This window comes from Eucyclogobius newberryi, unplaced genomic scaffold, assembly GCF_026437365.1.
Source record: "Eucyclogobius newberryi isolate DKJ021-1_F unplaced genomic scaffold, fEucNew1.0.hap1 SCAF_8, whole genome shotgun sequence".
NCBI classification, from domain to species: Eukaryota; Metazoa; Chordata; class Actinopteri; order Gobiiformes; family Gobiidae; genus Eucyclogobius; species Eucyclogobius newberryi.
Window position 1 is genome coordinate 6,082,164 of NW_027316500.1, and position 115,672 is coordinate 6,197,835.

Below are 115,672 nucleotides of genomic sequence, written 5' to 3' on the forward strand. Positions count from 1 at the left end.
CCATCACACAGGACCTCAAGTGGGAGCCCACCATCACACAGGACCTCAAGTGGGAGTCCACCATCACCCAGGACCTCAAGTGGGGGCCCACCATCACCCAGGACCTCAAGTGGGGGCCCACCATCACACAGGACCTCAAGTGGGAGCCCACCATCACACAGGACCTCAAGTGGGGGTCCACCATCACACAGGACCTCAAGTGGGGGCCCACCATCACACAGGACCTCAAATGGGAGCCCACCATCACACAGGACCTCAAGTGGGGGCCCACCATCACACAGGACCTCAAGTGGGGGCCCACCATCACACAGGACCTCAAGTGGGGGCCCACCATCACCCAGGACCTCAAGTGGGGGCCCACCAACACCCAGGACCTAAAGTGGGAGCCCACCATCACCCAGGACCTCAAGTGGGGGCCCACCATCACCCAGGACCTCAAGTGGGGGCCCACCATCACACAGGACCTCAAGTGGGGGCCCACCATCACACAGGACCTCAAGTGGGGGCTCACCAACACACAGGACCTCAAGTGGGGGCCCACCATCACCCAGGACCTCAAGTGGGAGCCCACCAACACCCAGGACCTCAAGTGGGGGCCCACCATCACCCAGGACCTCAAATGGGAGCCCACCATCACCCAGGACCTCAAGTGGGGGCCCACCAACATCCAGGACCTCAAGTGGGGGCCCACCATCACCCAGGACCTCATGTGGGGGCCCACCAACACCCAGGACCTCAAGTGGGGGCCCACCATCACACAGGACCTCAAGTGGGGGCCCACCAACACCCAGGACCTCAAGTGGGAGCCCACCAACACCCAGGACCTCAAGTGGGGGCCCACCATCACCCAGGACCTCAAGTGGGAGCCCACCATCACACAGGACCTCAAGTGGGAGCCCACCATCACAAAGGACCTCAAGTGGGGGCCCACCATCACCCAGGACCTCAAGTGGGGGCCCACCATCACACAGGACCTCAAGTGGGGGCCCACCATCACACAGGACCTCAAGTGGGGGCCCACCATCACACAGGACCTCAAGTGGGGGCCCACCATCACACAGGACCTCAAGTGGGAGCCCACCATCACACAGGACCTCAAGTGGGGGTCCACCATCACACAGGACCTCAAGTGGGGGCCCACCATCACACAGGACCTAAAGTGGGAGCCCACCATCACACAGGACCTCAAGTGGGGGCCCACCATCACACAGGACCTCAAGTGGGGGCCCACCATCACACAGGACCTCAAGTGGGGGCCCACCATCACACAGGACCTCAAGTGGGGGCCCACCATCACACAGGACCTCAAATGGGAGCCCACCATCACACAGGACCTCAAGTGGGGGCCCACCATCACACAGGACCTCAAGTGGGGGCCCACCATCACACAGGACCTAAAGTGGGGGCCCACCATCACACAGGACCTCAAGTGGGAGCCCACCATCACAAAGGACCTCAAGTGGGGGCCCACCATCACCCAGGACCTCAAGTGGGGGCCCACCATCACACAGGACCTCAAGTGGGGGCCCACCATCACACAGGACCTCAAGTGGGAGCCCACCATCACACAGGACCTCAAGTGGGAGTCCACCATCACACAGGACCTCAAGTGGGGGCCCACCATCACCCAGGACCTCAAGTGGGGGCCCACCATCACACAGGACCTCAAGTGGGAGCCCACCATCACACAGGACCTCAAGTGGGGGTCCACCATCGCACAGGACCTCAAGTGGGGGCCCACCATCACACAGGACCTCAAATGGGAGCCCACCATCACACAGGACCTCAAGTGGGGGCCCACCATCACACAGGACCTCAAGTGGGGGCCCACCATCACACAGGACCTCAAGTGGGGGCCCACCATCACCCAGGACCTCAAGTGGGGGCCCACCAACACCCAGGACCTAAAGTGGGAGCCCACCATCACACAGGACCTCAAGTGGGGGCCCACCATCACACAGGACCTCAAGTGGGGGCTCACCAACACACAGGACCTCAAGTGGGGGCCCACCATCACCCAGGACCTCAAGTGGGAGCCCACCAACACCCAGGACCTCAAGTGGGGGCCCACCATCACCCAGGACCTCAAATGGGAGCCCACCATCACCCAGGACCTCAAGTGGGGGCCCACCAACATCCAGGACCTCAAGTGGGGGCCCACCATCACCCAGGACCTCAAGTGGGGGCCCACCAACACCCAGGACCTCAAGTGGGGGCCCACCATCACCCAGGACCTCAAGTGGGAGCCCACCAACACCCAGGACCTCAAGTGGGGGCCCACCATCACCCAGGACCTCAAGTGGGAGCCCACCATCACACAGGACCTCAAGTGGGGGCCCACCATCACCCAGGACCTCAAATGGGAGCCCACCATCGCCCAGGACCTCAAGTGGGAGCCCACCATCACCCAGGACCTCAAGTGGGGGCCCACCATCACCCAGGACCTCAAGTGGGGGCCCACCATCACCCAGGACCTCAAGTGGGGGCCCAAACAGAGACTACAGTACATTGTGCCTCTGCTGCAGACTTCAATCTCTGCAGGACCTGTACGTCTCCAGGGCTCTGGGACGTGCAGGTCAGATCACAGCCGACCCTTCTCACCCTGGACATGGACTTTTTGAGCCACTCCCCTCAGGCAGGAGGCCACTCCCCTCAGGCAGGAGGCCACTCCCCTTAGGCAGGAGGCCACTCCCCTCAGGCAGGAGGCCACTCCCCTCAGTCAGGAGGCCACTCCCCTTAGGCAGGAGGCCACTCCCCTCAGGCAGGAGGCCACTCCCCTCAGGCAGGAGGCCACTCCCCTTAGGCAGGAGGCCACTCCCCTCAGTCAGGAGGCTATGGTCTATCCGGACCAGAACCTCCCGCCACAAGAACAGTTTCTTTGCCTCTGCCGTTGGACTCATGAACACTTCTTAAACACTTTAACCATTATTTAATCACTCACTGCACTGTTCACTTTCTGCACTACATCTGTAAATTCAACTGTACATTTGTGTACATATTAAGCCTATTTTTATTATCTTATCGCTTATTTTATTTGATCCTATAGCAGATTTAAATTGTTTCTCTTTTTGAATTATATGGGTTGTTTTATCATTGTTCATTGTTTTATGTTGCACCTATTCACCAAAGCAAGTTCCTATGTTTGTGAATTCTGTTCATTGACAATGGCAATAAACCTTTTCTGATTCTGATTATAACATGTATAAATGTGCAAATGTAAATATAGTCATAGGCCTCTTGTTACGCACGTCTAACAGAATCAGAGTTGTTATAATGATCGATCGTAAAAGAGCTAAAACGTGCCTGTAAATGTCATGGTTGAGGTTCAAGTATTCCATAGAACATGACAGTGCAGAAATATCACCTTAAAATATCTTCAAACCAGCTATACCAATATGATATTCTACTCTACAATTGTGGTAATATCTATGTCATGGTGGTAGGTTAACTATCATGTAACTGCCTTTAATCATTCCTCCTCAGTTTATATATTGTTATTATTTGCTTATTTTTATGGCATATGGTGGGGTGTTTTTTCATTTTCCTTTTTTTTTTACTGTACCTTGAGCGGGAAATAATATAAAAAAGAGATTCCTAGTTATTGATAATGTCATATCTCACCTCTCCTCTTCCTCCTTTTCCTCAGTTTTGTGCAATTTGTCCACAAACTCGCTAAATTTCATGTCCATTCGTCTGGACTTGGGGACAAAGTTCTGGACGTTGCACATTTTCTTTTCATCGTAGTAGAGGAATTTGTGATTCTCGGAGGCGTAAACAGAGAAATCCCCATTCCCGATGTTCTCCTGAAGGTACGCGACGTCCCACTTCAGGGCTGGATACACCAAGTTTGTGTCTGTTAATACCACCGGCTCCTGGAACAAAAGAGAGGAATATTCTTGAAAAGAGAGATTAACAATAATCTCAGCACCTTTCGGAGTCTCCCATAATGATGTTCTGCTTTAGTCCTGCTGTAGTCCTGCTTTAGTCCTGCTGTAGTCCTGCTGTAGTCCTGCTGTAGTCCTGCTTTAGTCCTGCTTTAGTCCTGCCGCTTTAGTCCTGCCGCTTTAGTCCTGCCGCTTTAGTCCTGCCGCTTTAGTCCTGCCGCTTTAGTCCTGCCGCTTTAGTCCTGCCGCTTTAGTCCTGCCGCTTTAGTCCTGCTTTAGTCCTGCTTTAGTCCTGCTTTAGTCCTGCTTCAGCTTTAGACCTGCTTTAGTCCTGCTTTAGTCCTGCTTTAGTCCTGCTTTAGTCCTGCTTTAGTCCTGCTTCAGCTTAAGTCCTGCTTTATTCCTGCTTTAGTCCTGCTTTAGTCCTGCTTTAGTCCTGCTTCAGTCCTGCTTCAGTCCTGCTTCAGCTTTAGTCCTGCTTTAGTCCTGCCGCTTTAGTCCTGCTGCTTTAGTCCTGCTTTAGTCCTGCTTCAGTCCTGCTTCAGCTTTAGACCTGCTTTATTCCTGCTTTAGTCCTGCTTTAGTCCTGCTTTAGTCCTGCTTTAGTCCTGCTGCTTTAGTCCTGCTGCTTTAGTCCTGCTGCTTTAGTCCTGCTGCTTTAGTCCTGCACCTTTAGTCCTGCTGCTTTAGTCCTGCTGCTTTAGTCCTGCTGCTTTAGTCCTGCTGCTTTAGTCCTGCTTCAGTCCTGCTTCAGTCCTGCTGCTTTAGTGCTGCTTTAGTCCTGCTGCTTCAGTCCTGCTTCAGCTTTAGACCTGCTTTAGTCCTGCTGCTTTAGTCCTGCTTTAGTCCTGCTGCTTTAGTCCTACTGCTTTAGTCCTGCTTTAGTCCTGCTGCTTCAGTCCTGCTTCAGCTTTAGTCCTGCTTTAGTCCTGCTTTAGTCCTGCCTCAGTCCTGCTGCTTTAGTCCGGCTTTAGTCCTACTGCTTTAGTCCTGCTTTAGTCCTGCTGCTTCAGTCCTGCTTCAGCTTTAGTCCTGCTTTAGACCTGCTTTAGTCCTGCTTTAGTCCTGCTGCTTCAGTCCTGCTTCAGCTTTAGTCCCAGCTTTAGTCCAGCTTTAGTCCTGCTTTAGTCCTGCTTTGGACCTGCTTTGGACCTGCTTTAGTCCTACTGCTTTAGTCCTACTGCTTTAGACCTGCTTTAGTCCTGCTGCTTCAGTCCTGCTTCAGCTTTAGTCCCAGCTTTAGTCCAGCTTTAGTCCTGCTTTAGTCCTGCTTTGGACCTGCTTTAGTCCTACTGCTTTAGTCCTACTGCTTTAGACCTGCTTTAGTCCTGCTGCTTCAGTCCTGCTTCAGCTTTAGTCCTGCTTTAGACCTGCTTTAGTCCTGCTTCTTTAGACCTGCTTTAGTCCCAGCTTTAGTCCTGCTTTAGTCCTGCTTTAGTCCTGCTTTAGACCTGCTTTAGTCCTGCTTTAGACCTGCTTTAGTCCTGCTTTAGTCCTGCTTTAGACCTGCTTTAGTCCTGCTTTAGTCCTGCTTTAGACCTGCTTTAGTCCTGCTGCTTTAGTCCTGCTGCTTTAGTCCTGCTGCTTTAGTCCTGCTTTAGACCTGCTTTAGTCCTGCTTTAGACCTGCTTTAGTCCTGCTTTAGTCCTACTGCTTTAGTCCTACTGCTTTAGTCCTACTGCTTTAGTCCTACTGCTTTAGACCTGCTTTAGTCCTGCTGCTTCAGTCCTGCTTCAGCTTTAGTCCTGCTTTAGATCTGCTTTAGTCCTGCTGCTTTAGTCCTGCTTTAGTCCTGCTTTAGTCCTGCTTTAGTCCTGCTTTAGTCCTGCTGCTTTAGTCCTGCTTTAGACCTGCTTTAGTCCTGCTTTAGACCTGCTTAAGATCTGCTTTAGTCCTGCTTTAGTCCTGCTTAAGATCTGCTTTAGTCCTGCTTTAGTCCTGCTTTAGTCCCGCTTAAGATCTGCTTTAGACCCGCTTTAGACCCGCTTTAGACCCGCTTTAGACCTGCTTTAGACCTGCTTTAGACCTGCTTTAGACCTGCTTTAGTCCTGCTTTAGTCCTGCTTTAGTCCTGCTTTAGACCTGCTTTAGTCCTGCTTTAGACCTGCTTTAGTCCTGCTTTAGACCTGCTTTAGACCTGCTTTAGTCCTGCTTTAGACCTGCTTTAGTCCTGCTTTAGACCTGCTTTAGTCCTGCTTTAGTCCTGCTTTAGTCCTGCTTTAGACCTGCTTTAGACCTGCTTTAGTCCTGCTTTAGTCCTGCTTTAGTCCTGCTTTAGACCTGCTTTAGTCCTGCTTTAGTCCTGCTTTAGACCCAGCTTTAGTCCCAGCTTTAGTCCAGCTTTAGTCCTGCTTTAGTCCTGCTTTAGACCTGCTTTAGACCTGCTTTAGTCCTGCTTTAGACCTGCTTTAGTCCTGCTTTAGACCTGCTTTAGTCCTGCTTTAGTCCTGCTTTAGACCTGCTTTAGACCTGCTTTAGTCCTGCTTTAGTCCTGCTTTAGTCCTGCTTTAGACCTGCTTTAGTCCTGCTTTAGTCCTGCTTTAGACCCAGCTTTAGTCCTGTTTTAGACCTGCTTTAGTTCAGCTTTAGTCCTGCTTTAGACCTGCTTAAGATCTGCTTTAGTCCTGTTTTAGTCCTGCTTTAGTCCCGCTTAAGATCTGCTTTAGACCCGCTTTAGTCCTGCTTTAGTCCTGCTTTAGTCCTGCTTAAGATCTGCTTTAGTCCTGCTTTAGTCCCGCTTAAGATCTGCTTTAGACCCGCTTTAGACCTGCTTTAGACCTGCTTTAGTCCTGCTGCTTTAGTCCTGCTTTAGTCCTGCTTTAGTCCTGCTTTAGACCTGCTTTAGTCCTGCTGCTTTAGTCCTGCTTTAGTCCTGCTTTAGACCTGCTTTAGTCCTGCTTTAGACCTGCTTTAGACCTGCTTTAGTCCTGCTTTAGACCTGCTTTAGTCCTGCTTTAGACCTGCTTTAGTCCTGCTTTTGACCTGCTTTTGACCTGCTTTAGTCCTGCTTTAGTCCTGCTTTAGACCTGCTTTAGTCCTGCTGCTTTAGTCCTGCTTTAGACCTGCTTTAGTCCTGCTTTAGACCCAGCTTTAGTCCCAGCTTTAGTCCAGCTTTAGTCCTGTTTTAGACCTGCTTTAGTCCAGCTTTAGTCCTGCTTTAGTCCTGCTTTAGTCCTGCTTTAGTCCTGCTTTAGACCCAGCTTTAGTCCTGTTTTAGACCTGCTTTAGTCCAGCTTTAGTCCTGCTTTAGACCTGCTTAAGATCTGCTTTAGTCCTGTTTTAGTCCTGCTTTAGTCCCGCTTAAGATCTGCTTTAGACCCGCTTTAGACCTGCTTTAGACCCGCTTTAGACCCGCTTTAGTCCTGCTTTAGACCTGCTTTAGACCTGCTTTAGTCCAGCTTTAGTCCTGCTTTAGTCCTGCTTTAGACCTGCTTTAGTCCAGCTTTAGTCCTGCTTTAGACCTGCTTTAGACCTGCTTTAGTCCTGCTTTAGACCTGCTTTAGACCTGCTTTAGTCCAGCTTTAGTCCTGCTTTAGACCTGCTTTAGTCCAGCTTTAGTCCTGCTTTAGTCCTGCTTTAGACCTGCTTTAGTCCAGCTTTAGTCCTGCTTTAGACCTGCTTTAGACCTGCTTTAGTCCTGCTTTAGACCTGCTTTAGACCTGCTTTAGTCCAGCTTTAGTCCTGCTTTAGACCTGCTTTAGACCTGCTTTAGTCCAGCTTTAGACCTGCTTTAGACCTGCTTTAGTCCTGCTTTAGACCTGCTTTAGACCTGCTTTAGATCTGCTTTAGTCCAGCTTTAGACCTGCTTTAGACCTGCTTTAGTCCAGCTTTAGACCTGCTTTAGACCTGCTTTAGTCCTGCTTTAGACCTGCTTTGGACCTGCTTTAGTCCAGCTTTAGACCTGCTTTAGACCTGCTTTAGTCCTGCTTTAGACCTGCTTTAGACCTGCTTTAGTCCAGCTTTAGTCCTGCTTTAGTCCTGCTTTAGACCTGCTTAAGATCTGCTTTAGTCCTGCTTTAGTCCTGCTTAAGATCTGCTTTAGTCCTGCTTTAGTCCCGCTTAAGATCTGCTTTAGTCCTGCTTTAGTCCTGCTTAAGATCTGCTTTAGTCCTGCTTTAGTCCCGCTTAAGATCTGCTTTAGACCCGCTTTAGTCCTGCTTTAGTCCTGCTGCTTTAGACCTGCTTTAGACCCGCTTTAGACCCGCGTTAGTCCCGCTTTAGACCTGCTTTAGTCCTGCTTTAGACCTGTATTAGGCTGTAAATGTATACATAGAAATTGACAAATATAACATCATACTCTTGTGTGTTGTTTTTTTCTTACTATAAACGAGTCCACGTTCATATTTTACATATTCAAAACAACATTAAAATGTTCTGATATTTTGCCCTTTCCAAATGTGATAATAATAATCATTTAACTGGGCTGTATTTGTATAAGCTCTAAACATAGTAATAAATGCCTCTAAATATAGTAATAAATGCCTCTAAACATAGTAATAAATGCCTCTAAATATAGTAATAAATGCCTCTAAACATAGTAATAAATGCCTCTAAACATAGTAATAAATGCCTCTAAACATAGTAATAAATGCCTCTAAACATAGTAATAAATGCCTCTAAACATAGTAATAAATGCCTCTAAACATAGTAATAAATGCTCGTAGAGACTCATTTGTAAGCACAAAAATGTCGTACCACACAGATAAAGCGCAAACGCGGCGCACGAGGGCTACGTGACAGTCTGAGCGTACAGCAGGGCGCGCGCGCCTGTGGCTGTAGCACGCGCGCGCACGCGGGGGAGCAGACTACACCATAACATCTGCCGCGTTCGCCTCGTTCACTTCACACGCGCGTTCGCTTTAAGGTGCTCTGCTCTTATTTGTCATGTGTCGCAGACTTTGGCCCCGGGAGCGCGCTCCTCGTGCGCAGCGCGTGCACTTTGGCATGAAAAGCGAGCGCGTGTCTTTGTCCAAATAACGCACGCGGAAGATGTTTAATGCGGCGTCCACCAAATTAACTTTAAACTCGGAAGATCACGATGGTTTGTGCGCGTGACTGACTGGCCTCGTCGTTTGGAGATTACGCAGACACTAGTGTGCTGTAGATACATGTTTTAACTTAAATAAAACTGTGACTTCAAAGTAAAATGATGGTAAAAGAGGATCAAGTCGAAGTCTCTCCGGGTTTGTAGTATAACGGGGCTGGTCACGTGACTCGCACATGTGCTCATCATTGTAATCATTGTAAGTACACTTAGTCCAGAACAATTTAGAGTTCTCAGAGATGTTTAGTCTCTGTTATGTTAGTAATATATATATATATATATATATATATATATATATATATATATATTTTATATATTTGCACATATGACTTGGCCTCAGTTCAGAGCAGGTTAAAGGGTTTGGGTTTCTGGTGTTATTTTCTGTTTATGATGTGCTGCTTGTGCTGCTTGTGCTGCGTCATGCTGCATCTGAACAGAGCACACTGAGGATAAACTTACAAAGCCCAAAGGCCTGTGGATTTGGGACAAGGACACAGACTGCAGAGCTCTGCAGGTGCTGCACAGGTGATGGATCAGCCTAAAGCCAGAGTCACACTGGGCTGCGACAGTAAAGCTGTTTGTTTTGGATGTGGGGGAAAGGTTTGGACTCATATGCAACCAACAGAATGAACTATTAGTCTAATATTCAAAGCATAACCATTAGGACTTGTGCTTCTATGAACTTCACGTAACTATTTCCTTTCACAATAGTTTTCATTCACAGCATTACACGCATTATGAGGTGTGCCATTTGTTGCAGACTGACAATGCCTAAGTCCTGGTCACGTTAAATGCTTGTGACTAAAGTGAGTTGTCCGGACACAGCGCGAGCTTTACCTCGTTGTTGATGAGCGCCTCGGCCCGCGGGTCTGCGTGTGACAGCCGGGGGATGGCTCTGGTGGGGAACGTGTACTGCCGCAGCTGAGACTCGTCCCAGCCCCGGTCCAGGACTCCGGAGAAGGCGGCAGAAGCCTCGCTTCCACCGGGCTCAGCCTCCACCACAGTGGCTGCTGCCATGGCTCCTGCCCCGGTCAGTGAGAGCGCAGAGAGCGGCTTGAGCCTGGAGCCTGCCCCGGTGACGGTGAGTGCACTACACCGCTCTCTCATGCACAGTCTGCTTCATACACGGAGCGTGGACATGTAGAGGAGCTGGGATCGCCGCTGTTTGGTGTAAACACCAACACCCATGGGTGCCAGCAACCAACGAGTCTCCAACAGACAGAGAAACACCCAGAGACAAGCGCCAGGGCCACGCCACAGTGACCCCTTGCGGCCAGGAGTGTGAGGGCTTCTGTAGTTCTGCGTGTCCGCCAGCAGAGAGAGACATTTATCTGCAGTTTACCTCCTTTCAAAAGGTGAAACACTGGGACTTATTTATCTTTTTTTTTAAATATGTATTCCCTGCTTTTTAAATATGTATTCCCTGCTCCTCCAGTTGTCATGATTTAAACTATATTGCCTAGTATTTTAGGGCCAGGCAATACAACAACAAAAAAATAGAACTGTTGCCATAGCAATTAATAATTTATAATTACATATCCTTTGAGTGAAAATTCCTCTAAATGTTGCATATATCAGGAAACTGAAACAAATGTATAGGCCCACATTTATTCTTTATACACACTGTAGTGTTTATTCAGAATAATAATATCCAAGCAGTCATATTAATCTGCTCGGATAGTTTTTTATCTATGTTCATCTCATTACAAAAGAGAAACAGTTCAATATTTACCTGGTGATTTCTTATTGATCATTGTGAGAGACCTCATGAGGACACACTGATCAATGGACTCGTCGGCTGATTATGGTACTTGTTCAGAGTTACCCACAAAGTCGTTACATTTTCTCTGTTTTTAAATGTATACCCAGCACATGACAGAGAGAGCAAAGGGAATAAAGTAAAATAAAAGGCATCCAAAGAAGGTACGACACACACATCCAAAACTCATCCAAAGTTTGTCAAACAGATCCATTTTCAAATGAATTCAGTAATTGTTTTCCACTTGCTATAATCACAGTCCAGTCCTTGGTCTGTTTGTGTCTGCCGCTTTGTGATGGCCTTTTCTCTGCAGCCAGGAGAATGTTCCAGAAGTATTCATTGACTGTGTCCAATGTATGGATTTTCACGTGCTGTTCTGATCGAGTGGAATGGAGATGTCACAAATAGTGATACTTCTACTTCTTTGCCTTACCATTCATACAAATCTTGAGATTGTTTTATCCCACTCAATAAATAGCTGTTTTGGGGATTTACATTTAAGTATTGACGAGAGACGAGACAATAATAATAATAATAATCTCCAATTCTGCTGGTGTTTAAACCCCAGTGGAGAGATGGAGCCTATATAGGTTTATGTTTTATTTATTTATGTATAAGGGCCAAAAAGCTTTAATTGACAGGTCAGTTGTTCCAAGAAAAAGGGAGAGAGTGGGGAGAGAACTTCAACAAATGACGAGGGTTGGACTCAAACCCACTACGCCACTGTGGTAGCAAACGCACATGTGCAACACCCTTTAAGGCTTATGACAAGTTCTCCTGTTTTTCTAATAATGACTTGGTTATGAACCTGTAGTAAACATTTATCATCATTTTACATTCGTGAAGTTGCTGTTTGTGAAAAAAAAATTAAAAATAAGACTTCAAAATTGCCGGAAGTAGTGCCACATTGTAAAACAGAATTGCTCTGTGATGTCATCACTGTGCGACATGCCATTGAAACACAGAGACAGTTAACACTTCACTGACAGTAGTCTGACCTGTCATATGCACTTTAACCTTTTAACACCTGCGAGCTCTGGTGCCAGTTTTAGTTGTAAACTCAATTCACTAAACTTAAGTATCAATACAGGTAGTTTTAGAATTGTCGATGTATCAAACCTTTCCTGTTATTGTTTCATTCTTTTTGTCATTGGGATATGGAAATCTGTATCAAACGTCAAGCCTTTTTATTAGTATCAAAATCAAGTTTGTTGTAACACAACTTTTGATACAATTTTGTCACAATAGTAAGTCAGTAATGAACAACTGCATTGTCCCGCCCTGATCCTGTCACCCTGATCCTGTCACCCTGATCCTGTCACCCTGATCCTGTCACCCTGATCCTGTCACCCTGATCCTGTCACCCTGATCCTGTCATCACTGATCCTGCTGTTTCCTCTTCTGCTGTTCCTCTCTCTCTCTCTCTCTCTCTCTCTCTCTCTCTCTCTCTCTCTCTCTCTCTCTCTCTCTCTCTCTCTCTCTCTCTCTCTCTCTCTCTCTCTCTCTCTCTCTCTCTCTCTCTCTCTCTCTCTCTCTCTCTCTCTCTCTCTCTCTCTCTCTCTCTCTCTCTCCCCCCCCCCCCAGGGGGCTGTGGGGCGGCTCCCCGGAGTGTTCCCATGCTCTGTGTGTCCTGTGACGGATCCAGAGATGAGCTGAGCCTGATCCTTCTGAAGCTCATCCATATACACCCCCACACACCCCCACACACACCCCCACACACACCCACACACACCCACACACCCCCACCTGCCTGTCCGCCCGGAGAGTGACCACCCGGGAGGGGCAAGACGGATGTCTCAATCCAGCTGCACGGGCTGAACACAGGTACATGTGTATTTGTGTATTTGTACTTTTACTTAAGTAACTAAATCGAGTACTTCATCTACCACTACTAATACTGGACATTTTGAAACCTAAATTTGAGTAATCGAATACTGCAGTGTATTCCTTTGATTTCAGAAAAGTACCTGTGTTCTGCTAAATGTAACTGTACCTGCACAGTTTAGCGCCACGCAGAAGAGTTCCCCCGTGAGCCCCCTGCAGCCCGAGCCGTGAGCCCAGCCTGAGCCTGCAGCCCGAGCCATGAGCCCCCTGCAGCCCGAGCCGTGAGCCCCCTGCAGCCCGTGAGCCCCCTGCAGCCTGAGCCGTGAGCCCCCTGCAGCCTGAGCCCCCTGCAGCCCGAGCCGTGAGCCCCCTGCAGCCTGAGCCCCCTGCAGCCCGAGCCGTGAGCCCCCTGCAGCCTGAGCCCCCTGCAGCCCGAGCCGTGAGCCCCCTGCAGCCTGAGCCGTGAGCCCCCTGCAGCCTGAGCCGTGTTGCATGTGTGTGTGCTGCAGTGTTGAGTGTTCTCTCACATCAGAATGACCCGGGGCCCTGGAGGTGCGCCGCTGCACATCCCTAAGCCACAAATCCTATTAGTCAGGGATTCTCTCTGGCATTTCCCATTCACTGTGTCGTCAGGTGTTACGTGTGAGAACTCAGACTTCCTCTTCCCACAATGCATTACACATATAAATATACTGTATTTGGATCCATTTTTGTCATCTTAAACTCAGAGGTGGTAAATTACTACACTTAAAACCCTTTAATGGAGTAGCCTACTTCAGGTTTCTTATGAAACAAGCACACAGAATGTTCTGTGTGTGTGTGTGTGAGTGTGTGTGTGTGTGTGTGTGTGTGTGTGTGTGTGTGTGTGTGTGTGTGTGTGTGTGTGTGAGTGTGTGTGTGTGTGTGTGTGTGTGTGTGTGTGTGTGTGTGTCATTCCTCCTTGTTTCTCAAATGATTGAAAATAAAGGTCCTAAGCAGGAGTACCATTGGTTCTGTGCCCCGTCTGTCACTCATGCCTCACTGCTGATCCACTCGACGGGGCCAAGCTCCGCGCCCCGGCATCGGAAGTTCACAGCCCTTTGTCAGAGGTCGTGTCACTTTGTGGGAAGTGCCAACGGGCTGCGTTCATCTGGTGTCATAACAGGTCCAAATCTTACGCCACAATCTGCTCTTTAAATGTCAAACGTTTTGATCTAGTTTTGATCTAACAATTGAATACGAGATGTATTAAGTGTCAAAAGGTAGCATTTTTCAATCAATGGTTTATTAAGTCATGAGAATATAAATCTGTGGATCTTAAGTGATTAGCCACGAAATGTTCAGGTTTCTGACACTATAGACACTATATTTATAGTATTAAATATTGACTGAAAAGTTTTGCTTCCTCTTCCGACTGTGAATAAGTCTATGAGTGACTAAATAAACCACTCCTTCAGAAATTATGGAAAAAAATACACAAAAATGTTTATGTTCTTCTTTTTTTAATACCAGATTTTATGCATTATATAATATTTTGTCCTTCCAATTCCATGAAACATATGAATTATAAATCAGATGTTACCTCCACACATTTATTCCTACATTTACTCGAGTAGTATAAAGTAAGACTACCTCAAATTATGAATCAAGTGGGACCAGTTGTCAAGCTCATAGATCATTCTTGTTGTACACCCACAAATATATCATGCTTTCTATGTACATTTTGCAGTTATTTGACTTTCTTACCCATCTCTTCTGTTGCTTGGTGGTGGTTCAACATCTGTGGAACATCTTTGGGATATTTTTGAATGAAATACTTTATAATCAGTACAGGAATGTTCACTTCTCATCTGATAAGAACATTGTCATCTGAAAATAATTGCACTCCAGTGTAAAAAAGGAAGGCGTGACACTGCAGGGGAACAGAGACTATCTTACATTTAGAGGTATTAATCTGAACGTTCTGAGACAAAAGACTCACAATAGGTAATGGTAGCTTAAAGAGACGCTTTCTCCAAGTTGCTGTGTCCCAGTTGTCGAGTCGGAAAGACTTTATGAGCAATAAATTACACTTTATATGCTGTAACAACTCAAAATGAATAATAAAAAGCAGGAAAGTGCTCAAATCAGCCAAAATGCGGATCAATTCAGAAAACTGGTATTACTTTTGAACGTTGGCAATCGACATTTGAAAGTTAAAGTATGCTTTTGTTTTAAATGTTGTGTCGACATTAGTAACATTTCTAAATGCAGAGGCTCAACGGCGCACAGGAGAGGGTTCACAGACAGACAGGGGGCAGTAGAGAGCAAATAAAGGTCAAATAACTGTCAATATTTTAACTGTGGGACGTTTTCGAGTAGGAATTCTGACATGTAAGCTTGTTCCAGTGGAAATCTGACCTCCCAGGACAACTGGAAGGCAGCATAATTCAAGTTACCTAGCAACTATACTGTAAACAAAGACCAAAATCCATATAAGTTACACAATAGTTAGAAATGGACAAATAATAATAACTGATAACATCTTTATTGTGTTAAACTGTCAGAAAAAAGTGTCTGTTCTGTGTAAATTGTCTGTATTTTGGATGGTATGTCGCGTATTGATGACATCACAGAGGGATTCTGTTATAGAATGCAGCTCTACTTCCTGTAAATATCAACATTTATTTTTCAAACCTACGATAATTATGATTGATTCAAGGACTAGCCCACCAGACAAAGTACTAATTTGTAATAAACATGAAATATAATATAAATAATAAATATAAATCATTCTCTTAAATTTCTTTTTCTCTGTCGCCAGGCGCTTGTTGCCGAGTACCAGTCTTCTATCCAGCCGACCTGCGGGGGGTCACCAGCGAGGGGGCGGAGTCTCGATTATGCCCATTATTTGGTAAATAAGATGTCAACAAGGTGTTTCCCTGACACTTTATTGAGTCAAAGGAGGAGAGTGCAGGAATGAACGCCCCCACCGTGAATGGGCCCTTTAATCTCCTCTTTTGTGCCCCGCCATCTTAAGGGCCGTGGGCTTGGGTGATGGAGGTAGTTGGGGGGCTATGCCAGGCTAATGCTGCCCCTGCCTGGTACTACAGTCTTGGGTTAGCGAGGTAGCAGTGGCGGCTATCCTGGCAAAGTGTTTATAAAAGCCACTTGTTTGGGCACAATACTCGAACTAACTTTCTTTGAGCCGGCAGTGTGAATCCGTGCAAAGCCCTTTCCCAAAGCTCTTTAGAAGGAGGCCGGCCCATTGAGGAGCCCGAGGAGGGAAGGATTACCTTGCCCGACGGTGGTGCATTTCCGACGGAGCTGATTAGGCCCCCGCTCATTGTTAAATCGAGCAAAGGAGAGGCTCTAGAGGAGAGAAAAGACCCCAAAATAGGTGGGCCCGGAGCAATAAAACAGCCGCAGGAAGCCCAGCGCAGGCAAGCCAAAGTTTTCCCAACAGTTCTTAAGCGGAGGTGCGCCGTGAAAAAGGAGATTAGCATACAAAATTAGAGGCGGTATGATGGGATGTGTGTGTTTTTTGTCGTGGGTAACTTGCAGCGTGGCCCGTCCACCCCCAAGGTCTTGTCCGTCTGCACAAAGTTAATTAAACTAGTATTAAATTGTGAAGAAAGTTCCAGGGGCTCTTTGGAGGATTACACCCGGGATTTGTAGAGACGAAATTGGGAAAGCCGGTTCAATTGAGCACACTTTTGTTGGCTCAAATCGGCATGTATAACTGTCACTAGAATAAGTTGGAGCAGAGTATTCGTACAAACATGTATTATTCTTTTATTTCAATAGAAAACACAACAAAACTCAGAGACAGCTACGCACAAAGTACAACTATAGGACACACTGTGCAATAAATTAACCATGTACAGTACAAAGTGCTTCATTTTATGTACATTTAAATACAAGGACAGCGCAGCAGGTGTGTGTGGAAGAGGGGCCACAGGGGCCCGAGTGTCCACGCCCAGGCTCCTGAACACAGCAAACGTGTGATGACAGGGCCCTTACGTTTAGAGAGGGATGAAAGATCTCCTGGTCATGTGATTGCCTAATTGTAAAACATTTTAGTTTAATAACTTACAACAAAAATGTTTTCTGAAGAAACAATAGCTATAAAATACCCAGCAAGTGTAACATGCTTTCAAAGTACAAAAATATACATATTTAAATACATTTAGTAAAGTCATAAAGCATCCTCTCTTCACTCTCATTATTGTGCTTACAGTTTTGTATTAAACTCACAAAAATATGATTTTTTTATAGTGCAGAGGCAGCTGGAAGATGAATGTTTTTTTCAGAGGACAATCATCATTATTTTATATCTTAGTTTTGCATGTTTGTGGCACTTAAAGCTGGGATACCAAACTTTATTATTTTCTTTTGTTTTGTAAATGAGTGAATGTTGTGTTTTCCCCAAAGAGTATATAATATATTAAAAATCAAACCACTGCGTGCTGTCTGCAACTAATTATTAAGTATTTTATTTTTCATCAACCAGGAGGTAAGAGCCTAAAGCAGCGCTCTGATTGGCTGAGCTTTGGCAGTCCCAGCTTCACTTCTCTTCTAAAGCTGAGCACGTGCCCAGAAATGAACACATGAATATGTACCTAAGGGTTTGAGTGATGAGTGACAGATTTAACCTTTTGCGGTGTGAAAAGCAGGTAATCCAGCTTTAATCCAAAATGACATTTACTTTTGTAAGAGCACTTATAGTCATAAAACAAGCCTAACCTGCTTTCCAAAGTTTTCTTGTGTAGATTGTTGTAAGAAAGATCTCTTCTGTTTTTACATTCTCATCCAGGGCGTTTTGAAGATATTTAAATACAAAAACTGCCTGAGAGTGCAGCTCTTTTGTTTGCAGTCTGGTATTGTAAGTTGTTGGCACTTGGTATTCCGAATGTCCTATTAGCTCACCTCCTCAGTGCTTCTTCCTGAGTCGGAGGCTCTTCCTCCGGGCCCCCGCGCTCTCGTTCCTCCCCCTGCTTCTCTTCACGCAGTAATACTTGGTCACTGTCTTTCGGCACTGCTCGCACTTGACGGCACAGCACCAGTGGAACTTACAGTTACAGCTGGAGACCGTCTCCGCCTTCCTCTCCTCCACGGCCAAACCACACTCCCCGCACAGCCGCTTACAGCTCCTCTTCTCCCATTTGGTCAAGTGTTTGCCCTTCTTCAGACACTCACGCCCCTCTGTGCCCGGTAAACCCAGAGTGCGGTTCTCCAGGCAGTAGTTGGGAGAGTCTTCCAGGTGCACCAGCTCTTTGCGTGAGATGGAGCTGAAGGTTTCGGCGATGGCCCCTCGGCTGGCTGCGCTGTTGCCCGCCCCTCTCAGCAGGTCCACTTTCAGGGCGCGGTGGTACTTCTCCTTCAAGTAGTTTCCCACCTCGCGGAACTCGGGCAGCTGGAGCCAGCAGGTCTGTGTGGTGCAGCTGCCCGACACGCCGTGGCATTTACAGGTGCGCTGCATGGTGCCTTTGACCGCCTGAGGAGGAGAGCCATACATCAGGAACACACTTGTCATTATGTATTTAAACAGCAGGACAGTACACACAATATGATTATCTTATTGCAGCAGTTCGTTAGGAAATGTCATTCTCATTTAGAGGTGGGAAATATGTTGAAAGATGGACAGTATCGCAATTGATGTGTAAAATTTGAATAGAACTAAAAATGACCTCAAAAGAAAAATAAACATCTTTAAAGTGATATTTTGGCTTTTTTGTGGTTAATTTTATGGTTCATTCATGTTTTATGCAATATTTTACTCTCAGCCAAGACCTTTACAGCCTCATTAGAGCACATCCTAGATTCATTGTTTAAATATAATCTGAATATCATTATCAAGATGATGGGAAAATATCTGAATATTATTTTTTGTCAATATTCCCCGTACGTGTTCTCATTATGACATACTGTAGTTTAACTGTGTCCAGACTAAAACAAGCCTTTTTTAGAAGACACTGCAGCCCTACTCCACTCCCTCACACGTGTTTGCATTTCTGATTACATTCATGTCAAAGTGTTTCAAAGCGGTCTCCAGATCTTTGTCTTATCAGATGGTCCGGTCATCAAAGTAATCATTTGTGCAAAAGAAATGGTAAAAATCCAAAACAAATGATTGGAGTAAGGGAATGGGAATGAATATAAAGGAAAACATGTTGGGAACCACTTCTATAGGACCGGGGACACTTGGTTACCTTGGAAACTGTCCTGCTATAGATCTCATGTTCAACTAAGACAGGGCAATATGACAAAGAATTTGAATTATTCTTTTTTTTTCACTCATATCAATCAATCTTGGTTTTCAATTTAAAATACTCTTTATTTCATTAAAACTGGCTTCCGATATAATGTCCTCATTTTCTTTCTCCAAAGTACAAAACCAAAACTCCTTAGCCCTATGTATATTACCATTAGCCCTATGTATATTACCATTAGCCCTATGTATATTACTATTAGCCCTACGTATATTACAGATTAGCCCTATGTATCATTAGCCCTATGTATATTATCATTAGCCCTATGTATCATTAGCCCTATGTATATTATCATTAGCCCTATGTATATTATCATTAGCCCTATGTATATTCCCATTAGCCCTATGTATATTATCATTAGCCCTATGTATATTATCATTAGCCTTATGTATATTATCATTAGCCCTATGTATATTACCATTAGCCTTATGTATATCATCATTAGCCTTATGTATATTATCATTAGCCCTATGTATATTATCGTTAGCCCTATGTATATTATCATTAGCCTTATGTATATTATCATTAGCCCTATGTATATTATCATTAGCCCTATGTATAGTATCATTAGCCCTATGTATATTATCATTAGCCTTATGTATATTATCATTAGCCCTATGTATATTATCATTAGCCTTATGTATATTACCATTAGCCCTATGTATATTGTCATTAGCCCTATGTATATTACCATTAGCTTACCATTAGCCCTATGTATATTACCATTAGCCCTATGTATATTACCATTAGCCCTATGTATATTATCATTAGCCCTATGTATATTATCATTAGCCCTATGTATATTATCATTAGCCTTATGTATATTATCATTAGCCCTATGTATTATCATTAGCCCTATGTATATTACCATTAGCCCTATGTATATTATCATTAGCCCTATGTATAATCATTAGCCCTATGTATATTATCATTAGCCCTATTGTATATTATCATTAGCCCTATGTATATTATCATTAGCCCTATTGTATATTATCATTAGCCCTATGTATATTATCATTAGCCCTATGTATATTATCATTAGCCCTATGTATATTACCATTAGCCTTATCTTCAACTATTTACTACCATTTCATTTGGCTGGACTGCACTTGCCTTTTGGAAGTATTTTTTGTGGCTGTGCAATACAATACAAAATACCAATATTTGCCTGGTGTTTTGCTTCACGTGTGAATATGAGTGAAAGGGGAGAGAGGATCCATGCTGTTTGACTGATGTCTTGTCAAATGAACGCATTGTGCTCAAGTTAAGAGCAGGGCCTGAATGAGCCGAAATGGCGTGGTCAGTGCTATTGTCTCCTGACCGACACAAAACAGCTGTCGTTTGAAAAAGAGCTCTCTCTGAATCAAAGTTTCACATCGGGCCCTATTGTACTCGTAAAAAGTAAAGACGTATTTATTTAGCATGTTCATTATCAACATGTTTTTACCCCATTGAGAAGGGGAATCAAAAAGGAGTTATTCTCTCTTTCTCTTCCCATTTCTTTCTGTTACATTGATGCTCCAGGTGCCGTGGGGGAGCCGGGCCAGGGTAAACAAAGAGCACTCGAGCTGCGTGCCTGTGGTCCCCTCAGGCTCCCCGGGGCGCCACAAAGGCCAACATAAATGCAGGATCCTTATCGCAAGAATAAAACTAAACACTTATTTTCAAAAGCCACGGCGTACAGGCTGTTGTGAACTGTCTGGCTCCGCGGGCAGTCTAATTAAAGCGGCACCAGCCATGCACAGATTTTGGGATTGAGGGTTGTCATAGGGGGCTTTCAGCGCTTGTAAATGGGCCCTTCTGGTACAACGAGCACACTGTTATCATTAGGGACGAGTGGCACCTCACTTACGGAGGCGTGAATGGGACGCTTGGGTGGCACACTCGGTTCAAGTCGGAGCGGAGAGAAATGATTCAAAAGGTGCTTTACACTTCTCCGCGGTTCAGAGGGCGCGGAGAGATGATCAGGTTCAACCGGGATGATGCCCCCAGCAGCGCCGCAGCGCCCACACTATGGAGCTATAGTGTTTGCAGTGTACCTTATGCAGGGCAAAGTAAAAGTACTGTACTCAAGAGGAATTTTAAAGTGCATTTTACAGTGGATACTTTTTACTTCACTACACTTTGGAACCAGACTGAAAAGTAAAAAGTACTTCCTGCACGGTTTCAGGTTTATTTTCACATTCATTGGCTTTGAGCAAAGAAAAATATACTCATATGTATTTTAAAAAACGTCTAGGAACATTGAGCAATTGAATGATTAAAAAATCAAGACAATCCTTCATCAAGATCATCACATTACACTCTTTAATAGTTTGCGTGAAATACTTATAAAGGATGTCTGATATTTTTACTTGAGTACATTTTGGCTCCTGTATCTGTACTTTTACTTAAGACAAAATGGAGTACGTCTGCCACCACTGACCTTACGTCCAGCCTCGTTGTTGTGCAGGTTCATGGCAGCGCGGGCGTCCTGACCGGTCTCCAGAGCGTCTACAAACTGTTTGGAGATGACCTCTCCAAAGCCCACATTGTCACTGCAGCCCCCCCACAGCCACCCATGACCACCTGAAACCAGGACCATCAGGGTGTAAGGACAAGCGCACCGTACATACAACATGTGTGAAGAGGGGGAGACGTTTACCGCGCTGGCCGTTCCTGCTGTCGTCACAACCACAGTTATCGAAATCGCCCATACTGCAGTTCCTGGTCAGAGTGTACATGACCCCTGCGGAGCTGATGGCATGGACGAACGCTGCCTCACGGTTTGCTGAAGAGAGAAAAAAACACACATTTGTTTTACTGTTTTGAAAAGAGCTTTTTTAACAGGTTTATGAAAAGCTGCAAAAGCACATCTGCCCTTTTGTCTGGGCCTCCACTGACTCGGAGCATGTTGTTGTGCTCTGGATCAGAGTGTTTGTTTTGGCCCTGCTGAACGTGGCCACTGTAACAATCGAGCAGTTGTTCAGGCCGAGCCAACAGTTCATTGGTGGAACGTGCTGGACGTGGGTGTGCAGACTCACCACTGCGCAGGCTGCTGTGTGTGGACAGCTGCAGGCCCCTCTCGGGACAGTTCCAGCGGTCCCACTCAAACTGGTACTTGCACTCCTCGATGCCGCTCTGAGCGCCCGCCGCCACGCTGCTGGAGTAGATCAGGTACGCCTGGAGGACCGCGCCACAATCACAGGGAAACGGTTAAACTGATACGAGAGGCTGGACGGGAACATTTCATGAGGTCTAAGCTGCAGCACAGCGTCGCCACATTGATTCCCGGCAATTTGCTGAATGTCCTCGCTGCTCTCACCCTCAATTAACACTTTGTACAGGCAAAAACAATCCTTTAAAGGAGACGTGTCATGCTTTTTTACAAGTACATATTATTGAAATATAACATAAGTAGATCATCATTTTACATTTTGTTCATTGTAAACTTCAGTGTTGATCTAAAAAAGCTTGATAAGAGAAACAGATTAATTGACTTCCTGTTCAAAACTGTAGAAATGATAAGCCCCGCCCACCTCTTCATAGTGACATTTCAAGCAGCAACTTGTCATTTACATGATTTTATTTTTGAAACGTGGCTACAAAACATTTTAAAACACGACATACTGTACATCACTCTGAGTTTTAATTGATCAAATAATCACAACTAAGTACAGGGATGTGGGCGGGGATAGGGGGTAGGTGAAAGCAGGATTTTTCTGAGCACTTGAGCCTCAGTTGCAGGACAATACAGGATTACTCAAACATGCAGGAATCAATCAGATCAATCAAAATACAACTTTGAGGAAACAAATGATGAGGAAACACTTTTGTAACTAGGTTAAAGCTCATTAAAGTAAATGTTTTATATAAAGAGAAAAAAGAATGGGCAAAAGCCACTGATTCATTTCACACGTATGAGCTGCACCTTTTTGCTTTTTGATTGATTCAAACAAGAGTTGCACGATTTTAGAATTTTTAATTGCGTGTGGTATGGCTGTTAATTACTACATTAGCTATATAATTGTGATATTTTAATACAATTTTTGACAATCAGTGAATCAGTTACATCGAAATTGAAATGTACATGACTTAATTTACTAGTAGGACTCAAAACAAAAGCTCAAAATTGGCTAAATCAGGATTACCGTTAAATCAAGGCTAATTTAGGACTTCAGGAGAATTGAAAAAAATAAAATAAAAGTGTCATCATGAAAGATCATCCCCACATTCCGAGCGGCAGAACTATGGCAGTGATCAAAATGTATAAAACTGATCAAATGTGTTTCTTTCCTTTGCCCATGGAGCTTTTGTTTTACTCAAATTAATTTTAAACGGCAAAATGGAAACAGTCACAAACTGCCTGAACTTTCTTTTTGCTAACTGAAGGGGGAGATAAAGGCCACTTCAACTCGCCTCGCAACAATTATTAATTCCTCAACATGTGGACTCAGAAACATTAAGGAAAAAGAAAGGTAATCAAGTCGACTATGTGTGCTCACAAAGTCTGTTTCGGTGATAAATGTGAGCATAAGTGCAGTGTTTATCTGGTTTTCTGCTTTTAGATCCCAGGTACAAACTAAGCATTCAGCAGAATTGTAGACTTTTACAACTGTTGCAAGACCGTAGCAGCTCGTTCACGTTTGGATTGTGAATATTGCGTCACTCACACTCAATCTCATGCCACTCGCTGCTCAAATTCAACATGCCTCGATTTTGTTCTTTCATTAGACCTTCCCAACGCCACACAATGTGATTAAAACAAGTGCCTGGGCCTGTTTATTTACCGACACTCTCCCCTGTGTAGCTGCACCTCTCTTGTGTGTGGAGCAGCGGCCCTCGGTTCTTGGCTTTCGCCCGCTGTTGTTCCTGCGCCTCGTTCAGATCGGGCCCACTATAATATAACTAATATGTCTCAAGTGGCCTTTGCAGCTATGGAGTGGTTCCTCTTTTTTTTTTTTTTTTTTTTTTTTTTTTGCTGCTCCGGCTCACTAATGATGACCACCCACTACACCGTGGGCCGCCCTTCTCCTTCTCCTATACCTCTTCACACATTCAACTGAAGGAAACACATGCAGGGGCCCATGGTAAGGTCAAGTGTACCGAGTAACAAGCCAACAGAGCCATAGGAATCTCATAAGTCTATCGTATACGTGTCGATTTAACATACAATCTCATGCATGTCATCGTCGAGGGGAGAAAGAAAGGGGAAGGAAGGGAGAGAGATCAAAAGAAAGTTGGCTTACCTTAGGTCCAGTCATCAAGAAATTATTCACTGACCTGGAAAAGAAGACAAGCTTATTTAGTCAGGGAAGCTCAGTGTCCTTCCGCAAATTCCTCTGCTAACATCTCTCTCATTAGTGCGGCGAGGAACACGTGAAACCAAGGCGCAAGTATTTGGAGCGCTGTGAGAAAGTATAGGCTTGTTTTGGACTGTTTTTTTAGAAAGAACACGCAGAACAGATCGACTTTGTTTGATGAAGGTGTTTTACATAAGGATAAACTTGAATTCGTTGATGCCAAACGGTGACATCTCATTTAGTCTTTGTGTGACATCTCAGGTGGGACTGTATTGTGGTGTTCTGAGACGTTTCGCCGCATGTATACATATGTAGTGTTATATGAAGTAAAACCCTTGTAATAGTAGTAGCATGTGTCATTTAGGAGGAGTTTTGACTGAATACTGATCCTCAAAGTAAACTGGGAAAATAAAACAGAATGGTATACGTTTGTCCAGGAGGGATTTGTCCATCGTAGACAAAGTTTCAAAGGTAGTTATCTGGACAATGTTTGAATTCGAGATGACTTTTGGATGGATGTCAAAAAACGTTGTCTAGATGACGACCTTTTACACAGCTTTTACTACGTATTTACAGTAAGAAGACACGGATTACACCACGTAACTTTCTGGATGATTGCAAAGTTAAACCATACGGAACGTTTGCCTTGGAGATAGAAAGGTTTTATGGCATTCTGTACAATATGAAGAGAAGAACACACTTTCCATGGAAATAAGCAGGAGTACGAGTCAGGTTTGTGGAGCTGTGAGCCCGCTCACTGTAAGTACCCACGTTGTTCTAAGTTTTTTAGTGCAATAAAAGCATCTAAAATGAAGAAACATGTTTTTTCCCCATAAAACGATACGTGGTGTAAAGTGCTGTTATAAGGCAAAATAAAATATAGACTTAAGTGCAAAAAATGACCAAAAATAACGCCTTTTAAAGAATGTCTGTTAAGTTCTGAATTGAGAATATAATTGCCCTGAAAAAAATAAAACAGTGATTGTAATTGTTCCATGTAGATGAGAGAAACAAGCAAAGAATATCCTATGCTGAATAAAACTCAAACCTCTTTTTTGTAGATATTATAGTCAAAATGACCTTTAGTGACAATAATACAATGACAACTCCATGGCTTAATAATGAGCAAGCCAATACATATTACCAAACAGACAACTTTTAGCATTTTACTTTTGGGTTTGATCAAGCAAATCCTTCACAAAGCCAAGTAGCAAACAAACAAACAACCACAACATGCTTTTGAGTCTTCATCCGTGCGTCAAACAGCAAAGCGCGCGCTCTTACCAGCATCCGTACGCGTTCATGTTGGCCAGCAGCAGCAGCACGTAGCAGAAGGCCTCCAAATGCATGAACATCCTGACAGGACAGACGGACTGACAGACTGACAGACAGGTGAGTCCGGCCGCAGCGTGCCCGTCCTGAAGCCGCAGTGTGTGGAAAGTGAACCGCCGATGCCGCTGCTCCTCCAAAAAAAAAAAAAAAAAAAAACCTCCTCCAGACCTTTCGAGGAGGGGGCTTCTGAAATGGAGCTGCTCTCGTCCCCAACAAGAGATTATCTGCTTAATTAAAGATTTTCCCCCTTCTTAGCCTCTCGTCCAATCAGCGGCGCGTTGCGGAGGAGCGCCCGGACACGATCAAAAGAGCACCCTGGGCCTTCTTCTTATGCCTCCTGGCACCCATTCACGAGCACAGGGAGATCTACTCTTTCTCCGTGTTAATCCCGGAGAGGAAAAAGTGTAACATTTATCCCTCCTCGTAGAAACCTTGATTTAGGTGATCGAACGGTACGCACAGATGATTGATGTTGGGGATTAACGGGTGGATATCGGTTTGGTTTTGTTTTTTTGTTTTTTAAATTATTTGTTTGTTTTTTTGCTTGATAAAATACCTGCCTGTGATTGCTCTCATGTCCAAGCCTTTGAGGTTTGATTGAATCATCGTTTATCAATAGACAAGACGCGGCGATTACGCGTGAACTCCTGTTTCACGCGCCGTGCAGAAAAATGTACAGCTGTAAAAGGTTTCACAATTTCACTTAGATAGGCATTTAAATGTGTTTAATATTAGTCACGCCACAATTATTACTCAAGACTCTTGTTTTGGTCAGTTTTCTCTTTCTACATACGTTTTCAGCAGTGTCCAATTTATTTCTTATGTTTTATCATATCATTTAATCGACTTGCATTCATAGATTTATATTGAACATTCAAGTAACTTTAAAGGCTGTTTATTCACACACAAAATTAGGCCTATTTTAGCCCACAGCTACGTAAAGATCACTCCTTAAAGTTAAACTTTATTTTGATTAATCGCACAGATTAGATTATTTAGATCTTAAATTCTAAATCGAATTTAAGATCATGTAAACTTTAATTTACTCAAAAACTAGATAACATATCCACAATCCCTTGTTATTTCTTTCATCTAATGTGTCAACAAAATGGAGCAAAACATTTAAATCTAAAACATTTTCAGAAACATCTTCATGTCCCCCATTTTTTACACACAAATTGCTTCATTTTTAGTCAAAATGGAAACATTAAAGATGAAAAGCGTGTATTAAATTGTCCTGATGTGTATGTCAGTAAACTACAGAAGAAGTTTCAAATGAATGCCTCTAAATTGAACATTTCTTTTCCATTCACCTGCCGTGTCTCGCCTCCAAACAGCGTTGACGCCTCTTTTTCTTGCTGATGCGACAGAAGAAGGTGTCTGCTGTTGTCATGCTGACCGCGGATCAAAAAAAAAAAAAAAAGGGGCATTATTTTCCCAGAGTGGTGATCCCCCAACAGAAAATAAAAGGTAAAGGATTGTGGCGGACTGAAGAAGGCCGAGCTATTGATCAGATCGAGTGCATTTGCATGACTAATCCAGACGTTCCTAGCTCACACACTGGATAAAGGCGATTCCCCCATAACCCCGTCTGACCCGTAGGTCCCTTTCCTTTGGCACAGGCAGCCCTTTAGCCAGCTTCTTTTGTGCAAATTAGGATTAGGGTGAAAAGTGATTTGAGGAGGACATCTGAGGGATGTTTTTGGATAGAGATTTAAAGCGGAATGACGCGTGAAACAAAAGAGGGATCAATGTGTTGTTTTAGGTATTTTTTTAATCCTAGGAAATGCGAATTATTAAGTAGGCCTACTGCTTCCACATGCCACTATCCCTGTGAAAGACGTACAGCATTACGTAACCTCACTGTGCGTAATCCCTGTGCGTCAAAATGTGCAACTGTAGATGGCACTTTCTTTAAAAGCCATTACAATTCTGCTGAGCTTTGTCTTCATTACGCACAGGTTTTTAATGCAATTTTGCGTGTTGTAATTAACTGGCCCGATAGGTGGCGCTTTAGTGCAATTTCAACACACGAAATCCTGATGATTAGAGTATTTTTCATGTAGTTTTGTCATGTCATAATCAAAATACTGAATTGTTCATTCGGCTGGTAAATGTTTGCCAGGTGACCAAAAATATATAAAAATGTGTCCACCCATTCCTCCATTATGCTTTTAATGTGCTTTATTATGCATATCCTGGTATTTCCATTTACCAAAAAGGTACTTTAAATGATCATGTTTTTTCCATCCTTCACACTGGACAACACAAAGCTGCTGCCATCTTCTGGACATATGAAGAACTGTGTATTTTTGCTAATTTGAGACGAATCAAGATCTAGTTATGTGTTTTAATTAACAAATAAATAGGTGTGGCAAAGATATTATCATAACTTCAGTCAGAGTAGAATCAATTTAATCCACTTTCGTTAAAAAATAAATGCATCCGTTTTCTTTGGCAAAATGTGTAACATTTAAAGCATTTTGAGCTTGAATTATTTCGTTTTGTATTGTATAGCCATAATTTAATAAATCTGCTGTATCATTATTACGTTTTTGGCCTTGAAGAAAACAAGGTTCAAGCCAGATCCAGTGTGTTAAAGAAGCTTTTTGTAGGACCCTAAACAAACTAAATCAGACAATCTCAGTTATTGTAAAGGTGGAATGGGCCGTCGCTCTATGCGGGTCAATAATCATGTTTATTAATCACCTGGCTGTAAATAAAGTTAAACGATTATGGATGAACATCTCATTATAGTCCAAAATCATCACAACAGAGCATTACATATCAGTTTGTTTTTTATTATTTTACAAAGAATGTAAAATACAGAAGTCAACAAAAACAAACTTTGTCATAAGCTTATGTCTTTTTTTTATAATCCACCACCTTTGTCTCCTGACAACAAACCCTGGATCAGGATCTGAGGAGGGTCTATGGCAGGTTGCACACACTTTCATACGTCCAAAATGTAGTAAAGCCCCTGTACAGATTTTAAAATGGGTTTATCCAAATTAAGGCATCTTGTAAAACCTTCCCAGGTATTCTTACAAAATGCATGAAGGCAGTATACAACATTAGGACGCCTGCTATGGATGTCTCTCAATGTAAAACTACCCAAAAGCTACTATTAGCTTAGCTGTGTGAATATGTTCAGGTTTAATATTTGCATTGCACACATACATTGCAAGAGCCCATTTATAACCTGACATATCGTCTGTGCAAGTATTGCATGTGGACCGTAAGCTGCACAAAAGCTGAACAAAGTGATTTACACCTCTTTTTTGCAGTATTAAAGGAGACATATTATGCACAAATCAATAAACTTTTATGAGGTTTTAACCTCGTTACAAGTGTTTTCTCGTGTTTGGTTTACTAAAAGTTGAATTTTGATTGATTCCTGCATGTTTGAATAATCCTTATTGTTCTGCAAATGAGGTTTGAGTGCATAGAAAATGTCTGTTTTCACCTATCCCCTACCCACTTACTTCCCAATGCCAACTTGCATTTATTCCAAAAATGTAGACTGTGTCAAATGCATAATCTTTAGGAATGTTGTGTAGCCATTTCCAACAATAAACAAAGTAAATGAAAATTGATCGTGGCATTTAGGCCTTTTTTTAACAGTCCTTTAACAGCAATAGTCCTAGTTCTATGACTAAACCATTTTAAATAAATGTCAGTTTACAAAATGTAATATATATTATAGTTTATGACTAACAACTAGGGGGAAAAAGCGTAATATGTCTCCTTTAATTAGAGACTGATTCTGGTAAACAGACGACTGCTGCTGTTCCCACAAACTTATGTTACGAGTATAACAAAGTGTGGGCAGGAGGCCACTGATAAAGAACAGGAATAAATAGAATATAAATGTTTAACAAATTTGACACACAATGTGTGCATTTTCATCATAAAGCATTCAAAACCAACACCAAAACATGAATTAGCAATAAAACGTGATAACAAAGGTGATAATAATCATTACAATCGCTGCATTGTTGCGACAGTAGCGTTGAAGCCACATAAGACACATATACTAAGCTTTGATAGAAAGGACTTAGCCACTTTAGTTGCTGCTGTTGCTTGTCCGCTGCATACGAGCCAAGATCACCTCTTTGGAGACTTTCTTGCGGTCTGAAGCCAAACCGAGGAAGCACATGAGGTCGATGAAGGCGGTGGTGGGGTTCAGCCACCAGCCAAACTCACTGGTGCTGTAGTCAAAAGGAAAGGTGTGGTGGTAGTTGTGGAAGCCTTCGCCTGAAAAAAGAAACGCAACCACCACATTTAATCTGAAGAAGAAGCAGATCACGTGAAAACAAAAGAAATCTAAATTCCTCCTTGATTTTTGAGTAGGTTTTAAAAAGTTATTGTTTTTTATTTTTATTTTAATTGGCAAAAAAGAAGTAAATTAAGATGGTTCCTATTATTCTATTATTTTATCATAAAATTAATTTGAAACGAAAAAGGCCTTCACAAAAAATGGATGACACAAAATGACACAAAATGCACGGACAATCAACAGTCTGGACTAAATTGGGGTTTGTGTGCCATGATTTCTCTTTTCTTGTTGTTGACTCTCTGGTCTTGTTTTGTTCATTATGTTCCATTAACTTTGCGGTTATCATTCAGAAACTATGATTGATATTATAAGATAAGATATTCCTTTATTGTCCCACATGGGGAAATTTCATAAATATTGTGAATGTTTTTTTTTTTTTCATGTTGTCAATAATCATGAAATGGGACGTATTATATTAAAAAAAACGTTTGAGCTTTTAACCTCGTCACAAAGGTGTGTCCTTGTCATTATTTTACTCAAAGCTGTATTTTGATTGATGTATTAGCTTGCATGTTTGAGTTAATCCTGTCACTGTAGCTCAAGTGCTCAGAAAATTCCTGTTTTCACCTACCCCCTATTCCCGCCCACATCCCTGTACTTAGTTGTGATTATTTGAAAAATTCTGAAGTGACACATTTTGGGTTCAAAAATGTCATGTAGCCACTTTTTTTAAATGTAAATGACAATCTGCTGCATATTACATTGAATAGTCGCTATGAAGGGGCGGGGCTTATCAGTTCTACAGTTTTGAACAGGAAGTCAAAGGACCAGTTTCTATTATTAAGCAGTTTTAGATCAATATTGTAACTTCCAATGAACAAAATATAGTATAAAATATATCGTGAGTACTTGAAAAAAGGCATATCACCGGTATATATCCTTTAAATCTTGATGTTTTGTCACACACATTATATATTGTAACAGGCCTTCTCCACACGCTGCCCCGGGACATTGCAAACAGATCTCCGTGCTTACCCATGGCACTGAACGACACCACGCGGTTCTCTCGGGGTTGGATGTTGATGTCGTACGGCCGGTTGCCCCACTTGTGAGCGGCACTGTTCACCAGCCAGGTGGCATTCAGCATGATCACGTATCTGAAGAGCCCGGGGAGGAAGTACGCCGTCACCAAAGACTCGTCCCAGAACCACCAGGGCACCAGCGTGGGCACGACGAAGCACAGGAGCACCACAGACAGGAGATGGTATCTGCGCACAGAGGGAGCAACGGTTGTCACCAACATTGTCACATAAATAGTGCTTGTATTGTATTTGAAGTAAACCGTCACATCAGTACGCACGTCTGTTTATGTTTTTGTGCCAACTCATAATGAAAGTACCAGAATATGAACTAGATACTCATTTGAATAGGTATTATATAAAAAAATGTCTGATTAGGGCTGGGATTACATGCGTTTAATGTGCACTTTATGTTTGATACTAGGACTCTTACATTATTTTGAGAAAAGACTACAGCGTTAGCAGCATTTACACACAGTAAAACAAGATATTTTGTTGTCTTCACTTAAATAATTGGAAGCTTTGTGATATTCTAATAGCCACATATACGATATATCTTCCAACCCTTTTCAGCGATGAAGAAGATAAGGTCCAAACAAGTGTGTTTTTGCAAAGGGCAAGCAGTTTCGATCAATTTCTATTCATTTGTGGGTAAAATCTGTGTATTAAATGTAACTTTTACCTTTTCTGAAACATCACCACTTTGTCTGCCTTCAGGTCCGACATGTCCAGCTTCTGCCCCTTTTCTATGACGTCTGGGTGTTTGCGAACCAGCAGCCAGCCTACGTGGGAGAAGAAGAAGCCCCGTGTTGCATTATGGGGATCTGCATCAGTCTCCGAGTACTTATGGTGGCTGCGGTGGTCTCTGGACCACTCGTAGATGTCATTCTGCACATGCAAAGAGAAGTGAGGATTACGTGAGATAGACATAGATATGATTGTGTCTAATCACCGGATTAAGGTCAGTAATGGTCAGAAAGCACTCAGATATGATTATTATGAATCTTGTGTAGCAATTTAATGATGTTTCTGTCAAATTAACAGTAGAAAAGTTAACAGATGTGTTACACCCATTTTTAGTGCTAGAGTATCAATATCAAGCTTTTTAAAAAAGGCCGTGGCTGCAGAGCCGCGGCGCAGTTAAATGGCCCAGCAGTTTCAGGAACCGCGGCACTGCCATATAGACTCATGGCTAACCCTAACCCTGACCTTAACCCTAACAGTAACCCTAACCCTGACCCTAACCGTAACCCTAACCCTGACCCTAACCCTGACCCTAACCCTAACCTTAACCTTAACCCTAACCTTAACCCTAACCTTAACCCTAACCCTGACCTTAACCCTAACAGTAACCTTAACCTTAACCTTAACCCTAACCTTAACCCTAACCTTAACCCTAACCTTAACCTTAACCCTAACCTTAACCCTAACCTTAACCTTAACCTTAACCCTAACCTTAACCCTAACCCTAACCCTAACCCTAACCTGGCGCAGTCTAAAATGGCGCGGTCAAATAGCGCAGCAGTTTCAGGAGTCGCGGCACAAAATAACATGGCAGTTTCGGCCGCGCGCCGCGGCTCTGTAGACACTCCCTATAAAAAAAATCCTATTTTCTACTGCAATTATCAACATCTCATTTTGTAGTTTATCATCTTATTTTTGTAGTTTGTATATTTTTTTAGTATTCATTTATTTTAGTTTTTATTAATTGCATTGATTATTTGATTATTTGAACATTTATGTATATATTTATTTATTTAAGAGGACAACATAGATACATAATCCCTGAGGGCAAAGATGCTGATGATTCATGATGATAATGATAAATGATTCAACATTGTGGTGTAAAAAATACACAATATTAATCACAATATAATAATCATAAGAACAAAGAAATAATCATGACAATTTTAAAAGCATTTTTTTGTTCAATATACAACTCAAAAATGGACCTAAATGTAAACACTATTTTATTTGGCCGATTTTGTCAAATTGAAGTGATTTGTTTCAAAGCCGGTCACAAACTGGAGGAACATATTAGACCACGGGAATAAAAGAAAAGTAAAGATTTCACCGTTTTTCCCCACAATAATCGTAACACTAAAATGTGATATCGTGACATCCCTAGAAAGGATCTGATGAAGGAAAAGGCTCAAACAATAAAGTTTGATTGTATTCATTATTCTATGACTTATAACATGTGTTATTTATGCCCATGAAGGTTGTTTTATTATGACTGTCTCGTATCAGTCTATCTCAACCATCTGCACCAGACCACGCCCTCTACTGGCTTTACTCCACCACCTCCACCAATGAGCTCCGCTGCGCCCACGTTAACGCTACCTCCAGGGGCAAAATACTATTACTACTAATACTACTATTAATATTTTGTCCTTCAAATGACATCACATTAAAATGATAAATACCATGTTACCCTTACTTTAATAGTAGTTTCCCCAAATACTTTCTTACTCATACTCGAGTTATTTCTTGGACGTCAACTTTGTACTTCTACTAATTCTTGTACTTCTACTTCTAGTAATATAATTTTGAAGAAACTTAACTCCTATTTGAGAACAAATTGCAGCTACTCTACCAACCTCTGATGGTTTGCTAAGACAGTCCTTTTCTCATCATGTATATATTTGGTTTCGTAGTGCCTGTATTTAAACTTGAGCAGTAGTAGTAGTGCCATCATGTACTGCCTTACGTGTGGATTACCTCAGAAGCCATGGAGTTGGCGAGAGCAAGGAAGACTCGGAGAGGAAACGAGGCCTTGTATGTTCGGTGGCACCACAGTCGATGAGCGCCGGCGGTTATCCCGAGACCACTGATGATATAGCACACTGCGGCTGCAAAACAAAACAGGGACAGCATTACTACAGTGTCACTCCTCAGCCATAGACATCATTTAGACCTTTTAACAGTTTGGGAACAAAAAAACGGTCTAAATTCCAGAATAGAGACAACTGGAGGCAAAAGGTAAGAAGAACATCGTGTGATTTCAATAGAGAAACCTCAGAATATCACAAAATTGAATATATGAAAGTGGTTTTGGCAAATTAAAACCACTCCGATACATTTGAGTGATATCAGAGCCTGGTTTAAACACGTTTATTCAACTTTTTTTACTTGACTGTTTTTTGTATACAACATCCTGATTTTTAGATTTTACTGGACAAATACTCAGATATTTTGAGGCCACAACAGTTTGTAGTTTTGGCTCCAAATATAATGCATACTTAATTACAAATTGTACTTTTTGTGAAGCTCAAAGATTATTTTCAGGCTGTTTTTCATAATTTATAATATACAAGCAGACATTCATACTATGGAAATTTAAATACATTACTTATTTTTTGTTATAACGCAACCGATAGCATTTAGATCTGATGTCTTTTGTATTTTCCCCCTAAAGAGTATATTGTAACAGCAGCACTTTGTGAAAAAATGAGAACACTGCATGCAGTCTGCAGCTGATAATAAAGGAACCAAAGAGCCAAAAGCAGCGCTCTGATTGGCTGCGCTTGGGCGGTCCGCTCCAGCCACCGTCTGAGACAGTGGTTCTTCCTGAAAATCAGCACGTGAATGTAAAGGGTTTGGAAGAGCTAGGGATGAGTTGGATTTGAATACCTACGTCCTCCTTTCAGTTTGAAAATGAGGAACCCAGTTTTAACGTGTACTTCTGTTTGCCTGCAGTGGTTTTTTGGCCCGCGGGCTTTATTTGACAGGAGACTGCAGGAAATTGTTGCGAGTCAGATTCAAACTCACGACGCTGCGGCTGCCATGAGCGGCACCCATTCCCCACTTTTGAACGTTCTATTGATACTTATACTTGATTCAATGTCCGACTGGCTTTCAAAAAATCTGCAAAATGTAAAAGATAGTCCATTTCAATTGTAGGAAAAATGGCAGCCTGCTATTGGCGCGTTGCGTACAATGGGATGTCTATGGTGGACCAGAGCGATTGTGCTTTGTCCTCTGGAATAACATGCAGCTCGGTAATGGAATAAGACCACGCACGCAGGGGGAAAACAACGATAGGGCTGTTGAGAAATGTTTGTCATGTCGCACCAGTTTTCTCTATACGGGCCACATGCTAACATAGTAAACGGTAAAAGGTTGGAGATTTTGAAATGATATGGCAACTGTAGAGAAAATATACTTTTTAAAAAAAAGCTGTTATATTGAAACTAACAATTAACTAATCATACTGACCAATTTTGCGCTCTTATTAAAATACTGCCTGTATTTACAGAATCAGAATGAGGTTTATTGCCATTGTCAGTGAACAGAATTCACAAACTAGGAACTTGCCTTGTATACAACAATGAATAATAATAATAATAATAATAATAATAATAATAATAATAATAATAATAATAATAATAATAATAATAATAATAATAATAATAATAATAATAAGCAAATATATCAAAAAGAGAATGCATAACATTTAGACCAGGGCAGTCCAAACTTGTTTCACCCGGGGGACACATTTTGAAACGTATACGGCGCAGAGGGCCACAAACCACCCGACAATGAAAATGTTGCATTTGATATTGTGTGGAAGCGCCTCCACACCTTTAATAAGACTTGGAACATTAACAGTAGGTTGGTATAACATAAACATGTTTGAATATTTCCAATTTTACAGTAAAAAGTACAACTTTTTGTTGTTTGGGCCAACTTAGCAGGAAGCCTGAGGGCCACATTTGGACACTAGACTTATGTCTAATCTTCTTCTTTGATGTTTTATGGCGGTTGGTATCGAAGTCTTACATTACCGCGACTTTATTCTTTAGACTTTACTCTTCAGACTACCAACACCACTTATACCCTTATCTTCACAGCACATGGGATGTTATAAAGCAAAGTTGTTGTTGTTGTTGTTTTATGGCGGTTGGCATCCAAGTGTTGCATTACCGCCAGACTTTATTCCTCAGACTTTGTCGTAGTCCTCAGACTCTGTCGTAGTCCGTAAAAGAACTCCTTCCATTGCTTTGGTGTTACAAAGCCCATGAGGTCATGATATGTCTTTGTGACTAGAATAGTTGTTGTTGTTTCAGAGACCGACCGGCTTTATTCCAGGGAGACTCTTCTTCATCTTCCTCTCCTTCTTTGACGTTCGGTGCTTCCACCGTACAGCTTTATTCTTTAGGCTTCATTCTATAGGCTTTAATATGTCCACTGATGTCGCTGCTTGGTAGCCGTGCGTCTACGAGACTGGACGAGGACAGGAGACCACCCCCACCCCCATCTCGTCACTCTGATCACTCTGACTCCCCACAAGCAGACCCCCATCACTCCGACTCCCATTTAGCGCCTTTAGCCTGTTTTCTATATCTGCCCAATCAAGCTCCTTTGTTCCAAGGAATCTCCCTGCAGCTTTAGCAATGATCCTGATCCTTTCAGTTCTGCTTTGAGTCTGAGCAGCACAGTTTACAACATCCACCATAAAGAGTACAAAATCCTCTCTATCCACAACCAGGGTATTCTCATTAATTCTGGAACCTGCACACTTGGGACCTCCACTCTTGAAACCTTCACACTTCTTGGGAGCCACGCTGGCCTTTCTCATTTCGCCCTGGCTGGGAGCAGCGCTGGCTCCTCTCTCTGTATTTACTCTAAACTCGTTACTTGAAACTTTCTTGACTGCATCTGCATAGGATATACCTTGAGAGACCTTTATTTTCTGCACCTCAGCAGCTCTTTTGCTAAACCTGCATCCCCCGTAGGCAGAGCTATGTTCTTCCCCACAGTTACAGCACTTCAGTTTTGCTCCCACGTCACACTTCCCATACTCGTGGTCTCCTGCACATTTACCACATCTTTGCTTCCCTCTACAGACCGCTGCAATATGCCCAAAGCGCTGGCACTTAAAGCAACGCAGGGGCGGCGGAACATATGGCCTGACGCTATAGCACATGTACCCAATGAACACCTTACTAGGCAGGCACCTCCCTTCAAGTGTTACCATTACCGACAAGCTGTCACATCTTACCCCAGACCGGGTCACCTTCAACCGCCTAGCGTCCACCACCGTAGCTCCAGTCAAATTCTCCTTAACTTCATCCACAGACGTCGCCGTAGGGACACCTACGATAACTCCTCTGACCGTGTTTCTTTCAGCATCAGACACAAGAATGTCCTTTCCACCCAGACGTTTAGTTCCAATCGCCTTCCGTTGCTGAGCCGCGTCCTTGCACACGACCAGCAGCGAGCCATCTCTAAGGACACTCGCACTCTTGATCACTCCCACAGCTACAGTTAGGCTCTTTGACAATGCCACTGAATTCCACTCCTTAAAGGATGCACTATCCTGTGCAAGCTTTATGATCACCTTACAGTCTCTGCTCTCACCCCGGATATCAATAGCTTCAGCCTCATCCTGCTGCTCATTCCCAGAACCCTCGGACGAGCTAAGGGACTTTTTACGTTTCCGGGCACGTGCAGGCAGAAAAGGCTGCTCCTCCACGCCGTCCAGAACATCTTCCATCCCCGATCCACTCTCCTCCGCCATCTCCCGTCTCTCCAGACCGGGTGTTGAGCAAGGTCTCCTCACAGTTTTAGTCCAGGGCTTGTTCTTCCTCAGACCCTTTGCACGAGGTATTGTTCGTCGCAGACCGGGTGTCATAACTCACGCTATCATGCAAAGGCTGTTGTTGTTGTTCTTTATGACATCACTGCAACAACAACAGGGGGGTAATAAAGTCTGAAGTATAGGCGGTCTAAATTAAATCTAAAGAATTAAGTCTGGCGGTAACGTAACACACGACCAGCTGCCATAAAACACCAAAGAAGAAGAAGAAGAAGAAGATAACATAAAGCATGCTATCACGCTTCTTCTTATTATTATTCGGTGGTGTTTTATGGCTGTTGGTATCCATATTGTTACAGGTCTAATCATTATACACATGAACAAAGCCTTAGTTAAAAGAAAAGACTCTTAAAGATAGTTTTTAAATCTGTTTGTTGAAACTTGGCGCTGCTGTTGCTTCACTTCTCCTCTGCACATGCTCAGTTAGGGCACTTCCTGAAACCATCCAAGATTCCCACCCAGGTTTATTCAGCGTGGTCTGAGCACAGATCCATGGGTTTGAGGCTGTGTGGTCCTCAGAGCACATGTGCAGAGCTCCAAAAGAAGCTCTGGTTCTGAAAGCTCATGTTAGAGAGCGGAGCATGAACGGGCCTCTGAACACGGCCACAGTCTGAGCCGCTGTGGGAGAAGAAGAACCAAGCTTCCTGCAGTACTGCTCAGCAGCCTGTAGAGGCCACTCACTACAGGATACTGTGAGTTCAGCCAAGCTTCAGCAAGAGTGAGGGAAAAACAGCCATATTTGGATATATTTCATATTTGTCACACACTGTAATTTTAGATTTTATTAGTCAATCACTGCTTGCTTTGATCCCCTTGACTGCATGCCACCGCTTAAAACAATCCCCTTTGAAATACCTTACGGACAGGCCAGTTAGGAACAGAAATAAAAACCTAGTTTTCCACCTGAGCAACCATGTGGGAAGTATGGCAAGTTGAGCATTATTCTCTCGTTCTGACTACTTTTCCTATAACAATATATTAGAGTTCACTTGTTTCTGTTCATTGTTGTTCACTTGCTTTTCTCCTAAAACATCCCCCTCTCGGGAGAGTGCTACTGTTTCAGACACTGCTTGTAAGCGCCATTTTATATGGTTTGATATTTTGCATTCTTAATTTTATGTTATTCATAATAACTCATTTGTGTTTTATTTAAAAGAAGTTTGCATGTGTGTGCATGTCCTGGACGCTTGGGGGCGCACTACTGTTACCTGTCATGTAAAACAGGTGAAGAAGTTTTGTTTGTAAAACTGTTAATAAAGAGAGATGGCTGGAGCAACACGGTCGTTTACCGTGCTGCGACTACACCAGTGGTCCTACGCGTAAAACAGGCTCATGCAGTCATTATTTTCCGAAGAGGTTAAAACCAAGGAACAAAGAACTAGGATTAGCCTCTACACTGCTGATGCTGATCAAGTGATGAGTGCCTCATCTCATGCCCCTGACTTGTAGACCCAGATGCTCCTCAAATGCCTGGAGGAATGCTTTCTACTCTAGATGAATGGCTCTTCATCTGTCTGGATGAACGGTCTAGATGAACCGTCTTTCCTGCCGAGTGGTCCTTCTGAAAATGGAAGCATGCGAGTCCTGGACCACCTGCAGCCTGTCCGTCTGTGGGAGTAGGATCTCTCCTTCACTGTGGTTCTACCCAAGGTTCCTACTAAGGGTTTTGTAGTATCAGATTTTCAATACTTTTGACAACCCTACTTGGACTAATTTACTTCTTTTTGTCTTTTTGCTCTCAGTTATGTTTGTTTTTTTATTTTGTTTACATTTTGAATTACATTAAAATGAAAAACGTCTCGATTATTCACAAGTATTGACTAAACAACAGTGAAATCTTTATATTTTTTTCATTCACGTAGTCTAACATGTTGCTGTTCCTCAAGTTTGTGACCGGCTTTACAAAAAATAACTTTCTGACAGACAAAATAAAGTTAACTATGACAATAATAGTCAAATATAGATAGATTGGATGATAGATTGAACTAAAAAGACTATGTTTAGCTTCTAAAATTGTCACTATCATTATATTTGTGGTTCTCACGATTGCCTAATCACAATTATCGATTAACCAAACAATCATGACATTTTAGGGCAGAGATTCACAGATAAACTGAAACCTTATCATCTCACAGTGCCATATTTGCTCTGCTGAATGACATATCAGGGGCCCCTGCATTGTGCCCACAGCCAGGCGTGAACTCACTGACTCCTGCCCGCATCAGCACATTCTGTTCACCGGTTGCCAAAGGGGCGTGCGCGGGGCCACCAAGCGACGGTTGCCCACGGAGACGGTCTACTTACTCCAAACAAGCGTCAGCGCCTTGGCGGAGGGAATGAGCGTGAATCCGTACACGGCACCGGCATGTAACAAAGCCATCCCCACGACATTCCTCCAAACCAGCTGCATTTGCGGTCCCCGTTCTTCTTTCTCAAAAACCCCGTCATCCGCCGCCGGTGTCGCCGCGGTGGTCGTCGTGTGGCCGTTTTGGTGCTGCAGCCGCTGCTTCGGCGCCGGCGCGTGGTGGCTGATGGTTTGAGTCTCGGTCACTGTGATCATTGTAGATTTCGTCGAATGCCAGAAGTCAAAAAGAATCAGAGCATGATATTCAAAAGGTTTGCGTGAGGAAGCGCCGGCTACGGTGGCCCGACGGCGGTGCGTAATGGAGATGTTCGCGATCGGGGACTTGCCCAGGAGAGGTTTAAACCCAAAAACGGGGGGTTGAGTGGTTATGTAGCCGCTGACATGTGCCCTGGTTGTCGTCCTGCCCCGTGTTATTTAAAAGCGGATGTGGACTTTGCTGCTCGCGGCTGATGCGCGGATCCCATTGGCCCGTGGCTCGTCTGATGTTGCGCGTCCATCATCAGCTGGTTGATCCGGGACAAGGACAGTTTGCTGTTTGGATCACGGTGACGGGACACAAGCGCTTAAATGTTAGGAACTCCAGACTGTGAAGATTTAGGAAGAAAACAAGAGAACACACCTTTTTTCTTTTCTTTCTCCCTTTCTTTTTCGTTACTTTAAAACAATGTAATTTAAAGAGAAAAGCGGGAAAACAAACCATGAATACCAGAGAATGATAAGACAAAATTAACAGGAAATAAAGTAGCTTAAAAGAATAAAATAAAGGCATTATTATACATAGTCCCCCAATGTACCTGTACCTGGTAAATGTGTCCATATTAAATAAAAGTCTATTTTTCCTTTTTGTGAATATCCAAAGTCATTTTAGTTCAGTTGATAGTTGGCTCAGTCCCTGACATAAATTATGAATTTTCTTGTTTTTATATTCCACAGAATACTTCCGAATAAATACTTTTTCCACATTTTGTTATGTTACAGCCTTATTCCAAAAATAATTATTCATTACCTGCATCAATATTCTACAAACAATACCCCATAATGGCAAATTGAGCTCAGGTACATTGTATTCCACTGCTCATCTTTGAGATGCGTCTACACCTGTCTATAGTTTATCTTGTGGAACTTGTCCGCCACAGGGTGCAATTTGAACTACGTAGTTTATGCATTCATTTTTGAACAATCAACATTAACCAAATAATCTATAAGCATTTCATTTTACCCAGATCCATGAACCCACCCACATTGGGGCAATAGGGATGGGCAACTGGTCTGGGACTGTGAGCAAAGTCCACACATCTTGCCACGCACAGGAATCGTACGTGCAACCTCTCACGCACAGCAAAAACTACCATTCTACTATTGTGAGTGACCAACTTTTAAAAGGAGGGGGGCACGGTGAAAATATATATATTTTGTTTAATTTGCAAGTATACATATACAATAAACATGTCCCTTAACAATGGGGGGAAATATTTCACATTTCACATTTTTCAATTCAAAAGGCCATATCAAAAAACATATATAAATACCATACAATATATTATTGTTTTTCCATTACATTAACACAATTCAATCAAAATATACCCTTTCACTTAAATGTTAGTGCTTTAGATGAACAGGATCTTACAACTTACAACTACACCAATCTTACAACTACACCATGACAACAACTTGGTATAGTTAAGCACACATCTATTAATTATCATTATGAGCCAGAGCCCTTTATTATAAATATGATTTCTTTATGCATGAGATATTCTATTGTTTCTTCCTTATCTTATTTAAAGATTGAATCACTTAAGATTATTTTTATAATAAAGATACGAATAATATAATACTAAGTCTATAAACTCATAGTAGTAATAGTATATTATGGTGACAATGATTCTGTCTCTGCAGATGTTGAGATCACTCACTGTGGATTAGGTACAATTATATTTATTGCAAAGTATAATAAAGTCACCAGGCCTATGTTCGACCTTTAAATGTTAATATTGATCTCTTTCTACAGTGGCACCTGCCTTTTGTCTTTCAGATGAACCAACACAACACATTAAGCGTATATTAAGATGAGATAAGATAAGCCTTTATTTGTCCACACATTTCGGTGCCGCAACACAAGTAGATACAGAAGAAAGGAACAGATAACACTCTTAATAGAAAAAAAAAACTCCTCTGTACAGAACCTCTTATATTCTTAATAGGGAATAGAGAGAAGAAAAAAATAAAATAAAATTGAAAAAATAAAAAATAAATAAAATAGAGTAGAAATAAAAATAAAAATATAAAAATAAGATAAGATAAGATATTCCTTTATTGTCCCACATGGGGAAATTTCATTGATGCAACGCAGGTAGATACAGATGTAATATATAAAATATATATTTTTATATAATTATAATAAAAATAATTATAATAATAATAAATAAATAAAAAAGCTAACATAGGACAGAATAATACTAATAATAATGGTAAAGTAAACACTCTTATTTACAGCAGTTCTATGCACATGAATATGACATTATTGCGTAAAGTATGACAGTAATTGCACATGAATGTTACAGTATTGCATATGTTTAAAGTCAGTATTGCACATGGGTATTAGCAAACCAATTTAGGTGCAAGATATTTCACTATTCAATTAGAATTTTTCAGAAAAGCTGATAGAAAATGTGTCAGCAGGTGCAGTTTATTTACATGTTAATGTGACTAATTCTCTTCAAGTTTACGGGCAGAGATGTGTGCGCGGAGTTCTGGTGCGTAACCGTGTGGCGCTTTCCCCGGCGCAAGCTCAGTCCCAGTTTCCCCTGTGATTGGGCTTGTGCCAATGTAACTGGACCAAACCAAGACCAGGTCCAGGACAACAAGGACTGCACGAGTCGGGTGCAGCACACCCCCGCACTGTGCCCACCGCACCCTGCCCACCGCACCCTGCCCACCGCACTGTGCCCACCGCACCCTGCCCACCGCACCCTGCCCACCGCACCGTGCCCACCGCACCCTGCCCACCGCACCGTGCCCACCGCACCCTGCCCACCGCACCCTGCCCACCGCACCCTGCCCACCGCACCGTGCCCACCGCACCGTGCCCACCGCACCCTGCCCACCGCACCCTGCCCACCGCACCGTGCCCACCGCACCGTGCCCACCGCACCGTGCCCACCGCACCCTGCCCACCGCACCCTGCCCACCGCACCCTGCCCACCGCACCGTGCCCACCGCACCGTGCCCACCGCACCCTGCCCACCGCACCCTGCCCACCGCACCGTGCCCACCGCATCCTGCCCACCGCACCCTGCCCACCGCACCGTGCCCACCGCACCGTGCCCACCGCACCCTGCCCACCGCACCGTGCCCACCGCACCCTGCCCACCGCACCCTGCCCACCGCACCCTGCCCACCGCACCGTGCCCACCGCACCCTGCCCACCGCACCCTGCCCACCGCACCCTGCCCACCGCACCGTGCCCACCGCACCGTGCCCACCGCACCCTGCCCACCGCACCGTGCCCACCGCACCCTGCCCACCGCACCCTGCCCACCGCACCGTGCCCACCGCACCGTGCCCACCGCACCCTGCCCACCGCACCCTGCCCACCGCACCCTGCCCACCGCACCGTGCCCACCGCACCCTGCCCACCGCACCCTGCCCACCGCACCCTGCCCACCGCACCCTGCCCACCGCACCGTGCCCACCGCACCCTGCCCACCGCACCGTGCCCACCGCACCGTGCCCACCGCACCCTGCCCACCGCACCCTGCCCACCGCACCGTGCCCACCGCACCTTGCCCACCGCACCCTGCCCACCGCACCCTGCCCACCGCACCGTGCCCACCGCACCGTGCCCACCGCACCCTGCCCACCGCACCCTGCCCACCGCACCCTGCCCACCGCACCGTGCCCACCGCACCCTGCCCACCGCACCCTGCCCACCGCACCGTGCCCACCGCACCCTGCCCACCGCACCGTGCCCACCGCACCCTGCCCACCGCACCCTGCCCACCGCACCGTGCCCACCGCACCGTGCCCACCGCACCCTGCCCACCGCACCCTGCCCACCGCACCCTGCCCACCGCACCCTGCCCACCGCACCGTGCCCACCGCACCCTGCCCACCGCACCGTGCCCACCGCACCGTGCCCACCGCACCCTGCCCACCGCACCCTGCCCACCGCACCGTGCCCACCGCACCTTGCCCACCGCACCCTGCCCACCGCACCCTGCCCACCGCACCGTGCCCACCGCACCGTGCCCACCGCACCCTGCCCACCGCACCCTGCCCACCGCACCCTGCCCACCGCACCGTGCCCACCGCACCCTGCCCACCGCACCCTGCCCACCGCACCGTGCCCACCGCACCCTGCCCACCGCACCCTGCCCACCGCACCCTGCCCACCGCACCGTGCCCACCGCACCCTGCCCACCGCACCCTGCCCACCGCACCCTGCCCACCGCACCGTGCCCACCGCACCCTGCCCACCGCACCCTGCCCACCGCACCGTGCCCACCGCACCGTGCCCACCGCACCCTGCCCACCGCACCGTGCCCACCGCACCCTGCCCACCGCACCCTGCCCACCGCACCCTGCCCACCGCACCGTGCCCACCGCACCCTGCCCACCGCACCCTGCCCACCGCACCCTGCCCACCGCACCGTGCCCACCGCACCGTGCCCACCGCACCCTGCCCACCGCACCGTGCCCACCGCACCCTGCCCACCGCACCCTGCCCACCGCACCGTGCCCACCGCACCCTGCCCACCGCACCCTGCCCACCGCACTGTGCCCACCGCACCCTGCCCACCGCACCCTGCCCACCGCACCGTGCCCACCGCACCCTGCCCACCGCACCGTGCCCACCGCACCCTGCCCACCGCACCCTGCCCACCGCACCCTGCCCACCGCACCGTGCCCACCGCACCGTGCCCACCGCACCCTGCCCACCGCACCCTGCCCACCGCACCGTGCCCACCGCACCGTGCCCACCGCACCGTGCCCACCGCACCCTGCCCACCGCACCCTGCCCACCGCACCCTGCCCACCGCACCGTGCCCACCGCACCGTGCCCACCGCACCCTGCCCACCGCACCCTGCCCACCGCACCGTGCCCACCGCATCCTGCCCACCGCACCCTGCCCACCGCACCGTGCCCACCGCACCGTGCCCACCGCACCCTGCCCACCGCACCGTGCCCACCGCACCCTGCCCACCGCACCCTGCCCACCGCACCCTGCCCACCGCACCGTGCCCACCGCACCCTGCCCACCGCACCCTGCCCACCGCACCCTGCCCACCGCACCGTGCCCACCGCACCGTGCCCACCGCACCCTGCCCACCGCACCGTGCCCACCGCACCCTGCCCACCGCACCCTGCCCACCGCACCGTGCCCACCGCACCGTGCCCACCGCACCCTGCCCACCGCACCCTGCCCACCGCACCCTGCCCACCGCACCCTGCCCACCGCACCGTGCCCACCGCACCGTGCCCACCGCACCCTGCCCACCGCACCCTGCCCACCGCACCGTGCCCACCGCACCTTGCCCACCGCACCCTGCCCACCGCACCCTGCCCACCGCACCGTGCCCACCGCACCGTGCCCACCGCACCCTGCCCACCGCACCCTGCCCACCGCACCCTGCCCACCGCACCGTGCCCACCGCACCCTGCCCACCGCACCCTGCCCACCGCACCGTGCCCACCGCACCCTGCCCACCGCACCGTGCCCACCGCACCCTGCCCACCGCACCCTGCCCACCGCACCGTGCCCACCGCACCGTGCCCACCGCACCCTGCCCACCGCACCCTGCCCACCGCACCCTGCCCACCGCACCCTGCCCACCGCACCGTGCCCACCGCACCCTGCCCACCGCACCGTGCCCACCGCACCGTGCCCACCGCACCCTGCCCACCGCACCCTGCCCACCGCACCGTGCCCACCGCACCTTGCCCACCGCACCCTGCCCACCGCACCCTGCCCACCGCACCGTGCCCACCGCACCGTGCCCACCGCACCCTGCCCACCGCACCCTGCCCACCGCACCCTGCCCACCGCACCGTGCCCACCGCACCCTGCCCACCGCACCCTGCCCACCGCACCGTGCCCACCGCACCCTGCCCACCGCACCCTGCCCACCGCACCCTGCCCACCGCACCCTGCCCACCGCACCCTGCCCACCGCACCCTGCCCACCGCACCGTGCCCACCGCACCCTGCCCACCGCACCCTGCCCACCGCACCGTGCCCACCGCACCGTGCCCACCGCACCCTGCCCACCGCACCGTGCCCACCGCACCCTGCCCACCGCACCCTGCCCACCGCACCCTGCCCACCGCACCGTGCCCACCGCACCCTGCCCACCGCACCCTGCCCACCGCACCGTGCCCACCGCACCGTGCCCACCGCACCCTGCCCACCGCACCGTGCCCACCGCACCCTGCCCACCGCACCCTGCCCACCGCACCGTGCCCACCGCACCCTGCCCACCGCACCCTGCCCACCGCACCGTGCCCACCGCACCGTGCCCACCGCACCCTGCCCACCGCACCCTGCCCACCGCACCCTGCCCACCGCACCGTGCCCACCGCACCCTGCCCACCGCACCCTGCCCACCGCACCGTGCCCACCGCACCGTGCCCACCGCACCCTGCCCACCGCACCGTGCCCACCGCACCCTGCCCACCGCACCCTGCCCACCGCACCCTGCCCACCGCACCGTGCCCACCGCACCCTGCCCACCGCACCCTGCCCACCGCACCCTGCCCACCGCACCGTGCCCACCGCACCCTGCCCACCGCACCGTGCCCACCGCACCCTGCCCACCGCACCCTGCCCACCGCACCGTGCCCACCGCACCGTGCCCACCGCACCCTGCCCACCGCACCGTGCCCACCGCACCCTGCCCACCGCACCCTGCCCACCGCACCGTGCCCACCGCACCGTGCCCACCGCACCCTGCCCACCGCACCCTGCCCACCGCACCCTGCCCACCGCACCGTGCCCACCGCACCCTGCCCACCGCACCGTGCCCACCGCACCCTGCCCACCGCACCCTGCCCACCGCACCGTGCCCACCGCACCGTGCCCACCGCACCGTGTCCACCGCACCGTGCCCACCGCGCGCACCGTGCCCACCGCCTCGTGCCCACCGCCTCGTGCCCACCGCACCGTGCCCACCGCACCCTGCCCACCGCACCCTGCCCACCGCACCGTGCCCACCGCACCCTGCACCGTGCCCACCGCACCGTGCCCACCGCACCCTGCCCACCGCACCCTGCCCACCGCACCGTGCCCACCGCACCTTGCCCACCGCACCCTGCCCACCGCACCGTGCCCACCGCACCGTGCCCACCGCACCCTGCCCACCGCACCCTGCCCACCGCACCCTGCCCACCGCACCGTGCCCACCGCACCGTGCCCACCGCATCCTGCCCACCGCACCCTGCCCACCGCACCGTGCCCACCGCACCCTGCCCACCGCACCCTGCCCACCGCACCGTGCCCACCGCACCGTGCCCACCGCACCCTGCCCACCGCACCGTGCCCACCGCACCCTGCCCACCGCACCCTGCCCACCGCACCGTGCCCACCGCACCGTGCCCACCGCACCCTGCCCACCGCACCCTGCCCACCGCACCGTGCCCACCGCACCGTGCCCACCGCACCCTGCCCACCGCACCCTGCCCACCGCACCGTGCCCACCGCACCCTGCCCACCGCACCGTGCCCACCGCACCGTGTCCACCGCACCGTGCCCACCGCGCGCACCGTGCCCACCGCCTCGTGCCCACCGCCTCGTGCCCACCGCACCGTGCCCACCGCACCCTGCCCACCGCACCCTGCCCACCGCACCGTGCCCACCGCACCCTGCCCACCGCACCGTGCCCACCGCACCCTGCCCACCGCACCCTGCCCACCGCACCCTGCCCACCGCACCGTGCCCACCGCACCCTGCCCACCGCACCGTGCCCACCGCACCGTGCCCACCGCGCGCACCACACCTCTCTCTCCCTCTGCAGGTTCCTTCATGGTCCACTTCTTTCACCACAGTCAGACAGACGTTAGTGCTGCTGAGGAGTGTTTGGGGACAGAGCCAAGGCCGATTAGAGACTGTAGTATTACCATCTTACCCCTGTGGTGGAAAGTAACAAAGTACAAATGTAAAAGTAGTGTAGAGCAGGTATCTGAACTTTATACTCCACTACATTTAGAGCTGGACAGAAAAGTACTTCCTGTATGGTTTGAGGAGTCATTTTCAGCATGTTTTGGGTGATATCTTACCTGTTCTGTAAAGTCTAGAAACATTGAGAAATTGAGTGACTAAAAAGTCGGGACAATTCTTTTTGAAGATCACCACATTTCACTCTTTAATAGTTAAGTAAAAACATCGGTACAAAGTCTACTTTTTACTTCAATACTTTTAGTATATTTAATACTTGAGTACATTTTTGGCTCCTTTATCTGTACTTATACTTAAGTAACTAAGTGGAGTACTTGTTCCACCACTGACCATATAGTCCGTATAAGAGTGTTCACAATATTTGGAATAGAAGCATCAAAAGACCCACCACTGATGGAGCCTCATAAAACCACCTCCTCATCAACGCGGGGAAGACCAAGGAGATGGTGGTGCACTTCCACAGATGCCACCCCACTGCCCCCTCACCAGTGAACATCCAGGGACGGGACATTGAGAGAGTGGACTCATACAAGTACCTGGTGTTCATCTGAACCACAAACTGGACTGGACTCACAACACAGACGCACTGTACAGGAAGAGCCAGAGTCGGCTCTACCTCCTGAGGAGACTCAGGTCTTTTGGAGTGACAGGGCCACTTCTGAAGACCTTCTATGACTGTGGTGGCATCAGCTCCTGTATGGTGAGGCCTGCTGGAGCAGCAGCATCACAGAGAGGGAGAGGAAGAGGCTGGACAAAGTCATCAAGAAGTCCAGCTCTGTCCTGGGCTGTGCTCTGGACTCGGTGCAGGAGGTGGGGGACAGAAGGGTCCTGGCTAAACTCACATCTATGCTGGACCATGAGTGTCGCCCCCTGCAGGACACTCTGTCCGCTCTGGAGAGCAGCTTCAGTGAGAGACTGATCCACCCTCGCTTGTGTGAAGGAAAAGTTTCGCAGGTCTTTCCTTCCTGCTGCTGTCAGACTTTATAACAAACACTGTTAGCCCTGAACACTTGCAATACTGACCTAACCATGTGCAATACTGACTTAACTATGTGCAATACCATCATATTCATGTGCAATTACTGTCGTACTCACAAGCAATTAAGGCCATATTCATGTGCATATAACTGATGTAAATAAGAGTGTTTTGTTTACTTACCATTAGTATTAGTATTATTTTGTCTTATGCTAGCTATTTTTTGTATTATTTTTTTTTACTTTACTTTATTATTATTTTATTTTATTTATTTCCTCCATTCCCTATTAAGATATGAGAGGAGTTTTGCTAATAAGAGTTTTTTGTTAAAAGTTATCGTCCTTTCCCCCTGTATCTACTGCGTTGTAACAACGAAATGTCCCCATGTGTGGACATTAAATGATGATCTCATCGTATCTCGTATCTTATCATAAAAGCCGGCCTACTGTCTAATCTGTATTTCACAAACGCTTTTGAAATTTGGCTTTTGTGCAAAAGAACAGGAATGATGTGATAGTGAAATGGGTCAGAGGTGCTGTTGGGACAGAGTACTCGGGTATTCTTGTACTCTTCATTTTCCGTACTTCAAATGCACATGTGACATAACCATTGTGTGTCCTAATACTAAGGCAAAGCCCCTGACCCTGTGTGACCCCTGCCCTTTGACCCCGGCTGTGTCTCGGGCCGGTGCACTGTCCATACGCCCATGGGACACGGACACCTGCTCCTCCTTCATGTCCCCGGCTCCTCTTCATGTCTTTAGTCCAGATCCAAACAGGACCTGCAGCTGGAGCGTGCTTTTATTATCAAAGCAATAGCGCCATCTGCTGTTTGGTTTGTGGCGTGGCAGTGATTTAGAAAGAATCCTACATGAAGTTGTAGACTGCGTCGTGGAGGGCAGAGTTTGTCTGTTTGATGAAGCCAGATAAATACTAACTTGTCTCAAATGAGAATTGTGCAAAAACACATTTCTAATTTCATCTGATGCTTTGCTGGTTAAAAAAAGACAAGAAGGAAACAGATGTTGGAGCATCATGTTACGGTGCTGTTTTTATTGATTTGTGTAAAGCTTTGATAATGTGAAACATTCTGTTTCATTGACCAGACTTCAAGCTTTTCATGTTTCTTTTATGGCACCACAAATGCTAAAATCATGTGTGTGTAAACAAAGTAGTCTCACACTTCTCTGTTCATGGCTGCTGTGTCGCCACTATCAATATTTGGTTGTATTTTGGTCAGAATGAAACATTTGAACAGTTTGTAAGTCTCTTAACACCGTTTGTTTTCAGCCACAAGGGGGCGTGGTGTTGCAGCTCCTTTTACTGAACAAAACGTCGTGTGATTGTTCTACCGGTGTTTTTCTCTCAATCCCACATCTCTTTTAACTGTGGAAGTGGAGGCTCCAATTTCAAGATGTGGTGGATTTAGAGAAACAATGTCACGTGATCCAGTGTTTACCTGCATGTTACTTCCGGTGATGCACGTACAATAAACCGTTTGTCTTGTGCCTGTTTAGTCTTTCCTTTGCGCCAAGTGCGATACATTCAGTCTTTAATCTGTACAATTCACTTCACACATAATAACGCAAAGCTTCACTATTAAGTCCATGTATCACTGTATCACACCGAAGCTTTACACCAACCAATCTTTAGCCCATTGAAAGGCAGAGTTTGTGTTCTGTGACTGCGACTGAATTGCTTATTTTATAATACATTTGGCATACGTTATTTGCAAAGAGATTTATTTTATTATTTATTTATTCACAGGACATGTACACAATACATAAAGACACATAGGGGACATCAGAAGTACAAACGCTCCCTGTTTGGGCTGTAGCTTCATGTTAAAGCTGGAATCAGACATTTCTTTGCCACAAACTCAAATCCCGTGTCAATTGCCACTGAATCACTAACACAGTAAAAGTGAGTTCTTCTGAGCTGATCAAACAGAGGTGACATTCAGTTCAGTTGTACCAAGTTGACTTGGAGTAAACACGTAAACATCCCACGTGGAAAGGCCTGTATTAACAAACCTTGCTTTAGTCGTCTTCCCAGTGTTTTGAAGTTCAAAATACGCTTTAGGGAAGATGAAAAATCAAGTCCGTCAGACGCGTGTCCTGCAGGTAAACACTTGATCACGTGACATCGTTTGGCTGGACCCACGTGAGACACGCGGCTCTAAATCCACCAGCGACACACAAATCTGGACATTGGAGCGTCCGCGTTCACAGCACGTTAAAAGAGATGTGGGATTGACAGAAAAACACTGGCAGAACAATTACAGGCGAAGTCTTTGAAAAATGAGGCAAGACACGCCCCCAACAACAGCCCCAGTTAAACTAGCCCCAGAAAATGTGGAACACCCCGGACCCGCTTCAAGGTAAACACATCCTGTACATGACATTTTCACCCTGCACATCGTTCTGTTCTCTTTCAGCTGGAAACAGCATTCAATCCCCAGCTTTATTGGGACGGAGACATTTTGTCTAATATTGATGTAATATGCATTGACTAATAAAGTTTTGTCTTTTCAAACTCGTATTCTTGTATTGCAGCCGTGACGTCAATGTGACGTAGACGTGGCTCGTGTCATAAAGGTCAAGATGCTAAACGTCATAAAGTTGAGTGAGAGTTTGGTTCTGATCAGAATCATTTCTCATTTGGTTTCACACTGTGTGTCCTCACACTGTTCTCTCTGGTGCCGCTGGTGAGTACTTCACACTAGTTACAGTTCATCCTTTTCAAGCAGAGTTTGGGGGGAACGCGTTGGAGGACTCAAATTCATTTTTTTAGAAGAACGAGGGATGTAACACGTTAGTTTTGTGCATCCATGTAATCAAGTACTAGTTACTTTTTGCAAATGAGTAACGCGTTAGTTTTGGTCTCATCTCTTCACCACAGTCCCAGAACCAGGTGTGATTGACAAACACAAATCAAACTTCCTCGTTAGACCAGTTTTGGTGACATTTTAGTAGATTTTATATATACATCATTATGTTTAACTTTAATTTACACTTTTGAACCGAATAAGTTTGAGATTGCAGCATCATTTCACATATTTTACATTATATTATCAAGATTTATGTGACAAAATATTATTTTGTCACATAAATCTTGATAATATAATGTAAAACAATTTTGAGAAGGTTGTTTGGAGTTTGAGAACATAGCGGTTAAAGTTATCAGTTCAATTTGGGAAAACAAGTGGTCTCAGATTGAAATAAGCAATTGCACTAGACAAAATAAAACTTTTAAAAGCTGCAATGGGTAAAATGTGATCATGTTTTACTTTGGACAAGGGTAAAACAACTTGAATGTGACATGTTTTTGGGGCAGATTTAGAAGAGTCTAGTGCTGGAGCAGCTCGATGTGCAGGGGAAACTGTCCCACAGGAAATTCCCATAAACGATGCAAATATTGATCATAACTCAATGAGATTTGAAAACTTAACAGGTTTAGATTATTTTACATTTTGTGATAAACAGATATAAAATCAGTTTATGTTTTTGCAGCTTTCCAAATATCTCAACACTGGAGTCAGGAAGCATGAAGAACTTCTGTGAGAATGATCTCATATATTATTGGGATGGAGTTCCGCTGTTAGATGATCTGACGAATTTTGTGACTCCTACTACCACTACTCCTGTGGTACAAGCTGATCCATCATGCTTTCAGGATTTGGAGGACTTTTTAGGCATGACAGAACTCATGCCGTGCAAGTCTTCATTAGAGGAGGAGATCTTCTTAGATACTCTGGATGACACAGAATTGATAGACTTTTTGTTTAATGGAGGTAAATCTGAGCCCCAAGAAAGTGACTTGTGTCCCAGTCCCAAAAAGGAGAACGTGTCAGATTTCCAGCCCACGAACAATCAGGACAAGGCTGGTTCTTCCTGTGTGCCTCGTTTTACAGTAAGTAACAATGAATATCTAATAATATGTTGGATTTTACAAGACAATCATCTTGTGAAATCATCAAGACAGAAATGTGCAAATAAAATCCTTTCAGTCATTTGTAGCTAAACAAAACTGTTTATTTGTCTAGATTTGAACATTGTCAGAGTAGAACCGGTCTCACATCTTCAGGAAGACGCAGATTCTCCATGTTTAGTCCTGACTCTGACACCAGCAGGAGGCCGGTCCATGTTTAGTCCTGACTCTGGCACCAGCAGGAGGCCGGTCCATGTTTAGTCCTGACTCTGGTACCAGCAGGAGGCCGGTCCATGTTTAGTCCTGACTCTGGCACCAGCAGGAGGCCGGTCCATGTTTAGTCCTGACTCTGGCACCAGCAGGAGGCCGGTCCATGTTTAGTCCTGACTCTGGCACCAGCAGGAGGCCGGTCCATGTTTAGTCCTGACTCTGGCACCAGCAGGAGGCCGGTCCATGTTTAGTCCTGACTCTAGCACCAGCAGGAGGCCGGTCCATGCTTAGTCCTGACTCTGGCACCAGCAGGAGGCCGGTCCATGTTTAGTCCTGACTCTGGCACCAGCAGGAGGCCGGTCCTTGAGGTCCTCAGAGTCCGAGATGGTTCATATGGCACTAACATGTCTGAGATGTACTTTGGTGCTAGGCCATGGAGAGACTTGTACACAAGCAGAGCTGCTTTAAAGTCTCTTCTCTGAGCCACAGGGGGCAGTGCAGAGACCTGAGAACAGGACTAATGTGATGGTACTTCCTGGTTCTGGTCAGGACCCGAGCAGCAGCGTTCTGGATGTACTGCAGCTGTTTTACAGCTCGTTTGGAGAGGCCAGTGAGCGGCTGTTACAGTCTAATCTACTGGAGACAAACGCATGGATAAGTCTCTCCAAGCCTAGTTTAGACACTATACTTTTGATTTTGGCAATGTTTTTTAGATGGTAAAAAGCTGCTGATGTTATTAATTTGACGTGGCTGTTAAAGTTCAAGTCTGAGTCTATTATTAACCAATAATACTAATAATGCACTTCTGCAATTCTGACCATCTGTAAATTGTGTATATATTCTATTTTATCTTATTTGTAAAATGTTATGCATGCTCATTTGATAAAGCAACTTCCTAGTTTGTGAATTATGTTCACTGACAATGGCAATAACCCCTTTCTGATTCTGATTATTTTATATGAAAGGGAACAAGCGGTAGAAAATGGATGGATGGATATATGTGTATATATATATATTAATATTATTATATTAAATCACATGAAATCAATTAATTGACATTTCTTTCTCCTTCCAGGCGAATGGCAATCCCCTGAATCACTGGAGCACATTGTAAGTACTAAAGACACATCTTCTTACCAAAGTGCTGATGTCCCATTGCAGACTGAACTAATGAATGTATTTTTATTCTTATCTGCTGCAGCAACAGGCCAGAGCTGCACACGGGTGCAGCACCCTCCACCTCTGCTACTGACAATGTAGCTTCAAGGTAAATCAAAAACAGCCCAAAAATACTTTGACTAAGGCTGCACAATACATTACAAAGTGAATATTCTGATGAGTCAGTGTTCAGCCCTAACAGAAGTCCCCTTCACATCATTCTAACCTAATCTTGTGTTTGTAGGAAGCTGGATGACACAAAGGGTAAACCATACACTAAAAAGCCTCTTAATGCTTTCATGTTGTACAAAGCTGAGCAGAGACAGAATGTGACTGATGAGCTCCAAATCACAAACTCTGCTAAAGTCAACGTGGAGCTCGGCAAGAGGGTGAGTGGGACTGACTAAATACTAGAGCAGGACTAACTCGGGTCATTCACCGGGAGGACACTGGAAGACAGAGGCTCACATGGTAGAGTGCTTTTATTATTGTAAAGTTGGTGGGAAGATCCCAGTTTGGACTGTTGTATAATGTTGTGTCTGAGTTCATTATTACCCCCAGATTTCTAACTTAATTTGTAGGTTTTAGCGCGAGACTGGAGGTGACTGCAAACACTTTCTCTTTGTTTCTGTGGGCTAAAGATGATGATTTCAGTCTTTCATAATTGCATACATTTTAGCTGCGTATCAACTGACCTAACGGCAGCATGTAGCGGTTGAACATCAGGATTGACCCTTTGGGCACTCCACAGGTCAGGGTCATGTGGTCTGAGACACAGATACCAATTTCAACAAAGTACTTCCTGTCTTCCTGATAGGACCTTAACCAATTTAGCGCAGTGCCAGTGATGCCCACCCAGTCCTCTAGTCTCTGTAAGAGGATCCCATGACAAAAGCAGCACTCAGAAGTCTGTTTTCCATCTTCTCTTTCCATGTCGCTGGATATGTTGTTAAAACTGTAAAAATGTTCTTAAAATCCTTGGTTTACTTAAAAAAGTCATAATTAAAAATGTTTGGAAGACAAAAACTGATTAAAAAGCAAAATAAATGAGGAAAGCATCTATAACAAGCTGGAGCACTCTTCGGAAGCAGGAAATGGTTAAAGAAAACATGGTTAAAACATTGTTGCTTCTAAACCTTTTATAATTATCCTTTCATATTGGAACCACAATAATTATGATAAAACATGTGTCTGCCTTGTCTCCAGTGGAAGATGATGTCGGAGCAGGAGAAGAAGCCATACTTTGACCAGGCTCACAGAGAGAAAAAGGCTCACGAGTTAAAGTACCCGGGATGGTCCTACAAAGACAGCTATGTAAGTACTTCAAATACACCTACACACCACCTATTCTTTTAAAGATGCTGTGTTTGTACACATACTGTGGATACTCTCCAACACACACACACACACACACATACACACTCACACACACACATCCAGTTAATATTATTTGACTTTTTTTTTTTTTTAAAGAACTGAATTAAAACTTATTGATTTAATCTTTGTCATTTTAGGGCAAAAAGCCAAAGAGGAGGACAGTTCTTAACAAGACCCTGAACCACCAGGCTCATTCTCACAACCAGAACAACCAGAAGCCTTTCCAGGAACGTCCCGTGGAGACCATCATCTTCAACAGCATCCCCATACAGGCCATCCCCCTTGAGGCCTTGGTGGGTGACTATAGATTGGTCATTCCTCCCATCTCTAGAGAGGGTGCAATTGTTCAATGTGAAAAAGATTAGCCGCCTCAAGTTTTTCACTCCTGTGCCCGGACCATTGCCTAGACTTGTCAACAAACTCAGTCGTAAAGTGGTAACCTCCTCAAAGCATGCGCCTCTCCTCGTGCTGAAACAAAGTCGTTTTGCCTTTTGAAATATGGATCCAGGACCCGCGGAGGACTGTAATGAACTTTTATGATGTGAAGGAGGCGAGCTGCTGCTGCTGTCTGCTGAGCTTGAGCACCCAGAGGATCACAGCTGTGTGGACACTCTGTGTCGGTGAGACTCAGGTGGAAGCACAGGGAGCAGCAGCTGATGGCCCAAGCATCCACAGCCCAGACACAAGCCAAACTAGGGGCCATAAACTACCAGAGGAGTCTGAGAAAAATAAATATCATTGGTTCCTTTGTTGCTTTGACTGGAGGGGCAGGACCTCAGCTATAGTCATTTTATTGCATATGTTAACACGTTCATATCATTTGATTTTTTTTTCTGTGTGAGAGATTCTATTCTACTATTTAGGGACACTCATGCCCTGACAATAATTGTGCAATGTCCGCTTATTCTGTGGCAGCTTTATAATTGAATCAAGACAACTTGCCTACCTCTTTTAACAATCTTGTACATTTGATTTGACATGAGCTTATGTGAGCAAAGCATTCACTCAATGCTAATTATCATTTTATATTCTGTTTTCTAACAATATCCAGGTGTGTTCCCTGTTTATAAGCTGTTTACCATAACTGATATATTTATTTGTCTTGTTGACCCATTGTGGTTTTATGTTATTTCCCTCAATAGAGGAAAAAAAATGCTAGGATTCAATTCATTTTCTAAGGTACATTAAAGGTGTAGTTAACTATGAAACGTCTTCTTTATTTGGTGTGGGTCCCTCTGGTATTTTGTTTGGCTTTTTAAACCTTCTTGGATGTCGTATGCATCAGCTCGGTTGCTTATGGTGATCATTATGTTCCCTATTGCACCAATAAGAGCTGCAGTTTGGGGAATTCATTGACCTGAATGTAAATGTATTGTGATAGGCATAGTGAAACACTGAATAAATATTGAATACTTTCTTTCAAACCCCAAGAAATTTGATTAAATAGCACTGATGATGATGTCAACAAAGGAAGTAAGATCATTTTCAGTTCAAATCAAAATATTCTCATAAGGAACAAAATGCAAAGACTAGGTTTTATGGTGTACAGCCTGTCTTCATTACACAGTTGGTGTCCAGTAGTTCAAGCAGAACCAGATGTTCTGCTTCTGTCTTAATATCATGTTTCCAGATGAAAAACAGAGTTTTAATAGACTAAGCTAGACTGAAAAGAATTTGAGAATTGTAAGATAAGATAAGATATTCCTTTATTGTCCCACATGGGGAAATTTCATTGGTGCAACGCAGGAAGATACAGAGGTAGATACAGAAGAACAGATCACTTATAGGAAGTCTGAAAGTCCTATAAATAAATAAAAACTCCCATAGACAAATAAATAAATACATAAATACCATTGCATGTGATCACGACAGTAATTGCACATGAATATGTGTCATGACAGCACATAGATTGCACATGAATTTCACAGTAATTGCACATGAATTGCACATGAATTCCAACAGCAATTGCACATACGACAGAATTGCACACGGTTAGGTCAGTATTGCAAGTGTTCAGTACTAACAGTGTTTGTTATAAAGTCTGACAGCAGCAGGAAGGAAAGACCTACGAAACCTTTCCCTCACACAGCGAGGGTGGATCAGTCTCTCACTGAAGCTGCTCTCCAGAGCGGACAGAGTGTCCTGCAGGGGGCGACACTCATGGTCCACCATAGATGTGAATCTAGCCAGGACCCTCCTGTCCCCCACCTCCTGCACCGAGTCCAGAGCACAGCCCAGGACGGAGCTGGACTTCTTGATGACTTTGTCCAGCCTCTTCCTCTCCCTCTCTGTAGCAACATGGTTTGGCTATATAATGGGCAATTGAAGGTGTATCCAAAGTGGAGAACGGTCTCAATTCAAGATGTACAGGTCCTGCAGAGATGGAAGTAAGCAGCCGATCACCTTCTCAGCAGTAGTCTCTGTTTGTCCCAGTGGCTGTAGAACTGCCCCATCATCTCCGCTGGCAGCTTTGCTTTCCTCAGCTGCCGCAGGAAGTACGTCCTCTGCTGGGCCTTCTTGATGAGGGAGCTGATGGTGGGTCCACACTTGAGGTCCTGGGTGATGGTAGTCCACAGACATCTCCACTGTCTTCTGGGCGTTGAACTCCAGGTTGTTACCACTTCACTAGGACACCCGCACCAGCCGGTCCACCTCCCTCTTGTAGGCAGACTCATCCCCGTCCAAGGTGAGCCAGATGAGGGTGGTGTCGTCCGTTTTTGCGAGTCGTGGCTGGAGGTGCAGCAGTTTGTGTACAGAGGAGAGCAGAGGAGAAGAGCAGAGGAGAAAGGACACAGCCCTGGATAAGCTCCTGGATTTGGAGTCCAGATCACGTCATCACGGCTTTTAGGGGTCTCAGAGGGAGACAAAGGACAGGATACATAACATTTTTGGAGAACATTATTCCTGAGCTCCTTGATAGCACAAGAGTTGAAGTCCCTTCCATCACAATCAAAAGAGCACATTGCCTGGACAAACCAAGACCAGCTTCTGATAAATCATGAGGCTGATAATGAGGCCTGATAATGAGGAACGTGTCTTGAAGGCTGCAAGGGTTAAAGAAGACCTCCAGTACAAAGGCAAGAGTGTCTTCTTTGGTCAAGGTATTCCATCAGAGGTCGTCAACAACGGTAAAAGTTCCACCACATCTGTCAGGAAGAGAAAACTGAGACAAGGGTTCTCTTTCCCCTTCTTCTAGTGATATTTGAATGTAAAAAAACATGCTCAGAACACCAGGAGAAGCAGAAGTGCTCCTAAGAAAGAGGCAAAACACAGAGATCTAAACAACATGAGAGATGGAGCCACCAGCATGGGGTATGCGAGTTTGGGTTGTGTTCACATGGTGATACATTTCTGTTCATTTGAAGGAACTGATGATTGTGACATGATTTATTTGTTCTTAAAATCAGGCTTTATGCCCCATGCTGGCTGTCCGCTTTTGTAAATAAACTCAAAGACTAAATATGTCTACTCATCGATGCGCCAAATGTGGGAGATTGGAACTTGCAGAGTGCATCAGGGGGTTTGGTGACTTAATGAGGTCAGATATCTTTCTGAGGATTGGTGTCCAGAGTGCCTGGGCAGTTTTTTTTTGTTTTTCTTTTAACCAGGGATTGGGGTCGATGTCTGTTTCCAGCATGAACCCTTTTTTTTCTTTTTTACCCTTTCAGTGATTTTGTGTTCCTATGGTTCACTTTCAATGCTTTCAATTGTAAACCACTCTGAGGGAACCATAATTTGTGGCAAAGGATTGGAATTTTTGCCTTCAGCCTACATTAGACGTGTCCAACTCAAGAGGCACTGGATGAAAGATAAATAACATGTTCCATATCCTATAGAAGAATATGGGATTGATTGACATGGGGAAATTAACCCTACAGTATAGCTATTTTCTAATCCGCACACAATCTATTCTAGGAGTTTTTGTTTATAAGAGATCTTCTATTGAGAGTGTTTTTCAGACTTCCTATAAGTTATCTGTTCTTTTCCTCTGTATCTACCTCTGTATCTACCTGCGTTGCAACAATGAAATTTCCCCATGTGGGACAATAAAGGATTATCTTATCTTATCTTATCTTATCTTGTCTATTCCAGAATAGATCTTAATAAAGACAGATCTAAAATCACTGAAGCAGAGGTAGGTAGATTAGGTACAATAGACCTAAGTGATCATGCTCCTATCTACATTTATGGTGATTTGGTAGATTTGGAGAAAAGACGAAAAAACACACTGGCGGTTCAATGCCAGCTTGCTTAATGACCCTTTGTTTAAGGAAAAAATGTCCAACAACATTAAGATTTATCTGGAGGAAAGTGATACTGGGGAAATTTCTCCGCCCATCCTTTGGGATGCTTCCAAAGCAGTCTTGAGAGGACAAATTATAGCCATAGCCTCAGAAAAAAAGAAACAAAGAGAAAAAAAAGCTAAAAAAGCTGCTAGAAAAAAATGAACTGTTGGAGGAAAGCCTTTCTAAAAAGGGGTGTCCTGAAATGCTACAAGAAATTTAAAAGATAAGAGGAGAAATTAATGACCTGACTTCACAGGAAATAGTTAAGAAAATGCTCTTTACTAAACTAAGATATTATGAGAGTGGATCAAAATTTTCTAAATTACTCCCTTGGAAACCTAGAAAACAACAAGCTGAAAGAACAATTCTTAAAACACGGGACAGGCAAAACAATGTAATCTTAACCAAAAAAGACCAAATTCAATCAGCATTTTAACCCTTTTATTAAAAACTTTTTTCAAAAAATTCAGACAATAAAGAAGACTAGATAAATTCCTTTCTGGACACCCTCAATCAACCTGTTATGTCAGAGGAACAAAATAAAAACTTAGGACCTGAAATAACAGTTTTGGAAATACAGTATGCAGTCAAAAGATTTAAGAAAAATAAATCTCCAGGGAGCAATGGGTCACCTTAGAGTGGTATAAAGCTCTAAAAGACACACTTACTCCTTTCTTTGCACTCTCTTCTTTTATGTCTTAAACTGTTTTTGTGATTTGTGTTTGAATTGCCTTGTGTACAAATTGTGCTCTACAAATAAACTTGCCTTGCCTTTCCTTTTGGCAACTTTTAATTGGGCATTTAAGAAAACTCAGACCCCTCCTCCAGGCCATCATATCACTGATACCAAAAGAAGGGAAGGACCGATTGGATTGTGCTTTATACAGACCCATTTCTATCCTGAATGTGGACTATTGTATATACACCTCAATTATGTCCAAAAGAATGGAACAAATACTCACAAATACTCACAAACAGGATTCATTACCAAACGATAAACACAAGACAACATAACACGATCCTTACACATGATGAGCCAAATACAAAAACAACAAAACAAAGCCATAATAATTAGTTTGGACGCTGAAAAGGCTTTCGATTCTGTTTGCTGGCCATATTTATTTAAGTGTAAACACATTTAAAATCAACTATTTAATTGTAAAAACATATTGGGGCTCTTTATGATGGTCCAACATCAAGAATCCAAATCGATGGTCATCTGACAGATCCACTGCCTCTGGAAAAGGGGGTCAGGCAGGGCTGTGCCTGGTCTCCCCTCCTGTTTGCTTTGTATTTGGAACCATTAGCCCAATTTATTAGACAATCAAAAACAATTCAAGGTGTTACAATTGATGGGATGGAACATAAAAATGTTCATTATATTTGACCAAACCAGACATTTCCATACCTAATGTGATGCATTTTCTTCAAGAAATTGGTCCAATGTCTGGATACAAAACTAATGTACAAAAATCTGAAACTCTCTCTTTCTGGCAACCCCCGCTGACCTTTAAAAATACTTATATTCAGGGGTGGTACTCCATAGAGACCTATCAACAATTCTGGAGAAAAAATATATTCCTCTTTTTAAGACCATTAAAAAAGATCTTGAAAAAATGAATCTTATCCCATACCTAAGTCAAAGAATTAAAACTTTAAAAATGAATGTTTTGCAGAGATTTCTCTATCCATTCCAGACCCTCCCAATTTCCATCCCCAACTGGCTGCTTGATGAGTGGAATGAAACAATGTCAAGATTTGTGTGGCAAGGCAGGAAACCCTGATTCTGATTTAAACGCTACAATTATCAAAAGAAAAAGGATGTTAGGGTTTACCTAGTCTGAAAAATGACTTTGTTTCAGCTCAAATAAGAGCATTGCTGTACTAGTGTGACCAATAATATAAAGCCCAATGGGAAAATATTTGGATTAATGTTGTGCGGGGGGTTCCTGAACAGGTCATAGTCATTTGGAGAAAGTTGAGAATCCCTGGGTAAAATCTGTGCACAACACGGACTAAACAAAGATGTTAAAATCTTAAACCAAGGTTTTGTACCAAACAGATCCGACCATATTCAAGGTCTGGATTACAAAAGGTATACATTTTTGTTAAATATTCAAATGAAACTGGACTTTTATCGGTTTTTACTATAACCAAGAAATTAAACAATGTAATTACCACTTTCAAGAGGAATTATATCTAAATTATATCAATGCATTTCTAATCTGGGCAAATACTCAATATATTAAAAACAAGTGGGAGGGAGAGAGTGGTCTTGTTTTGACAGACAAACAGTGGGAAGATGTTTGTACAACCTTTTGGAATACTACAAAATCACAGGTTTTGAGAGTTAAAGTGCCCATTATTCACAGGGAGGTACAAATTGTTGGAGAAATTCTGGCAGCAAGGAGGAAAACTACTATCACGTCTTCTGGAAATATCCTGTTGTTCAAAAGTTTCGGACTGAAATTAAGGATGCACAGCCGACAGTTTTTGACATTGCTATTCCACTCAATTTTGGAACTATGTACTTGGGCCTGAAATCTCCTGCCATGGAAACAGTGAATGGATACCTTTGGAGTGTGCTTTTGGCAGCGGGAAAAAAGCCATAACAATGAAATGGATGACGCAAAACCCCCGACAACCAAGGACTGGACTGACATGATAAAAGGAATTAGACAAATGGAAAAAACAACATTCGAACTTCATTTGGAAAAGGAGAAATTTGACCAACTCTGGACTCGTTGGGACAGTTTTTATACTTGTTTGAATATCTAGTTGATGCTTGTTTATTTTTTTGATTGATATTTCGCTCTCTGGCCATGGATGCTTATTTTGTGAACCACACCAGAGTCAGCGCCTATCCTTTCAAATGCAGTTGGAAAAGTGTCCCTTGTAGTCAAGAGGACAGCTTATGCAGGTTTGATCTGGTGTTGCAGTTTAACTCCTGTTTGCAGCTAGAGCCGTCTCCAAACTTATGATATCAGGAAACACCTTTAAACAACTTGGTACAATCTGAGATCAAAATGCAGAAGTTTATTTGATTGGTAACTTCTTGAAAATAAACTGTAATACATTTTTAAATCTCTGAGCGTTTTGTTCATTAATTACTGATATATTTTAGCGAGACTCTGCAAATTCCCCATAAAGAATGAATGGAGCAGGAAATGGAGCTCCGCATTTTTAAGGCAACTGGAACTAGCTGGTCGGCTACCTGAAAGGGCCTATTGGCTAGCTAACTGTTGTCACTCTCAACAAATGCTAACTTTTATTAAAACGTAAAATCTGACTTTTTTGTAGAATTTGCTAGTTTATCTTGTGGAATGTGTCTGCCACATTTGTACAATATGTATTTAAGTTTTAATAATCAACATTAACCAAATAATCTGGAAGTTGGCCTAAGATATTGCCCTCTTGCATTTCATTTTACCCAGATCTATGAAACCACCCCCAGTGGGGCAATAGCAGTGGGCAGCTGGCCAGGGACTGTGACCAAAGTCCACATAAAAACCTTGCCACGCTCAAGAAATTGAGGCACGGTAGGAGAGGGGTCTGTGTACCCGTCCCAGCCAGCGTATGGAGCCCTGTTCTACCGCATCAGTTGTATTTAACTATAATAATTAAAACGTCATCAGAACGTGACAGACGCAGAGCTCAGGCGCTTGATTGAAGAATCAAAATGGTATAACATAAAAAGCGTCACAATAGCCCCCCAAATTGGATGAGAATAAAGAGAGGTGAACAAAAAAGAAGATCATAAAATACATATGTAAAAGAGCTCACATACATCTTAATAAGAAATTCAGTCAGATGGCTATAATGGACGTTGCTTTGTTTCATTTCTTGGCTATAATAACTCCTTATTTGTAAATAGCATGACGTTGTGAGTCCCACAACGTCAGTCCAGTCTGAGAAACATCAATCTAATGTACAACACAGCCAACTTTTAACATCAGACTCATTTCTGTAACTGTGATTTTCTCCCAAACTAAACTGACACTTAGAAAATATTTTTCCTTAAGCTGTGACAGCGCTCTTCAGTCTTATCTTCTCATTTGATTATACTTTTGCTGCTTAAAACGTGCTGAAAAGTCATTACTACTTAGAATAGTTAGTGTAATGTTCAGCTCCTTGCCATATCTGTGCCAAAGTTGCCATAGTTCTCGACTGCGTCCGCACGTGTCCGGTGACATGTGTATCCTGGTTTCTCTGAGTGCATCTAAACGTCCGGTTCAGATGACTGTCATGACTAGGTTAAGGCTCATGGCAGAGAAATGTGTGCGCCTGTAAACGCATTCATTTTTGACAATGAAATTCCAATATCTCATAGGCCTAAATGCATCTCATTCTTAGTGTATTTCTCCGTGTTCCTTTCTCATCTCGACACTTAATTTTGTCTTCTTTTTATACTCGTTCTTTATTATACTTGCCTTTTAGACATCACAAACAATAATTTCCCCCATGCAGTGCCCCATGTCCTTCTGGTTAATGGCCTGCGCATGGCTCAGGTCCTACTGGGCAGGACACTGACCACGCTCAGAGTCCCAGCCGCAGCAGGCGAGAGAGTCTCGGACGATTTTCGACAAGAATCTGCTCCCTCAACTTCTGCCTCTTCACCCTTCTACACTTTGAACAATTCACTTTTCATCCAAGTTTTTTGTTTGCATAGGTTTTACAACAGAGCACTACAGGCTTGTGGAGCCATGCGCACTGTGCAGCCAGTGCCTCACAGTTGGAATATTATGTGTAAAATTATGTATTTTGGTGTTGGTGCACTGGTGTTCTTGAAGCTGCGCTCATGCCATGGCCATAAGCACTATATGTCTTTATAGTATCCTCTCATTGTAGTCATCAGCCTGGGCTACATGGGTGTGTTAGGCTGTGGTTGTGTTACTCGGCTGTAAGAGGTGGAATGAGTTGTATGGATGATGGCGTGTGCGTAAAACATTGCTTTTTGGCTGTGCCAAACATGATCCGAGGAGGAGCTGAGTGGAAGCGCAGACTGCAGATAGCTGTTTGTGTTCTGTGTGTTTTACCGAGTTTGTCTAAGGGATGCCAAAAAAGTTAGAATCGGTGCATTAAACTTAAGTGCACACAATGAGCACGTAAGAAGAGTGATTGCGCGCAAAGTGCCCACGTAGAAAAACAAGTTATAGGAGCAGAACATGTGTGAATATAACCACGAGGCTGGGTTAGGGTCTCCTGTCTGCGGGCGGCTGTGGCACGGAGCACGGCTGGTGTTTGAACCCATGGTATACTACAGGTACACCATGGAAAGGGTTTATCCAACAGTTTGTGGATGATGCATAACAGGAAAGGTGTTGCTAAACTGCAGTGTCTTGTCTTGTAATCAACACACACGTAAGACACTGTTTAAAAGGCCAGGAAACACTAACATCTATTGCAGGCTTTGACGAGAGCAATTGACTTAATGTGAACATTGCACTGGCCCCCCTAAACTATGACTTTATCCTCATTAAATTATTAGATTACCAGTTTATTCTCGTAAATTTCGGACTTTTTTCTGGCTTCGACTTTAATCCCATAAAATTATGACTTTAATGTTGAAATGTTATTGTAGAAAAAGCTTCAGTTGTAGTCATCTGGACTCAGTTAGAAAAAATTAGACGTTTCGACTCTCATCCAAGAGTGAAGCTTTTTCTACAATGGAACACGCCTGGACGAATGAAGGATTACACCGACATATTTAGTTGAAATGTTATGAGTTTATTCTCGTAGTGCCCCGCAATTTTTTTTATTAGGTTAGTTAGCCCTTATACTCACAGTATGGACACTTATTTATTTTTTTAGCTAAAAAGTTACTTACTGGGGCTTTAGGTTTGTGCGTATACTAATCTTATCAAATCAAGTTTTAGGATTTTTTTGCCCAATGGGCAGTGTCAAAAACTAGAAAATATCGCAATTGTTGTTTTGAAAATATGCAAAATTAGAATGCTGAATAAATTGTCTGTAAATAAATCTTAACAGAAACCGTTAATTTAGTATCCCAAACAAGAATAAAAAGTTACATTTCTTCACTTGTATGGTTAACTGTATGTTTCATTCATGTTTCAACGACACTTAAACCTAAACCAAGACATCTAAAGGAACATTTTGCACATTCCTGATGTATTGTGAAAATATCATCTCAATATTGTTTTTGAGAAAATGCAAATAGTTTTTGTTTCTTTCTTCTGTTGCCAAATAGTTTCAAATATCTGTAAATAAATAGTAATGTCAATACGTCCGTTTGTGTAGTAAAGAATGTTCCAGTAGATAGCAGCATTGAGCAGCAGTTTGATTGCAGAGAGGGAAATCCACAGTCACAGAAAGTCATGACACGACTGGTTTGAACGATTGGCCAATATATACATTTTTTGAAAATAATGATTTTATAAATGACTACTTTAAATACATATAATAATCACATAACCCATTTTAATCTTAAGTTGATTTGACAAGGCTATTTCAATTGAGGAGAAGAAAGGCTTGTTTTGGGTACATACATCGCTCACTAAGGCGACATTTGGAATGAACCTCAAAAGTCCTGACAAAAGATACAAATTGAGCTCGTGAATTGTGGGGGGAGAAAAACTTTCCAAGTATGAGATTTATTTAAAAACGTTTGCGAAGCCACAATGCGATGCGGAGCTGTCCACTGGCGCGTGGTGCTGAAATAAGCTGGGGCTGCGTGTTTCTTTTCACTTATTACCAGAACAAAGTTAAATTCTCAAAGGCAGAGAAACCTAAAGTGACTAAAGCAAAGCGTGTGTGTATCTGTGCTGCGCTTCCACTCGGAATCGTGAGATGATTAGCACAAAGATGTTCTGGAGAACCGCGGGACCGTGCGTCACTCAGCGCCAGAGCGGACGGGGGAGGGGGACCCGCGGGGAATGAACAAACTGCAGAGTGAATTCTATCCAGGGCCGACAAAAGCAGTCCTGCACGAGTCAAACGATGACTGGGCACAGACCCGAGCGTTACAGGTGAGCGGAGGAGCGCGACACAGTGCGGCACAGCGCGGCACAGATACAGAGCGCAGCGCGGATGGAGCCTGCTCCTCACTGACTGTGCGCGCTGCCCAGCGCTGACCAGCGTCAACTGAAAGTGGGACATGAGACAGAAACGCGCAGGGGCAAAGGGGACACCGCCAGTCCGAGTCACGAAAGTGGGCTGGTGCAAGCAAAGACACGCAGAGCGCACGGAAAAGAGACGGGGTAAACCTGTGGAACTTTTCACCAGAGAAAGAACTGAACTAATGAGCCACGCGCGTCCTTTTCAGTGAACTATCAACAGTTTAAACCTCGAGCAGCGCTTCCACGCAGAGAAGACGTGATGGAGCCGGAGAGTAACACCGAGACCGCGGCCGCAAACCTGGCGCAAACCGCTGCCTCCAAACTGTCCCAGATGAGTGAGAGAACTAAGCAGCTGGGCACGGCCATCCAGAACCCGGAGCGACAGAAGCGCATCATCCTGGTTATAGTGTGTGTGGCGCTGCTTCTGGACAACATGCTGTACATGGTGATTGTGCCCATCATCCCTGATTACCTGGAGGAGCTGCAGAAACAAGCAGTGAGTGGTGCGGTGCGAGTAAACTTCACAAACGGCACAGCGCCCAAAGTGGCGGAGGAGAACTTTGACGTTCAGATCGGAGTTCTCTTCGCGTCCAAAGCTTTGGTGCAGCTGGTCGTGAACCCGCTCAGTGGCACCTTCATAGACCGGGTGGGCTATGACATCCCGCTCTTTATCGGCCTCAACATCATGTTCCTGTCAACAGTCATCTTCGCCTTCGCGGGAAACTATGCCACATTGTTTGTGGCGCGCAGCATGCAGGGCCTGGGCTCGGCGTTTGCGGACACGTCCGGCATCGCGCTGATCGCGGACAGGTACACGGAGGAGGCGGAGCGCAGCAAGGCGCTGGGCATCGCCCTGGCCTTCATCTCTTTCGGGAGCCTGGTGGCGCCTCCTTTTGGTGGGTTACTTTATGAGTTCGCGGGGCAGCACGTGCCCTTCATGGTCCTTGCGGCCATGTGCCTTGGGGACGGCATCATGTGCCTCGTGGTGCTCAAGCCTTTTTCTAACCGGGAGCGGGAAAACATGCCCGTTGGCACGCCCATCTACAAGCTGATGGTGGACCCGTACATCGCGGTGGTGGCGGGCGCGCTCATCATCTGCAACATCCCGCTGGCCTTTCTCGAGCCCACCATTGCTAACTGGATGGAAGAAACCATGCACTCGGAGCAGTGGCAGGTGGGCATAACGTGGTTCCCCGCCTTCTTCCCGCACGTGCTGGGCGTGTTCTTAACGGTGAAATTGTCAGCCAAGTACCCGCACCTGCAGTGGTTCTACGGGGCCATTGGCATGGTGGTCATCGGTGCGAGCTCGTGCACGATGCCCGCGTGTAAAACCTTTGGACAGCTCATGATCCCGCTGTGTGGAATCTGCTTTGGCATCGCCTTAGTGGACACGGCCTTGCTGCCCACTCTGGCCTTCCTGGTGGACGTGCGGCACGTGTCTGTGTACGGAAGCGTGTACGCCATCGCAGACATCTCATACTGTGTGGCTTACGCCATGGGGCCCATCGTGGCTGGGAAGATAGTGCATGACTTGGGCTTTATTCAGTTGAACTTAGGAATGGGCCTTTCCAACATGCTTTACGCACCGGCGCTGCTGCTGCTCAAGAACGTGTCCAAAATGAAGCCGTCCTTCTCGGAGCGGAACATGCTGCTGGAGGACGGCACCACGGGACTTTACGACACTATAAAGATGGAACACCGCGAGAAGAAGAAGAAGGGCCTGTGCACGACCATTGATGAGAACGGCATCGAGACATTCGCACAGCGCTCCTTCTCAGAGGAAGAGTCCTCAGGCGGAGAGTACGCGTAAAGCGCAACTCCCTCTATCCAAGTGCCAATGTAAACGTGTGTGCATCCCGTCCTACTCATCATTAGGATTGTGTAATAACATACATTATTTAGTGCGTCACGGGAGCGCCTCCTCTGGGTATTGTCACAACAGAGTTAAGTGTGCATTTATTAATACTGTATTTATCACTGTGGTTTGATTCAGGGACTGACTTTACTACAGAGTGACTGTAAAGTCAAGGCCTCGTGTTGTTTTCTTTTTGCCGCTAACTCAATATGCAATACTGTGTGTGACGGACGTGCACTGTTTCATTTTGAATGATGTTCTGTGGAATGCATAGCCTCCTGTATATGAGCTCCTGTACAGTCATGTATATCGTGTATATAATTAAATGAACAGAGTGGACACAAACATCTTAAGACCCTTTTTTTACATTTAACATCTGCTTTTTAAAAATGTGTGCACAACTGAAATTAACTCCTCATTTACTATGTATTATGAATCATTTTTAAAAATGCCATAAACCATTAGATAGGCCTATACTTCACAAAGATGATTACTTAAGCTGTCCAATCACCACACAAATATGACTCCAGAACGAGATACGCATACGGTATATTTAGGCTCCTAAAAGGCCACACTCACAGACCCACTTATTATGTGTCAATCCACATCTCCCAGAGCAAATTTGCAAATAGAGCGATTCAATCAGACACAGAAAGGAGAATAAATAAATAAATAAATAAATAGATGCGTAAACAATCGCCGCATGAAAACGTCTAAAATAAAATACAAATATTTTCAAAATCCAGTCCAGTCCCGTGCGCCATGAGCTGTCCAAAACAAACCCCCTGCGCCTGTAACGGATGACGTGCGGCGCTGGTGGATGAAAAAGACGTGTTTCGTGCGCGTGTGTCAGGTGCCAAATAAAGTTGCGGACGAATAGCGGGACTTCTGGGAGGAGGAGCCTGGTGCACGCCTGGAGAGCGAGGTAGCACCAGCACCAGCAGCATCTCCACTCTCCATCAGCAGAAGCCATGCTGAGACGCGCGGACTTGGCTGAGCAGCATGGGCGCGCGGCTTGACTGCGCTCCAGGACGCGGCACGGACTCTTTCTGATCGGTAAGAACGTTTATGATGTTTCTGGACATACTTTTGCCACCGTTTTACGCATGGCTATTTTTGCGTAAATGTAATATTCAAAAGAAAACTATATGCAACGCAAACCCACTTGTATCTAGAACTTACACATTCCTTCTCACAATTTCAAAACGCATACAAATTTAACTTTAAAAAAAAAATCAACTTCAAGAAGCAAGGAAAGCTAAATGTATTTCTGTCGATGCGCAGCGTAGACGCGTAATGGGGATTGATGGTTTGTTTGCATAAGTATAGGTTAACTCAACCTTTACAGTACAATAAACTACTACTTGGGAGCAAAGTATTGAACATGTTTATAATAACATTGAATTAAAACTCTAAGCAGTTGTGTTACGATGTGTTGCAAGTTTGGGAGATTTAGAACTGTTGATATTTTGATAGTGGACATCACTTTTGTCATATTTCTGGGCTATAATGAGTGATTGTTATAATGTTAACATGTGTTGCTCCTGCGGGTCTGCAGTGGGACGTGAGGACCTGTGCACGCGCCATCATGCCTGTCCTGGAGAGACAGTGCTCCAAAGACTGTGGAGGCGACAGTGTGAGTGTTTGTTTGACATCTGCACATCACTAAAACATTTTTTTCACAGGGTCATGCGATTGTGTTATGTTGTTGATTGAAAGTACATGTGTTTTTTTTAATTGATGCCAAAAGTACGTGATATTTGACGATGGTTCAAAGATAAATCACAGTTTTAAATTGTAATGCTCATTACTGTTCTATTTCATGTTGTTGACCATCTCTGGGCAGGATATTTTATTTTAAATGTCAAATACACAGTACATTGCATTATCTTAATACTTGACGTTTTAATTTTAACATCATTAGGACACAATTTAACATCAAAAATCTATATTTATATATCTGACCTATGGCCTATATTTGACAGGACAGTGGGGTGAAAGGGGGTGAAGAGCAGGGGGGACATTCAACACAATACCCGAGGCCACACAGAGATGCACCTGACTGCCGGGAAGCACACATTATTTTATTTTAGTAGGTTTAATGGGATATTTCTTAACTTGAAACTGAATTTTCCAACAAAATTTTAACACAAATATTTTTGGGCCAAAAATCAGAAAGAATAGATTGATTCAGGATAAGAACTATGAAGCATTTCAGTGACAGACAGCAGAGATTTAATGAAGCATAAGCTAAATTAAACTTAACACAACTCCAACTGCATTATTGATGAAGGAACAACATTGTAAACTTTTTTTTTGTATTTTAAAGTGGGCATATTATGTAAATCTATAAACTTCTATGAACTTTTAACCATGTTTCAACAGTGCTCCCTCATCATAAACGTAATCAGAGTTGTATTTTGATTGATTTATGCATTTTTGAGTAATCGTTTTGCAACTGAGGCTTGATTGATGAGAAAATTCCTGTTTCACCTACCCCATATCTCTGCCCACTGCTCTGAATTTACTTGAGATTTCGTTGTCATACAGGGTTAAAAATGCAATTTTTCAGAAATCTGAAATAAATGATTATCTACGTAACTTTTTAAAGGATCTTTTGGCCCGTAGACTTTACTAGACAGGACAGTTGAGCGTGAAATGGGGATGAGAGAGAAGGGAGGTTATGCATTAAATTGTTCGAATCAGGATTTAAACTCGCAACTCTGCAATCGGGCTGCATATGGAGCCCGGCATATGTGCTACCGCCTTAACCACTGGACCACCGAGCAGCAGTGAAGCGTATTTCTTTTTGTTGTTCCGACAGGCCCTTCCCAAGCTGCCCATCCCAGAGCTCACAGACACGCTGCACCTGTACCTCCACTGCATGCAGCACCTGCTCACAGAGCAACAGTTCAGCAGGACACAGACCGCAGTGCAACAGTTCAGCGCCCCCGGAGGAGTGGGAGAGCTACTGCAGCAAAAACTCAAGGAGAGGAGGGACAAAACCGACAACTGGGTAAATATATACGAACAACTGATACCCCAACATACACAACATACGTAACACCAACTCAAGGTTCAAAGTGACATCATCAACAGAATTTTCAACCATCATTGAGCTAATGTTGCTTTAATTATATTACATTATACATGGAACATTGTCTATTTTTGCATTTTTGGCAACAATTCCCCCATTTTCAAACCCCATTTAGTTATCCAAGTTATCATCAGTGGTTTATCACTGGATCAAGTTAGCGTTTGGAGAGACATTATTATTCTGTTGGCTTTCTGCTCGTGCTAAAGCTTTCCAAGAGCCAAAAGCGAGCCAGGCCTCTCACAATCCACCTAATATCACTTAAAAAAGGCCGGTATGGTTTATTTAAGACAGTGGAGACACTTTCAGACCTGAAGAGACATGAAAAGTAACTTTGATATTATTTTTAAGTAACATAACTTTATATTATAGTAAAAGACTGGTAAAAGGGGTAAATGTTTAAGTTGGTATTTGAATTTCCTACCAAAATCTACCTTTACGCAGTTTGATGGGCTATATTCTGGAAATCACAAAAGGTATTTATTATTCTAGGTTTTGTGTATAACAATGACAGTTTCTTGAATATGACGTTTAGATAGTAGCGGGCTATGCATTTGTCAATGTCAGATAAAGTCAAATTCTGTGTTCAAATAGAATTTAATAGGAATTTTGGAAATTGCAAGTCATTGTTGTGCTTGATGTTGTAGGTATACTTTATCTTTAAGTAAATTCCCCCATTCCATTTAAAGGCAGAAGCTAACAAACAGAAGCAAACATGGTAACTAATAAGCATGAAAAGTGCAACATAAAACACTGAATAATAAAATAATAATCATCATTTTTAGCCATACTAAAACAACTTAAGCTTTATTAGCTAAATGTGTTTCAAATCTTTAGGTTTATAAAGGTTCAAAAGTCTCATTAGTAACTGTATGGACTAAGCCAAGGTTCAGATATAGAGATATCGGCTTTTTCACATCTAAGAATGGATTTCTTACTGAAGTTGAAAAAAGGTGTTTAATTATGGCAGCGTAATACAGCTAAAGGAATACAGTATCTTTATTCTTTAACAAATGAAGAGTTGGTTTGAAAAAGCACAAAATGCTTTTTACATGACGACATTAAATGTTTCCGGTATTATTAGTTAAATTCAAATGCCTGCTGTAGTTGACCAGTTGTGTGTAGAGTAAAAAAAAAAAAAAAAAAGCACTGTTACTTCAAAATAATAGACTCTTTTTATTCCATGCATAATATCTGATTAAAAACTTACTCAGGGTGAGAAGAGGAACTAAAACATTTACTCGAGGAAGAGACTGTTACTTCAAACATACATATAAGTAAAAGTGTAAATGTAACTTTCAGTCTCAGTCCAATTTTTATGAGTAACAGGACGGTCCCAAAACACATGGTAGTGATGAGCCACTTGACAGCCACAGTTTCTCCAGCAGCATTTCCCTGTGAATAACTTTGTCATGGTCTTATAAAATACAGCAGATTGCAAACAACCCTTAGAATTATGAGGTTCTATGTGGCATTTTGGTGAAAGTTGAGTTATTCGTATATTCTTGTTCCTAGGTCACGTCTGCACTGCAAATATAGTAGAAATTGGTGCAAGTTTGAGGATTTTATGGGTCTACTTCATGTCTAGAAATCAAAAACGGATTGTGAGAGTTTGTTCTGGATTAAACCTGGAAAATTATGGAAAAGTTGTTTTTCAGATAGAACCTACAAATCCAAATGAATATTGCATCTTCAGAATTATAAGGTTCTATTTGTAACGACCACTTCCCAAAACACCCACTTCTTAGGTTGCTCTTTATTTCCCCACTTTTATTTTGGCGACACAAGTGGTCAAAACTTTACACCTAAATATCTCTAACTATCCTTAACACTAACAGGACTTGATCATTCTAAGTGGACAATATTTCGTATCAATTATAACACAGTTTCCTTGCTGCCCAGTACAGTACAAAGCAGCCCAAATAGTGCAAAAATGTGAAATTGAAACAAAAAATCCAAACTCTTGCTTTAACATTTGAGCTAGTTCAGATTAACTGTCACGTTTGCCGGTTCAGCTCACTTGATGCGTCCATCTCCATGGTGACAGGTGTACGAGTACTGGCTGAACAACATGTACCTGAACAACCGTCTGCCTCTGCCTGTGCACTCCAGCCCGGCCATGGTGTTTCCCCCTCAGCACTTCAGAGGAACCAACGACTGCCTCAGGTGACACACTCTTCCCAAACACTCTCACTCGGGTTCAGATCTGGAGTACATTACTTTCTGCTTCACCTTCAATTTTTTCTCTGCTCGATGCCAATGTTTTGACCCTCCTCAAACACACAGACATCTTTTCCATGACCACGGGATTTGTCTTTCCACATGGATGTTTCAGAAATGAGAAGCCATCATCACTCATGCAGTGATTATCCAGTAGGAGCCTATTAGCTTAGTTGATCTAGGGGGAAACTTCTAGTTCTGTATATTCTGTATATTATAAACTAAATAATAAGATAAGATAAGATATTCCTTTATTGTCCCACATGGGGAAATTAGAAGCCATCATATTAAAGAAGCCATCATATTAAAGATTGTAATATGATGGCTTCTAAACAGAATATTTACGAATTAATTGTGTTAATGAGGAAAATCTGAACATCAACATTTAGATTTAACAATGCACTATCTTTGTTATAAAAGGTCTTTTCGTATGTGTGTTATAGTCTTTATTGTCCAGATAAAGAAGTTATACTATAGTTTATACATACGAGTTTACATAGTTATGCTTAGTCAATTAATTGTTGCAGTCCTAGTGCAATAAGACAACAATTCAGTATTCATTGTGAAAGGAGATGTATGAATTAAACACAGTAGAAATATATTCATTACAATAAATGGGTCAAAGATTAATCTGAATAATCGTGATACGATCGATATTTTTAAATGGAATATACATGCAGTGTGGTAGTCAAGACCACACTAATCGAGACCGAGACCTGCCCGAGACCACAGGGAAGACCAGGACTAAGACCAAGTCAAGACCCATTTAAAACACACCATATTTAGACCCAGGACAAGACATTGCCAAAGAATAAGCGTAGAGCGGCCGGAGCCCAAAGAACATGTAGTGTGAATACATTTACATAATGTATACTGTAAATGTGAATTAATAATACATACATACATACAGTATATTAAAACAAATAAAATGCAATTGTATGTGATATTGTTCAAAATATATGCAGAAAAATGTGTTCTACTCTTTTGGGAACGAATGCGTTTCATCGAGATCTAAAACCGTGACGCGAACACTTGACGGATAAGGCCATTACCCAGAATCCCTTTACGTTGTTGGGGTTAACTCGTGGTGAAGGTTGCTCTGTCATTAAGGTGGTATTGATCCAGCAGCGCCTCCTTAACCAGATGATTTACATAAAGCATTTGTGTGGTTAAATGTACGGCGTGATGGGAATAAATCAAGGGTTAACCACACCGACGTTTTGTTTTTAGGTTTGCAGCACATCTGATTTCTGGAGCGTTGGACTACAAAACACTGCTTGATGCGTGAGTCATTATTGGTTTTGAACTGAAATCAATTTTTTATATTAATAGTGATTGATTTACAGTGGGTTAAGAATTTGACCAACAATCAGAAACCAGAGGGTATCCAGGTCAAAGAGTAGTTGGCATAAAGATTCTTAAGCAACTAGTTTGTTATGGAAACCCCAAATGCAATCACAAAAGTAACATGCATCCGTCTGCCATGGGTCTCCACATACCTGACCTATGACCTGCTTGTCATACTGTGGCTCATCATAGGCAAAGTAATAACATCTCAACGGAGAAAAGCAGGTGGCATTCATCTACCAGAAAAGTTACATAGTGCACCTTTATATAAATGTATAAAATGAAAAGGATAAAACAAAACCAGTGTGGCAGGTACTCCAAAGGGTGGGGCATGTTTTTTATACCATGGTAAATATGTCCGATTTGATCGATTGATTGATTTTTGATTGATTTGAGTTTCTCCAATTTGTAAATGTCAATAGTTCTTTGAGCACAGGCCTTGCCAGTAGTTTCATTCTGTGTCGTTTCTTTGTGATAGTTGTTTTTCTTTGGTTTTATTCCCTGCTGTCAGAACTACATTCTACGACAGAGTATAAGGGCCAACCAAGAAAAAAAAAAAAGCGCTGCACTACGAGAATAAAGTCATTAATTAATGAGAAAAAATATGTTAATTCATGAGAAAAAAGTCATAAATTAACGACATTAAACTCATTAAATAACAAGAAAAAAGTAATTAAATAATGAGAAAAAATATGTTAATTAATGAGAAAAAAGTCATAAATTAACGACATTAAACTCATTAAATAACGAGAAAAAAGTCGTAGTTTAGGCGCCGATTCAAAGTGACATGATCAGTTCACTTTCAGCACCACGGTCAGGACGCACAAGAACGGGCTTGGATGAGCTGACAGTTTAGAACTACATAAAAGCCTGAAATAGATGTTAAAGTGTTTCCTGGCCTTTAAAACGATGTCTCACGTGTGTTGATTACAAGACAAGACACTGCGTTTAGCAGCACCTTTCCTGTTACGCATCATCCACTGAAAGTTGGATAAACGCTTTACTTTCTCCATGATGTACCCGTAGTGCTCCGTGCCACAGCCGCCCACAGACAGGAGGAGCAGCCTCGCTGTTATATTCACACATGTTCTGCTCCTCTAAGTTGATTGTCTGCGTGGGCACTTTGCGCACGGTCACTATCATCACGTGCTCATTGTGTGCACTTAAATTTTATGCCCGGATTCTAACCTTTTGTCATCCCTTAGACAAACTCAGTAAAACACAGAGAACACAAACATCCGTCTGCGCTTCCACTCAGCTCCTCCTGACGCCCGGATCGTGTTTGGCACAGCCAAAAAGCGATATGTTTTACGCACACGCATCATCCATACATCATCCATACATTATCCATACATCATCCATACAATATGGATGAGCGCAGCTTCAACACACGCGAGCACCAACACCGCAGTACGTCATGTTACAGGTCCAGGACCTGACATGGGGGCACTGCACCGGGGAAATGATTGTTTGTGATGTCTAAAAGACCCGCATTATAAAGATCATCTATTGTGGGCTTTTGTATTCACTTTTAACCAAGCGCCATTTGCGTCCTGGTGGTGGTGTGTTTGTGTAATGAAGACTCCACAGATGCATCTGACTCGGTGCCGATCGGCTTCATAGCTTTAAACACAGTTCATATAAAACAGAGCTGTTACTGGACTGTACCATTATGTAACACTGGGGGGGAGCCTGTAACATAGTGCTGAAAGTGAACCACTATCTGCCTTTATTGTCTTTAAATTATGAGATTTTTCTTGTTATTTAATGAGAAAAAAGTCATTAATTAATTACTTTATTCTTTTATTCTCGTAGTGCCCCGCATTTTTTTTTTTTTTTTGGTTGGCCCTTATACGTAACATTCCAAACTCTCCATCTCTTATTGTTTTCATTGCAGGAGTTGTATGACCCAGATCCATAGTTTTAAAGTAAAGTGCAATGTTTATACCACCTTAACTTACTCTGAGTCCTGTTGTTCTCAGCCGTGCCCTGCCTGTTGATTATGCTCGGGGCCAGTTAGCTGGGACCCCGATGTGCATGGAGCAGTACTACCGCCTGTTTACCTCCTACCGCCTGCCGGGGCCTCAGAGGGACACACTGGTGGCCCAGGAGAGCTGCGTAATGCCCGAGCCGGAACACATCATCGTAGCATGCAAGAACCAGGTCAGTGCTAAGCTAATGATAATATAAGATAATGTTTACAGTGATAAAATGAAGTGGTTTACAAATGTGGTCCAAATGATAGAATATTTTTTAATCTGCTGTTCAATTCTTCAATTTGTGAAGTGTGATAATACAGATATATGGTAAGCAGTGTTTTGCTTAAGACATGATTGGTAACTGGTAATTTTGTAATATATATACATAAATACATATATATATATATATATATATATATATTACACAATATATAATATAATATATAATATAATAATATAATATAATAATACAATATATAATATATATTTTCACACCAATAAACCTCTGAATATGTTCTCTGTCCAGTTCTTTGTGTTGGATGTTGTGATAAACTTCCGGCGTCTGAATGAGAGAGACCTGCTCACTCAGCTGGAGAGGATTGTAAAGATGGCCGACAGTGAGGAGGAACGCTTGCCCCCCATTGGCCTACTCACCACAGACGGGCGGAGTGAATGGGCGGAGTCTCGTACTGTGCTTATGAGAGGTTTGCTGTTTCTTACTTAGTTTTTTTCACTTTCAGTAGTTAACTTGCAAACTAACTAACTAACTAACTAACTGTTAGTATGAAATATATGTATAGCATCTAACTTCCCAGCTATAAGCTTTTTTTCCTTGACAAAAAACTACCTGGAATTATATTTAGTTTCATTCTATCCTGTTTTAGTACTGCTGTATTCTCTGGCGCTGAGTTTCTTGAGGAGCGTTCACACTGCGAGGTCCAAATTCACATCGCATGCCCCTAGTTGGACGCCTGTGCATTGGAGGGCAGACACTTTTACCTCCAAGGCGCCCAAAGCACATGTACAGTCGAGTTTAGGGATGCATACCTAAACCCACGTTCAGGTTCAAGTCCGGATTCAAATCCAGAGGTTTAGGTTCAGGTCCGGACCTAATGAGTCCGGCTGAACTCATGCCATTTTTGCATAATGTTATAACAGCGTAACACAAGCTACTTGGCTAAATTAAGTTGAAGACACATGAACAAGGACGACTATCAAACACAAGGCTTAACTGCAGACTGAAATAAACTCAATTTATCTGGTTTATTCACTGTTTATTAACAGGAGTTACAACTTACAAATCACAGGCTACTAGCTAGCTAACACACATTCATGTGTTTTACTAGAGGAACAACTCCCGAACAAGAGCATGTTGAGTATTGGTATTGGGGCAGCTGTTTCAGCTGATACTATGTTTGTCAAGTGTGTTACTGGTTTGACTGGACTGAACCCCACACTTGAAGTTTAATGCCTTTAGATACATTTCCACTCTTTAATTTTAAAGATCCATTGGCATCAAAGTCAGGTAAAAACCTTCAAAAAATAGCATAAAAGTCAACTCGAACCACAATAAATCAATCAATCAATTCTATAACCTCCAATTAATGAATCCAGCAATTAAACCATATTACTTTGACTTAGTATCAGTTATTTTTTGTTTCAGTCATATAATGTCAAGGTTGTGAACTTGCTATGCTGTTGTAGAGATGACAAAAAATACATGTCATTCTAAACTTGTCTATATGAATGCTCTTTCCAGAATCGACCAATCGGGACTCTCTGGACATGATCGAGCGCTGCATGTGCCTGGTCTGCCTGGATGATGCTAGCGGACCTGAGATCAGCGATAGCACGCGGGCTATGCTAATGCTACACGGGGGAGGGCCAAACAAGAACGGGGGAAACCGCTGGTACGACAAGCCTATGCAGGTTAGCAACAACCCCCCAGAAAATAATACACGTTTACAGTGTTACATCATATTTCGTCAGAGTGTGAGTATCTGACTGTATAAAAAGTGGGACAAAAGCTTTTAATTGGTTTAATTGGTGTGGCCACAACCAGAGCTAAGCAGGAAGCATTATTAACAAGTGCTGTGGAAATATGATATTTCTAGACTCAGATCAAAAGTAAAAAATTCCCTGTGGACCAGAAAAGTCCTCTAGAGAAATGTCATTAGCATAGACCCCATAACATACTCTTATGTTTAGATGAGGGATCGTTACAGCTTTATTAATGAAAAACTATATATTTCCATTATAGAGGCTACTATATACTATCATTTTAAATTATATATATATATATATATATATATATATATATATATATATATATATATATATATATATTTTTGGTAGAGATAGACCTTTATATTGTTTTGTTGATATTTACATTGTGTATTGAATGGACTCAAGCATAGACCGATATTTGGTTTGGGCTGACTATGTCATGGTTTGCAATAGGACACAAACGCAGAACACTTAAGTTAGTCAAAAGAACTGGTAACTAGTAATAAAACACCAACAAATCTAGATAAAGAGGCAGGCAGACATGCAGGATTGGGTGATTAAATGTACCACAAGAACAGGTAAATGGCTGGTAGATAAGTAGTTGGTAGATAGACAAACAGGGACTCGATTCAGCAAACAACAAGATTCAGCAAATAATCCAAGCATGACCAAAAAACTATCACTGACTGTAGCAGCACAAACAACCTGGCGAGGAGTGGCTGTGGCTCTGCTCTTACACTGGTGTGATGAAGACTGAAGCTAGGTGTGCAGTCCAAAGTAGCCACGCCCACACAGGAGTATACAGACAAAGGAGGAAGGGACAGACCAGGGGAGAGACCAGAGGAGAGACCAAGGGGGAGACCAGGGGAGAGACCATGGGGGAGAGCAGGGGAGAAACCAGGGGAGAAACCAGGGGAGAGACAGAGAGACCATGGGAAAAAACAGGGGAGAGACCATGGGAGGGACCATGGGAGAGACCATGGGAGAGACCGAGGGAGAGACCAGGGGAGAGACCAGGGGAGAGACCAGGGGAGAGACCAGGGGAGAGACAGAGGAGAGACCATGGGAAAAAAAACAGGGGAGAGACCATGGGAGGGACCATGGGAGAGACCATGGGAGAGACCGAGGGAGACCAGGGGAGAGACCATGGGAGGGACCATGGGAGAGACCATGGGAGAGACCGAGGGAGAGACCACAGAGGAGAGACTAGAGGAGAGACCAGGGGAGAGACTAGAGAAGAGACCAGGGGAGAGACTAGGGGAGAGACCAGGGGAGAAACCAGGGGAGAGACCAGGGGAGAGACCAGAGGCGAGCCTGGGGGAGAGTCCGGGGAGAGACCAGGGGAGAGACCAGGAGAGAGACCAGGGAAGAGACCAGGAGAGAGACCAGGGGAGAGACCAGGGGAGAAACCAGGGGAGAGACCATGGGAGAGACCAGGGGAGAAACCAGGGGATAGACCAGGGGCGAGACCAGGGGAGAGACCAGGGGAGAAACCAGGGGAGAGACAGAGGAGAGACCATGGGAAAAACCAGGGGAGAGACCATGGGAGGGACCATGGGAGAGACCATGGGAGAGACCGAGGGAGAGACCAGGGGAGAGACCATGGGAGAGACCAGGGGAAAGACCAGGGGAGAAACCAGGGGAGAGATCAGGGGAGAGACCAGGGGAGAAACCAGGGGAGAGACAGAGGAGAAACCATGGGAGAGACCAGGGGAGAGACCAGGGGAGGGACCATGGGAGAGGCCGAGGGAGAGACCAGGGGAGAGACCATGGGAGGGACTATGGGAGAGACCATGGAAGAGACCATGGGAGAGACCACAGAGGAGAGACCAGGGGAGAGACCAGGGGAGAAACCAGGGGAGAGGCCAGGGGAGAGACCATGGGAGAGACCAGGGGAGAAACCAGGGGAGAGATCAGGGGAGAGACCAGGGGAGAGACCAAGGGAGAGACCATGGGAGAGACCAAGGGAGAGACCAGGGGAGAGCCTGGGGCATAGTCCGGGGCAGAGACCAGGGGAAAGACCAGGGGAGAGACCAGAGGAGAGACCAGAGGGGAGACCAGGGGAGAATCCAGGGGAGAAGCCAAGGGAGAGATCAGGGAAGAGACCAGGGGAGAGAGCAGGGGAGAAACCATGGGAGAGACCAGGGGAGAGACCAGGGGAGAAACCAGGGGAGAGATCAGGGGAGAGACCAGGGGAGAGACCAGAGGAGACACCAGAGGAGAGACCAAGGGAGAGACCATGGGAGAGACCAGGGGAGAGACTAGGGGAGAAACAAGGGGAGAAACCAGGGGAGAGACCAGGGGAGAGACCAGGGGAGAGACCATGGGAGAGACCAGGGGAGAAACCAGGGGGAGAGATCAGGGGAGAGACCAAGGGATAGACCATGGGAGAGACTAGGGGAGAGACCAGGGGAGAGCCTGGGGGAGAGTCCGGGGGAGAGACCAGGGGAGAGACCAGGAGAGAGACCAGGGGAGAGACCAGAGGAGAAACCAGAGGAGAGACCAGGAAAGAGACCAGGAGAGAGACCAAGGGAGAAACCAGGGGAGAAACCAGGGGAGAGGCCAGGGGAGAGACCATGGGAAAGACCATGGAAGAAACCAGGGGAGAGATCAGGGTCAGGGGAGAGACCAGGGGAGAGACCAGAGGAGAGACCAAGGGAGAGACCACGGGAGAGACCAGGGGAGAGACCAGGGGAGAAACCATGGGAGAGACCAGAGGAGAAACCAGAGGAGAGACCAGGAAAGAGACCAGGAGAGAGACCAGGGGAGAAACCAGGGGAGAAACTAGGGGAGAGGCCAGGGGAGAGACCATGGGAGAGACCATGGGAGAAACCAGGGGAGAGATCAGGGTCAGGGGAGAGACCAGGGGAGAGACCAGAGGAGAGACCAAGGGAGAGACCATGGGAGAGACCAGGGGAGAGACCAGGGGAGAAACCATGGGAAAGACCAGGGGAGAGACAAGAGGAGGGACCAGGGGAGAGACCAGGGGAGAAACCAGGGGAGAGGCCAGGGGAGAGACCATGGGAGAGACCATGGGAGAAACCAGGGGAGAAGTCAGGGGAGAGATCATGGGAGAGACCAGGGGAGAGGCCAGGGGAGAGACCAGGGGAGAGACCATGGGAGAGACCAGGGGAGAGACCAGGGGAGAGCCTGGGAGAGAGACCAGGGGAGATACCAGAGGAGAGACCAGAGGAGAGACCAGGGAAGAGACCAGGAGAGAGACCAGGGGAGAGGGGAGAAACCAGGGGAGAGACCAGGAGAGAGACCATGGGAGAGACCAGGGAAGAGACCAGGAGAGAGACCAGGGGAGAGACCAGGGGAGAGACCAGGGGAGAAACCAGGGGAGAGACCAGGAGAGAGACCATGGGAGAGACCAGGGGAGAAACCAGGGGAGAGACCAGAGGAGAAACCAGGGGAGAAACCAGGGGAGAGACAGAGGAGAGACCATGGGAAAGACCAGGGGAGAGACCATGGGAGGGACGATGGGAGAGACCACAGAGGAGAGACCAGAGGAAAGACCAGGGGAGAGACCATGGGAGAGGTCAGGGGAGAGATCATGGGAGAGACCAGGGGAGAGGCCATGGGAGAGACCAGGGGAGAGACCATGGGAGAGACCAGGGGAGAGACCAGGGGAGAAACCATGGGAGAAACCAGGGGAGAGATCAGGGGAGAGACCAGGGGAGAGACCAGAGGAGAGACCACAGAGGAGAGACCAGGGGAGAGACCAGGGGAGAAACCAGGGGAGAGGCCAGGGGAGAGACCATGGGAGAGACCAGGGGAGAAACCAGGGGAGAGATCAGAGGAGAGACCAGGGGAGAGACCAAGGGAGAGACCATGGGAGAGACCAAGGGAGAGACCAGGGGAGAGCCTGGGGGAGAGTACGGGGCAGAGACCAGGGGTAAGACCAGGGGAGAGACCAGGGGAGAGACCAAAGGAGAGACCAAAGGAGAGACCATGGGAGAGACCAGGGGAGAGACCAGGGGAGAAACCATGGGAGAGACCAGAGGAGAAACCAGAGGAGAGACCAGGAGAGAGACCAGGGGACAGACCAGGGGAGAGACCAGAGGAGAGACCAAGGGGGAGACCAGGGGAGAGACCATGGGGGAGACCAGGGGAGAAACCAGGGGAGAAACCAGGGGAGAGACAGAGGAGAGACCATGGGAAAAAACAGGAGAGAGACCATGGGAGGGACCATGGGAGAGACCATGGGAGAGACCGAGGGAGAGACCAGTGGAGAGACCAGGGGAGAGACCAGGGGAGAAACCAGGGGAGAAACCAGGGGAGAGACAGAGGAGAGACCATGGGAAAAAACAGGGGAGAGACCATGGGAGGGACCATTGGAGAGACCATGGGAGAGACCGAGGGAGAGACCGAGGGAGAGACCACAGAGGAGAGACTAGAGGAGAGACCAGGGGAGAGACCAGAGAAGAGACCAGGGGAGAGCCTAGGGGAGAAACCAGGGGAGAGACCAGGGGAGAGACCAGAGGAGAGCCTGGGGGAGAGTCCGGGGAGAGACCAGGGGAGAGACCAGGAGAGAGACCAGGGAAGAGACCAGGAGAGAGACCAGGGGAGAGACCAAGGGAGAAACCAGGGGAGAGACCATGGGAAAGACCAGGGGAGAAACCAGGGGATAGACCAGGGGAGAGACCAGGGGCGAGACCAGGGGAGAGACCAGGGGAGAAACCAGGGGAGAGACAGAGGAGAGACCATGGGAAAAACCAGGGGATAGACCATGGGAGGGACCATGGGAGAGACCATGGGAGAGACCGAGGGAGGGACCAGGGGAGAGACCATGGGAGAGACCAGGGGAAAGACCAGGGGATAAACCAGGGGAGAGATCAGGGGAGAGACCAGGGGAGAAACCAGGGGAGAGGCCTTGGGAGAGACCAGGGGAGAGACCATGGGAGAAACCAGGGGAGAGACAGAGGAGAGACCATGGGAGAGACCAGGGGAGAGACCAGGGGAGGGACCATGGGAGAGGCCGAGGGAGAGACCAGGGGAGAGGCCATGGGAGGGACTATGGGAGAGACCATGGAAGAGACCATGGGAGAGACCACAGAGGAGAGACCAGGGGAGAGACCAGGGGAGAAACCAGGGGAGAGGCCAGGGGAGAGACCATGGGAGAGACCAGGGGAGAAACCAGGGGAGAGATCAGGGGATAGACCAGGGAAGAGACCAAGGGAGAGACCATGGGAGAGACCAAGGGAGAGACCAGGGGAGAGCCTGGGGGAGAGTACGGGGCAGAGACCAGGGGAAAGACCAGGGGAGAGACCAGAGGAGAGACCAGAGGGGAGACCAGGGGAGAATCCAGGTGAGAAGCCAGGGGAGAGATCAGGGAAGAGACCAGGGGAGAGACCAGGGGAGAAACCAGGGGAGAAACCATGGGAGAGACCAGGGGAGAGACCAGGGGAGAAACCAGGGGAGAGACCAGGGGAGAGACCAGAGGAGACACCAGAGGAGAGACCAAGGGAGAGACCATGGGAGAGACCAGGGGAGAAACTAGGGGAGAAACAAGGGGGAGAAACCAGGGGAGAGACCAGGGGAGAGACCATGGGAGAGACCAGGGGAGAAACCAGGGGGAGGGATCAGGGGAGAGACCAAGGGATAGACCATGGGAGAGACCAGGGGAGAGACTAGGGGAGAGACCAGAGGAGAGACCAAGAGAGAGACCGGGGGAGAGACCAGGGGAGAGACCAGGAGAGAGGCCAGGGGAGAGACCAGAGGAGAAACCAGAGTAGACCAGGAAAGAGACCAGGAGAGAGACCAAGGGAGAAACCAGGGGAGAGGCCAGGGGAGAGACCATGGGAGAGACCATGGAAGAAACCAGGGGAGAGATCAGGGTCAGGGGAGAGACCAGGGGAGAGACCAGAGGAGAGACCAAGGGAGAGACCATGGGAGAGACCAGGGGAGAGACCAGGGGAGAAACCATGGGAGAGACCAGAGGAGAAACCAGAGGAGAGACCAGGAGAGAGACCAGGGGAGGAACCAGGGGAGAAACCAGGGGAGAGGACAGGGGAGAGACCATGGGAGAGACCATGGGAGAAACCAGGGGAGAAGTCAGGGGAGAGATCATGGGAGAGACCAGGGGAGAGACCAGGGGAGAGCCTGGGAGAGAGACCAGGGGAGAGACCAGAGGAGAGACCAGAGGAGAGACCAGGGGAGAGACCAGGGGAGAAACCAGGGGAGAGACCAGGAGAGAGACCATGGGAGAGATCAGGGGAGAAACCAGGGGAGAGACCAGGAGAGAGACCATGGGAGAGATCAGGGAAGAGACCAGGAGAGAGACCAGGGGAGAGACCAGGGGAGAGACAGAGGAGAGACCATGGGAAAAAACAGGGGAGAGACCATGGGAGGGACCATTGGAGAGACCATGGGAGAGACCGAGGGAGAGACCGAGGGAGAGACCACAGAGGAGAGACTAGAGGAGAGACCAGGGGAGAGACCAGAGAAGAGACCAGGGGAGAGCCTAGGGGAGAAACCAGGGGAGAGACCAGGGGAGAGACCAGAGGAGAGCCTGGGGGAGAGTCCGGGGAGAGACCAGGGGAGAGACCAGGAGAGAGACCAGGGAAGAGACCAGGAGAGAGACCAGGGGAGAGACCAGGGGAGAAACCAGGGGAGAGACCATGGGAAAGACCAGGGGAGAAACCAGGGGAGAGACCAGGGGCGAGACCAGGGGAGAGACCAGGGGAGAAACCAGGGGAGAGACAGAGGAGAGACCATGGGAAAAACCAGGGGAGAGACCATGGGAGGGACCATGGGAGAGACCATGGGAGAGACCGAGGGAGGGACCAGGGGAGAGACCATGGGAGAGACCAGGGGAAAGACCAGGGGATAAACCAGGGGAGAGATCAGGGGAGAGACCAGGGGAGAAACCAGGGGAGAGGCCTTGGGAGAGACCAGGGGAGAGACCATGGGAGAAACCAGGGGAGAGACAGAGGAGAGACCATGGGAGAGACCAGGGGAGAGACCAGGGGAGGGACCATGGGAGAGGCCGAGGGAGAGACCAGGGGAGAGGCCATGGGAGGGACTATGGGAGAGACCATGGAAGAGACCATGGGAGAGACCACAGAGGAGAGACCAGGGTAGAGACCAGGGGAGAAACCAGGGGAGAGGCCAGGGGAGAGACCATGGGAGAGACCAGGGGAGAAACCAGGGGAGAGATCAGGGGAGAGACCAGGGAAGAGACCAAGGGAGAGACCATGGGAGAGACCAAGGGAGAGACCAGGGGAGAGCCTGGGGGAGAGTACGGGGCAGAGACCAGGGGAAAGACCAGGGGAGAGACCAGAGGAGAGACCAGAGGGGAGACCAGGGGAGAATCCAGGGGAGAAGCCAGGGGAGAGATCAGGGAAGAGACCAGGGGAGAGACCAGGGGAGAAACCAGGGGAGAAACCATGGGAGAGACCAGGGGAGAGACCAGGGGAGAAACCAGGGGAGAGACCAGGGGAGAGACCAGAGGAGACACCAGAGGAGAGACCAAGGGAGAGACCATGGGAGAGACCAGGGGAGAAACTAGGGGAGAAACAAGGGGGAGAAACCAGGGGAGAGACCAGGGGAGAGACCATGGGAGAGACCAGGGGAGAAACCAGGGGGAGAGATCAGGGGAGAGACCAAGGGATAGACCATGGGAGAGACCAGGGGAGAGACTAGGGGAGAGACCAGAGGAGAGACCAAGAGAGAGACCGGGGGAGAGACCAGGGGAGAGACCAGGAGAGAGGCCAGGGGAGAGACCAGAGGAGAAACCAGAGGAGACCAGGAAAGAGACCAGGAGAGAGACCAAGGGAGAAACCAGGGGAGAGGCCAGGGGAGAGACCATGGGAGAGACCATGGAAGAAACCAGGGGAGAGATCAGGGTCAGGGGAGAGACCAGGGGAGAGACCAGAGGAGAGACCAAGGGAGAGACCATGGGAGAGACCAGGGGAGAGACCAGGGGAGAAACCATGGGAGAGACCAGAGGAGAAACCAGAGGAGAGACCAGGAGAGAGACCAGGGGAGGAACCAGGGGAGAAACCAGGGGATAGGACAGGGGAGAGACCATGGGAGAGACCATGGGAGAAACCAGGGGAGAAGTCAGGGGAGAGATCATGGGAGAGACCAGGGGAGAGACCAGGGGAGAGCCTGGGAGAGAGACCAGGGGAGAGACCAGAGGAGAGACCAGAGGAGAGACCAGGGAAGAGACCAGGAGAGAGACCAGGGGAGAGACCAGGGGAGAAACCAGGGGAGAGACCAGGAGAGAGACCATGGGAGAGATCAGGGAAGAGACCAGGAGAGAGACCAGGGGAGAGACCAGGGGAGAGACCAGGGGAGAAACCAGGGGAGAGACCATGGGAGAGACCAGGGGAGAAACCAGGGGAGAGACCAGAGGAGAAACCAGGGGAGAGACCATGGGAGGGACGATGGGAGAGACCATGGGAGAGACCGACGGAGAGACCAGTGGAGAGACCATGGGAGGTACCATGGGAGAGACCATGGGAGAGACCGAGGGAGAGACCACAGATGAGAGACCAGAGGAGAGACCAGGGGAGAGACCATGGGAGAGGTCAGGGGAGAGATCATGGGAGAGACCAGGGGAGAGGCCATGGGAGAGACCAGGGGAGAGACCAGGGGAGAAACCATGGGAGAAACCAGGGGAGAGATCAGGGGAGAGACCAGGGGAGAGACCAGAGGAGAGACCAAGGGAGAGACCGTGGGAGAGACCAGGGGAGAGACCAGGGGACAGACCAGGGGAGAGATCAGGGGAGAGACCAGGGGAGAGACCAGGGGAGAAACCAGGGGAGAAACCATTGGAGAGACCAGGGGAGAGACCAGGGGAGAAACCAGGGGAGAAATCATGGGAAAGACCAGCGGAGAGAGCAGGGGAGAGACCATGGGAGAGACCAGGGGAGAAACCAGGGGAGAGATCAGGGGAGAGACCAGGGGAGAGACCAGGGGAGAAACCAGGGGAGAAACCAGGGGAGAGACCAGGGGAGAGACCAGAGGAGACACCAGAGCAGAGACCAAGGGAGAGACCATGGGAGAGACCAGGGAAGAGACTAGGGGAGAGACCAGAGGAGAGACCAGAGGAGAGACCAGGGAAGAGACCAGGAGAGAGACCAGGGGAGAGACCAGGGGAGAAACCAGGGGAGAGACCAGGAGAGAGACCATGGGAGAGACCAGGGGAGAAACCAGGGGAGAGACCATGGGCGAGACCAGGGGAGAGACCAGGGGAGAGACCAGGAGAGAGACCAGGGGAGAAACCAGGGGAGAAACCAGGGGAGAGACAGAGGAGAGACCATGGGAAATACCAGGGGAGAGACCATGGGAGGGACGATGGGAGAGACCATGGGAGAGACCGAGGGAGAGACCAGGGGAGAGACCATGGGAGGGACCATGGGAGGGACCATGGGAGAGACCGAGGGAGAGACCACAGAGGAGAGACCAGAGGAGAGACCAGGGGAGATACCATGGGAGAAGTCAGGGGAGAGATCATGGGAGAGACCAGGGGAGAGACCAGGGGAGAGATCAGGGGAGAGACCAGGGGAGAAACCAGGGGAGAAACCAGGAGAGAGGCCTTGGGAGAGACCAGGGGAGAGACCATGGGAGAAACCAGGGGAGAGACCAGGGGAGGGACCATGGGAGAGGCCGAGGGAGAGACCATGGGAGAGGCCGAGGGAGAGACCAGGGGAGAGACCATGGAAGAGACCATGGGAGAGACCACAGAGGAGAGACCAGGGGAGATACCAGGAGAGAAACCAGGGGAGAGGCCAGGGGAGAGACCATGGGAGAGAACAGGGAGAATCCAGGGGAGAGATCAGGGGAGAGACCAGGGGAGAGACCAAGGGAGAGACCATGGGAGAGACCAGGGGAGAGACCAAGGGAGAGACCATGGGAGAGACCAGGGGAGAGCCTGGGGGAGAGTCCGGGGAGAGACCAGGGGAGAGACCAGGGGAGAGACCAGGGGAGAGACCAGAGGAGAGACCAGAGGAGAGATCAGGGGAGAGACCAGGGGAGAGACCAGGGGATAGACCAGGGGATAGACCAGGGGAGAAACCAGGGGAGAAACCAGGGGAGAGATCAAGGGAGAGACCAGGGGAGAGACCAGAGGAGACACCAGAGGAGAGACAAAGGGAGAGACCATGGGAGAGACCAGGGGAGAGACAAGGGGAGAAACCAGGGGAGAAACCAGGGGAGAGACCAGGGGAGAGACCAGGGGAGAGACCATGGGAGAGACCAGGGGAGAGACCATGGGAGAGACCAGGGGAAAAACCAGGGGAGAGATCAGTGGAGAGACCAGGGGAGAGACCAGAGGAGACACCAGGGGAGAGACTAGGGGCCTCCAGAGTCTCGCTCTAAAACCTACAAACCAAATTAGAAATCTGGGGGTAATAATGGACTCAGACTTGAACTTTAACAGCCACGTCAAATCAATAACATCAGAAGCTTTTTACCATCTAAAAAACATTGCCAAAATCAAAAATATAGTGTCAAAACCAGATTTAGAGAGACTTATCCATGTGTTTGTCTCCAGTAGATTAGACTCCTGTAACGGCCGCTCACTGGCCTCTCCAAACGAGCTGTAAAACAGCTGCAGTCCATCCAGAACGCTGCTGCTCGGGTCCTGACCAGAACCAGGAAGTACCATCACATTAGTCCTGTTCTCAGGTCTCTGCACTGGCTCCTGTGGCTCAGAGAATATACTTTAAAGCAGCTCTGCTTGTGTACAAGTCTCTCCATGGCCTAGCACCAAAGTACATCTCAGACATGTCTCTGAGGACCTCAGGGACCGGCCTCCTGCTGGTGCCCAGAGTCAGGACAAAACATGGGGAATCTGCGTTTCAGTTTTATGCAGCTAAAATCTGGAACAGTCTTCCTGAAGATGTGAGACAGGCTTCTACTCTGACAATGTTCAAATCTAAGCTAAAATAGTTTTGTTTAGCTGTGCATATGACTGAAAGGATTTTTTCTTTGCACTCTTCTCTTTTGTTTGTGATTTTATTAGTTTAGAAAATCAGTTGGATTGATAATTTTTAATTTAGTTAATTTTATTGTATTTCTGTAATTTCTTTGTGATTTAAATGCATTTTTCCTGCTGTGTGAAGCACTTTGAATTGCCTTGTGTATGAAATGTGCTCTACAAATAAACTTGCCTTGCCTTGCCTAGGGGAGTGACCAGGGGAGAAACCAGTGGAGAGACCAGAGGAGAGACCAGGGAAGAGACCAGGAGAGAGACCAGGGGAGAGACCAGGGGAGAAACCAGGGGGGAGATCAGGGGAGAGACTAGGGGAGAAACCAGGGGAGAAACCAGGGGAGATACCAGGGGAGAGACAGAGGAGAGACCATGGGAAAGACCAGGGGAGAGACCATGGGAGGGACCATGGGAAAGACCAGGGGAGAGACCATGGGAGAGACCAGGGGAAAACCAAGGCTACAATGTTTTCCATCATCATTTACAGTGCATCTTGGAAGTATTCACAGCACTTATTTTTCCACATTTAGTTATGTTACAGCTTTATTTCAAAATTGATTAAATTGATTAAATTAATTTGCCTCATACGACGGAGTATAAGGGCCAACCCCAAAAAAATAAAAATGCCGGGCACTACGAGAATAAAGTCATTAATTAATGACTTTTTTCTCGTTAAATAATGAGAAAAATCTCATAATTTAAAGACAATAAAGGCAGATAGTGGTTCACTTTCAGCACCATGTTACAGGCTCCCCCCCAGTGTTACATAATGGTACAGTCCAGTAACAGCTCTGTTTTATATGAACTGTGTTTAAAGCTATGAAGCCGATCGGCACCGAGTCAGATGCATCTGTGGAGTCACAGCGGGCGGCTGTGGCACGCAGCACTACGGGTACATCATGGAGAAAGTAAAGCGTTTATCCAACAGTCAGTGGATGATGCGTAACAGGAAAGGTGCTGCTAAACAGGAATATCTTATCTTATCTTATCTTAAACGCAGTTTCTTGTCTTGTAATCAACACACGTAAGACATTGTTTTAAAGGCCAGGAAACACTTTAACATCTATTTCAGGCTTTTATGTAGTTCTAAACTGTCAGCTCATCCAAGCCCGTTCTTGTGCGTCCTGACCGTGGTGCTGAAAGTGAACTGATCATGTCACTTTGAATCGGCGCCTAAACTACGACTCTTTTCTCGTTAATTAAGGAGTTTTTTTCTCATTAATTTGTGACTTTTTTTCTCATTAATGAATTACTTTTTCTCATTATTTAATGACTTTTTTCTCATTAATTAACATATTTTTTCATATTTTTTCTCATTAATTAATGACTTTATTCTCGTAGTGCAGCGCTTTTTTTTTTTTCTTGGTTGGCCCTTATACTCTGTCGTAGCCTCAAAATTCTACAAACAAAACCGCATAGTTACAACTAGAAAGTAAATAGCAAATGTATTAAAAGATATTTTTTTTAAACACACAACCCTCAAAATTGAGCTCAGGTTCATTGTTTTTCTGCTGATCGTCCTTGAGACGCTTCTACAGCTTGATTGGAGTCCACTTGTGGTAAATTCAGTTGATTGGACATGATTTGGAAAAGCACTCGTCTGTCTGTATAAGGTCCTACAGTTTATAGTGTCAGAGCACAAACGTCCAAGGAGGAAGTGTCTGTAGACGTCCGAGACAGGATTGTATCAAGGCTCAGATCTGGGGAAGGGACAGAATCATTTCTGCAGCATTGAAGGTTCCTCTGAGCACAGTGGCCTCCATCATCTGGACATGGAAAATGTTTGGAACCACCAAGACTCTTCCCAGAGCTGGAACTGGCCAAACTGAGCAATCGAAGGAGAAGAGCCTCAGTCAGGGAGGTGACCAAGAACCCGATGGTCACTCTGACAAATCCCCAGCATGTCTCTGTGAAGAGAGGAGAATCTTCCAGGAGAAAAACATCTCTGCAGCACTCCACCAATCAGGCCTGTATGCCAGGATGGCCAGATAGAAGCCCCTCCTCTGTAAAAGTCACATGACAGCCTGCTTGGAGTTTACAGAAAGGCCCCTAAAGGACTCTCAGACAACGAGAAAGAAACATCTCAACAGAAAGATCAATAAAGCTGTGTACAGAGACATCCTTGATGAAAACCTGCTCCAGAGGCTCTGGACCTCAGACATGGGCAAAGGTTCATCTTCCAACAAGACAACGACCCTAAGCACAAAGCCAGGAGAACAAAGGAGTGGCTACAGGACAACTCTGAACGTCCTTGAGTGGCCCAGAGGCCAGACTTGAACTCAATTGAACATCTCTGGGGAGACCTGAAAAAGGCTGTGAACCGACGCTCACCATCCAGACTTAGTGGGGTTTGGGAGGTTCTGCAAAAAGAATGTGAGAAGCTGTCCATAAATAGGTGTTCCAAGCGTGTAGTATTATACTCCAAAAGACTTGAGGCTGTAATTAGTGCCCAGAGCACTTCAGCAAAGTGTTGAGTAGTGAATATTTATGTACAAGTGCTTTTTTAAATTTATAATGCTTTGAAAATAATTCAAACAACCATCTTTCATGTCATTATGGGTTATTGTTTGTAGAATTTTAAGAAAATAATTTGTTTAATTTATTTTTAAATCAGGCTGTAAAATAAGAATACATTTTGTTTTGATTCCTGCATGTTTGAGTAATCAGTTATTGTTCTGCACCAGAGGCTAGAGTGCTCAGAAATACTTCACCTGCCCCTATCCCGGCTCACGTTCCTCTACTAAGTTGCGATTATTTGAAAATGAAGACTCCAAAGGCATTTGGATTGGTTTGTTGTGAAGTGGATCAAGATTGTCTCCACATGAACCACAAAACATGCCTATAGAGTTGCATGGCCATTTTACAAAAAATAAAAGCATGTAAATGATAATCCATTACTTGTTTCTATGAAATGGCTTATCAGTTCTACAGCTTTGAACAGGAAGTCATAGACCTGTCGCTTTAGATTAATATTGTGGTTTACAATGAACAAAATGTAAAATGCTCTGCTTAAAAGGGAAAACATGAAAAAAAAGTATATGTCTTCTTCAGGAAATACATAATTTAAAACATATTTAAGCACTTAAATGTGATGATGGCATTGTGAAAAATGGGACTACTTTGCTCCTTTATTAGTGTTTCTTTTGCAAACTTAATTTTCCTTCAATAACAGTTCATTATAGGAGCTGATGGCTGCTGTGGAGTCGTGTGTGAGCATTCTCCGTTTGAAGGGATCGTGCTCGTCCAATGTACGGAGCATCTACTCAAGTACATGTAAGCCATTTTACAAAGCAGCTTTCACATTGGACTGGACGGTATCAGAAAATGAATACCATGCTGTCATTGATTGTGCCCCTAGGATTGGAAGTCCATCTAAACTGGTGCGAGCGGCCAGTGTGAGCGAGCTGCATGCACCGCGCAGGCTCCGGTGGAAGTGTTCGCCGGAAATTCACAAACTCTTGTCAGCATCGGCCGAGAAGCAACAGAGGTCAGCGTGAGCAAACAAACTGAACTAAACAAAGTGCCGCATGCATGTAAAACCAAACTGTCTTTTTGGGTGCTCAGACAGGTGAAAAGTCTAGACATGAATGTGTATAAATTCTACGAGTACGGGAAGGAGTTTATAAAGAAGCAGAAGATGAGCCCTGATGCCTACATCCAAGTGGCTCTGCAGTTAGCATACTACAGGTGAGAGCTCGCATTTCTCCAATCTAATCCAACTTTATTTGTACTATAGCACATTTTTGAGAACAAAGTGTCTCCAAAGTCCTACACAGAGTGAACACATCAGTAATCACATAAAATCCCACAAATGGCATGAAAAATAAATACATATGCAACAATAAAATCCATAAAAACAGTCAGATGACCACACAATTCTCATGCCGGGTTAAATGCCAATGAGTAAAAACATGTTTTTAAACTAAACTTAAAAGCATCTGAATGGGCAGTCTTTATGTGGGGACGAACCAAAGTTTAGGGCTGACCACAGAAAAGGCCCAGTCCTGGCCCCAGCTTTATGAGTCTTGTTTTTTAGGACAAAATGGAGCTGAGATGTACACCAGGGCCAGTCCATGAAACGCTTTAAAAAATAAACCATAACATTTTAAAATAAACGGGGATCTAATGCAGTGAGGATTATCCTTTCCATAGTTATTATGGCATAATATTCATTAAGCACCAATCTGAATCCAGTTCCCCTCTCAAAAGCTCATGATGCCCTCCAGTGGAGGTGCTGCATGGACCCTGGCATATGTGCTGCCACCCTAACCACTCGGCCACCCTAACCACTATTCCTGTGAAGATTTCATGGGAAACAGAGGAGCTCATTGGTCATATAAACAAAATATGTCTTCTTCAAAGTTTATTATCCTTCACCAGGAACAACCAGACGTGCTCTGCTTTTACTACCACACAGAATCAAACAAAAAGGGCTGTCTTCAGGGAATAAATCCTGTTTTTAAAAGGTCACTGGGACATCTTTGCTCACAATGTTGTTTATATCCAGACAGAACACGTCAAATGATAAATATACCACCAATGTAACTCGCTGGGAAGAGACAGAACCACAAACCCAATCATTGTATTGCGTGATTTTGTTTTCTCTTCTCATGTTTTTCCATCTTTAGGTGTCATGGCAGACCAGTGTCCACTTACGAGAGCGCCTCTACCCGACGCTTCAGAGAAGGACGAGTGGACAACATCCGTTCCGCCACGCCTCAAGCTCTGGCCTTTGTCAGAGCAATGACTGATGGGAAATCGAGTTTAAGCGTAAGATGTTTAATTGCGGCTGTAGTCATTGTGTCACTGCGTAGTAAATGTTCTCTCCATGCGGCGAGCCGCAATACAAATCTATCTGAATAATAAAACAATATAGGACTTTCCCATATTTTTCTGGCTGTCACATAATCTTTCCTTCACTCTATATTTAGGCTTGAGATTAATGGATTGTTTATTGATTCTCTGTTCTAGGAGAAGATGGAGATGTTACAAGGAGCAATAGCAGCACAAACAAAGTATACGATTCGGGTAAGTGGCATCATTAAAACTGAATATCACGAATAACGGTTGGTAAAAAATAGTACTTAAAAGTATTTTTACTGTTTTAGGCAATTACAGGGATGGCCATAGACAATCACCTACTTGGACTACAGGAAATAGCACGAGAGCTGAAGATGGAGACGCCAGAGATTTTTAAAGATGAAGCTTATCAAATCAGCAACCAGTTTATTCTCTCCACGAGTCAGGTAGAGACAGGTTTTTTATGCTCTGTGCTATAGAAAGAAATAAGAAACCTCCACAAACAATAAACAAACAAAACCCGCGATAGCTTATGCCTCTTCTTCTGAAGCCAGATCTTTTTGTGACTTCTGTAGCCACAGCTGACCTGGGCAGACTGACAAACGCGAGGCTGTCAATCTGCGCCCTCGGCCCTTCCCACCAGTACCAATCACTCACACATGTCTTTCATTTTTTTAATAAATACATTGTAATCTTATTCCTGTATAAAATTAAATGACATAAAATAAGTAAACAATTGTTTGTGGATGCGCAAACACTGTCCACAAAGCCACTGATGTATAGTACGCTTAGAACCCTATGCATTTTTTCATGTAATTAAGTCAAATCTGTTTTGAGTCAGTACAGACATATTATAAAAGCAGCTATTCGACTCAAAATTAGGCTGCTGTGTGCTGTCTGCATCTGAATACAGAGTGATTTATTATTTGCGGTGCAGGAAGTGAGTTAGGAAAATGAGCAAGTGTGGACTACTGAAAACATGTCGGTGTAATCCCTCATTCGTCCAGGCGTGTTCCATAGTAGAAAAAACTTCAGTTGTAGTCATCTGGACTCAGTTTGATCCCTTATGTGTCTGGCCTGTCAGAAAAACTGCAGAGAATTTTTAGACAACACGAAGTCCCTGTTTATTTTAAACCAGGAAACACTTTAAGACAAAAACTGGTTCATCCTAAGGACAAGTTGCCGACTCAAAAACAGAGCAATGTAGTTTATTCGATCCAATGCAGTGAAGAAAGTTGTAAAGAACGGTACATAGGTGAGACAAAACAGCCTCTACACAAGAGGCTCTATCAGCACAGAAGAAATACAAGTTCAGGACCTCAGAGTGCCGTGCATCTCCACCCTGAAGCCTCTAATCACTCGTTTGAAGACGGTGAGGTGAAGGTTTTAAGCAGGGAGAAAAGATGGTTTGAAAGAGGAGTCAAGGAAGCTATTTTTGTTAAAAAAGAAAGACCTTCTTTAAACAGAAATGGAGGGCTAAGGTTTAATCTTCCTGTTATTTATAATGGGTTACTGAACCCCTGGAAAGGTAGAGGACATTCAGATGCTAATCAGGTACTCAGGGTGGTTGAGCCAGGGTCTCACAAAGACAAAGAGGATTCTAATAGCCCATTAAGATTCTGAATAGTCTAGCTCGGTAGATACAAGGGGGGAGTTTCTGTTGAAACAAACAACTTTCTACTTCAGGAAGGCTCCTCCCAATGGGCGGGTCTTACCACAGAACAGTATTAATATCGGAGTTCTCGACCTAAATTCTGTTATTGACAATGACTCTTGGATGAGAGTCGACACGTCTATTTTATCAAACTGAGTCCAGATGACTACAACTGAAGTTTTTTCTACTACTGAAAACAGTTTGAAATGAACTAGTTTTGTTTTTCATGCTATTATGTCTATATTTTAAGAGTTTATACTTCACTGTAATTGGTTGGCTCTAACTACCACTCAATCATGCTGGCCAATAGGAGGAGTGGGTGGGGTATATGTCTGTTTCAGCATTATACAGAACAGCACTAAATCATTCTGTACAGCTTTGTCACCCACTCCACACTCAAGCATGACCTGTATTGCCTGTAATGTAGCCGTCTATATAAAATTATTTCCACTCCTCACCAGGTTCCTACCACAGTAGAGATGTTCTGCTGTTATGGTCCGGTGGTGCCAAACGGTTACGGCGCGTGCTACAACCCTCAGTCCGACCACATCATCTTCTGCATCTCCAGCTTCTACGACAGCTCCCAGACCTGCTCGGTGGACTTCTGCAAGGCTGTGGAGCAGGCCCTGGTGGACATGAGGGACCTGTGCAATAGCTTCAAACCCACCTGCAACACCAGTGAAAACAAACAACTGAAACAGGGTCAGAGTGCGGAGAGCAAGGGCAACGCCACACGAAGAGGAGAGGAACTGACCAAGACCCAGGCGTCTCTGCCCAAAGTGGTGGTGAAGTCGCCTGAGCAGACTCCAGCACAGGGAGGACACTGAGGGGCAGATGCTAGCACAGGGAGGACACTGAGGGGCAGACGCTAGCACAGGGAGGACACTGAGGGGCAGACGCTAGCACAGGGAGGACACTGAGGGGCAGACGCTAGCACAGGGAGGACACTGAGGGGCAGGACACTGAGGGGCAGACGCTAGCACAGGAAGGACACTGAGGGGCAGACTCCAGCACAGGAAGGACACTGAGGGGCAGGACACTGAGGGGCAGACGCTAGCACAGGGAGGACACTGAGGGGCAGACGCTAGCACAGGAAGGACACTGAGGGGCAGGACACTGAGGGGCAGACGCTAGCACAGGAAGGACACTGAGGGGCAGACTCCAGCACAGGAAGGACACTGAGGGGCAGGACACTGAGGGGCAGACTCCAGCACAGGAAGGACACTGAGGGGCAGACGCTAGCACAGGGAGGACACTGAGGGGCAGGACACTGAGGGGCAGACGCTAGCACAGGGAGGACACTGAGGGGCAGACGCTAGCACAGGGAGGACACTGAGGGGCAGACGCTAGCACAGGGAGGACACTGAGGGGCAGACGCTAGCACAGGGAGGACACTGAGGGGCAGGACACTGAGGGGCAGACGCTAGCACAGGAAGGACACTGAGGGGCAGACTCCAGCACAGGAAGGACACTGAGGGGCAGACGCTAGCACAGGGAGGACACTGAGGGGCAGGACACTGAGGGGCAGACGCTAGCACAGGGAGGACACTGAGGGGCAGGACACTGAGGGGCAGACGCTAGCACAGGGAGGACACTGAGGGGCAGGACACTGAGGGGCAGACGTTAGCACAGGGAGGACACTGAGGGGCAGGACACTGAGGGGCAGACGCTAGCACAGGGAGGACACTGAGGGGCAGACGCTAGCACAGGAAGGACACTGAGGGGCAGGACACTGAGGGGCAGACGCTAGCACAGGAAGGACACTGAGGGGCAGACGATAGCACAGGAAGGACACTGAGGGGCAGGACACTGAGGGGCAGACTCCAGCACAGGAAGGACACTGAGGGGCAGACGCTAGCACAGGGAGGACACTGAGGGGCAGACGCTAGCACAGGAAGGACACTGAGGGGCAGGACACTGAGGGGCAGACGCTAGCACAGGAAGGACACTGAGGGGCAGACTCCAGCACAGGAAGGACACTGAGGGGCAGGACACTGAGGGGCAGACTCCAGCACAGGAAGGACACTGAGGGGCAGACGCTAGCACAGGGAGGACACTGAGGGGCAGGACACTGAGGGGCAGACGCTAGCACAGGGAGGACACTGAGGGGCAGACGCTAGCACAGGGAGGACACTGAGGGGCAGACGCTAGCACAGGGAGGACACTGAGGGGCAGACGCTAGCACAGGGAGGACACTGAGGGGCAGGACACTGAGGGGCAGACGCTAGCACAGGAAGGACACTGAGGGGCAGACTCCAGCACAGGAAGGACACTGAGGGGCAGACGCTAGCACAGGGAGGACACTGAGGGGCAGGACACTGAGGGGCAGACGCTAGCACAGGGAGGACACTGAGGGGCAGGACACTGAGGGGCAGACGCTAGCACAGGGAGGACACTGAGGGGCAGACGCTAGCACAGGGAGGACACTGAGGGGCAGACGCTAGCACAGGGAGGACACTGAGGGGCAGGACACTGAGGGGCAGACGCTAGCACAGGAAGGACACTGAGGGGCAGACGCTAGCACAGGGAGGACACTGAGGGGCAGGACACTGAGGGGCAGACGTTAGCACAGGGAGGACACTGAGGGGCAGGACACTGAGGGGCAGACGCTAGCACAGGGAGGACACTGAGGGGCAGACGCTAGCACAGGAAGGACACTGAGGGGCAGGACACTGAGGGGCAGACGCTAGCACAGGAAGGACACTGAGGGGCAGACGATAGCACAGGAAGGACACTGAGGGGCAGGACTGATTTATGTACAAGTGCACTTAAGTAATAATACAGTCACTATTTTCTATGTGAAGCCGTGGTACTTACGTTGTGCAGTAAGTAGTAAAAGTACTATGATGTTTGAAGTGGAGTTAAAATAATTAAAACCTGACAATAGCCTGTATATGAGAAACACCCGTGTAGTGTTGAAATCTGACAGTTGTGTTAAAATAAGCTGTGTGCTGTTAAGTTATTAATGTAGGGCTTAGAGTAATGTGTGTAGCAGGTTGAACAAGTTCAATAATTATATTATTATGAGACCGCTAAACTGTATTTATTAAATTATTGAGTTGCATGTGGCAATGATCATATTTATCTTCATGTGGAACAACAAGTTCTATGCAAATGTTGTTGTTGACTTTTTGTACAGTTTAAGTGCAATAACAGTGTTATTACTGAGTTTAACAACTCAAATAACTGAGACTGATACTGTGCTCCCGTCTGTGCGTGTGTCAAAGTTTAGGCTTGTGTAAGCCTACAACGATGTATTAGATGTTCAACAATCAAAGTCTATTTATTTTGCAATACAAGAGTGATAATATGAGAGGCTAAACTGTGCCCTGTAATGTTAAAAGTACAATGTGTAATACAAAAAAATATTATTTCACATTTAATAAATGATTATATTACAAATTAAAGTCTATTATTTATTTATTTGGGACCTCAGTAAATGAAGGTTACAGTAGAAGCTAATGTGTCACCAAGGCAACCGACAACACACAAGAGTAAGCAGGCGTTTGTGACTGTGCTGTACAGGCCTTACGAGTCCTGTGGGCTTGTGCAGCACCGGCCCCACCGTCTGCAGGGGGTCCAGTGTAAGAGTACAAGCACATGCTTTAGCTTTAGCTTTTGCTGTGGCTAACATATGTGTGTGCTCACTGCGCAGCTGCACTGACGGTGACTGCAGGTGCGGAGCAGGATTGTGTTCAGCTGCAACATCACACACCTGCAGTTCGGTCAGTGACTTTAGCCGGTGACCTCACTCTGGGCTGGTCTGTATCCTAATAGTCTACTGTTGGTGTTGAAAAATGTGAATTATTTATTTATATATCATATTTTGAATTATTTCAAATACATGGAGGGCTCTGAGAGCCACGTTAAATGGAGTGAAGCTTTAATAATCCATTCATTCATCTTCTACTTGTTTCCGTTAGGGGTAGTGGGTAGCTTTAATAAAGGAGTCTTTATTATTGGAATGCATGATTTAAAAAATGAGCTAGAGTTGCAAGAGTTGAGCAGCATGGGACAGATCGAGCCGAAGCTAAATATTAAAAAGCTGTTTTTACGAAAACTGAAGGATATTGAAGCCGTAAAAGTTCATGACCACTAAATCTTTGTTAAAGCTGTAGGCCGAACACAGACAGTTTGTTTTTACATTACATTCTATGGGGGTCATACCTGATTGTCTCTGAAGCTAAGCAGGTAAGGGCCTGGTTAGGGCCTTAGTACTTGAATGGGAGACCGCTTTGAATACCAGGGGCCACAGTGAGGCTGCCGAACTGCAATGTGTCCTAAGACAAGATTTTACGAACATTGCCTAGTATGAAAGTGGTGTGCGCATGAATGAATGGAGGTGGGAGGAGGGGCCGAGGGCACAGATTGGAAGCCTCACTTCCATCAGTTTGCCCCAGGGAAGCTGTGACAACATATATATAGAGTTGCATCGTTCATCATCTGTATTCTGCTGAATGGAGTGAAGGAGGGGCGAGTTTAAAACAAGTAGGCTGAGCGGTGATTGGCAGCTGTTGATCGTATCAAGACGGCACAGGGCGGTGAAGGTATAGGGTGCGTAGGTGAGACGGCAGGAATAGTTTTCCAGGCTGAAACTATGCTTTAGCTTCTCTAGTAGCTCTAGGTGTGGAGTGAATGAATGAATGATACACTGTAAAGTGTGTCATGAAAACTGCTATATAAATGAATTAATTAAAATGCTTTCTGGGCTGTGGAGGATGTTTTTGCTGCAGTACCAATGGTACCAACTCATGACAGGTTTTAGCTAGCAATACCCCATCCTTCCATCTTCTTCTGCTTATCCGGGGCCGGGTCATGGGGGCTGCAGTCTAAGGAGTAGGGACTCAGAGACTTCCACACTCCAACTCCTGAGGCGTTCCCAGGCCAGCTGCGAGACATAGTCCTTCCAGTGGGACATGCCCAGAACCCCTCCCCAGGGAAGCGTCCAGGAGGCGTTCAGAACAGAGGCATGATCAACCTGAGCTGGCTCATCTGAGGCCAGCTGAGGTGCAGGAGCGGTGGCTCTAATCCGAGATCCTCCCGCGTGTCTGAGATCCTCTCCCTATCTCTAAAGGAGATCCCAGCTTGTATCCGCGATCTCATCCTATTGGTCGTTACCCAAAGCACATGACCATGGGTGAGGGTAGGAACGTAGACTGACCGATAAATGGAGAGCTGTGCCTTTCAACTCAGCTCCTTCTTCACCACAACAATCTAATACAGCGACTGCGTCACTGCAGATGCTGCACAGATCCGCCTGTCAATCCCACGCTCGAGCCTTCTCTCACTTGGGAACAAGACCCAGTGATACTTGAACTCTTCCACTTGGGGCAAGGACTCACCACTCACCTGGAGAGGGGAGGACAACTCGGCCGTTAACCGTCCCAGTGAATGTGGCAGGTCCAGGTTTGATGAAGCCATGAGGAAAATATTATTTGCAAACAGCAGAGATGAGCTCCTGTGGTCCCCAAACCGGACACCTTCCAACTCCTCACTGTGCCTAGAAATTCTGTCCATAAAAACAATAAACAGAACCGGTGACAAAGGGCAGCCCTGGCGGAGACCAACATGCAGTGGGAACAGGTCTGAATTACTCCCAGCAACGCGAACACAGCTCCTGCTCCGGTCATACAGGGACCAGACAGCCCTGAGCAAAGGACCCCATACTTCCTGGACTGGTTGTGCAAACTCCCATGAACCCTTGAGCACCGGATGGAGAATATAGAGCTGGTTCTCTCTTCCTGAATCTGAGGTTCGACTATCGGATTCTCCTCACCAGTACCCTGGAATAGATTTTACTGAGGTGGCTGAGAAGTGTTATCCCTCTATAGTTGGAATACACCCTCCAGTCCCCCTACTTGAACAGAGGGACCACCACCCTGGTCTGCCAGTCCAGAGGCACGGTCCCCGGCCGCCATGCGATGTTGTAGAGTTCTGTTGCAAACTGCTGACTCCGTTGCAGGTGTCACTCAAGACAGTCCTACAACATACCGAGACTTAAGGTACTCAGGACGGATCTCGTCAACCCCCAGAGCCCTGCCATTGAGGAGTTGGCCAACCTTAGTGACTTGTACTTGGATGATGGACGAGTCAGCCTCTTCCTCTTCGAAAGGCGTGACAGCGGGATTGAGGAGGTCCTCAAAAGTATTCTTTCCACCGTCCGACGACTACCTCAATCGAGGTCAACAAGTCTCCACCCACACCATAAATGGCGTTGGTGATGCACAACTTCCCCTTTTTAAGGCTGACCAATAGTCCTCCTCCATGGCCTCCCCGAACTCCTCTCAGCCCCGGGTTTTTGCCTCTACAACAGCACAAGCTGCGGTGCGCTTGGCCTGCCGATATCGGTCAGCTGCCTTAGGAGTCACACAAGCCACAATCCCTCCTTCTTCTGCCTTCAGAAGAAGGAGGGGGTTGCCACTGCGACAGGCACCTGAGACCTTGTGACCACAGCTCCGAGCAGCCGTATTGACAATGGCGGTCGAGGACATGGTCCACGATGACTCAATGTCCCCAGCCTCCCCCCAGGTGTGAGTTGAAGACCCTACTGACAGAGGGCTTTGCAAGACGTTCCCAACAGACCCTCACAATGCGCTTGGACCTGCCTAGTCTGTCCAGCTTGCCCCTCCGCCAGCGGATCCAACTCACCACCAGGTGGTGATCAGTTGACAGCTCCCCATACCCCATCCAGTCATTTTAATAGATACATGATTAGGTGCTTTGGTTAGTTTCTCCATTTAGCTTTACCATAGCACTCGTGGTCTGCTTTGCTAAAGTAATATAAAGTAAAGTAAATCATTAAAAGGACCCAGAAAGCACCGCTCTGATTATTTAGAACAACTAACTAAACTAAACTAATCAGTGAGCTCCTTACTGTTCCCTTTTAAGCTAATCGCAGAAGGTACACATTTCAAAGGGTTTTCCATAAATGATTGGTAAATGAAAAATGTATTTTGGAAATACATTTTATAAATTGTGTTTAATAAACAGTTTCAGTAAAAATATGTGTCAATCCATTAAACAGTCTTTTAAATAACACTTTTCATAAAAGAGCTTGTTCATTTATCAAATCATCTTTTGGTTTAAGATCTGTTCAACTAAAGCTTTAGCAAATAAATAATCTTTCAAAAAAGCATCTGTACATTTATTTATGAACTATTTTAATAAAAGCTTTATCCCGTAACACTCAGAGCGCTCCATACTAATAATCCCGGGAGACGACAACTGGACCCTCTGTGAGAGATCACCACTCATTACATTCAAATTTATTTCATTTTCTTGTACTGTGCTGCTCAATTCCAACTATACTGATGTTTCCAGCTATTTTATTTTTGTAAAAAAATGTTTTACTCAAGTATGTAACTAAGTGAATCCCAGGTTTAAATTAAAAGAACTACAACATAAAGCTTATTTGCAACAAGCCTTTTATACCCCATGGTGCAGCTTTCTGTTAAATATGGGACTGCAGTGACAAGTGGACATCCCCATGACTCAGGACCAGTGTTGGGTAGCATTACTTTTAAAAGTAACTTGTTACATTACCTCGTTACTGCCATGAAAAAATACCATGCTGCGTTACTGCACTACTGTGTTATAAAAGTACCACATTAGAGTACTCTTGCATTACTAATGAGTAACATTTATGTATACGAGCGATCGCAATGACATCACAACCGGCTGCGGCAGAAAACACACCGCGAACAAAGCAACGCTGCCAATGGAGATATTAAAGAGTCAAATTATCAGACGTTTTAGAAAGTTTCAGGGAAGATTTAACACTCAAATGCACTTGAGTATCAGTGGAATAAGAGAAGCCACAGCCTCACATTAGCCTCTCTCTATCGGACTGTACAGTCAACATCGCCTCTAAAGCTGACCTTTTAAAACATACTAAGCACTTACAAAAATAACCGCCTTATACAGTGGATATCAGGAGTAATAAAAGTTTGAAACTCACTGAAGAAGCGGCGTCTCTGTCTAATGGCGTCGGCTGTCTCTGCTCCACTTCACATAAAACAGCAGGTTATGTCCGAGTCGGACTGTTTTAGACTGAACGTGTCCTCACACTTCCACGGTCACATGTTAAAGCCTGTTGTTGGTTTGCTTATATTATAATAATAATAATTGCGGTGGCTTTGGCGATAGATAAGGATAATGTGGAGCTGCGTTTAACACTGGAATCATAAGTGGCCCGTTTGTGCGATTACTTTAAAGCTTTTCTTTCTACCTTTTTTTGGCACAGTTCCAGAGATAAAGTGTAGGTGACATGCTCTACTATATATTTCCGCAATAACATGGAAGATAACATCCAAAATCCCAGGGGGCGCGCGCCAGCCAAAAATTCCAGTAGAAAACAATACCAGCGATTGCACGTAACATAATCATTAAGATATCAAATAAACAAGCAAAGTCAATTCATTTGACTTAGCTTTATTTATATTTGACGTTGACCACAACACAATGCCATACAACGCCTGTAGTTTATTTAAATCAAACTCACCACATCGCTACATTTACTCCTCAGATACAGAGGAGTTATTATATTTGCGATGAGGAGATGCAGAGATGATAACATCACCAAAACTAACACGTTACTCATTTGAAACAGTAACTTGAGGAGTATTAGATTACATGGAAGCACAACTCTAACGTTTTACCCCCAGCTCTCCTCAGGACTCAGGTGTGTCTGTCCTGTGAAGGGGAAGCCGTACGTCCTCACCAGTAAACATACTGCCAGTCTTGGTGCCAGCTGGCTCTTGTCTTCTGGTGAAGCGAGGTGTGACAGTAAATACCAATCCTTCTCTACCACCACCACCACACGGAGTAAACAACAAGCACATAAAACTAGTCATGTGTTGAGATCCTGGAGCTGCCGTCGTAGCTGTGATTTGTCATTCCGATTCCTGCCGATCAAAGTCTGCACAATTAGCACAAAAAAATACTTGGCTGAAATTGTAGTAGGCAAATAAAATAAAAACGTTATAGTCGTGTACATCTTTATTCTCGCTGTAAACACATTTTAAAGGTTAGGTAAGCCATAATGCCGGGACAATAGTGGTGCAGTTGGTTAAGAGCTTGCCCATCAACCAGAGTGTTGTTCCACTGTCCCAGATACAGTGCAATATCTAAAGAAATGATTGTACTTATCTCGTTATGATTGTCCGGCTAAAGACAGCCCAGGTTTAGGTGATGTATTCTATCTGAGCAGTTATTGTTATTAGTCCATGTAATCTTTTATTCCTCTAGGAGTGGTCCATGGTGGAAACGGTCAGATACTATTTTGTGCTTTTGTCTGCTGCAGAGACCAGAGAATCCTTGTTTTATAATATAAATATATTAGACATTTCAAATTAGACTATTAAACTGTTGAGAATCCATCTCGTTAGGCTCCTGCTGATTCGTTTGCCGTCTGCACCAGTGGTTTAACGGGCCAATCACATGGCATTTAAGGCCCACAGGCGGGACTGGAACCAATCACAGAGCAGCATAGTGGTTTGGGCGGAAGTCGAAACAAGCCGCACACTATGGATGAGTAACACTGGTTAGGTGTTCCAGAGGTGCGTGTCTGCTTTAATTACAAAACAAGCCAGTCAGTGTGGGTCAAAGCCTTAAAGGCAGCTTTTATTTAAAACAATATAAAAAAGGTTTGATTAATTGGTGAGGGTCCACTCTAGCTGGGGAGGGAGAGGCATACTATAAGTGACAAAAACAAACAAGATTGAAGCAAACAAATCCATCACCAATAACTATAAATAAAATCACCCACTAAAGTGAGCCCCAATCCTCCCCGGCACACTCAGGACCGACACCAACTACTGTTAAAACGTGTTTAAAATAAGCAATATAAAACTGTATAAAAACAAGCAATATAAAACTGTATAAAATTAAACGGCAACTCGCACTTCACCTTTAATAACAACACAGGACTTTTAGATCCAGCCACCACCATGTGCTCTGGCCTGCCCAGGAAGAGGAAGTGACATACCCGACCCCTGACCTTTATGCTCTCATGTAGTCTTTGTCACATGACTGAGCTTGCCTTGCCACAGATGAGTAAGAAGACTGTGCTTTTCTGACCTCTATATTTAACACAATTGAATTTTTTTCTGGTTGTCCCGCTGTTGGAAGACGCTTCGAGCAGTCAGCATGAAAGAGAAGGGAAAACAATTATAATGTGGTTAAATCAATTGAGCAAAATCTGTCCCTTTTAACAGTTGTGAGGAAAAGGCTGACTGAACAGAACTACCCAAGGTAAAAAGGTAAGTGAGGTCTAGCTCCTCAGACCAGTACTTTGATAGATAATGACCAGAAGGGGACAGAGTAGTCAAAGTAAGAGTAAAAATATGACTTCAAAATAATATTGCTCAAGTAAAAGTGCAAAGTATTGGTCCAAGAAATCAATACGTTAAAAAGTACTTGTGCAAAATGCTACTCAGGTAAATGTAAGTAGTGTCTGGACATAACATTTGATTTATAACTTGTAAGTCAGTGTAATGTGACGGACAAAACCATAATAAATGGTAAAGCTGGTATTTTCAAAAGGGTCGACACAAAAATGAAGAAAACAAAATCATATCTTGTGATGAAATGTAAATATATGATTATATTTCTGTGATGTTTTTTATCTGCATAATAGTGATATGATGATATTTGTATATTATGTGATAAAATGTGAATATATGATTTTATTTCTGTGATGTATTTTGTCTGCATAATAGTGATATATTATCTGCATCATTAGTCTAGGAGAAAAACGGGTGTGTGACAAACTGCAGTTGATTGTGAAGGTGTCGTAAAGATGGAGCAACGGAATGTTTACTCTAGGGAGGGATGTAACACCCCAGGGGGGGAGTTGCACCCCCCCTGCAGGCTTTATCTCTACGGAAAATACCAACTGTCGTAAAAGACAAGTGCCTTGATGTGAAGCTGACCAATGAGAAATGTGACCCGTCTATTCCATAATATCTAATAAAACCAACCTGCATGAGAAAAAACGGCGTGAGACGCAGGAGGGTCACGCAGGCTGTTGTAACCTGCGTGACCCCGTCCGGCGTTTTCTCCCATGCATGCCATACAAACGTCTGATATTTCTGTGTCGTTTCATATTCTAAGTTGAATTGTGTTCTCTGCGTGTTAAGGAATAGCATTGGTGTATGTCTCATTCCATGACAGATTATTGGCACCATTAGTCTAAGAGAAAAACAGCATGTGACAAACTGCATTTGTTTGCGAAGGTATTGTAAAGATGGTGCAAAGGGATGTTTATCCTAAGGAGGGGGTGTAACAGCCCAGGGGAGTTAGGTAAACATTACCCATGCTTTATCTCTATGGAAAATACCAACTGTTGTAAAAGACAAGTGCCTTGATGTGAAGCTGACCAATGAGAATGTGACCCGCCTATTCCATAATGTCTAATAAAACCAACCTGCATGAGAAAAAATATCGTGAGACCACAGGAGGGTCGCCAGGCTGCTTACAACAGCCTTGGCGACCCAGCCCGGCGGTTTCTCCCATGCATGCTACACAAAAGTCTGACGTTTCTGAATTGTTTCATATTCTAAATTGAATTGTGTTCTCTGTGTGTTAAGGAATAGCATGTTATATTAAAAAAAAAATCTTGCCGTAGGCTTTATTAAACAGTAGATGGAATGAGAAAGAAAGGAAGGGGAATGATAGAGAAAGGAGGACATGCAGCAAATGTCGGAGTCGGGATTCAAATTCATGAAACTGTGGCTGGCCGTTCATTTTACCTTTCACCTGTAATGCCCACATTTCCCCAAGAGATGGCCACTGTTCCCTCTAAGCTGCACCTGCGCAGCTGCTCGCACATAGTGCGCTGCTCGCTGCTCGCACTTAGTGCGCTGCTCGCACATAGTGCACTGCTCGCACAAGAAAATCTATGGCGCGCAGAAGAAAAAAATTCAGGAAGCGCAAGTGTTTGACACACTGAAGAAGACTCTTGTGGACAGTAGAAGACTCTTGTGGACAGTAGAAGACTCTTGTGGACAGTAGATAATTAATCATTATTTAATGCATTTGGAAAACAATTTGTACATTGAGCCTTGCATTTGTTGCTTTGTTACAAGTTACAGGTCAAATCTTGCGTGTAATTTATAATAATTAGTTCACACAAACACACCATATTTTCCTGGCCCGGCCCCTCGGCCAAATTTTAGAACCCAATGTGGCCCTCGAGTCAAAAAGTTTGGGGACCACTGGCTTAACTCATCACAGAGGCCTCCACAAATCTACTAAGACACAATAATCATCAGAATGCTTGTAAAATATAAATGTGCAGAGGAAGGATGCTGAAGAAAGTATGCAATACATTAAAGAAGTAATATACTGTAGATGGAAGTTACCAGTAGTCAGAAAAGTAGGGGAAGGGAAGAAAGTGCAAACAAGATATACTTTTTTGGTCTAATAAGAGATTTAATTGGACTGTGCAAAAAGCTTCACTTCATTTAAAAACAACAGCCTGGCTTAATGTCATCTGGGGCTTAATGTCTGAACCAGGTAAAGCACGGCACACCGGCGCTGGGAAAACAAAAGAATCTCAAATAAATAAAGAAGCGTTCACGTGTTCATCCATCCCAGACCATATTTTGAGAACAACGTCGTCCCTGAGGCTTTGTGCTCATTTGCTCAAAGCCATTTTCTCATGCTCCACAAAGCAGCACATCTCCAGCCGACAGGGGATCACTTTGGAGCTCACTGTGGACGAACGAGGAAGAGGAGGACAGGAGCGGCACGCTGAAGCTGCCAGCACTGAAAAATACAGAGGTTTGAATTGTGCCATGGGTTTTGGTTGAGTTTTTGAGCGACGTATAACAATTAAAATCGTTGGGAACATGTAAAAGTGGTAAATCATGCACATTATTGATACAAAGTGACACAAACACAAGCGTGAAAATCGCGACTGAACCGGGACTAGATCTGGATCCAAACTTAGACTTAACCAGGTCTAAACCAGAACCAGAAGAGGACCAAACCAAGTCTACACTGGACTCAAACTGGGCTCAAACCAGGACCAAACGAAAGCAAGTGTGAGTGCAAAAATCTGTCAGAACATGAAACTACAGAATGTAAAATGCAGGTACATTTTACATTTACCTAAACCAAGGATTAAAAAAAGTTCAAACAATAACAGAACTTCTTGGATTCTTGGATCATCACAGACCGAAAATATAATTACATTTAATAATAATAAATAATACCTAACCACCACGCACTCACCAGATTCATACTTGGTGGCGAAGTACACAACAACAGAAGTGGCGGGTGTCACTAAATTGAAGGTGCTTTGTGTAACTTTGGGGTGCACGAGGGCTGCTTGTCGCCATGATATGTTATTGGATTGGTATTGGAGTTTTTCTTACCAAGAAGCAAGAACAGATCTCCATTTCCTGTGAATTGTTAATTGGCTTGTCTTGTATCGACCAATGACTGTTTCTGTTGTGATTTTGGGCTCTACAAAAAATAAATTGAATAGAATCGAATTGCTTCGCCTGAATGTCCCATAGTCTGGTAATAAACATAAGCATGTGATTCCACCAGGTCACAGCTGTGGAGAGGCGACCCCACAGTAATGTTCATTATGGTATTTCTGAGCAGTAAAAATACTCTCCACCAGAACATGTGTGTTGTTGTGCATATAGTAAACATATATAAAAAGTAAAAATATATTTCGCCTCTGTCTCCCTCTCCACTTCACCCGCTCGTCCACAAAGTAAATCTCTGGGTTTGCTCTTTCTAATAGTTGGATCAATAGCCCATTTGGACTTGTATCTGGCCGCGTTATGCTGATGCAGCGAGGAGAGGTGAACACTTCCCTCTGCTGAGCACCCAAGGGACCACACAGCACCCTAATGAAGAGACGGTGCTCCGGGACAAATGGAACATCAACACTTAAGCTATTAGTGATATAGGTGAGACATGAAGCTTATACTTAAGCAAAGGGATAAATCACTGAAATGAGTATCCAACTGTAGCTGTCACGAAATTATTAAAAATTAGCTCTGCTGATCTGGCAAAGCATGATAGGGCACAAGATGGAGCCTCTTTATGGATTTGACATATGTAAGCTATTGGCACGGTGTCATACTTGACAAATGTTTCCTTTTGTCGCATACTGCTGAAAAGCCACTAAACCTAGAGTCATGGAACTGGTCAATGTTAAAGTGTTCTAAGTGGTCCACAACATGGCCTCCCAGAGCAGCTGATACTGAAGGCTTTCAAAAGTCCAAGTCAAGTCCAGAGTCATGGTCTATTTTCTCAAGTTAAGTCTCAAAATAGTGACTCTTGTGCGACTCCAAATCCAAATCCACACCTCTGCAAACAGGAAGTCTACTTACAGGATTTTTTCATGTGATAATATAAAATCTGCTTTGCCATATTATATATAGTCCATAATGCAAAAGCACTTTCAAAATAAGACCATAGTGTGCTGTCTGCTTCTTATTAAAAAGTGTTTGTATCGACTGCGAAACAGGAAGTAGCGCTGGTGTCCTCGGGTGCGTACCTATATTCCCCGGTGCCTATGTTCCCCCTTTTTTATGAACGGGGGAACTATGCTAATACTAGCATAGGCTACTGGTTCAGGTTCCACAGCCCCAATAATTGTGCATAAATGTATGTTTTTACAGCATCAAATATAGCAGCATATAACCCTAACCCAAACCCAGGTCTCGGGGAACATAGGGCTGACCTCCTCTTAGCACGCTCGGTGCTGTTAGGAGTGGCATGACGGCTAAAGTTGGCTCTGGTCTTCTAAACTCATCGTAGTGAATCATTCGGATAGTCGGAATATGATAAGAAATAGGAAAGTGTTTTTCATGTTTTTACCACGATAAAACCACAGCTTCTTTCCGTGCATTCTTTTTGGGAAGGGCTGCGAGGTTGGCCACTGGACAGACCATGAAACGTGTTGATATTCGCTGTAGTTTGAACTGGCTGGATAATGGGAACATGGTTATTTGTCTTCAACCCCACACAGAATACTACAGAATGGTCCTGCAGGAAATATATCCACTACTATCTTACTCAGGACATACAAGCAGATAAGCCGCTGATGAGATATTTAACTCACCCATAATTACAATAACGAGGCCATGGGGTGTTTGATCCGGCTCACACACTCACCACATCCAAACCCTCTTGCTTGGAGCACTAATTGAGTTGACACATTTATTTACAATTATCAGTCGGACTCCATAAAGTAGTCCAAAATGAGCTCTTTCTCTTGGATTGCCTCACATTTTAAAAGTATAATTCTCCCTTCTGCATATCGCACAGTGGTCGGGTGCCTGGGGGCCCCATTAGTCAGGGAAGCGCGGTGCTCACAAACCACAAACCAACCCCACATAAAGTCATTCCTCTGAGCGCTTAGGTACTTCACATAGGCTGGTCCAGTCGGCCGTGACGGGACAATATGCTCCCCAAAAACTGTAGAGGGGGGGAGAGGGGGGGGGGGGGGGGTACGATTAATATAATGGAAAAAAAAGTTGAATGGAAAAGCAGGTACATTCAGATGTGGCATTTGAATTGGATGTTTTGTTGGGCAGCTGGAGGTGTTTTGTAATAGCGAACAAGGGTGGATTTATATATTATTTATTCAGAGTTTAGCTGCAAGTGAGGAAATATAATTATGGTTAAGCAGTTTCAAGAGTAGGTGATTGATATTTAGCGATCCTTCTTTTTGGGTCGCTTCATGTTTTCGAATCTGTTGCATGTGGCCTTCCTGTAACAGTCAGACATGTTATTGTGACTGCAGCATATGCACAGGCAGGATTTAAACTGGGACTAACTCAAAGGTTGGGAAGCTAATGCATGTCTGGATGTTTTGCACACTTGCATCATATGTTGTGGATTTAGCTAATAATGGTCTTATTTGGACATTCCATCCCAAACTCCATACACTTGTTGGATGAAGTTAATCATTGGATTTAATGCTTTTCTGGACAAAATGCTTTACTGTATTAATTCACTCACACACATGGTAGTAAGCAACCACTGTAGCCACAGCTGCCCTGAAGCAGACTGGTGGAAACAAGGATGCCATTCTGCGCCATTGGCCCCCACCACCACCACCCCCAATAATTCACGCACACACCAGATTCATAAGATAAGATAAGATAAGATAAGATATTCCTTTATTGTCCCACATGGGGAAATTTCATTGGTGCAACGCAGGTAGATACAGAGGTAGATACAGAAGAACAGATCACTTATAGGAAGTCTGAAAAACACTTTCAGTAGAAGATCTCCTATAAATAAATAAAAACTCCCATAGACAAATAAATAAATAAATACCATTGCATGTGACAGTAATTGCACATGAATATGTGTCACGACAGCACATAGATTGCACATGAATTTCACAGTAATTGCACATACGACAGAATTGCACATCAGTATTAGGTTAGGTCAGTATTGCGACGGGATAACGTGACGATCTCCGGGTGAGACGACTGTTCTCAGCAGTTTCATGAGTTCCTTCTTTGTGTAAACGCGGTACGGCGCCGGCCGGGGGGCGCCGGCCGGAGCCGGGGGGCGGGGCCGGAGCCGGGGGACTCAGAGCCAAGACACATCGCAACGACACGACGAAAACACTCAATCCAGCCGAATAAAGTCAAAACAAGTTAATTTAAAGCGATTCCAGTGCGTGTCCCGATCGTTCGTGAAGTTCCTCTTTCATATAAACGTGTATATAAACGTGTACCGACGACACGGGGGGGGGGGGGGGGGGGGGGGGGGGGGGCTGGTGGGCTCGCTCGGAGCTAGCTCACGTCACAACAACACAACGAAAAACGCTCAAATCCAGCCGAAAAAAGTCAAAAACAGTTGAATTAAAAAACTATTCCAGCGCGTGTCCCTATCGTACAGTAAAATAGAAAAAATATACTAACTATATTTACAAAATATAGGAGATAAAGCACAATAAGTGTGAGAAAGAAGAGAGAGCGTTTACACCGGGCTGCCAGCTCCACAGAGTCAGAGGGCCACTAAACTCTCTTTTCAGTGACATCTCATGTACAATAAACTTTCTTTGCTGTGCAATTCGGGACAAGCGCTGGAATTGCTTTAATTCAACTTGTTTCGACTTGTTCGGCTGGATTATTGAGTGTTTTTCGTCGTGTCGTCGTGATGTGCGCTAGCTCCGAGCTAGCCCCCCCGCGCCCCTCGCCGCCGTACGGAACGGCGCCAGTGCGCGTTTATACAAAGGAGGAACTCATGAAACTGCGGAGAACTATCATCTTACCCGGAGATCGTCACGTTATCCCGGCTGACATCAGTCGGACTATTTGGGAAATGGGAGGTTTTGTCTATCGGAGTTTTTGTTTATAAGAGTTCTTCTATTAAGAGTGTTTTTTAAACTTCTTATAATCTGTTATCTGTCCTTTTCCTCTGTATCTACCTGCGTTGTATCAATGAAATTTCCCCATGTGTGGACAATAAAGGATTATCTTATCTTAATTTGAATAATAATTCAAAAAATCCTTTCTTTTGGCCTGAAGGCTTTGATCAATTTCTATATTTATTTTCTAAGGTGTATAAAACATTGTGTTAAGGGGGCCTCTACGAATCACTCCGGAACCAACTGATAACCTTTATAAACACATGATAAAAATGGAGTTCAAATATTGTGTGTGACTGCGGCCATTTTGCAGGCAAGTGCAGGAGGGTCCTGAGAAGAGAGGAGCAGGAAAAGCCTTGTAGAGGGGGTGGACGGATCTGGGACAGACACACAGGCACTGGCAGAGGGGGGCAGCTGGTGTCTGTCCATGTGTCACTGCTTCTAACCACAACATGACAACGCCATGTGGGCCTCGGGATCCCAGGAGCCACCGCTAACTGTCAGACAAGGCCCCAGCCCCACTCCTCTGACGCCAAACCAGTAAATCAATTCTGTTTCCTCAAAAGGGCGACTACGTGCAGCTTGTGTCCGGGCAAAAATAGAAATCTTATATAGTCGTAAATTTGTCAGGATTGTCCTTAAAACAGACTTGACATAAGATTAATAATTATGTGTATGTACTTTCTATCAGGTGGGTATGTTTCAAACAGGTTTACATGTTTTGTACTGATTACTTTCTTTGGTGGGTTAGATGTAGAAATATCTATAGTTTTATATCAGTCGAGTGGCAGTTTGAGAAGAAAAGTTGGAGTTCTAAAAAGAAATCCTCTTTATTTCCGATACACAACATTCTCTTCCAAATGCAGCAGTAACAGCAACATAGAACAATTTTGTTTCTTCAAAGTAAAACTGTTGTAATATATTTGTATTTGTCAGATAATAAATAAAAGTTGTTTTCTGGTTGTGGAATTACCTCTGTGCAAGTCACATCTGCTGCCCATGTACAGCCAGAGTGGAAACATTTGTCAAAAAAAGAAAGAAAAACCTTTTTTTTAACATCTAATGCACTATTTAAGCCCGTTGTTCAACAAAATTATATAGTGGTAAATAAATGTAATCTTGTTTCACAGGAAAAGAGCAAATGATCATAGTCAATGTAGTTTCCTTTGCTTTTTTACTTTTACAAAAAAAACATTTGGTAAAACACCTTATATTTTAAGTATAATGTATTTTAACATACGTTCTTAACCTATATCTATATCTATATCTTGTTTTTCTTCAGAATAGACTATTGAGTAAACATTTTAATAGAAGTGAAATTAGGCTAAAAATATGGCTGTACACAATCATGCCACAAATTATATTATAACCCAGATAAATATATTCTGCTATTCTGTTTATTCTTTGTTATTATTTTATTTAAAATGTTGATATTTACCAATCAAATCTAAATCGGTATCGGCAGGTCTCGGCAAATATTGGCAACAGCAGCAAGCAAAATATCAGATATCGTATCAGCTCAAAAATCCATATCGCCCCATCCCCGATAAGAATA

The 115,672-nt window shown here is 45.5% G+C and overlaps 5 protein-coding genes across 6 annotated transcripts in view; 2 read left to right on the forward strand and 3 right to left on the reverse strand.

The window, feature by feature from the left end:
• Positions 1 to 10,167, reverse strand: part of hif1an (hypoxia inducible factor 1 subunit alpha inhibitor) — a 17,209-nt gene extending 7,042 nt beyond the window's left edge. The window contains exons 1-2 of the mRNA XM_072437023.1: positions 9,765 to 10,167; positions 3,622 to 3,872 (exon numbers count right to left, since the gene is read on the reverse strand). Of these exons, the coding sequence (XP_072293124.1) occupies positions 3,622 to 3,872; positions 9,765 to 10,034 (521 nt within the window). The 5' untranslated portion in view covers positions 10,035 to 10,167. The remainder of the gene's footprint in view (positions 1 to 3,621; positions 3,873 to 9,764) is intronic.
• Positions 10,168 to 17,200: 7,033 nt separating this feature from the next.
• Positions 17,201 to 25,504, reverse strand: wnt8b (wingless-type MMTV integration site family, member 8b). Its single transcript, XM_072437487.1, has 6 exons — positions 25,307 to 25,504; positions 23,969 to 24,002; positions 21,764 to 21,902; positions 21,385 to 21,510; positions 21,166 to 21,308; positions 17,201 to 17,965 (listed from the first exon to the last, which is right to left on the reverse strand). The coding sequence occupies exons 1-6, from the start codon at positions 25,375 to 25,377 to the stop codon at positions 17,402 to 17,404; spliced, it is 1,077 nt and encodes a 358-aa protein (XP_072293588.1). The 5' UTR covers positions 25,378 to 25,504; the 3' UTR covers positions 17,201 to 17,401.
• Positions 25,505 to 28,136: 2,632 nt separating this feature from the next.
• scdb (stearoyl-CoA desaturase b) lies at positions 28,137 to 39,878 on the reverse strand. The gene is made up of 5 exons (XM_072437177.1): positions 39,618 to 39,878; positions 33,434 to 33,564; positions 31,395 to 31,600; positions 30,669 to 30,901; positions 28,137 to 29,611 (listed from the first exon to the last, which is right to left on the reverse strand). Exons 1-5 carry the CDS (start codon positions 39,871 to 39,873, stop codon positions 29,421 to 29,423), a joined length of 1,017 nt encoding a protein of 338 aa, XP_072293278.1. The 5' UTR covers positions 39,874 to 39,878; the 3' UTR covers positions 28,137 to 29,420.
• Positions 39,879 to 66,645: 26,767 nt separating this feature from the next.
• On the forward strand, positions 66,646 to 69,063 carry slc18a3a (solute carrier family 18 member 3a). The gene has a single exon (XM_072437150.1). The coding sequence runs from the start codon at positions 67,123 to 67,125 to the stop codon at positions 68,671 to 68,673; it is 1,551 nt and encodes a 516-aa protein (XP_072293251.1). The 5' UTR covers positions 66,646 to 67,122; the 3' UTR covers positions 68,674 to 69,063.
• A 627-nt stretch (positions 69,064 to 69,690) lies between these two features.
• chata (choline O-acetyltransferase a) lies at positions 69,691 to 100,101 on the forward strand. Of its 2 annotated transcripts, XM_072437203.1 has the most exons (16): positions 69,691 to 69,774; positions 70,277 to 70,354; positions 71,543 to 71,734; positions 73,860 to 73,978; positions 75,263 to 75,316; positions 77,362 to 77,542; positions 77,885 to 78,062; positions 79,118 to 79,287; positions 93,480 to 93,580; positions 93,666 to 93,794; positions 93,872 to 93,994; positions 94,936 to 95,077; positions 95,279 to 95,335; positions 95,416 to 95,553; positions 97,223 to 97,598; positions 99,510 to 100,101. In XM_072437203.1, exons 2-15 carry the CDS (start codon positions 70,307 to 70,309, stop codon positions 97,586 to 97,588), a joined length of 1,998 nt encoding a protein of 665 aa, XP_072293304.1. In that variant the 5' UTR covers positions 69,691 to 69,774; positions 70,277 to 70,306; the 3' UTR covers positions 97,589 to 97,598; positions 99,510 to 100,101. The 2 variants fall into 2 exon arrangements, with proteins under 2 accessions (XP_072293304.1, XP_072293303.1); XM_072437202.1 differs by lacking the exon at positions 99,510 to 100,101 and having other exon boundaries at positions 97,223 to 97,643.
• Positions 100,102 to 115,672: the final 15,571 nt, after the last annotated feature.

What these genes read in the sequence shown, in the direction of transcription:
- chata (XM_072437203.1), top strand. Translation starts at nt 70,307, where the DNA reads ATGCCTGTCCTGGAGAGACAGTGCTCCAAAGACTGTGGAGGCGACAGT. An exon ending in AAGACTGTGGAGGCGACAGT is followed by an intron (nt 70,355 to 71,542) that starts GTGAGTGTTTGT and finishes TTGTTCCGACAG; the next exon opens with GCCCTTCCCAAGCTGCCCAT. An exon ending in AAACAAAGTATACGATTCGG is followed by an intron (nt 95,336 to 95,415) that starts GTAAGTGGCATC and finishes TTACTGTTTTAG; the next exon opens with GCAATTACAGGGATGGCCAT.
- slc18a3a (XM_072437150.1), top strand. Translation starts at nt 67,123, where the DNA reads ATGGAGCCGGAGAGTAACACCGAGACCGCGGCCGCAAACCTGGCGCAA.
- wnt8b (XM_072437487.1), bottom strand. Translation starts at nt 25,377, where the DNA reads ATGTTCATGCATTTGGAGGCCTTCTGCTACGTGCTGCTGCTGCTGGCC. An exon ending in ATGAACGCGTACGGATGCTG is followed by an intron (nt 24,003 to 25,306) that starts GTAAGAGCGCGC and finishes CTTCTTTTCCAG; the next exon opens with GTCAGTGAATAATTTCTTGA. An exon ending in ACACAGCAGCCTGCGCAGTG is followed by an intron (nt 21,511 to 21,763) that starts GTGAGTCTGCAC and finishes TTCTCTCTTCAG; the next exon opens with CAAACCGTGAGGCAGCGTTC.
- scdb (XM_072437177.1), bottom strand. Translation starts at nt 39,873, where the DNA reads ATGATCACAGTGACCGAGACTCAAACCATCAGCCACCACGCGCCGGCG. An exon ending in GTGGTGATGTTTCAGAAAAG is followed by an intron (nt 30,902 to 31,394) that starts GTAAAAGTTACA and finishes CTCTGTGCGCAG; the next exon opens with ATACCATCTCCTGTCTGTGG. An exon ending in GGTGTCGTTCAGTGCCATGG is followed by an intron (nt 29,612 to 30,668) that starts GTAAGCACGGAG and finishes TTCTTTTTTCAG; the next exon opens with GCGAAGGCTTCCACAACTAC.